A 144,179-nucleotide genomic window follows, 5' to 3' on the forward strand; every position below is an offset into this window, starting at 1 on the left:
ATGGCTGTGTCTTTTGTTCGCTGAAACCGTCAGAGGAATCATCGAAGTTGATGAAGTAACCGGATGCAGTTCTGTCAATTGTTCCAATTGGTTCAGGATTTTTGTTTTTTGCATTTTCACTTGGTACTTCAGTATAGATTGGTGTGTCTCTGCTAAATGTCTTTATTTGGGTTTTCAGAGGTCTGAGTTCTATTGCATTGTTGCATAGTCCTTGTTGTTCTTCTGTAGGCGTTTCGAATGTGATGAGCCTTTTTGATAGAACCTCTGTACTGGTAGCAAACCTTGGTGTTCTGCTACTTATTGGGAGTCCACTTGGCCTACCGTTGGTTATCGGCCACATGTTGTGGTTTTACCAGGTCGATGGATACAACTCGGTTCTCCTTTTTTCCAGCAAGTGGCGGTAGTACAACTGATCTTGTCCCGTTGACAGACAAGACAGGAACTGCTTTTCTGTAAGAAGGCCCAAATTCCTTCTTTACCGCGATCTTCTCCCTGACTAGATCCCCGACTTTTGGAATCCAGACAGGTCTTGCTGGGACAGGTGGTGAATCTTCAGTGGTCGTTGGCTGTTGTTTCAACTGTATATTGCTCAGGTCTTTTCTTGTTTTGTTTAAGTCCTGCAAAATAGCCAAACGGTCTTTGACATCAAGGCTTTTTTCTGTTACCACTGAAGTCTGACTATCAAGGTCAGAGATCAACATCCTAGTTCCGAATAATAATTCGTACGGACTGAATCCCTTCAGAGAATTTCTTGGCAGGTTATTTAGACTACGTTGGACACTTATTAGATGTTTGACCCACCCAGCTCCCGAACCTAATATCCTTTCTATTATAGATTGCTTTCTGTCTTGGTTTTTTCTTTACACCATCCCATACCCTCAGGAAGGAAGTGAGAAGATTCCCGCTGGGCTGTGCTCATTTGGCCATTCTTTCCCCCCCCCAGGCTGGATTGCCTGAGAAAAAGAAAAAAATGGTCGAACGTAGCATGCTCTTAGCGTATATGCCATTTAGACTCGCAAATCTTGTATAACAGTCCGGACGTCAGCCGAGTGCTGTGAATCTACATTATAAGTGGAAACTAGCCTGTATATGTTAATCGCAAGCCATTCTTTTTGTTGGTAATATTATCCGCCTTGCTACGACGAGGTATTAAACTGCTTCTCTCCCCACTGCGATCTCTGTTGCAGTTTGGGCAGTTTTTTACAAACATGGTGTAGTGCAGGCTCATGCCTGGCCACCAGTACCGTGATTGTAATTCTTCCAGAGAATCTTTTAATTTATGGTGTCTGAGACCCTCGCCCATGTGTGCGTCTGCGATTAACAAGTTTCTCCTGTCCATGTTTGGAATCACTCTATCCCCCACTCCAGGGATTCGAGCAAAAGGAATGGAGTTTGCATCTATGATGTATGTGTAATTGAGTGGATAGTTGATCGGTAACGCTGAGCAGTCGCCTTTTGATGACGTTTTCACCGCCAGCAATGTTTCGCCGTCAATGTATTTTAATGTACGCTTTTTTCGATCTACGGGAGCCGGTTTACTGGCTGCCGCTGCGGCTGTTTCAGCCAATGAATTCCCTACAACGTGAACGCCATCACGCTGGTGACTCAGTGAGTGTGTCACGTGAGTCTTTGGTAGTTCTTTTTTCAAAAGAGCTACCTGTTCCCAGAGCAGTCTCTGCTTTATTGGTGCATCCGTGTCATCTTTGTAATCGTTCTGAATCCAGGTCTGCAAATCCTTGTTATATGCTTTGACGCAGAAATATGAATCTGACACTATAAGTGTCGGGAATTCGCGATCCGCATTATCTAGCGCCATTTTCAAAGCTAATATTTCAGTTTGTAGTTCTGAATTAGTTTCTACTGAGTGTGATTTTGTTAATAGAGGTCTTAGTTTACCTCCGTGCCACACTTCCTTTGTAATCTCACATGTGGGATTGTATGCATGTTCTCCCCAAACGGAGGGTTGAGCATGTCCGTCTGTATAGATTACACAGGCGTAATGTCGTAGAGGCAGAATGTCGATTGGCAGAGGATACGTTTTTTCATATTTTAGATTTTTTAATTCTTCTAGTTCTGGATCAAAGAAGTAATATACTTTGTCCGTTGTGATTGAATTTACCCATTGTAACCATTCTGGATCCAATGTTGTTGTTGGTAAATTACACGGTGTTGTTAATGCCTCAAAGGCTGATTCTGCTGTTCTGACTGTGATATGTCTACCGTCAGCTATGTCTTTTTCTCTAGCTATTGCGGTTTGAACTGCTTGAACAATTTTTCCTTTGTTGTTGAATCTCTGTTCAGCTTTTGTGTACAAATGTGATTTGAATGCAATTGGTACCTTATCTCCTTCATTAGAAGTCAGGTATGTGAATCCGCATCTCCCTGGGATGACTCGGATCACAAGGTTGCGTGTATTATCACGGGTTTCTAATTTTGTTTTAATTAGCATGTCTGTTTGTAAGGATCTCAAAATTTCTGTGTGTGCTTGAGTCCAACTGGATCTTTTAAAGTCTGGTTTAATTAGATCATAAAGGGGTTTGACCCTTTCTGCGTAATTTGCAATGTAAGTTCTTCCGAAATTTAGGAAGCCTAGAATTGACTGTAGGTTTTTTAGTGTTTTAGGAGCTTGGATTACGGCACATTTCTCTAGGAAATTGTCTGCCAGGCTTTTGCCTTCACTTGATAACTCATATCCTAAGAATAGGACTGTCAGATGGGCAATTCTGGACTTTTTGAAGTTGAATTTGTAACCCTCTGCAGCGAAACCAAGTATTATGGTGTTCACTCTTTTCAAGTGAGTCTCCAAGTCATCATCTGTTAAGTAAATGTCATCGACATAAGATAATGCTTCATCATCATATAGTTGTAGTAATTCTGTTACTCTCGCTGAGAATACCCCCGGGCTGTTCTTGTACCCCTGGGCTAACCGACAGAATTGTTTTTGAGTGCCATTTACTGAGAATGCAGTTAAATATCTGCTCTCTGGTGCTATGTTTTGACAAAAGAATCCGTTGGAGATGTCCAAGGTTGTTTTGTATTTTTTGCGCACTATGTTATTCATTAGTGCAGCACTGTGTGAGTTTTGCACTGCAAAAGTTTTGCAACATGTGTTAAGGTGTCGGTAATCCAAAACTAGACGGTACGAATTGTCTGGTTTGGAGACCGGAAACAAAGGATTGTTCATTTGTGAGGTGCAAGTTTCAATCACCCCCTGGTATTCTAGCTGATCTAGTATTTCATTTACTTGTTTTTTAGCTTCTTGCTTAATTGGGTACTGCCTTTGTGCAGTAGGTTGTGATTTTAACTGGATTTTGTGAGGAGGAGAATCCTCATCCCATCCTACATGATTTTTATATAAAGCAGGTGCTAAGGCCACTGCCCACTTTCTAGCAAGTGTATATTTTTTATGAATCGGTATTTGATTCGAGAAGGCAGGCATAATTACTTCTTCGCCATGAGGGCACTCCCTGACAAACTCTGGTGGCCAGTCTTTTTCAGCTAGAAGGATGTCATAGCCTTTGGATAGGTTATCCCAAAATAGTCCCCTTATTTTCCTAGTCTTATCTCCCTCTATACGTAATGTTATCTCGTATATTTTGTGGGGCTTGCTAACTCTGGTATCTGCAGTTTCCACTTGAAGGTATTCATTCGTGTCCACTGTCTCCAGATGATCCATAAGGACTTTGCGAGCTATGCTCACCTCTGCTGCGCTGTCTAGCATTGTCTGAGCCCATTCTCCGTTTTTCAGTTGTGTCCTCAGTATTCTCGACATTGTTAACTACCTTGATACTGGCTACCTTCTTTTTTGGAAATTGTGATTTCTTTTTCAGTTGAGCAGGTTCCTTGTCTTTGGACTTGGCGTGCTCTTCTGATCGTCCTCTTCTTTCCGATTTCTGCGAGGAATTCTGAAAAGATTGAGAGGGACGTGTATCAATGTCTTGATATCTATCAGGTTTTTTAATATTATCCCTATTTCTAAGGTTATATCTATTCCCAGAGGGTTCACTCTGAGGTGACCTTTGTCTCGGGTTTGGAGATTTCTCTCTTCGCCTAGGAGACCTTCCTCTGGACTGGAATTTCTTTTCTTTTGGATTGGATTGTTTGTTTCCATCCCAGTTCTTTTTTGGTGAATTATTATTATTATTAAAAAACATTTTTTCTGGACTTGTAGTCAGTTGCGGTTTTACTGGTATTCCACCTAGACTATCTCTGCCTAGTTCTTCATAGGATTTTTCTATGATTCTGGCAATTTCAGCTGGTTGGTCTGCTATATCTGTCTCTTTTAACCTCTGGCGGATCGCCACGTTTGCTGCTTCACCCTTTATGTTGGCTAGTAATATAGCCGAGACCTGCTTGAAGTCTTTTAGTAATTTCATACCAAGAGTTAAAGCAGGTTCTGGACCATATTCATCTTGAATTTGTTTTAGCACATCTGGTATTACCGAAATGGATGGAACACCGTGCGTTTTTGTGTAGATGGAAGCAAAGACTGTACCCCAAGTGTCACAGTCCTCAATGTGTGGTGCGATTCCCATTGGGAGACATATAGTCAGAATTCTGTGTTTTTCTAATGGGGTGGTGTCAGGAAACACCGCCTCTATTTGGGTAATTTTCTGTGCCAACCAGAATGGTATCTGTTCCCGTTTAGCTGGAACTTTACCTAGGCAGGATTGGATGTTCTGTGGTGTAATTTTATTTGTGTTCCCCTGGTGAGGGGTCAGCTGTGGAAGTTTAATCGCTGGCTGAATTGTTGAAGTCCGCATTACATACTGAACTAATTGTCTGTGAATTTTTAGTAGTTGTTTTAGCTGTATTAGCAGCTCTGCTGCAGGCATTCTTTCGATGTCTGGATATGGTGTGTATCCGGCTAAGACCGGCCACGTTGCTCCTGGTCTTCCTAAAGGACCGAGCCTTGTAATGTGATTATTATGTTTTAGGGCGCCATCAAATAAGAGCAAATGCTCTTGGAATTTGAGTGGTACTTCCACCTCCTCGAAAGGAGTGTACTCATTAGGAGGTTCCTCTACTTTGTAATAGTGGAAGTACTTTGTTATAGTATTAGCTGCTGGAAAATGTATCCATGTATAGTATACCTCTGTCTGCCGATATTCGTGTGCCTCGATTACGAATATGACTGTGCCACCTCTAGGTGTCAGTCCATTTTCTATAAGTTTTAAGGTTATAGATCTCCTTTTGGCGACCGGAATGAGTATTATATCCGCGTCTGCTGCTTGCATGGTAGCATCAGCATCTGCTATTTCAGTAGCTAATCTAGTAACCTCTCGTTCTTCATCGCTGTCCATTTTGCTGACAGGATGGTATTATGTTTATTTGTAGATCAGGTTTCTTTATGGAAACAGAGATTAGATGCACAATATTTTGGAACTGTTTTATCCTTCAACGTTGACTAGACCAAGAACCATACATAGGAGTTCCCTCCTGCGAGGTTTTGGAGGATATTATAACCTTTCACCCACTCCAGACGTCTTTGGAGTATTTGGGAAAAGGGGTCTGAGTGAGAAAGCACGACTGAGTTACTCTAAATGTCTTACGTTAGTTTTATCGCCCTTTCCAAACGCGTTGGGCGCCATGTAGTGTAGCTCCTATTTTCCCAATAGGCTCTGCGCATTGGAATAGTACCTACAGCAGTAAAGGCCTAGGCCAGACGTTAACTAGGTCTACTACTGTCGATACTAGACTTAATTTTTGGGTTTGCCAGCTAAGCTCAGAGTTCGCTAGAAACTTTCTCGAATGTTCAAGGAAGGATTAACTTCCCTGATTAGACAAGAAGGGATTTAGTTTCTGACAACCATAGAACATGACAACTTTGCTCTCCCCTAATCAAGAGTCAATCTCAAGAGTCGTGTGAGCACAAGGCAATTATTTTACTCAGTCAGTACGTGCCTTCTTAGTCTCATCAGAATGTAGAGAAAAGGAAGAGACGGGCGTGTTCAATAAAAGATGTTATTTATTGATCAGTCTCTTTTCTCGTACAAGAGAAATGGATCGATATTATTGCGATACTTATAGTTAAGTAAAGTGCATACATTAGAAGCAATAGTATAAAATAATACTGTAAAAACATTGATATGGTTTCTGAGCCATATGATGTTTAAAATGATTAAAATATATTTACATACACATATACATTTGACTAAACGCACTCAACTGGTGTTTCTAAATACGCCTACCCCGTGTACCTGACCTAAGTCTAATGCGTGGGCGGGAATAGAAAGTTACAGTTTAAGTTAAGTTTGTTTTTGCCAAGTGAATAACTAAAGAATTCTCTAGGAGGGGTTATTCAGTTCTGTACCTGGAATTTAGGATGAATGAGGAATGGTATCTCTTTCTCTGCTCTCGATATTCCAGGCTGCCTGCGAGGGCTACCCGGAAGCGCCGGTGCTGGGTCTCTCGGCTTGAGATAGCAGCGCGTCTCTCAGCACGTCAGGAAGGCGGGGCTGCTGCCTGCGGGGTCTGCTTCTGCTCTCTGCTTCGGCAAGTATGGCTGCTCCGTCTTGTCACCACGCGTGTGTTTGCATAGGGCAAGGTCGGCAATATTTATACCTTAAAGGTGCCGGGATTGACGTAAGGATGGACATAGGTACGTCAATAAAGATGTCATACGACTTGCTCGTTAGCACATTCTTTACTAAAGTTCTCTGTGAAATCAAAACAATGGCCGCACGGATTATCCAGGTTGTCATAGGTTTGATTTGTTATGAGAACGTCGTATGCCTTATCAGGGGCTGGAGGAATGTCGCTTGTCTAATTAGATCTCAAGCGTTATGACCTAATCAGATAACACGTTCCTGTGCCGTAGTGTGACTGCGTCAGATAACGGTATCTGCATCATGGGGGATTACTTGCCTCATGGGCTGACTGTTAGTTAACTAGCTAGTAAGTTTAACCAGAATAGGGTCAGGAATAGGGGGATCGATTCAGAACCTATAGAAATACACGACAGGTTTTGTGAGAGACTTGTCTGTTTCAGGGGAACGAACCCCTTTATCTCCATTCAGACTTTGGGGTCTTACAGCAGTATGCCTGCGTAGTGTTTGCCTCTACATACAGAAGCAATTTCAGACAATAGTTTATTGGCTGGTTACTTTTCCCTCCCTTATTAAATAAATTATATTATAGAACCTCTCCAGAAATCTGGGACTTTTTCTATCCGATGAAGAGAGGAGCTAATTTATCTGCCTAAAATGCCGGGGATTTCTAAACACCGCTTGTTGTATCTAGTTTGGCCCTGGTGCACAGTCAGTGCAGGATTGAGCTATAATTTTTTGCAACTGATGGCTGATCAATTCTATGCTACCAGTGAGCCGAGATCCTGCGCATATGGACTATCCTGATTTCCCTTTGGCTGCAGTTTGTGACTTCCCAATGTCTCTAGGATTAGCACAGCCACTGAGTGTCCTGTTTGCCTCCTCCTTTTCCATCATATGGTTGCAATCTATTTGTTGTTCACCCTCGTCAAACGTCAAGTGGGCAGCTAGGAATTTAGTCCATTCTTGCTTGCAGATGATCGTGTTTGTTGCCCTATGTTGCCCACATTCTTCCTCGTTTACTATCTGTCGAACTTTTGCTGAATTCTTACTCTTTCTTGCATGGACTTGCTTAACCAGTGTTAAATTGCCACAGCTCCTTTTTGAATTTTCTTCTGTCCAATTTCACTGTTAGTATTAGGTCCATATTGTGTGGACTGGTTCACAACAAGTTAATATTCTTATTTTGCAGCTTTTTAATGTGCTTTATTTCTGTGGTGTAGTGTTGTTCCTATAGTACCCCTGCAGGACCTGTGCTTTTGGATTACGTACACTGTGAGCCTGGTGGCAGACTGATTCGAGCACCCCCACCGCGTCAGATAGTTTCACAGAAGAAACAGTCGAGCGTGTTTACAATATGAATTTATTGCACAGTTGTTCTTCTGGTGTAAAATATATGTGCTGCGACAACTGTTAAACAGTAGCAGAGATATATGATCAGCAGTACAGTGAATACAAAGGAATTGTACAGTTCTACCATTTTGCAATAGTCATGAACATATACATGAATATAAAATGCATTTATAAAATAAAGCGCATTTTCTTACGATGCCTGTCTAGATGTACCTAATTGTACCTAGCATGTGAGTAGGTGCAAAAGAGCCAAGATTCCCACAAGGATTTAGTCAAACCCTATTACCTGAATAATGAGAGTGTGGGACCTCGTCCTGGTCTAGAGTTGTACACCACGCAAGGGATGGTTAAACCACTCGGCTGGAGTGACTGCATGCAGGAGCCTCAGCGTCTCTGGTCAGTGTGTCGGCTTGGAAGTCTCGGTTCTAACTACTGATAGCAAGAGGTGCTCAATTTATACAGAAGAGTATAGAGTCCCTTTGTCCCTTGTGTCTTGTGTTAGCCATTGTTGGGTATGAAGATGACGTAGGGATGAACCGGTTACGTAGATGTTTATGCAGGTGGATTCTAGCCCCTGCCTGGTTTCCTAGATCTCTTATGAATATTTATTCATACTGGATGAGCACATCTAAGATGGTATAGGAGGCCATTGTTTGGGAAAACCCCTCCTTCTGTACCCAAACCACAGTCTAGATAAGGTTTAGCCCTCAGCGCCCGTACTTTTGGAGAATAAGGAGCTAATGTAGGTGAAAGATTATGCCTATATTAGGGCATCTCAAACCATGCCTATATTAGGGCATCTATACGAAACATAGCACCCATTCCTCCTAAAAATCAACAATAATAAACAATGATAGCAAACTACTAATTCATACTAGGTGGTAGGGCATATAATTGTCAGTGAGCCATATAAAAATATTTCTAAAATCTTTAAAAGCATATTAACAACATTTCTAAGAGGGGAATGTGTAGAGGCAATATTTGAATTTGTACTCAAGCTAAAGTGTAACTGAGTTCCTTTATAGAATTTAAAACTCCTATAAGCATTTAGAAGGCCATTCTTTCTCTAGCGATAGTGTCAATTTAGTAGGAAATGTTCCAAATTTAATCAGAGTCGAAATGAAAAAGGAAAATCCTGAATTCTTTCCTAGCACACGATGAGCCAATTGTAGTTTAAGTGTCCTGGCTGGGAGACACAACATCACAGTCACTTGCTGTAGGGGTCGCAATTTGTAATATTTCACACATTATTTCAGTGGAGCACAGATGATATTCAGTACTGCCCATAGTTGGCATATCAGCAGCGGTGCTGTATTCGATACCTCAGTGCCCGTAGTGCTAGTTGTAGCGCTTGTGCTGATGTCAGCACTAGTGGTGGCTGAACCGATGCTCACCCCAGTTGTAGCAAAAGGCACCTGCGGGTTTTCAAGGAATGCATTCGTCAGGATAGGAATACACTGGGGACACAGCAGAGCGTGGGACCTCAGCGGTTCCAACCTCTTGTTCAAGTCCGCAGGCGTCTCCGTCTCGAGTGTCAGACAGATGTCCAACATGCATTCTTCACCGCAGAACAGGCATCTAAGAAGAGGTAAGATGCAATCCATCCAGACTGGTCTAAACGATAAGAACCAAGAAGCACTCAGTTCTCATAGGCGAGGCATGCCCAGATGTTGTACCATGCGCTCACTGTATCTACGCCCCAGAAGTGCTTTTGCCATTTCGTTCGTGATTGGGCCATCCATTGCATATCAAGTAAATGAAGATCAGGATTCCAGCTCTTATAAGCAGTATCAGAGATAAACATCCAAAGATGCTTCCTAGGCGTGGCCAAGATGACGACTGTGTAGGACATGCCTACCGGTTGCTCTGATCCCTGGCCTGGGCCCATGCCATAAAGCAGCCACAGCGGATACCTTGATGCCCCAGGCCTCACTCCGGACCGGTGCGTGTCCACAGAACATGGGCCCTGAGAGCGGTGTGGCGCCGGCGCTTCACCTCGCCAAGAAACTCTCTGATCGGCGCTGAGTGGTCCGCGGCCTAATCTGAAGCCGAGGTGAGGAGTACACTTGGGTAGCAGTGTGCCGCGAGACTGAGTTCAGTGGAGGTCCCCCTGGGTGGACCCGGACAGCTGTGTTTGGCCTGGAGAAGAGACGCTGTGACCTGCAGGCAGCTGGCGGCACAGGAGCATCTGAGCGGCGGCCCAGTGCAGAGGACAGAAGCAGCGCGGCACTCCGCCGAGGGCCGCTGGGGGAGTTCGCGCCATCAGCAGGAAAGCCTATGCCTGGCAGCTGCGGGGCCCCGGGATTCTTCGTGACTTTGTGTCCTTCACCCCCCGTAGCGCTTGGGTGGTGTGGGGGGCGGTTAGACATGGATTTGGGCCCATGCGTAAGTGACATCAACCCTGTGGCAGCTGAGCCCTGGCCACGCGCCTGATTCCCCGGAGGATACCCTCTGGCCAGTGGGGTGGCTCTGCTGATTGCCCTGCAGGGCAGTGTGCTGCGACCCATGCAGGAGTGTGGCCCTTGACCAGCAGCACCGGGAGGGGCGTGAGATCCCCCTCAGAAGAGCAGGCAGCGAGGTGGAGGTTGCGGAGCTGATCAGCGTAACCAGTGGTATAACTCCAACTGCCGGGCCTGGAGCTCAAGGAGGACTCCGCGGGGGTGACTCTTGTGGCTTCTGGTGAGCAACCGGAAGAGGAGTGGCACGGCGGAGCCACAGAGTGGCTTAGAGGAGGAGACAGGCCGGGGGGTCCACGTGCTGGCCCCTGTATGCCGCAGCACCGACATTCAGACACCTGGCAGCACAGCTGGCAGAGGTGATGGTCTGAGTAACCTGGAGAGGAGCCTACCTAGCCCCTAGTGCTCTGAACTCTGTTATCATACATAGCGTTGCTTCCTCATCGCAACTAAAGGAGAGCTAGCCATTTCGTCATGGCCCCCACCAAGTCCAGGAAAGAGCGGTCGGTGAGGGGCCTTCTCCTCAAGGCTGGGGATGGCATTCACGAGTGGTGTCCTTGAAACTTTCTTTGCTGCCCTCACAAGAGAATTACATACCATGAAGAATTTCTTGACCGCTGGGATTCGGGAGATGCACAGAGACATAGATTTGGTGGGAGAGAGAGTCGACCAGCTGGAGACACAAACGACCGCACGAGACAAAGAAGTGGTACAGCTTCAGCACGAGGTTCAGCGTCTCCAGGACCAGCACTTGGATCTCCAAGACCATGTGGAGGACCTTGAGAACCGTTTCAGCCGGAACAACATTAGAATTCGGCCAGTTCCTCAGGGATCAGAGGGGTAAGACATCAAGACCTTTGTTGCGGAACTGTTCCATCATATTTTAGGGGACTCCCCGGAACAACGGATCAAACTGGACTGGACCCACCGCGTGGGGCCCAAGAGACCGGCGACAACCCCTTCCCGATATCCTGACATGTGTGCACGACTTCCAGCTTAAAGAACGAATTCTACAGGAGGCACAGGCCAAACACCCTATAGACTTTCATTCCTACAGGCCTCTTCTGTTCCAAGATCTGGCGGCCTCTACCTTGCAGAAACGACAGGAATTTTGGCCTGTCATGATGTTTCTGCTCTCCAAAGACATCTCCTACTCCTGGGGTCATCCGTTCCAGATTATTTTCAAATAGGAGGGCCGGCTACGCCCTTCGAGAGGCCTCATCACTCTTTCACCTGCAGGAGGATGACCGTGACACTCCGGAGAAGGAAGCCCCTCATAGGCGTCGCAACAATTCAGCAAGATGGCAACGAGTGGGGAAATCTCCATTTCGTCTTCGCCCAGACCCGAAGGTAATGGCTAAAGAACGTACTGCTGTGCTGAACTCTCTGTTAGAGGACTCAACTGCCGCAGACTGAAGCATACCAGCTCTGGTAACAATAGCTGCAATTCTAATGGGATCCATATTGATTTCACTGGCGTGGCCCTGTGCCCTGGCGCAGGACATTTGTGAACTTTGTAAGTTTATGTTTTTAGCTAAATGTTCTTTGTTTGGGGTTTCCGGGTTTACTCCTCCTTCTTCCAGATATGACGGGTTGATGGTATTTGCAATCTGTGACTCATATTTGTTTTTTCAGGTTTGGGGACAACTGTTATCAGCACATCTTGGGGTTTCCTCTCATGCCAGCCAACATTAATATCCTGTCCCTTAACGTTAAGGGGCTTAATAACCCTACCAAAAGACGGGCGGTCTTGTCCTTTCTTGAGAACTCAGACGATCATATCTGCCTGCTTCAGGAGATGCACCTTCTGCCAAACGACACACATAGACTGAGGTCCAGGGCCTTTCCTTACCAACTATTCTCTTCTGGAACCTCTAAGACGGCGGAGGTGGTGATTCTAGTCTCTGCTAGATTTCCGGGCCAAGTAGGTAGCAAACAGGACGAGATTAAGGGTAGACTTCTGGTGCACACCTTCACCCTTGGCACACACCCCCTCATGATAGCTACTGCATATGTCCCCAAAGAAGGCCAACAGGGGTTCTTTCGGGAAGTGGTACATGAGCTAACTTGCCTTCCAGATAAACCTTTGCTTTGAGGCGGGGGCTTTAACTTGGTCCTTGATGGTGCAGTGGACCGATCAGGGCAGCAATGGGGGCAGGCTGGGGCCCTCTCCGAGGACAGGAGACGCCTTTTGGCGGAGGCTGGGCTCACAGACGTCTGGCGACTACGACACTCAGGGTCCAGGGAATACACCTTTTAATTGCATCCCCATAAGACGTATGCCTGGATTGACTATGGACTTACCTCTTACACACTGACGCAGCAGACACAGGAAGTGGAGATCCTTCCCTGCCCCCTCTCTGACCATTCGGCGGTGCGGCTGTCCCTGTCTTTGCACCACCGTCGGTCCTCTCACAGGTTCTGGCGCCTACGGGAGATGATGTTACAACGCCCCTCGGTGATACAGCAAATCCAAAAATGTATTACCGATTACTTGGACCTTAATGACTCCCCAACCATTTCTACGACAACCAACTGGAAGGCACTGAAAGCGGTGGTCAGGGGGGAATTTTTGGGCATCGGGGTGACAGACAATAAAGATAGGAGGGAGAAAAGGAAGCGACTATGTGGGGAGGTTGCCAAATTGGAGCAAATCCATCAGCGGACAGGGGCACCCAGAGTCTGGAGGCTGCTTAAGGGGGCCAGGGCACAGTTAGCGGGATTGCATATAGATGGGGCTGAACACGCAGCGCTTTGCCTGAAGCATGCATTCTATGTGGGTGTGGATCGGTCCAGGAGGCTCCTCACTCATAGGCTATGCGCGCAGCGACAGACGTCTCGCATTGCTGGTATATTAGACCCACAGGGACGGGAATAAGACTCTGGCCACGAGATTATGGATACGTTCAGGCAATTCTATGGGACTCTGTACGCGGCCCAGACTCTACCTGAAGACGGCCCGGCCCACTTTCTGCAGGGGGTCTCTATGGCTAAACTTTGACAGTCAGGCAGAGGAGATTGAATCCCCCATTAGGCTGAAAGAGGTCATCTCCACTATTTCTAGCTTAAAACCCCATAAATCACCTGGCCCAGACGATTCTCCTGCGTCTTCTATAAAAAGTTTTGTGCAGTTCTGGCACCACTCTTGGTGCGGGTCTTTAACTCGATTGGGGCCGCTCCCGCCACCTCTCTCCCTTCCACTATGTTGGAGGTGCTGATTACGGTAATACCCATGCCGGATATGGATAGGCGTATGTGGGCCTCCTTTGGCCCTATATGACTCCTTAATGTGGATTTAAAGATCTTTACTGGGATCCTGACGGGAAGGCTCTCTCGCCACTTGCCCTGGTTAATAGACCCGGACCAATCCGGGTAAGGGTAGACTTCTGGTGCACACCTTCACCCTTGGCACACCCCCCCTCATGATAGCTACTGCATATGTCCCCAATGAAGGCCAACAGGGGTTCTTTCGGGAAGTGGTACATGAGCTAACTTGCCTTCCAGATAAACCTTTGCTTTGAGGCGGGGGCTTTAACTTGGTCCTTGATGGTGCAGTGGACCGATCAGGGCAGCAATGGGGGCAGGCTGGGGCCCTCTCCGGGGACAGGAGACGCCTTTTGGCGGAGGCTGGGCTCACAGACTTCTGGCGACTACGACACTCAGGGTCCAGGGAATACACCTTTTACTTGCATCCCCATAAGACGTATGCCTGGATTGACTATGGACTTACCTCTTACACACTGACGCAGCAGACACAGGAAGTGGAGATCCTTCCCTGCCCCCTCTCTGACCATTCGGCGGTGCGGCTGTCCCTGTCTTTGCACCACCGTTGGTCCTCTCACAGGTTCTGGCGCCTACGGGAGATTATGTTACAACGCCCCTCGGTGATACAGCAAATCCAAAAATGTATTACCGATTACTTGGACCTTAATGACTCCCCAACCATTTCTACGACAACCAACTGGAAGGCACTGAAAGCGGTGGTCAGGGGGGAATTTTTGGGCATCGCGGCGACAGACAATAAAGATAGGAGGGAGAAAAGGAAGCGACTATGTGGGGAGGTTGCCAAATTGGAGCAAATCCATCAGCGGACAGTGGCACCCAGAGTCTGGAGGCTGCTTAAGGGGGCCAGGGCACAGTTAGCGGGATTGCATATAGATGGGTCTGAACACGCAGCGCTTCGCCTGAAGCATGCATTCTATGTGGGTGTGGATTGGTCCAGGAGGCTCCTCACTCATAGGCTTTGCGCGCAGCGACAGACGTCTCGCATTGCTGGTATATTAGACCCACAGGGACGGGAATTATGGATACGTTCAGGCAATTCTATGAGACTCTGTACGCGGCCTAGACTCTACCTGAAGACGGCCCGGCCCACTTCCTGCAGGGGGTCTCTATGGCTAAACGTTCACAGTCAGGCAGAGGAGATTGAATCCCCCATTAGGCTGAAAGAGGTCATCTCCGCTATTTCTTGCTTAAAACCCCATAAATCACCTGGCCCAGACGATTCTCCTGCGTCTTCTATAAAAAGTTTTGTGCAGTTCTGGCACCACTCTTGGTGAGGGTCTTTAACTCGATTGGGGTCGCTCCCGCCACCTCTCTCCCTTCCACTATGTTGGAGGTGCTGATTACGGTAATACCCATGCCGGATAAGGATAGGCGTATGTGGGCCTCCTTTGGCCCTATAATATGACTCCTTAATGTGGATTTAAAGATCTTTACTGGGATCCTGACGGGAAGGCTCTCTCGCCACTTGCCCTGGTTAATAGACCCGGACCAATCCGGGTTAGTCACAGGACGTCAGTGTTCTGATAATATCAAACGGCTCCTACACCTGGTGAACAGATATGAGCGTTTCCTGGCGGAACAAATTATTTTTTCTGTTGACACTGAGAAAGCGTTTGACAGGGTCCATTGGCCGTACCTCAAGGCGACACTGATTCACTTTGGCCTTCCCAGCGGCTTCATAGACTAGGGTTTTTGGTAGCTATGTGAATCCCACTGCCACAGTGTGGGTGAATGGGACAGCTCCTTCGGCCTTTCCCAAATGCAGGGGTATGAGGCAAGGTTGCTCTCGAACTCTACAGTGTTAAGACACCTAAAAAACAGGAAAAATTGAATAAATTTCCGTATTCCCATCACTCACCACCTCGGTGACATGCTTCATCATCTAGATCGCCTCAATTAAGTCACTCTTGTGACCCTAAGGGCTGCGACCCCACCCTAGTGATCGCGGAGCCCGAGGATGTTTTAGTTCAGTTGATAACAGGAGATGACAATCTGCACTACCTGATGAGAGCAGCGGATAGTGTGGGAACTAAGTGCAGTGCATTAGTGGCAAGTGGAATTAAAAATTGAACTGCGACAGCCCTATCTTTATTATTGTCTCCCGCAGTCCAAGCTAAAAACAGTGCAAAGACAATTTCACAAAATTCTCCAAAAAGTCATATCCTGCAGCCACTGTACACTCTTGGAACAATTCTTGCCAGTCCAGTACATCGAAACCCGCCCCTTCGCCAACAGGAGAGCAATTACACAGAATTTACATTTGGTCGATCTAAATTTGGGCACAAGACTCAATAAACATACTCGGATTGTGCAGTCTATTTGGGTTCCTAAAATGTCACTCAAATGCTTGTCACCTTTTCCCAATATTCTCTAATCTGTGGGAAATACCACGCCGAGTGTATAAAATCATCATCATCGGCTTTACATCTTTTGCAATATGCATCAATACGGAGTCCACATTTTTTTTAGTTTAACCGGTAAATAGTACGTTTGGTGAAGATACTTGTAATGTATAATTTGTAAATTACCATTTGGCGTGAGCATATCTGTAAGTGCACAGCAGGTAGCCCATTCTTTGTCGATCAGTGGAGTTTCTAGAACATCTGACAATCTGTCCTGTGCTTTTTGCGTACTACCCGCTATATCAACCTGTAGTAGGACATATAGTTTGGACACTCAGTATTTGTTGTGTGGAGTGGTTATGATCATTTGCAGCATCAGGAGTGTTTCGGCTCTGCAGGAAAGGTTGGATAAAAGCCTTCAATCGCTCTGCGCAATCTGTAATAAGCAGATATAAAGAGGAGAGTCCGATTACTGATGAAACCCAGATCTGTAAGTTCTATAAAAACTCCATCTTTATATAAGTCTCCCATCGCGTCTATACCAACCTGTTGTAGTAGGGACATACTTATTGCTTCTTGAGTTACTGATAGGGCTGGGTGTTGTGGCAGGGGCAACGCTGGAGCATAGAGAGGTAGTTTATGAGCTAATTTCTCCATTTTTCGCCAATAGTGTTTATTTCGTGTTTCGGTACAAGTGCGCGGGAATGTGGTAAAATATTTTGAAGTGGTATTGGGTGGGCATCCCCATCTTCTATCGCCATATGTGGTAAGTATCGCACAGGATGATACCAATAGTGCGCATATTGTGCTTGCGCACAAAGGTAATATATCAGGAAGTCAGGAACCTTAAATCCTTCTTTGGAATAAGGCAGGGTTAATGCACTTAATTCCACGCGTGCTTGCTTACCAGCCCATATTAGGCAGGTGACACATGCTTTCAAACTTTGAAACACCTGTTTGGCGGGGTAATGGGAATGGTATTGAAGAGGTACAAGAACTTAGGAAGTATGACCATCTTTACCAGAGTTATTCTATCGGCTAGGGATAGTGGCAGATGTAGCCATCTTTTTGTGGTTTCTTCTATTTTGCTAATGGCAGTGCCATAATTGGTCGCTATAACCTCGGCGGGGTCTTTGTGATACCACACCCCTAGATATTTGACAGGGTCGCTCTGCCATTCTAATGGAACTCTACTGGGTGTGGCGTTGTGATGTCAGTCAATGGAATAATGGTGGATTTGCTCCAATTTATTTGGAGGCCCGAGTGTCTACCAAATCTGGGCGAGAGATTAACATGCAGTTCATGGACATAGAGGACCATATCGTCTGCATATTAAGAAATATTTATAGGGCGTTGGAGAAATTGCAAGGCTGCAGTTTTGTGATGTTGTCTGATCTTACAGGCTAGTGGTTCTAGGGCAATAGCGAATAGTAAAGAGGATAGAGGACATCCCTGTCTAGTGCCCCGTGTGATGCGTATTGTGTCAGATACATATTTATTTATTTTGATACGTGCCACCGGTTTCGCATATAATATTTTGATCCATTGCATTAATATTGGGGGTATGCCCATTTTTTGTAGTACTGTAAAGGGGTATGGCTGTTCAACGGAATCAAACGCTTTAGCGGCATCCAATAAGACCTCCGCTGCTTTGAGCACCGGGTTAAGTTGATGGGATAACGTAAAGAGGGTTCCTAAATTATAAGCTGTGGATCTTTGTTGGATAAATCCCGATTGATCCGGCAGTACAATATTAACCATAAGGGGCTGAAGGCGTTTGGCAATAAACTTGGCTAATATTTTGGTGTGTGTTTATTAGAGACAATGGGCGATAGGTCTCACAGCTTTCTGGGTCTTCATCCGGTTTTAAAGGGCTATAATCATGGCTTCCCTAAGTGTAGGAGGGAAGGTCTGTTTCTCATGAGCGTCTCCATACATATTTACAAGATGAGGTGCTAGGATATCTACGTATGCTTTATAAAATTCACCTGTAAACCCATCAGGGCCCTGTGCTTTTGCATTGGGTAGGGACTTAATTACCTCAGTGGTTTCTTTAATAGTGATGTGTTGTGCTAGATATTCACGTTGGGCATCAGATAACCATGCTATCGCCACATCTTCCAAATAGTCGAACATTTCAACTGGGTCAGCTGTATTTCGGGTGGTATACATCTCCTCATATGTTTGCGTGAAACCCGATAGAATACTTTGTATATCATACTGTGGAGTGCCCTGTGTATCTCAAATTTTAATTACAGTGTGTGGGGTGTATTCTTGAGAGATCTTTCATGGTAGCACCCGACCCGCCCTACCGCCTTCTCCATATGTTCTAGCTACTTGCCATTTCGAGATGTACTTGATTTCGCTTTCTGCAAGTTTTCGGATAGTTTTTCCCGAATTGTGCCCAGTATAGCCTCTTTATGAGTATTTACATATTCCTGCTCTAGCAGTTTTAGTTTATCTTCACATTTGGTAAGTTGGGTATGTATGTCCTTTAATATGCCTGTATTCATACTTCTGCACACACTCCATATTGTAGCCTTAAAGGCTTCCCACAGTATGCCAGCATCATCTACAGAGTCTTGGTTTAGTTGGAAATATTCTGTGATGGCGCATCGTATAGCGTCATTGGAGGGTGAGACTAATAGGGCTTTGGCATTGAAACCCCATATAAATAGCAGTGGCACATACTTCGGGATGTTTAAAGAAAGTAAAATCGGATTGTGGCCTGACAATGTGTAGGGTAAGTGCTGTATTTTGCCTATCCATGTACTAGCTGCCATAGTCATCAACCAATAGTCTATGCGCAACCAGCTATTATGTACGGAGGAGTTATGAGTAGCTACCATGGTGTGTGGATGTCGTAGCCGCCACACGACTGTCATGGCAAATTCCCTCATGCCTTCTCGCACTGCTTGGACTGCTGTGGAGTGCGACTCTTTAGTTGTACCTGAGTGGTCAAGAGCATCGTTAAGGGCCAGGTCAAAATCCCCCCCCCCCCCCACAATGTTTCCATCTCAGGCAACTCTCTCAATTGTGTCCTGACATCATTAAAAAATTCAGTATCATCTATGTTTGGTCCATATATATTGACTAGTCTAATATGTTGGCCTCGAAATATCCCTGTGACTATGACATAGCGACAGCTACCGTCCGTGATTGTTTGAGTTACAATAAATTGTACACCCTTCTTGGTATACAACCTTTACAACGCAACTTTTACCACGACCTACCATTACCACGCAACTTTTACAACGCAGGACCCTTTACCACGCATACCATTACAACGCTGGTATTTACAACGCAGGTACTTTTACAACGCATACCATTACAACGTAAGTATTGGTAAGTATATAATTTTATTTAAAATATTTTAGGTTTGGGTTTTGGGTAAATGGGTATTTTTAGGGTTCAGGGTCAGTTTTCAGTTTTTGGGTAAAGGGGTATTTTTAGGGTTCAGGGTCAGTTTTCAGTTTTTGGGTACAGGGGTATTTTTAGGGTTCAGGGTCAGTTTTCAGTTTTTGGGTAAAGGGGTATTTTTAGGGTTCAGGGTCAGTTTTCAGTTTTTGGGTAAAGGGGTATTTTTAGGGTTCAGGGTCAGTTTTCAGTTTTTGGGTAAAGGGGTATTTTTAGGGTTCAGGGTCAGTTTTCAGTTTTTGGGTACAGGGGTATTTTTAGGGTTCAGGGTCAGTTTTCAGTTTTTGGGGTACAGGGGTATTTTTAGGGTTCAGGGTCAGTTTTCAGTTTTTGGGGTACAGGGGTATTTTTAGGGTTCAGGGTCAGTTTTCAGTTTTTGGGGTACAGGGGTATTTTTAGGGTTCAGGGTCAGTTTTCAGTTTTTGGGGTGCAGGGGTATTTTTAGGGTTCAGGGTCAGTTTTCAGTTTTTGGGGTGCAGGGGTATTTTTAGGGTTCAGGGTCAGTTTTCAGTTTTTGGGGTACAGGGGTATTTTTAGGGTTCAGGGCTGGGTTTGGGTTTTGGGGTTCAGGGGTATTTTTAGGTTTTAGGGCTGGGTTTGGGTTTTGGGGTACAGGGGTATTTTTAACATATATATTTAAAAATTAATAATTAAATATTAACATAAATAATTAAAATATTAAATATTAAAATAATAATTTATTAATTAAAAAAATATTATTAATAATTATTTTACCATATTATTTACTTACCTATACTTACGTTGTAATGGTATGCGTTGTAATAGTACCTGCGTTGTAAATACCAGCGTTGTAATGGTATGCGTGGTAAAGGGTCCTGCGTTGTAAAAAATGCGTGGTAATGGTCTGCGTGGTAAAAGTCCGCGTTGTAACGTCATATATCCCCCTTCTTTATTGGGATTATGACCCCTCTCGAGTAGAACGAGTATGAGGATTCTATAGTATGTTCAGCCCATCTATGTCCAATTCCACATCTAGTTGCTTTGGCCAAGTGTGTTTCTTGTAGTAGAGCTATGTCTATTTGATGTCTATACAGGAATGCAAACACTTGCCGTATTTTTGGGGGGTTATTTAACCCTCAGACTTTCCAGGCCAATAGTTGAATTGAGGTGGCGTTACCTTACTGCACATATTAGTATATGAATCACCATACATAGCACTTTGTATACACTTCAGTTCCTTCCATTAATTTCGTGGTAGTATCTAATCAGTTGTATATACACACCTCTGTTGACATCATTCTTGTCTACGTTGTGACATACATGCAAATGCCTGAAATAAACTACATAAAACATGTCCCAAAACCCTCCTCCGATTCAGAAAAGGGGGTGGTGATGAACAGAGTGTCTGAATTATGCAGACCACTCTTACCCAGTCCAAAGATCAGGGCTTGATCCATCACCGTTATTTAGCTCACTGCCCCATCCCAGCTCAGAACCTGGCTATATGCAAATTAGTCTGTCCCTGGCCCAGTGCATCATGGGTACAGGGCAGACCAAACTACCAAGCCAATTCTTCACCAGAAAGGAGACAAGCTACCGGGGACCGGTTTCTGGCATTTAGCCTCGTCGGCCCGGCTTGCTTGAATCCTGATGGAGCAGTGAGCAAGGGACTCATGTCTGAGTATACCCTGCCACACCTATAGTGGCCAAAAACGATTCAGAAAAGGGGGTGGTGATGAACAGAGTGTCTGAATTAAGCAGACCACTCTTACCCAGTCCAAAGATCAGGGCTTGATCCATCACCGTTATTTAGCTCACTGCCCCATCCCAGCTCAGAACCTGGCTATATGCAAATTAGTCTGTCCCTGGCCCAGTGCATCATGGGTACAGGGCAGACCAAACTATCAAGCCAATTCTTCACCAGAAAGGAGACAAGCTACCGGGGACCGGTTTCTGGCATTTCAGCCTCGTCGGCCCGGCTTGCTTGAATCCTGATGGAGCAGTGAGCAAGGGACTCATGTCTGAGTATACCCTGCCACACCTATAGTGGCCAAAAACGATTCAGAAAAGGGGGTGGTGATGAACAGAGTGTCTGAATTAAGCAGACCACTCTTACCCAGTCCAAAGATCAGGGCTTGATCCATCACCGTTATTTAGCTCACTGCCCCATCCCAGCTCAGAACCTGGCTATATGCAAATTAGTCTGTCCCTGGCCCAGTGCATCATGGGTACAGGGCAGACCAAACTACCAAGCCAATTCTTCACCAGAAAGGAGACAAGCTACCGGGGACCGGTTTCTGGCATTTCAGCCTCGTCGGCCCGGCTTGCTTGAATCCTGATGGAGCAGTGAGCAAGGGACTCATGTCTGAGTATACCCTGCCACACCTATAGTGGCCAAAAACGATTCAGAAAAGGGGGTGGTGATGAACAGAGTGTCTGAATTAAGCAGACCACTCTTACCCAGTCCAAAGATCAGGGCTTGATCCATCACCGTTATTTAGCTCACTGCCCCATCCCAGCTCAGAACCTGGCTATATGCAAATTAGTCTGTCCCTGGCCCAGTGCATCATGGGTACAGGGCAGACCAAACTACCAAGCCAATTCTTCACCAGAAAGGAGACAAGCTACCGGGGACCGGTTTCTGGCATTTCAGCCTCGTCGGCCCGGCTTGCTTGAATCCTGATGGAGCAGTGAGCAAGGGACTCATGTCTGAGTATACCCTGCCACACCTATAGTGGCCAAAAACGATTCAGAAAAGGGGGTGGTGATGAACAGAGTGTCTGAATTAAGCAGACCACTCTTACTTACCCAGTCCAAAGATCAGGGCTTGATCCATCACCGTTATTTAGCTCACTGCCCCATCCCAGCTCAGAACCTGGCTATATGCAAATTAGTCTGTCCCTGGCCCAGTGCATCAAGGGTACAGGGCAGACAAACTACCAAGCCAATTCTTCACCAGAAAGGAGACAAGCTACCGGGGACCGGTTTCTGGCATTTAAGCCTTGTCGGCCCGGCTTGCTTGAATCCTGATGGAGCAGTGAGCAAGGGACTCATGTCTGAGTATACCCTGCCACACCTATAGTGGCCAAAAACGATTCAGAAAAGGGGGTGGTGATGAACAGAGTGTCTGAATTAAGCAGACCACTCTTACCCAGTCCAAAGATCAGGGCTTGATCCATCACCGTTATTTAGCTCACTGCCCCATCCCAGCTCAGAACCTGGCTATATGCAAATTAGTCTGTCCCTGGCCCAGTGCATCATGGGTACAGGGCAGACCAAACTACCAAGCCAATTCTTCACCAGAAAGGAGACAAGCTACCGGGGACCGGTTTCTGGCATTTCAGCCTCGTCGGCCCGGCTTGCTTGAATCCTGATGGAGCAGTGAGCAAGGGACTCATGTCTGAGTATACCCTGCCACACCTTTAGTGGCCAAAAACGATTCAGAAAAGGGGGTGGTGATGAACAGAGTGTCTGAATTAAGCAGACCACTCTTACCCAGTCCAAAGATCAGGGCTTGATCCATCACCATTATTTAGCTCACTGCCCCATCCCAGCTCAGAACCTGGCTATATGCAAATTAGTCTGTCCCTGGCCCAGTGCATCATGGGTACAGCGCAGACCAAACTACCAGGCCAATTCTTCACCAGAAAGGAGACAAGCTACCGGGGACCGGTTTCGGGCATTTCAGCCTCGTCGACCCGGCTTGCTTGAATCCTGATGGAGCAGTGAGCAAGGGACTCATGTCTGAGTATACCCTGCCACACCTATAGTGGCCAAAAACGATTCAGAAAAGGGGGTGGTGATGAACAGAGTGTCTGAATTAAGCAGACCACTCTTACCCAGTCCAAAGATCAGGGCTTGATCCATCACCGTTATTTAGCTCACTGCCCCATCCCAGCTCAGAACCTGGCTATATGCAAATTAGTCTGTCCCTGGCCCAGTGCATCATGGGTACAGGGCAGACCAAACTACCAAGCCAATTCTTCACCAGAAAGGAGACAAGCTACCGGGGACCGGTTTCTGGCATTTCAGCCTCGTCGGCCCGGCTTGCTTGAATTCTGATGGAGCAGTGAGCAAGGGACCCATGTCTGAGTATACCCTGCCACACCTATAGTGGCCAAAAACGATTCAGAAAAGGGGATGGTGATGAACAGAGTGTCTGAATTAAGCAGACCACTCTTACTTACCCAGTCCAAAGATCAGGGCTTGATCCATCACCGTTATTTAGCTCACTGCCCCATCCCAGCTCAGAACCTGGCTATATGCAAATTAGTCTGTCCCTGGCCCAGTGCATCATGGGTACAGGGCAGACCAAACTACCAAGCCAATTCTTCACCAGAAAGGAGACAAGCTACCGGGGACCGGTTTCTGGCATTTCAGCCTCGTCGGCCCGGCTTGCTTGAATCCTGATGGAGCAGTGAGCAAGGGACTCATGTCTGAGTATACCCTGCCACACCTATAGTGGCCAAAAACGATTCAGAAAAGGGGGTGGTGATGAACAGAGTGTCTGAATTAAGCAGACCACTCTTACCCAGTCCAAAGATCAGGGCTTGATCCATCACCGTTATTTAGCTCACTGCCCCATCCCAGCTCAGAACCTGGCTATATGCAAATTAGTCTGTCCCTGGCCCAGTGCATCATGGGTACAGGGCAGACCAAACTACCAAGCCAATTCTTCACCAGAAAGGAGACAAGCTACCGGGGACCGGTTTCTGGCATTTCAGCCTCGTCGGCCCGGCTTGCTTGAATCCTGATGGAGCAGTGAGCAAGGGACTCATGTCTGAGTATACCCTGCCACACCTATAGTGGCCAAAAACGATTCAGAAAAGGGGGTGGTGATGAACAGAGTGTCTGAATTAAGCAGACCACTCTTACCCAGTCCAAAGATCAGGGCTTGATCCATCACCGTTATTTAGCTCACTGCCCCATCCCAGCTCAGAACCTGGCTATATGCAAATTAGTCTGTCCCTGGCCCAGTGCATCATGGGTACAGGGCAGACCAAACTACCAAGCCAATTCTTCACCAGAAAGGAGACAAGCTACCGGGGACCGGTTTCTGGCATTTCAGCCTCGTCGGCCCGGCTTGCTTGAATCCTGATGGAGCAGTGAGCAAGGGACTCATGTCTGAGTATACCCTGCCACACCTTTAGTGGCCAAAAACGATTCAGAAAAGGGGGTGGTGATGAACAGAGTGTCTGAATTAAGCAGACCACTCTTACCCAGTCCAAAGATCAGGGCTTGATCCATCACCATTATTTAGCTCACTGCCCCATCCCAGCTCAGAACCTGGCTATATGCAAATTAGTCTGTCCCTGGCCCAGTGCATCATGGGTACAGCGCAGACCAAACTACCAGGCCAATTCTTCACCAGAAAGGAGACAAGCTACCGGGGACCGGTTTCTGGCATTTCAGCCTCGTCGGCCCGGCTTGCTTGAATCCTGATGGAGCAGTGAGCAAGGGACTCATGTCTGAGTATACCCTGCCACACCTATAGTGGCCAAAAACGATTCAGAAAAGGGGGTGGTGATGAACAGAGTGTCTGAATTAAGCAGACCACTCTTACCCAGTCCAAAGATCAGGGCTTGATCCATCACCGTTATTTAGCTCACTGCCCCATCCCAGCTCAGAACCTGGCTATATGCAAATTAGTCTGTCCCTGGCCCAGTGCATCATGGGTGCAGGGCAGACCAAACTACCAAGCCAATTCTTCACCAGAAAGGAGACAAGCTACCGGGGACCGGTTTCTGGCATTTCAGCCTCGTCGGCCCGGCTTGCTTGAATCCTGATGGAGCAGTGAGCAAGGGACCCATGTCTGAGTATACCCTGCCACACCTATAGTGGCCAAAAACGATTCAGAAAAGGGGGTGGTGATGAACAGAGTGTCTGAATTAAGCAGACCACTCTTACTTACCCAGTCCAAAGATCAGGGCTTGATCCATCACCGTTATTTAGCTCACTGCCCCATCCCAGCTCAGAACCTGGCTATATGCAAATTAGTCTGTCCCTGGCCCAGTGCATCATGGGTACAGGGCAGACCAAACTACCAAGCCAATTCTTCACCAGAAAGGAGACAAGCTACCGGGGACCGGTTTCTGGCATTTCAGCCTCGTCGGCCCGGCTTGCTTGAATCCTGATGGAGCAGTGAGCAAGGGACTCATGTCTGAGTATACCCTGCCACACCTATAGTGGCCAAAAACGATTCAGAAAAGGGGGTGGTGATGAACAGAGTGTCTGAATTAAGCAGACCACTCTTACCCAGTCCAAAGATCAGGGCTTGATCCATCACCGTTATTTAGCTCACTGCCCATCCCAGCTCAGAACCTGGCTATATGCAAATTAGTCTGTCCCTGGCCCAGTGCATCATGGGTACAGGGCAGACCAAACTACCAAGCCAATTCTTCACCAGAAAGGAGACAAGCTACCGGGGACCGGTTTCTGGCATTTCAGCCTCGTCGGCCCGGCTTGCTTGAATCCTGATGGAGCAGTGAGCAAGGGACTCATGTCTGAGTATACCCTGCCACACCTATAGTGGCCAAAAACGATTCAGAAAAGGGGTGGTGATGAACAGAGTGTCTGAATTAAGCAGACCACTCTTACCCAGTCCAAAGATCAGGGCTTGATCCATCACCGTTATTTAGCTCACTGCCCCATCCCAGCTCATATAGCCAGCTCATATAGCCAGGTTCTGAACTGGGATGGTGCAGTGAGCTAAAAAACGGTGTTGGATCTAGCCCTGATCTCTTGACTGGGTGAGAGTATTCTGCTTAATTCAGAAACTCTGTCCATCACCACCCCTTGTTGTTAAATATTTTGTCCACCCTAAGCGTGGAAGGGTATACTCAGATGTGAGTCCCTTGCTCATTGCACCATCAGGATTCAAGCAAGCCGGGCCGACGAAGGCTGAAATGCCAGAAACCGGTCCCCGGAAGCTTGTTTCCTTCCCAGTGTAAGAATTGGCTTGGTAGTTTGGTTTGCCCTGTTCCCATCATGCACTGGGACAGGAACAAACTAATTTGCATATAGCCAGGTTCTGAACTGGGATGGTGCAGTGAGCTAAAAAACGGTGTTGGATCTAGCCCTGATCTCTTGACTGGGTGAGAGTATTCTGCTTAATTCAGAAACTCTGTCCATCACCACCCCTTGTTGTTAAATATTTTGTCCACCCTAAGCGTGGAAGGGTATACTCAGATGTGAGTCCCTTGCTCATTGCACCATCAGGATTCAAGCCAGCCGGGCCGACGAAGGCTGAAATGCCAGAAACCGGTCCCCGGAAGCTTGTTTCCTTCCCAGTGTAAGAATTGGCTTGGTAGTTTGGTTTGCCCTGTTCCCATCATGCACCGGGACAGGAACAGACTAATTTGCATATAGCCTGGTTCTGAACTGGGATGGTGCAGTGAGCTAAAAAACGGTGTTGGATCTAGCCCTGATCTCTTGACTGGGTGAGAGTATTCTGCTTAATTCAGAAACTCTGTCCATCACCACCCCTTGTTGTTAAATATTTTGTCCACCCTAAGCGTGGAAGGGTATACTCAGATGTGAGTCCCTTGCTCATTGCACCATCAGGATTCAAGCAAGCCGGGCCGACGAAGGCTGAAATGCCAGAAAACGGTCCCCGGAAGCTTGTTTCCTTCCCAGTGTAAGAATTGGCTTGGTAGTTTGGTTTGCCCTGTTCCCATCATGCACTGGGACAGGAACAGACTAATTTGCATATAGCCAGGTTCTGAACTGGGATGGTGCAGTGAGCTAAAAAACGGTGTTGGATCTAGCCCTGATCTCTTGACTGGGTGAGAGTATTCTGCTTAATTCAGAAACTCTGTCCATCACCACCCCTTGTTGTTAAATATTTTGTCCACCCTAAGCGTGGAAGGGTATACTCAGATGTGAGTCCCTTGCTCATTGCACCATCAGGATTCAAGCAAGCCGGGCCGACGAAGGCTGAAATGCCAGAAACCGGTCCCCGGAAGCTTGTTTCCTTCCCAGTGTAAGAATTGGCTTGGTAGTTTGGTTTGCCCTGTTCCCATCATGCACTGGGACAGGAACAGACTAATTTGCATATAGCCAGGTTCTGAACTGGGATGGTGCAGTGAGCTAAAAAACGGTGTTGGATCTAGCCCTGATCTCTTGACTGGGTGAGAGTATTCTGCTTAATTCAGAAACTCTGTCCATCACCACCCCTTGTTGTTAAATATTTTGTCCACCCTAAGCGTGGAAGGGTATACTCAGATGTGAGTCCCTTGCTCATTGCACCATCAGGATTCAAGCAAGCCGGGCCGACGAAGGCTGAAATGCCAGAAACCGGTCCCCGGAAGCTTGTTTCCTTCCCAGTGTAAGAATTGGCTTGGTAGTTTGGTTTGCCCTGTTCCCATCATGCACTGGGACAGGAACAGACTAATTTGCATATAGCCAGGTTCTGAACTGGGATGGTGCAGTGAGCTAAAAAACGGTGTTGGATCTAGCCCTGATCACTTGACTGGGTGAGAGTATTCTGCTTAATTCAGAAACTCTGTCCATCACCACCCCTTGTTGTTAAATATTTTGTCCACCCTAAGCGTGGAAGGGTATACTCAGATGTGAGTCCCTTGCTCATTGCACCATCAGGATTCAAGCAAGCCGGGCCGACGAAGGCTGAAATGCCAGAAACCGGTCCCCGGAAGCTTGTTTCCTTCCCAGTGTAAGAATTGGCTTGGTAGTTTGGTTTGCCCTGTTCCCATCATGCACTGGGACAGGAACAGACTAATTTGCATATAGCCAGGTTCTGAACTGGGATGGTGCAGTGAGCTAAAAAACGGTGTTGGATCTAGCCCTGATCTCTTGACTGGGTGAGAGTATTCTGCTTAATTCAGAAACTCTGTCCATCACCACCCCTTGTTGTTAAATATTTTGTCCACCCTAAGCGTGGAAGGGTATACTCAGATGTGAGTCCCTTGCTCATTGCACCATCAGGATTCAAGCAAGCCGGGCCGACGAAGGCTGAAATGCCAGAAACCGGTCCCCGGAAGCTTGTTTCCTTCCCAGTGTAAGAATTGGCTTGGTAGTTTGGTTTGCCCTGTTCCCATCATGCACTGGGACAGGAACAGACTAATTTGCATATAGCCAGGTTCTGAACTGGGATGGTGCAGTGAGCTAAAAAACGGTGTTGGATCTAGCCCTGATCTCTTGACTGGGTGAGAGTATTCTGCTTAATTCAGAAACTCTGTCCATCACCACCCCTTGTTGTTAAATATTTTGTCCACCCTAAGCGTGGAAGGGTATACTCAGATGTGAGTCCCTTGCTCATTGCACCATCAGGATTCAAGCAAGCCGGGCCGACGAAGGCTGAAATGCCAGAAACCGGTCCCCGGAAGCTTGTTTCCTTCCCAGTGTAAGAATTGGCTTGGTAGTTTGGTTTGCCCTGTTCCCATCATGCACTGGGACAGGAACAGACTAATTTGCATATAGCCAGGTTCTGAACTGGGATGGTGCAGTGAGCTAAAAAACGGTGTTGGATCTAGCCCTGATCTCTTGACTGGGTGAGAGTATTCTGCTTAATTCAGAAACTCTGTCCATCACCACCCCTTGTTGTTAAATATTTTGTCCACCCTAAGCGTGGAAGGGTATACTCAGATGTGAGTCCCTTGCTCATTGCACCATCAGGAATCAAGCAAGCCGGGCCGACGAAGGCTGAAATGCCAGAAACCGGTCCCCGGAAGCTTGTTTGCTTCCCAGTGTAAGAATTGGCTTGGTAGTTTGGTTTGCCCTGTTCCCATCATGCACTGGGACAGGAACAGACTAATTTGCATATATCCAGGTTCTGAACTGGGATGGTGCAGTGAGCTAAAAAACGGTGTTGGATCTAGCCCTGATCTCTTGACTGGGTGAGAGTATTCTGCTTAATTCAGAAACTCTGTCCATCACCACCCCTTGTTGTTAAATATTTTGTCCACCCTAAGCGTGGAAGGGTATACTCAGATGTGAGTCCCTTGCTCATTGCACCATCAGGATTCAAGCAAGCCGGGCCGACGAAGGCTGAAATGTCAGAAACCGGTCCCCGGAAGCTTGTTTCCTTCCCAGTGTAGGAATTGGCTTGGTAGTTTGGTTTGCCCTGTTCCCATCATGCACTGGGACAGGAACAGACTAATTTGCATATATCCAGGTTCTGAACTGGGATGGTGCAGTGAGCTAAAAAACGGTGTTGGATCTAGCCCTGATCACTTGACTGGGTGAGAGTATTCTGCTTAATTCAGAAACTCTGTCCATCACCACCCCTTGTTGTTAAATATTTTGTCCACCCTAAGCGTGGAAGGGTATACTCAGATGTGAGTCCCTTGCTCATTGCACCATCAGGATTCAAGCAAGCCGGGCCGACGAAGGCTGAAATGCCAGAAACCGGTCCCCGGAAGCTTGTTTCCTTCCCAGTGTAAGAATTGGCTTGGTAGATTGGTTTGCCCTGTTCCCATCATGCACTGGGACAGGAACAGACTAATTTGCATATAGCCAGGTTCTGAACTGGGATGGTGCAGTGAGCTAAAAAACGGTGTTGGATCTAGCCCTGATCTCTTGACTGGGTGAGAGTATTCTGCTTAATTCAGAAACTCTGTCCATCACCACCCCTTGTTGTTAAATATTTTGTCCACCCTAAGCGTGGAAGGGTATACTCAGATGTGAGTCCCTTGCTCATTGCACCATCAGGATTCAAGCAAGCCGGGCCGACGAAGGCTGAAATGCCAGAAACCGGTCCCCGGAAGCTTGTTTCCTTCCCAGTGTAAGAATTGGCTTGGTAGTTTGGTTTGCCCTGTTCCCATCATGCACTGGGACAGGAACAGACTAATTTGCATATAGCCAGGTTCTGAACTGGGATGGTGCAGTGAGCTAAAAAACGGTGTTGGATCTAGCCCTGATCTCTTGACTGGGTGAGAGTATTCTGCTTAATTCAGAAACTCTGTCCATCACCACCCCTTGTTGTTAAATATTTTGTCCACCCTAAGCGTGGAAGGGTATACTCAGATGTGAGTCCCTTGCTCATTGCACCATCAGGATTCAAGCAAGCCGGGCCGACGAAGGCTGAAATGCCAGAAACCGGTCCCCGGAAGCTTGTTTCCTTCCCAGTGTAAGAATTGGCTTGGTAGTTTGGTTTGCCCTGTTCCCATCATGCACTGGGACAGGAACAGACTAATTTGCATATAGCCAGGTTCTGAACTGGGATGGTGCAGTGAGCTAAAAAACGGTGTTGGATCTAGCCCTGATCTCTTGACTGGGTGAGAGTATTCTGCTTAATTCAGAAACTCTGTCCATCACCACCCCTTGTTGTTAAATATTTTGTCCACCCTAAGCGTGGAAGGGTATACTCAGATGTGAGTCCCTTGCTCATTGCACCATCAGGAATCAAGCAAGCCGGGCCGACGAAGGCTGAAATGCCAGAAACCGGTCCCCGGAAGCTTGTTTCCTTCCCAGTGTAAGAATTGGCTTGGTAGTTTGGTTTGCCCTGTTCCCATCATGCACTGGGACAGGAACAGACTAATTTGCATATAGCCAGGTTCTGAACTGGGATGGTGCAGTGAGCTATAAAACGGTGTTGGATCTAGCCCTGATCTCTTGACTGGGTGAGAGTATTCTGCTTAATTCAGAAACTCTGTCCATCACCACCCCATGTTGTTAAATAACCAAAACCCTCCTCCCACATTGGTAACCCAATCCTGCCAAAAACACATGCCACTTAATGAGAAAATCATTAGAACACCGTTCCGGGTATACCCGCAGGGGGCGCTAAGTGTACACTATCGCATCCGCGAGGGCGGATGTGGTCAGGTATCTGATATATAAGCCGGACCTCTTTTGAAATAACTTTGGTATAGTGAGATCTGATAACAGTGAGCTTCGTTCGAACAGCACAGTGGTATTACTTAATAGGAGGATATCTTGTTATAGCTTATTCATACCAGTTTGCCGTTTACACAATAATTAGTGCCTATATGGTAAATAAGTCAAAGCCATGCACAACAGTATAACAGCTAACATGTAGTAAGCTCTTGGAGTCGAAACCACTGTAATAGAAAACAATTACATGGCACGTACTAGATCACCTACATAACTTATATGTATGAGCCCTCCTGGGCCCACATAATAACTTCAGCTCATACTATATTTTTTACCAGGGTGTCTCTCTGCATCAGTCCAAGTCCGGAGCAGCAGAAGAGTGGTCTGACCTTTTATTTTTCGTTACAAGTTTTTTGACAAAATCATGCGCTGCTTTAGGTGTAGTAAGTATTTTAGTTCGGCCATCATGCGACACTCGTAGTTGCGCTGGATAAAGCATAGCATATTCAACACCCATATCTTGTAATTTCTTTTTCATAGGTGCAAAATCCCTCCTGGCCGTTTGCACGGCCCTCGTGAAATCTGGGTAAAATGATATGTGATTACCTGAAAGATAATGTGTTACTTTTCTCTTGTCAGTCTTAGTATCGTATCTCTGTCATTGTAGTTTAGTATTCGGGCAATTATGGGCTGGGCCGGGGCTCCTGCGACCTGCCTCGGTGCAAGCGATCTGTGTGCGCGTTCCTCTATAAATACGGGTGAGAACGGATCAGTGCCAAAGATATCGCGCACCATATCTTCGACGAATGCTTCCATTTTCCCTGTGTTGGCGCTCTCTGGAATGCCCGTAATGCGTATGTTATAACGCTGCGAGCGAGCTTCTAAATCTTAGTTTTTGCTTTTTATAATTTCCAGCACTCTTTCCATCTCTAGACATTTGTGTGTAGTTGTGGTAGATTTGTCCTCCACTGCAGAGATTCGCAGTTCCGCATCATCTAGCCTTTCGCCCTGTCTAGTTTAGCCAACATATTATCAACTCTGCAAGTAAGAGTATCAATTTTGCTGTCAATGGCCTGTAGGCTCTGTTGTATGGCTTGTAATATGTCTTCCATGGATGTCTTTTTGGTACTTCCTGTGTCCAGCTCATTATCAGAATGTGCAGACATGGTTATGGGCGTTCAGCGCGTCTCAAAGGACAATTTAGGTTGCTGTTTGTCCGGTTTGCCTATTATGGCTCCCTGTAGAACAATGCACACCACAAGTAGTACACTTTAGCTGTTTGGGATATATTTGTGTGGCTACTTGGCAAGTGGCCTCACTCACTCGTTACTGTAGCCGCAAAAAAGTCTATGCCTTCAGGTTAGTATAGACAGTTATACGTATATTTCCAAAGGTGCATTCAGTTTGTCTGGCAGATATTGGCTGTTAGATCGTGTGGGCTGGTAGTTACCTGTGCGGAATAAGGTCGCCCTCAGCATGGAGTATATAGCACCTACGCTGTTTGCCTCTATATTGAGTGTGCTGGGGTTTTGTTGTGGCTGTTACTTCTGTGTTTGCTACAGCGATCGATCAGCAGCCCAGAACGGCTAGTGTTACTGCATAGGAACTTCATTCTCTGCCACTGAGTGTATTTAAGGAGACTGTATGTTCCACTATTACTTAGTGCATGTAGATAGCCCTGCTTGCACCAATGATTTCTGTCCACTGGTGGTATGATTTAGGATACAGGAGCTCAGTGGTGATACAAACGATCTGTGACGCCTCCAGCAGAGCCTAACAAGGAGGGCCTCACCGTTCCCTTGATCAGTGCTGATGTGACACAGGGCAAGTTCAGTCTCTCTGTGGGCCTCTCCATGTTGTATTTCGTATTATAGGGGGTGGCGAGTTGACCAGTCATGCACATTTCACAGGCTGTAACAAACAGGTAGTTGCACTTACGGTGTTGACGGAGCTCTCCGCATCCAACTCTATGCCCCAGCGGGTCTCCTCTGCACCTGCATCAGCTCCGGAACGGTCGCCACGCCAATGCCGCCCACTGCATCAGGATCCCCGGTGTGCAAGCAATCGGCAGCACCACAGGCGGTAGATGGATGTTCGCCCGAGTCGATTAGTGGAACAAGTGCTCGGGACCGCAGGCACTCTCGGGGTTCCGTTGTGCTCACCATGGGCCACTATCTGCGTGAGCACGCCGCCATTTTGTGCCTCCTTAGTTCGCCGGTAACCGCTCGATTTTCCCAGGCGTCACACGGCTACTGCACCTTCACCGTGACGTTATCGTATACATGATGTAGGGCTGCTCTTCCGCCACCGCTCACTGCACATTTCCCGCTATAGGATATGGTTAGTCTGCAATTAATGAAGAATTGTTTCCCCTGACCAGCGGAACAGCACTAAGGTGCTGCCATTCCGTTGCGCGCCCTCTAGCGCCCCCACAGAAGCGTAATGTTAACAGTAATTGGGAGGTGCTCTGTGGTAGGAAACCAAACACAAAAAGGAGGGACAAAGAGGAAGGATTAACCACTAGCAAGCAAGCATTTTTGAAAGACAATCGAAGGGAGGGAAAAACTGACAATGGGTATGCAGTAAGCCCTCAGAGTGAGTATAGCATGTTTTGAAGAAACAGCGCAAGAGTGTTTGGGGTGAGGATTCATCACATGGGCACTTTAAAAGCATTGGCCTAAATGAAAGCATAAAAAGATTCTGATGGACTTGTTGTGGTTCTAGTTGTTAAATGCTGCACTCCTTTCCTATTGGTTGCTAGGCACGCGCACATCTAGAATGTCAAGCAGGTATAAGAATGACGTCAGAGACTGTATCATGAGATTCACCCTGACTCTGTGTAGTCACCACTCCTCGCACAGGCTCTTTTACCTTACAAATAAAATTCATAAATTCATTCCTCTCTTCTGGCGATTCTTCATTTCAATTTCACTACAATGGCGACGAGGTTCGGGATCGATTTCATCTAGAGCTTGTGGAGGAATTTCTTCAAGATTGCGATTCTTCTTTCCGAGGCAGGTATTTGCTTTTCAATTCCAGTAGGGGGCTTTTCTTAAATATAATTCTGCCTCTTTTCTGTGTTTCATCGAGTGGAACAGTAACTGATGTTTCCAGGAGTCCAGTTTCAGAGAATACATCTGGAGGGACGTCCTGTCAGTGAAGTTTCATAAAGTTATTTTTCAGGCAAGTGAGAGTAGCCACGTTTTTGAAGTGAAAACGTTGTCTTTTCCGTGAAATTTTTCACATATGTTTTTCAGCGCTGTGAGCATTTCAGTAGGCTGAAAAGGAAAAAACGTTGCTTTGGAGAAATCAAGTGCCGTTAAGTTCGTTAACGGTAAAAGCTGTTAACTGTCATTTCTCAGCTGACGGCATTCGTCATGACGACAGCTTTTGATTCAGCATCATCGGCAATTCACGCTGCGTGAGTACGTCATCGCGCCGGTGATGTAAGTACATGAAGCCATTTTGTTTAGCAACTTGTTTCCTGTCAGCAGCACATATCGTCGTGCATATTTTTCAGCCAAGTAAATACAAAAACAAGTGAACAAAGTGTCGCATTTCCATCGCTTATCAGAATGGAAGGTAAACGGATATAATTGGCATTAAAGAAAGTATAAATGGACAGAACTGCTTATAGAATGAGTAGATTAGACGCTTCTTTTTCTTCGTAACCTTTCACAGTCAAAGTGTTTTCTTATTCAAGTGTTAAAATTGAGAAAATTTCGAGAGTAGTGAACTATTCAAGAAACGAATGGACAGAACTGCTTATTGAATGAGTAGATTAGATGCTTCTTTTTCTTCGTAACCTTTCACAGTCAAAGTGTTTTCATAGTCAGGTGTTCAAATTGAGAACATTTCAAGAGTAGTGGTCTATTCAAGTAATAGTTGTACAGTATATGTATTTAGTGTGTTTCCATTCAATATAATTCGAATTAATAGACAAAATCCGGCATCACAATTGATTTATTAATTAAAAGAGAGTCAGGGGAAGAAATACAAGTCATGTCCAGTGAAAGTATTTTCAATGCTCCTGCACATTTTCTTGGAGTTCCAGGTAAACCAGTGATGAAGTGGAAGAACTGGTACAGGGCTTTCGAAAATTATTTGGTTGCGATTAATGGCAAGAAATATGACGCTGAACGGAAAAAAGCTATTCTTTTTGGACTTTTAGGAGTTGATGGCCAAGAAATGTTTGAAAGCCTACCAGAATATGGACCTGCTCCAGGACAGTTTATTCCCCTTGATGAATTTCAGGAGGCTGTGAAAAAATTAGAAAAGCAATTTGACGAGGAGGAGAACATTATGTTGGGCAGACATTGTTTTGCGTTAAGGAAACAATTTGAGTGAGAAAATGTAGAAGAATATATTGGTAGTTTAAGGGTGTTAGCCACAAAATGGGATTTTGGCGACATGGCAGATATATACATCCGTGACCAATTTGTATTTCACTGTTTTGAGCATAAAATTCACGAGCGCTTGCTTGCCTGTAAAAAACCCACATTGTCTGAGGTGGTAGAAATCGCCAAGGGCATCGAGCGTTCACTGGAGGGTAGAAAAGAATTGGCTAAAGTAAATGAAGCTTCATGTTCAAATGTTTCTTATGTAAACGACAGAAGACGGAAAGAAAGCGGTACTAACAAATCGTACAGTTCTAACTATAATTCACCTATTGTATGTTTTAGATGTGGTTCTCTTAACCATAAAGCTGATTCCGTAAGTTGTCCAGCAGTTAAGAAAAGATGCACAAGCTGCCTAAAGGTAGGACATTTTGCAAGCGTGTGCGGAAAATTCGACCAAAAATACGATGTTAGAACAAAAATGAATGTGGTAGAGGATTTTGATGAGGATATGTGTTCCATTATTGTTGTTTAGCATTAGCCTAATGTGGATTCATTCCCATTTTATTAATCCTACAGCATTCGGGAAATTTAAGATTAATATTTTGTTTATTTCGAAGATATTCTTAGCATAAAAAGTAGAAGTATCGAAACCAAAGTTTATGTGGCAGAAAGGGGTAGAAACTTAGTAAGGTGGAGAGATATTGTCACATTTAAGTTAAGCCTAAATCCTGGATCTTTCGATCCCATGCGTTAGATATGGTTTCATTCCTCTTGTTTCTCTTCCATCAGAAGCCAGTAATGAATTATCTACCATGTAAGTAAGTATATTTATAGGTTGAAGTACTATTAGAAGAATTATTATTATTATTATTAGATGAATTTTCATGCAGAAAATAGGAAAGCATACCCACATAGTAGATTTCATTGTTCATAAAGCATACCGTGCAGAGAAATAGTACAGCATTCAGAAAACCATATATAAAGCGACATCGTGTGTATGGTATTTTATGACGATTTTGTCCTTCAGTCAAATGTTTTGAATGTTTTGAGGGGTCTAAAAGGAGGGAAGAATTGTCGTATCTTATCTCCCAATAGAGTTATCTCATTTTTTATTATTGTATTTTTTTTTTTTTACTCATTGTTGTGGTAAGTCACATTTACGAATACATGTGTTGAAAATTGTGATTTGTACCACTTGTGACAAGCATGGGTACGCAAGGCACAAGAAATGCTATTTGTTTCCTTTCCAACTCAGCCCGTTTCAAAGGTGCCAGAGACGGGCCTGCACCACATTTCATTTTTATGCAGGTTTGTGAGCACAGTGACTCTGCTGTAGTTATGGACTTCCTATGCTCATGTTTCCCCACCGAAAGTACCCCGCTATTCTAGAGAACTCTCCATTATTTTCTCCAAAATCCATGGACTCGTTGGAAGAATTAGTAATTTCCTCATGGACGGAATTCTACTGGCGTTGGCATCTAAATTACCAGTTAAAAGACATTATTCATGAAAGAATCATCCTCATTTTTTTATGTGAGGGATGGTTATGTTGATTTAGGTTTCCTCAAATAAAAAAAAAATGTTGGGTGACTCTACATCAGCCATACAGCTAGTAGAGATAACAGTGTTTTATTGTTCACTTGTAGGAATGACAACGCTTATTAAGCCATCGGAATAGAGTTTTTTTTGGGTCTTGTAATATCATCATACTTATTTACTCTGTTTTCACTATGTTTCCCTGTTGTGCATAGAGGGTTGGAAGGAGCTGACATAATTCATCATATATCCTAGTTATCCAGTCCACTTAAAGAATATGAATGTATGTAAAATGTTCTTCCCTAAAAAGGGAGATGTTGTGGTTCTAGTTGTTAAATTCTGCACTCCTTTCCTATTGGTTGCTAGACACGCGCACATATAGAATGTCAAGCAGGTATAAGAATGACGCCAGAGACTGTATCATGAGATTCACCCTGACTCTGTGTAGTCACCACTCCTCGCACAGGCTCTTTTACCTTACAAATAAAATTCATAAATTCATTCCTTTCTTCTGGAGATTCTTCACTTCAATTTCACTACAGGAGTCTAAAAGAAATCAGAGAAGTAAAGATCTTCCCATTGATTCATTACGACATACACACACGTACATTAATATTTCTTTGTTCTTTAGAGACTTATTTTCCACCTGGGCTTCCTCGCCTCCCCTCGCCCTTGGCTGGCTCAGGGAGCTTTTCCCCAATGTTTACTCCCAAGAGAAAGTAGGAGTTGACATGAGCACCTTAGGAGTCTGGGGAAAGGAGGGGCTCTGGTGCTGGGGGTAATAGGTCGGAGTACCTGGGGAGGGGTGAGTGGGAGTGCTGGGGAAGGAGCTTGGAAAGGAGACATGCAGAAGTGCATGGTAAAGAAAGATGAAACTGGTGTGAGTAGCAAGGCCAGGTGGGGGAGGAAGGGGACTGATAGGAATGTCTTATGCAGTCAGGATAGTCCCAACTACTCGCTGGGAAAAACATTGCACCTGCTGGAGTAGGGATTCTCTTTTCCTTACCATGCGTCCTCTATATTTACATTCACTGCAGAACCTGTGGGCGCATCACCAACAAAGGGGACTCTTAGCATTGAGAGCGGAAGGATACTATTTTCCCATCATTGAACGGCAGTTTGTGCGGTGAGTGGAAGGATACTATTTTCCCATTGTAGAACAGGTTGTGCAGTGCACCAGGGTGATGACCCATTTGTTCCTCTTCAAGATCCTCCCATACGCACTTCACCTGAATGTGGTGCCAAGCAGGGACAATGAGACAGAACCTGAAAAAAGAGACCTGTTTTTGTAGCTTTTTTATAGACAATCAATAATAGAAACATAAAATAGACAATAACATGATTGCAGCTGCGGTATATTGTTTGCACTCATAATTTGCATGCCATTATGTACTAGTATACAAGAAAGAGTGACCCAGTTCAGCTAGTGGTTTGTTACAAATGGCAAGAAAAGGCTCCTTGATAGACGCATTACAATCAAACCATTGGGTCGGTAGGGTAAATCGGCTGACTTGTTGTGTGATGTCAAGATTAAGATTCGAAATTAAGTGAAAAGAGGATGATTAATTAAAGTATTTATTTTCCACATATTTAGTAGTGATGAATGCCTCTAATTGTTTGCAAATATGATTTACTAAATAGATAAGCTGGGATATAATGCTGCCAACACTTTACCCATGGCATTAGCTGTAACTATATGATGTTTGCATCTAGCTACTGTGGAATTAAGTGGAATCAACATGACGAGGCAGCGCTCTCTAAATCAGGTTGACCAACATAGAATTGTGGATGAATCCTATTGGATGAATCAACAATGGGCCTATGTTCAATGTAGCAGTGTTGAGATTAACATAGATGGACCGACTGGAGAGGAAAGCAAATAAAACGAAACATCCTCTTTGTTGGTTCTGGCTCAGGCGTATTTGTACATTGAGCGTCCAGCACACATACGTTTTGTGATCTGTTCCACACTTGCCTGCTTGAGTTGCCAACCAACTATAGAGCTAAAGGTCCCTAACTCTTATCCAGTAGGGCTTTGTGTGGAAAGGTTTAGGCTCTCGCTATGTCTTTACTATTGTACACTCCATATTTTCACCATTTAAGTGAGTATAATTTGGTATACCTTTTCATAGAGAGTGCTAAGCCACCTCCAAAGAATAGCTGTGCAACAAATGCACCGTTGCAAAACACTTGTGAGTCCATATGCTAAGTGTGGCCATAAATGTCACTAATGCCCTCATTATGAGTAGGGTGGTACATTGGTCGGGCCTTCCCCAACCGCACTGTACCCAGGAATATTGGAAACCCCAGAGGTGGGGGGAAATCCTGCCCTTTGTGAGTTGGCCCCTGAGGGTCCACTAAGAAATTAGGAATTACCAGGTGAATCAGTAATTCTGGGTCAATTCCTCTTGCAATTCCTCATTTTGAACCAAACGTTCACTTGGAGATTTTGACTTCAATCTCTGGGAGAAAATTAGGAGATCTGTGGGGCCCTCATAATTCCCACTGCTGGTACTCATCCCATCACAAATAAGATACCTCTCATAATGAGGACTTAGGTTGTCAGACCACAAATTGGATACCATTTGGTTCAGTTGGCCAAAAGTTTCAGTGTAATAGGATTTTTTTGAAATGTATAGCCAAGAAAAGACCATTTGAAAGTGAGTGCATCGGAGTTATTATGTTTTTTTGATGGCGCTTAGAATTAAATTAATGGGTCAAAAGAATTGCTTCAAACGGTCACTTAAGATTAAAAATGAAATTTCAGATAATTTTTGTGACGCACTATACTAGGGAACAATCTGAGTGTTTACTGACTACAACATATAGTAGTATTTTGTTAGGTTGCTTGACTGAAAGAAAAATGTGCAGATTTGTGAATTAATTTATAAAACGAGAGACAGTGCACTATATAGTTTTAGATGCACAATAGAACTGGGCTTACACATCCATCACCAATCAATTAAAATAATCAGGCAAGTGGTCGTCCTTTTTGCAGGAGTGCTTTTAAAAGCATCTTTGTGCACTGGATTTAAATAAAACGCTATCAGGACCATGTTGAAAATTAAATTCAAATAGAAAAGGGCTTATAAATTAATACTAGTCTCTCCATCTCTGCAAACCCGCTGTCCTGTTCCGCTTAGCCTAAGCTTTATGGAGGCCAAGCTGAAAGTCTTTGCCAATGACTCATAAGGAAGATTGTCTTAAGAAGATATTGAACTATATCTACTTTCGTATTACACATTTATCTGTGTAGTGCAGGGGATCATTCAATTTATAGCAGAAACAGCGGGATAAATTGCCGGAAATGTCCTTTTGAAATTAAGTGAATCTGACCTAAATGTTATTTTTGTCCTTAGCTCTCCATCAGTATACCAACCCCAAATGTTGTCCTTAAATGTTTTTGTTCAGCAAAAATTGCCATGTAGACTTTAAAAGGGTATGCCACTGTCTACGTAAAAATAGTTATGCTTAAATTAAAAACAGTAGAGTTAAATTGGAAGTGGAAGTAGATTTACATTTTAAGGCAATATATATGTGCATTTTTGTCCGCATAATGCATCCTATGCTATATTTTTCTGAAATTGATTTTTAAAGGTAAACGCGGTCGCGTGCGCACCCCTGCCCTCTGTTTCAGTTCATTTCAGTTCTACAGAGGGCGGTCAGCTTCGATGCATTCTAAGGGCCTTCCCCACACATCCATATTCAGGGTTTTCCAGCACTTCTGGGTTGAAAGTGGTAATTTACAGCAAGAAGAGCCTTTTACAGGGAGTGTTGGGCCCAAAATTTCTGTATGTAACCTGAGAGGCTTCTTTTGGGTCATCTGGAAAGGCCCAATAATGTTGCCAATCTGACTGTCATAAGTGTTGCTGATATACAGCAAGAACGCAGGGTCTCATATACCATATTTTGATGCACAGCAGTGCAGCAAGCCTTCCTGCTGTGTTGCTGCGTGTCAAAATAAAAGGGCAGGCGCAAAAACAGCAGAGTTGCGCCAATACACCCTTGCGCCATGGTACAAGGTTGCCTGCTTTGCGGGGTTGATTGGTTTTTTGAAGCAAGGGACACCTTCCTGCACAAAAACAATAATTGATGGTATTTTCTTCTTTTTATGCGTGCGGCAGAAATGATGAGAAATATAAGTATTTCTCTTCGTTGAGCCACTCCTATGCCTCCCCTGGGGAGGCGTAGGATTCTTACACATTCCCATCTTTACAAAACGCTGTAAATCTGGGAATGTGTCAGGTTCCATGGATGTTATGTGGGAACTCCCACAGCAACACCCATGGAACGCACCTTTCACGCAGAGCATTGCGTGAAAGGGGGCCGTATTTACAAGACCATGAAAGGTCACGCAGAGTGACTTTATGTAGCCTTGTAAATATGGGCAAGCCCGTTGTGCCGCTGGTGCGTCTAAAAATGTGACACACTGGTGGCGCATTGGGCTTGCAAATGAGGGCCTGAATACACAGCAAGGGGAGAATGTGAAAGCGAGAAATAGAGAACACAACTGCTTCATAGTATTTTTTTTCTTCTGGCCCATGGTGTGATGGCAAAAGGAAAATGTTCTCATGGTAAAATAAATTCTGTTGGAGCAGCATAATTTAGTGCCCATCCCTTTATATACAACATATATACTCCATGTCTGTTTAATTGTGCATGTCATTAATTATTATGTATTCAATTTAATGAGAGCCATTTGTATATCTAGTTGAACTAAAATCAATGTATTCACATTAAATGGACTAATGTATATCTTTCTTGAATACAATCATTGTATTTGTTATGCTAAGTGTATTCATTTGGAAGCCATTTTAAAGCTACTACTGGCCTATTTGCCAGGGTCATGTTTGTTCCCCTCTGCAGCTGCCTTATCAATGTGTTTGTTAAGTTAGAATAAACTTATTGTTCAGTTCTAGGGGGAACTGATCTTTTTTATTAAATTTTGCTTGGGGACGTGGAGACGGAGACAGCGAGAGAAACCATCCTGGGCCAGGCAGACCGGACTTCTGTTGCATCCACGGTCGTCCAGACAATTTTTTCTTTGTTGGAAAATGGGGAGTCTACCTATACCCCAAGAACACTGTCTTTTGATTGGTACATTAAGTGGAAAGAGATAAGGAGAAGCCTCCTAGAATCTTCTTTCATGGTTTAATTGTTTGCTTCTTAGATTTGTAGACTAGACTCTATCCTGACTTTTGCTGATTTCCCCCTCCCAGAGTGTTAAAGTTCATGCTGGTATACTCAGACTCCTTCCTTTGAACCTTCAATCTAGTTCATCTGACACTGACACCTTCCTCATAGAATTTCCCCTCAACACTTTCGATACTATATTTACAATAGGGAAGTTCCTTCATGGAACCTGCTAGAGTGATATTTTGTTTGCCTTGTGTTATACTATTTTGCATTTTCTTTATTATAATATAAATTCTGATTATATGATTACTTGAAAATGTACGCTCTTATATTATGTTTTATCCAATCCTACTCATTGATTATATTTGTAAACTAAATTAAATTGTTTACAAAACTATTAACATTTTCTGAACCCGTTATTGTTGGCTTTTAGGTCTCGGCACACTTTACCACTGCCAACCAGTGTTAAAGTGCTTGTGCTCTCCCCTCTAAGCATGGTAAAATTGGCATTAGCCAACCGCCATATTTAATGTACTTCAAAGTCCCTAGTAAAGGGGTACTATATGCACCTACGGCCTGTTCATTAAATGCCACTAGTGTGACTGCAGCACTGATTTTGCCACCCACTTAAGTAACCCATTAAACATGTCTCAGGCGTGTCACTGCATCTTGTGTGTGCAGTTTTAACCGCTTCACTGCGGCGGCTATTCCGCCGCAGTGCTGACGAATTTTCGCGGCCGCACGGCGGCCGCATGCTCGTGACGGAGCCGCTCCGTCACGAGCGTCGGTTGAGCTGTGCTCGTGACGGAGCGGTTCCGTCACGGCCCGCCCCGCTCAATAGAACGCTCAGCGCAGGCGCGGAATTCGTGCCGCGCATGAGCGTTCTATCGAGCTGGGCGGGCCATGACGGAACCGCTCCGTCACCAGCACAGCTCAACCGACGCTGGTGACGGAGCGGTTCCGTCACCAGCACCGAAGGGGTTAAACTGCATTTTAAAGCTGGCACAATAAATCTTTGTTATACAGATCAAAAGAGAGAGAGAGGACTAGGTAGGCTAGCCCGTATCCCCTGGGTTATATGTCAAGATCAATGTGGACTAGCTAATTTTAGGGGGGAGGGGTTAAAGTGACTCAGGTACGTCAGACAATAAAAAGGAAAAAAGCAATGTTTTCCTTATGAAAGCCCTCACCCACCGACCTAGTCGGTGGCATGCTTCATCATCGGGCCCACCGCAGTGGCACCGAATGTGCCCCGGGTGTGCTGCAACGCCAGGTGACTGCGGAGCTGGTATATTGCTGCGTGTGCAGTGAAGGGGTGAGACGTGTGAAAATTAAAAAGCTATACAAGAGGTCCCAGCACCCGAGGGTTAACAAGTTTTAATGAACTGGGCCTCTGTTAGCAGATTAAAAAGGCAAAAGGACAGTAAGGAGTGTTATGATGACCTCCAGTGTCCAGTGTGGTCTACATGTTTCAGCCAGTGCCTTTTGTATTCTAAGCTGGCTTTCCTCAGGACCAAAGAGATAAGTGATAAAGTGCAGATTAAATTATAATAAACTTAAATTAAGTGTTTGTGTCAATTTTGGCTATGTGTAGCGCTCGCTAAGGCGCTGTAACTGTTAGAGGGGGATTCCCTCAAGCTTTTCTAAACAGAACACATAGGACATAGACAAGACGTACAGGAAAGAGTCATATTAGGGTGGCAAATCTTTAAACCACTGGTTGCCGGCTTTTAAGGTGGTGTGCGACCTATATCCGGCTAGGGTGAGCTCATGGCATCTGCATGAGAGTAGTGAGAGTTTAACGAAACCGTTAGTGAGTGGTGGTGGGCTAAAAAACGAAATCACAAGGTGAGGTACGGGAAAGTACTGATACTAGGTCCTCACTCTGTTATTTCTTGGTAAAAAGCCTCATGGGTCGCCTGGCAGAGAAAGAGACCCTGTGGAAATAAACGAGGTTCACAAGGCTATCTAACCTGTAAGGAGAAAGAGTTCTTGCTTACCCCATTTTGCAGGACAAGTGGTCTTGTTTACTCACGAGTAGTTCGGTCTGGTTCCTCCTTGGACCTATTCGTCCTTCTGCGGCGCCCGATATCAGGTGAGTGGGCCGCCTAGCTTCGTATTTATACTGTTTTTAAATGCGATTCACCTGTTTGGATTAGAAAGAGAGAGAGGGATGCGCGCTAAACGCCGTCTCATGGTAGCTCTGTTAGCGCATGTGCGGGAAAGTAGTGCGCGTTTTGGCGCATGCGCAGTACTGTGCGGCAGTGTTATGCACTGGGCGCATGCGCTGGAATGTACGCGCATGCGTACTGGTCGTAAAAGTACGCACAAGAATGACAGAACATAGAAGCACCATAAGATGTGGAAAAAACATAAGTAAGCTCACAGACCACTTCCTGACCCACAATCACACACCCAATGACTTTACGTGGACTGTCATTGAGAAATTTGACAACCTCAGAGATGAGAAACTCCTCTTGCAAAAAGAACAACGCTGGATATACCGGCTTTCCACACACATCCAGGGCCTCAACGATGCCATTCCATGGAATAGTCTAGCCGTGTAAACACCCTTGCAGCATATTGTATTACAGCCTAACTGTGTAGATCTCCTCCATATCGTTCTGATAGCTGTGCCACAGTACCCCTGAATGAGCGCCCCCTTCGTTGTCCTCTCCCTTCGTGCCCTCCCAGTGTATAATAATTCACTCACTCGCATTGTGTGAAATACACACACACTCTGACCCTCCTGCATGAGTCTTGACCAACAAGGTGGCCAACACCACCGGTAGCGTGTCACTCGCAATACTAATCACATGAAATACTTCGTTTAGAAACAAGTATGCACTATCAGTAATCTAACGACCAGTATGCATGCGCGTACATTCCAGCGCATGCGCCCAGTGCATAACACTGCCGCACAGTACTGCGCATGCGCCAAAACGCGCACTACTTTCCCGCACATGCGCTAACAGAGCTACCATGAGACGGCGTTTAGCGCGCATCCCTCCCTCTCTTTCTAATCCAAACAGGTGAATCGCATTTAAAAACAGTATAAATACGAAGCTAGGCGGCCCACTCACCTCATATCGGGCACCGCAGAAGGACGAATAGGTCCAAGGAGGAACCAGACCGAACTACTCGTGAGTAAACAAGACCACTTGTCCTGCAAAATGGGGTAAGCAAGAACTCTTTCTCCTTACAGGTTAGATAGCCTTGTGAACCTCGTTTATTTCCACAGGGTCTCTTTCTCTGCCAGGCGACCCATGAGGCTTTTTACCAAGAAATAACAGAGTGAGGACCTAGTATCAGTACTTTCCTGTACCTCACCTTGTGATTTCGTTTTTTAGCCCACTCACTAACGGTTTCGTTAAACCCTCACTAGTCTCATGCAGATGCCATGAGCTCACCCTAGCCGGATATAGGTCGCACACCACCTTAAAAGCCGGCAACCAGTGGTTTAAAGATTTGCCACCCTAATATGACTCTTTCCTGTACGTCTTGTCTATGTCCTATGTGTTCTGTGTAGAAAAGCTTGAGGGAATCCCCCTCTAACAGTTACAGCGCCTTAGCGAGCGCTACACATAGCCAAAATTGACACAAACACTTAATTTAAGTTTATTATAATTTTATCTGCACTTTATCACTTACCTCTTTGGTCCTGAGGAAAGCCAGCTTAGAATACAAAAGGCACTGGCTGAAACATGTAGACCACACTGGACACTGGAGGTCATCATAACACTCCTTACTGTCCTTTTGCCTTTTTAATCTGCTAACAGAGGCCCAGTTCATTAAAACTTGTTAACCCTCGGGTGCTGGGACCTCTTGTATAGCTTTTTAATTTTCACACGTCTCACCCCTTCACTGCACACGCAGCAATATACCAGCTCCGCAGTCACCTGGCGTTGCAGCACACCCGGGGCACATTCGGTGCCACTGCGGTGGGCCCGATGATGAAGCATGCCACCGACTAGGTCGGTGGGTGAGGGCTTTCATAAGGAAAACATTGCTTTTTTCCTTTTTATTGTCTGACGTACCTGAGTCACTTTAACCCCTCCCCCCTAAAATTAGCTAGTCCACATTGATCTTGACAATAAATCTTTGGCCAGGCCCAAGCATTACTTTTTAATACATATAAATCAACCCTACGGTAGGCCCTGAACAGCTAAGATGGCAGCAGTGTATTTGAAAAGTAGGACATGCAGCTTTTACTTTTCCTTGTCCTGGAAATACTCCCGCATTCGTTTTTCACTAATGTAAGGTCTACCCATCTCATGAGATAACTTTGGATTACCTTTTTTATATTTAATAACTTTAAATTTAGAGCAGCTAAAATCTATGGAATTATAATGATGAGCCCTCTTTGATGGTCAAGTCAGAACTTTAATTAGAATTCTGGAAATGTCACTTTTAGAAAGTTGGCCCTTTCCTGTCTCAACCATTTGGTGCATGTAAGCCTGTTCCTGGGTCAAACGACTAGGTGTAATTGGTAGTTGGTCTTTGTGTATTGCTCCCAGACAGGGAAGCTAGGTGTTGGGAGGAGGGCCACTCTGAGCTGATGAGGGGCAGGAGCTGTCACCTGCCACACTTGCTCATCACAAAGGTCCTGCCTGAGCACTCTTACAAAGGGGTTTGACACTAGTCTATTATGACCTCAGACAATCTGGGGCCAGGGCAGGGAGGCAGAAAAGTCCAAGCAACTCTGGGGGGTGGAAACCTCTGGAAGCTTTTTCTAGTCAGGGGAACGCCTGTACCTTAGTGTGTGCGTGCCATTCACTGCCATACTTGCTAAGTTTTTAAACCTTTATGGAGAGCCTAGTTTGCATGCAGGGCCGGACTGGGATTGCAAACCAGAACTGGCAATTATGTTCGACTGGCCCAGGGAGGTGGGGGGGTCTGGCGGGAACACTACTGCTGCGCTTTTGTTACAAGGGGACGATTTAACCGGCCCCCAGTAACACAAATGGCCCCCACCGGTCTAAGACCGCCCCCCACCCTTCCAGCCTACCGGGGAAACACCTGGTGCCCGCTACGGTTGGTCCGGCCCTGTTTGCATGTGTTTGCATGTGCTTTAGAAGAGACTCCATGATAGCTGGGAACTTTTTAAGGTTCTGATACACTCCAGCTTCTCAGTATCGTATAATATTAGAACATTGGGGAAATAACTTCACGAGGATTACTGGTTACAACAACTTCTACGAGCTCAATAATATATATATATATATATATATATATATATATATATATATCCAGAAATAAGTTTTGCCAACTCGGGAAAGCCACACACAGGAAGGTTTTACTTGCGTTTATTTCAAAGGCTGCAGCAAGCTGAAAGGCAGTCTTTACAAAGAAAATAGCAGCCTGACGCGTTTCATGCTCAGCGAGCATTTCTTCAGAGGCATTGCATTAGCACACGAAGCGTGAAGGCAGTACTTATCTTAAAGGTCACCTGCCCCAGTGGGCGTTGGCTTAAACTAAGCCTGTTGGTCCATGTAGTGCCTTAAATGAAACTCCAGTGAGCCGCTTTTAAGTTGTGCCAAAATTAAATAAACAAATAAATCCACAGTGGGTGTTTGTAAAGCGTCCTTCCAAACTGGTGCTCATTATGACCTTTGAACACGACCTCCTGTCCAAAAGCTGGTTGCCTTGTAGCTCCAGCCTGGCCCATCACAGCATGGCGGGGCTCCTCCCACGACCGGGCCGGCCGTTATACATCCAGAAATAGGTTTTGCCAACTCGGGAAAACCACACACAGGAAGGTTTTACTTGCGTTTATTTCAAAGGCTGCAGCAAGCTGAAAGGCAGTCTTTACAAAGAAAATAGCAACCTGACGCGTTTCATGCTCAGCGAGCATTTCTTCAGAGGCATTGCATTAGCACACAAAGCGTGAAGGCAGTACTTATCTTAAAGGTCACCTGCCCCAGTGGGCGTTGGCTTAAACTAAGCCTGTTGGTCCATGTAGTGCCTTAAATGAAACTCCAGTGAGCCGCTTTTAAGTTGTGCCAAAATTAAATAAACAAATAAATCCACAGTGGGTGTTTGTAAAGCGTCCTTCCAAACTGGTGCACCTTATGACCTTTGAACACGACCTCCTGTCCAAAAGCTGGTTGCCTTGTAGCTCCAGCCTGGCCCATCACAGCATGGCGGAGCTCCTCCCACGACCGGGCCGGCCGTTATACATCCAGAAATAAGTTTTGCCAACTCGGGAAAGCCACACACAGGAAGGTTTTACTTGCGTTTATTTCAAAGGCTGCAGCAAGCTGAAAGGCAGTCTTTACAAAGAAAATAGCAGCCTGACGCGTTTCATGCTCAGCGAGCATTTCTTCAGAGGCATTGCATTAGCACACGAAGCGTGAAGGCAGTACTTATCTTAAAGGTCACCTGCCCCAGTGGGCGTTGGCTTAAACTAAGCCTGTTGGTCCATGTAGTGCCTTAAATGAAACTCCAGTGAGCCGCTTTTAAGTTGTGCCAAAATTAAATAAACAAATAAATCCACAGTGGGTGTTTGTAAAGCGTCATTCCAAACTGGTGCACCTTATGACCTTTGAACACGACCTCCTGTCCAAAAGCTGGTTGCCTTGTAGCTCCAGCCTGGCCCATCACAGCATGGCGGGGCTCCTCCCACGACCAGGCCGGCCGTTATACATCCAGAAATAAGTTTTGCCAACTCGGGAAAGCCACACACAGGAAGGTTTTACTTGCATTTATTTCAAAGGCAGCAGCAAGCTGAAAGGCAGTCTTTACAAAGAAAATAGCAGCCTGACGCGTTTCATGCTCAGCGAGCATTTCTTCAGAGGCATTGCATTAGCACACGAAGCGTGAAGGCAGTACTTATCTTAAAGGTCACCTGCCCCAGTGGGCGTTGGCTTAAACTAAGCATGTTGGTCCATGTAGTGCCTTAAATGAAACTCCAGTGAGCCGCTTTTAAGTTGTGCCAAAATTAAATAAACAAATAAATCCACAGTGGGTGTTTGTAAAGCGTCCTTCCAAACTGGTGCACCTTATGACCTTTGAACACGACCTCCTGTCCAAAAGCTGGTTGCCTTGTAGCTCCAGCCTGGCCCATCACAGCATGGCGGGGCTCCTCCCACGACCGGGCCGGCCGTTATACATCCAGAAATAAGTTTTGCCAACTCGGGAAAGCCACACATAGGAAGGTTTTACTTGCGTTTATTTCAAAGGCTGCAGCAAGCTGAAAGGCAGTCTTTACAAAGAAAATAGCAGCCTGACGCGTTTCATGCTCAGCGAGCATTTCTTCAGAGGCATTGCATTAGCACACGAAGCGTGAAGGCAGTACTTATCTTAAAGGTCACCTGCCCCAGTGGGCGTTGGCTTAAACTAAGCCTGTTGGTCCATGTAGTGCCTTAAATGAAACTCCAGTGAGCCGCTTTTAAGTTGTGCCAAAATTAAATAAACAAATAAATCCACAGTGGGTGTTTGTAAAGCGTCCTTCAAAACTGGTGCACCTTATGACCTTTGAACACGACCTCCTGTCCAAAAGCTGGTTGCCTTGTAGCTCCAGCCTGGCCCATCACAGCATGGCGGGGCTCCTCCCACGACCGGGCCGGCCGTTATACATCCAGAAATAAGTTTTGCCAACTCGGGAAAGCCACACACAGGAAGGTTTTACTTGCGTTTATTTCAAAGGCAGCAGCAAGCTGAAAGGCAGTCTTTACAAAGAAAATAGCAGCCTGACGCGTTTCATGCTCAGCGAGCATTTCTTCAGAGGCATTGCATTAGCACACGAAGCGTGAAGGCAGTACTTATCTTAAAGGTCACCTGCCCCAGTGGGCGTTGGCTTAAACTAAGCATGTTGGTCCATGTAGTGCCTTAAATGAAACTCCAGTGAGCCGCTTTTAAGTTGTGCCAAAATTAAATAAACAAATAAATCCACAGTGGGTGTTTGTAAAGCGTCCTTCCAAACTGGTGCACCTTATGACCTTTGAACACGACCTCCTGTCCAAAAGCTGGTTGCCTTGTAGCTCCAGCCTGGCCCATCACAGCATGGCGGGGCTCCTCCCACGACCGGGCCGGCCGTTATACATCCAGAAATAAGTTTTGCCAACTCGGGAAAGCCACACACAGGAAGGTTTTACTTGCGTTTATTTCAAAGGCTGCAGCAAGCTCAAAGGCAGTCTTTACAAAGAAAATAGCAGCCTGACGCGTTTCATGCTCAGCGAGCATTTCTTCAGAGGCATTGCATTAGCACACGAAGCGTGAAGGCAGTACTTATCTTAAAGGTCACCTGCCCCAGTGGGCGTTGGCTTAAACTAAGCCTGTTGGTCCATGTAGTGCCTTAAATGAAACTCCAGTGAGCCGCTTTAAAGTTGTGCCAAAATTAAATAAACAAATAAATCCACAGTGGGTGTTTGTAAAGCGTCCTTCCAAACTGGTGCACCTTATGACCTTTGAACACAACCTCCTGTCCAAAAGCTGGTTGCCTTGTAGCTCCAGCCTGGCCCATCACAGCATGGCCGGGCTCCTCCCACGACCGGCCGGCCGTTATACATCCAGAAATAAGTTTTGCCAACTCGGGAAAGCCACACACAGGAAGGTTTTACTTGCGTTTATTTCAAAGGCTGCAGCAAGCTGAAAGGCAGTCTTTACAAAGAAAATAGCAGCCTGACGCGTTTCATGCTCAGCGAGCATTTCTTCAGAGGCATTGCATTAGCACACGAAGCGTGAAGGCAGTACTTATCTTAAAGGTCACCTGCCCCAGTGGGCGTTGGCTTAAACTAAGCCTGTTGGTTCATGTAGTGCCTTAAATGAAACTCCAGTGAGCCGCTTTTAAGTTGTGCCAAAATGAAATAAACAAATAAATCCACAGTGGGTGTTTGTAAAGCGTCCTTTCAAACTGGTGCACCTTATGACCTTTGAACACGACCTCCTGTCCAAAAGCTGGTTGCCTTGTAGCTCCAGCCTGGCCCATCACAGCATGGCGGGGCTCCTCCCACGACCGGGCCGGCCGTTATACATCCAGAAATAAGTTTTGCCAACTCGGGAAAGCCACACACAGGAAGGTTTTACTTGCGTTTATTACAAAGGCTGCAGCAAGCTGAAAGGCAGTCTTTACAAAGAAAATAGCAGCCTGACGCGTTTCATGCTCAGCGAGCATTTCTTCAGAGGCATTGCATTAGCACACGAAGCGTGAAGGCAGTACTTATCTTAAAGGTCACCTGCCCCAGTGGGCGTTGGCTTAAACTAAGCCTGTTGGTCCATGTCGTGCCTTAAATGAAACTCCAGTGAGCCGCTTTTAAGTTGTGCCAAAGTTAAATAAACAAATAAATCCACAGTGGGTGTTTGTAAAGCGTCCTTCCAAACTGGTGCACCTTATGACCTTTGAACACGACCTCCTGTCCAAAAGCTGGTTGCCTTGTAGCTCCAGCCTGGCCCATCACAGCATGGCGGGGCTCCTCCCACGACAGGGCCGGCCGTTATACATCCAGAAATAAGTTTTGCCAACTCGGGAAAGCCACACACAGGAAGGTTTTACTTGCGTTTATTTCAAAGGCTGCAGCAAGCTGAAAGGCAGTCTTTACAAAGAAAATAGCAGCCTGACGCGTTTCATGCTCAGCGAGCATTTCTTCAGAGGCATTGCATTAGCACACGAAGCGTGAAGGCAGTACTTATCTTAAAGGTCACCTGCCCCAGGGGGCGTTGGCTTAAACTAAGCCTGTTGGTCCATGTAGTGCCTTAAATGAAACTCCAGTGAGCCGCTTTTAAGTTGTGCCAAAAATAAACAAATAAATCCACAGTGGGTGTTTGTAAAGCATCCTTCCAAACTGGTGCACCTTATGACCTTTGAACACGACCTCCTGTCCAAAAGCTGGTTGCCTTGTAGCTCCAGCCTGGCCCATCATAGCATGGCGGGGCTCCTCCCACGACCGGGCCGGCCGTTATACATCCAGAAATAAGTTTTGCCAACTCGGGAAAGCCACACACAGGAAGGTTTTACTTGCGTTTATTTCAAAGGCTGCAGCAAGCTGAAAGGCAGTCTTTACAAAGAAAATAGCAGCCTGACGTGTTTCATGCTGAGCGAGCATTTCTTCAGAGGCATTGCATTAGCACATGAAGCGTGAAGGCAGTACTTATCTTAAAGGTCACCTGCCCCAGTGGGCGTTGGCTTAAACTAAGCCTGTTGGTCCATGTAGTGCCTTAAATGAAACTCCAGTGAGCCGCTTTTAAGTTGTGCCAAAATGTTTCCCTTCTCCATTTCGCCCGTGAACAAGAGCACAGGAGTGCTTGAAACGTGTTGGGCTGCTGATGAAATTTGGTGGGAGACTGTGACTCTGTAAAGCTGAAGTCTGCAATTAAAGGTGCTTAAACTCCCTGGTTAGTGGCGTCTTCACATGGGGCAACCTGTTTGTGTGGATATTGTGGCGGCTGGCTCGGTCGCGAAGACGCCCTGCTGCGAAGTGCAGAGCCTGTGTTTGCAACCTCAAACACGTTGGAACCAGGGACAGCCGTGTTTTGAGACATTCTACAAGTCAGCATGGCGGTATGTTTCAGCTCCCTCTGAACCCACTGGGGTTTTTATTTTGGATTACTGGGAGAGAGGCGGCGGCACCCACGAGGGTTAAACTCAAGGGGAACTCCAAGTACCAGCATGCCTTGCAGGCACACGCCCACTGGGGTTATCAGGTGTTCCCCATTGAAGGACTGCTGTTTCCCTTCTCCATTTCGCCCGTGAACAAGAGCACAGGAGTGCTTGAAACGCGTTGGGCTGCTGATGAAATTTGGTGGGAGACTGTGACTCTGTAAAGCTGAAGTCTGCAATTAAAGGTGCTTAAACTCCCTGGTTAGTGGCGTCTTCACATGGGGCAACCTGTTTGTGTGGATATTGTGGCGGCTGGCTCGGTCGCGAAGACGCCCTGCTGCGAAGTGCAGAGCCTGTGTTTGCAACCTCAAACACGTTGGAACCAGGGACAGCCGTGTTGTGAGACATTCTACAAGTCAGCATGGCGGTATGTTTCAGCTCCCTCTGAACCCACTGGGGTTTTTATTTTGGATTACTGGGAGAGAGGCGGCGGCACCCACGAGGGTTAAACTCAAGGGGAACTCCAAGTACCAGCATGCCTTGCAGGCACACGCCCACTGGGGCGGGACTTGGTGGAGTTATCAGGTGTTCCCCATTGAAGGACTGCTGTTTCCCTTCTCCATTTCGCCCGTGAACAAGAGCACAGGAGTGCTTGTAACGCGTTGGGCTGCTGATGAAATTTGGTGGGAGACTGTGACTCTGTAAAGCTGAAGTCTGCAATTAAAGGTGCTTAAACTCCCTGGTTAGTGGCGTCTTCACATGGGGCAACCTGTTTGTGTGGATATTGTGGCGGCTGGCTCGGTCGCGAAGACGCCCTGCTGCGAAGTGCAGAGCCTGTGTTTGCAACCTCAAACACGTTGGAACCAGGGACAGCCGTGTTGTGAGACATTCTACAAGTCAGCATGGCGGCATGTTTCAGCTCCCTCTGAACCCACTGGGGTTTTTATTTTGGATTACTGGGAGAGAGGCGGCGGCACCCACGAGGGTTAAACTCAAGGGGAACTCCAAGTACCAGCATGCCTTGCAGGCACACGCCCATTGGGGCGGGACTTGGTGGAGTTATCAGGTGTTCCCCATTGAAGGACTGCTGTTTCCCTTCTCCATTTCGCCCGTGAACAAGAGCACAGGAGTGCTTGAAACGCGTTGGGCTGCTGATGAAATTTGGTGGGAGACTGTGACTCTGTAAAGCTGAAGTCTGCAATTAAAGGTGCTTAAACTCCCTGGTTAGTGGCGTCTTCACATGGGGCAACCTGTTTGTGTGGATATTGTGGCGGCTGGCTCGGTCGCGAAGACGCCCTGCTGCGAAGTGCAGAGCCTGTTTTTGCAACCTCAAACACGTTGGAACCAGGGACAGCCGTGTTGTGAGACATTCTACAAGTCAGCATGGCGGAATGTTTCAGCTCCCTCTGAACCCACTGGGGTTTTTATTTTGGATTACTGGGAGAGAGGCGGCGGCACCCACGAGGGTTAAACTCAAGGGGAACTCCAAGTACCAGCATGCCTTGCAGGCACACGCCCACTGGGGCGGGACTTGGTGGAGTTATCAGGTGTTCCCCATTGAAGGACTGCTGTTTCCCTTTTCCATTTTGCCCGTGAACAAGAGCACAGGAGTGCTTGAAACGCGTTGGGCTGCTGATGAAATTTGGTGGGAGACTGTGACTCTGTAAAGCTGAAGTCTGCAATTAAAGGTGCTTAAACTCCCTGGTTAGTGGCGTCTTCACGTGGGGCAACCTGTTTGTGTGGATATTGTGGCGGCTGGCTCGGTTGCGAAGACGCCCTGCTGCGAAGTGCAGAGCCTGTGTTTGCAACCTCAAACACGTTGGAACCAGGGACAGCCGTGTTTTGAGACATTCTACAAGTCAGCATGGCGGTATGTTTCAGCTCCCTCTGAACCCACTGGGGTTTTTATTTTGGATTACTGGGAGAGAGGCGGCGGCACCCACGAGGGTTAAACTCAAGGGGAACTCCAAGTACCAGCATGCCTTGCAGGCACACGCCCACTGGGGCGGGACTTGGTGGAGTTATCAGGTGTTCCCCATTGAAGGACTGCTGTTTCCCTTCTCCATTTCGCCCGTGAACAAGAGCACAGGAGTGCTTGAAACGTGTTGGGCTGCTGATGAAATTTGGTGGGAGACTGTGACTCTGTAAAGCTGAAGTCTGCAATTAAAGGTGCTTAAACTCCCTGGTTAGTGGCGTCTTCACATGGGGCAACCTGTTTGTGTGGATATTGTGGCGGCTGGCTCGGTCGCGAAGACGCCCTGCTGCGAAGTGCAGAGCCTGTGTTTGCAACCTCAAACACGTTGGAACCAGGGACAGCCGTGTTGTGAGACATTCTACAAGTCAGCATGGCGGCATGTTTCAGCTCCCTCTGAACCCACTGGGGTTTTTATTTTGGATTACTGGGAGAGAGGCGGCGGCACCCACGAGGGTTAAACTCAAGGGGAACTCCAAGTACCAGCATGCCTTGCAGGCACATGCCCACTGGGGCGGGACTTGGTGGAGTTATCAGGTGTTCCCCATTGAAGGACTGCTGTTTCCCTTCTCCATTTCGCCCGTGAACAAGAGCACAGGAGTGCTTGAAACGCGTTGGGCTGCTGATGAAATTTGGTGGGAGACTGTGACTCTGTAAAGCTGAAGTCTGCAATTAAAGGTGCTTAAACTCCCTGGTTAGTGGCGTCTTCACATGGGGCAACCTGTTTGTGTGGATATTGTGGCGGCTGGCTCGGTTGCGAAGACGCCCTGCTGCGAAGTGCAGAGCCTATGTTTGCAACCTCAAACACGTTGGAACCAGGGACAGCCGTGTTGTGAGACATTCTACAAGTCAGCATGGCGGTATGTTTCAGCTCCCTTTGAACCCACTGGGGTTTTTATTTTGGATTACTGGGAGAGAGGCGGCGGCACCCACGAGGGTTAAACTCAAGGGGAACTCCAAGTACCAGCATGCCTTGCAGGCACACGCCCACTGGGGCGGGACTTGGTGGAGTTATCAGGTGTTCCCCATTGAAGGACTGCTGTTTCCCTTCTCCATTTCGCCCGTGAACAAGAGCACAGGAGTGCTTGAAACGCGTTGGGCTGCTGATGAAATTTGGTGGGAGACTGTGACTCTGTAAAGCTGAAGTCTGCAATTAAAGGTGCTTAAACTCCCTGGTTAGTGGCGTCTTCACATGGGGCAACCTGTTTGTGTGGATATTGTGGCGGCTGGCTCGGTCGCAAAGACGCCCTGCTGCGAAGTGCAGAGCCTGTGTTTGCAACCTCAAACACGTTGGAACCAGGGACAGCCGTGTTGTGAGACATTCTACAAGTCAGCATGGCGGAATGTTTCAGCTCCCTCTGAACCCACTGGGGTTTTTATTTTGGATTACTGGGAGAGAGGCGGCGGCACCCACGAGGGTTAAACTCAAGGGGAACTCCAAGTACCAGCATGCCTTGCAGGCACACGCCCACTGGGGCGGGACTTGGTGGAGTTATCAGGTGTTCCCCATTGAAGGACTGCTGTTTCCCTTCTCCATTTCGCCCGTGAACAAGAGCACAGGAGTGCTTGAAACGTGTTGGGCTGCTGATGAAATTTGGTGGGAGACTGTGACTCTGTAAAGCTGAAGTCTGCAATTAAAGGTGCTTAAACTCCCTGGTTAGTGGCGTCTTCACATGGGGCAACCTGTTTGTGTGGATATTGTGGCGGCTGGCTCGGTCGCAAAGACGCCCTGCTGCGAAGTGCAGAGCCTGTGTTTGCAACCTCAGACACGTTGGAACCAGGGACAGCCGTGTTGTGAGACATTCTACAAGTCAGCATGGCGGTATGTTTCAGCTCCCTCTGAACCCACTGGGGTTTTTATTTTGGATTACTGGGAGAGAGGCGGCGGCACCCACGAGGGTTAAACTCAAGGGGAACTCCAAGTACCAGCATGCCTTGCAGGCACACGCCCACTGGGGCGGGACTTGGTAGAGTTATCAGGTGTTCCCCATTGAAGGACTGCTGTTTCCCTTCTCCATTTCGCCCGTGAACAAGAGCACAGGAGTGCTTGAAACGCGTTGGGCTGCTGATGAAATTTGGTGGGAGACTGTGACTCTGTAAAGCTGAAGTCTGCTATTAAAGGTGCTTAAACTCCCAGGTTAGTGGCGTCTTCACATGGGGCAACCTGTTTGTGTGGATATATATATATATATATATATATATATATATATATATATATTCACTGAAAAAACCATAGGTTTTACACACGTTATAGTTAGGAAGTAGCATTTACAAAACCTATGAAATTCACTGAAAAAACCATAGGTTTGACACCAGTTATAGTTAGCTGGAAATTTTACTGATATATAACCAATGAAATTCCACGTTATAGTTAGTTGGACTCACTATAACTTGCGCGTGTAATGCACTGCTGATGACGTCACATATTACACCACTCATGACATCACTGATGACACCATCCAGTGAATGTGTGTCTTTCTGAAAAATAAATATGTGTTATATATGTATATATTATTGAATATCTTAGTGAATACACATATTAGTGAGTAATGCTTAAATATTTAAATATATGTATTAGTGTTTCACTTTGTGTATAAGTGGCTGCATAGGTTGATGAGTAGGTACATGTGTATCTATATAGGTTATTAGATGTTTTTCTTAGTATCAGTATGAGTGTTTGCATGCTTTGGTGGGAGTATTACTTAGTACATAGATGCAAGAATGACTGAGTCTCTGTTTGTATGTGTTTTGAAGACAGCATATGTGCAGGACTGTATGGGTGGATGAGTGTGTATATGTCTGTGTTAGTGAGTGAATGACTGTCTTATTAGTGTCTTTATCAGTAACTACATATGTTTTAATCTAGTATATGTGAATATTGATGTATATAAGTGAGTATATGTGAGAGTGAGGGATTGTAAGAGTTCCTGTTTAAATTAGTATGTGTTTCTATAAGTGATTTTTTAAGAGAGTAAGTATGTGTAAGTTTCCTTAGAAGTAAAGTGGTAGTGTGTGTATAGCTGTTTATGCAAATAAATGGATGTTCAATAGTTTATTTGGGATATATGATGTTACAACGCGGACTTTTACTCCGCATACCGTTACAACGCGGTATTTACAACGCGGATCATGTAACAACGCATGTATTTACAACGCATTTTTTTACAACGCAGGTACCTTTACAACGCAGACCATTACAACGTAAGTATTGGTAAGTATAAATTAATAAGAATAATATAATAGTAACTTAATTTTAAAAGTATAATTTAAGTATAATTTAATGTAATATTAAATAATTTAATTTCCGTTAATTAATTTAAATTTAAATTAATGTTACTTTATTTTTACCATGTACCCCTGTACCCTAGAAACTCTAAACTGACCCTAAACACCCCAAAAAAAATTAAGTAATTTTTTAAAATATAATTAAAATTAATTATTGTAAATTTAAAAAACTTATAATTTTATTTTTACCCTGTACCCCTGTACCCCAAAAACTCAAAACTGACCCTGAACCCTAAAAATACCCCTTTACCCAAAAACTAAAAACTGACCCTGAACCCTAAAAATACCCCTTTACCCAAAAACTGAAAACTGACCCTGAACCCTAAAAATACCCCTTTACCCAAAAACTAAAAACTGACCCTGAACCCTAAAAATACCCCTTTACCCAAAAACTAAAAACTGACCCTGAACCCTAAAAATACCCCTTTACCCAAAAACTAAAAACTGACCCTGAACCCTAAAAATACCCCTTTACCCAAAAACTGAAAACTGACCCTGAACCCTAAAAATACCCCTTTACCCAAAAACTGAAAACTGACCCTGAACCCTAAAAATACCCCTTTACCCAAAAACTAAAAACTGACCCTGAACCCTAAAAATACCCCTTTACCCAAAAACTAAAAACTGACCCTGAACCCTAAAAATACCCCTTTACCCAAAAACTAAAAACTGACCCTGAACCCTAAAAATACCCCTTTACCCTAAAACCCAAAACTGACCCTGAACCCTAAAAATACCCCTTTACCCTAAAACCCAAAACTGACCCTAACCCCTAAAAATACCCCTTTGCCCTAAAACCCAAAACTGACCCTAACCCCTAAAAATACCCCTTAACCCCAAACATATAACATTTAAAATTTAACTATATACTTACCAATACTTACGTTGTAATGGTATGCGTTGTAAAGGTACCTGCGTTGTAAAAAAATGCGTTGTAAAAACATGAGTTGTAACAGTATCCGCGTTGTAATGGATGCGTTGTAACAGTAGTGCGTTGTAAAAAATGCGTTGTAACAAGTGCACACCGTTTATTTGCATGTGTGAGTATGTGTGTGAATAACTTTTGGATGACTGTCGGTGTGTAACAGGATGTGTAGGTGTATCACTACATATGATTAGTGAATATATGTATGAGTGACTATATAGAACTGTTGGTGAATTAGTGCATGTGTATATAGATGGTGGAATTATTGAATTGGTTGTTGTAACTGGTATGGGTATCTCCATTTTTTTGAAAATTTTAGTTTCTATTTTTGAATATGTGTTTCAAGGGTTAGATTACAGTGAAAGGAGGTCTGTCACTGTGTGACAAGGATGGTGTCATCAGTGATGTCATGAGTGATGTAATATGTGACGTCATCAGCAGTGCATTACACGCGCAAGTTATAGTGAGTCCAACTAACTATAACGTGGAATTTCATTGGTTTTATATCAGTAAAATTTCCAGCTAACTATAACTGGTGTCAAACCTATGGTTTTTTCAGTGAATTTCATAGGTTTTGTAAATGCTACTTCCTAACTATAACGTGTGTAAAACCTATGGTTTTTTCAGTGAATTTCATTGGTTTTTAAAATGCTAATTCAGAAATATCTCGTGTATACAACCTATACTTTTGTCAATAAAGTTCTGGCAATATTTTTTTCGGAAACAAGCCGTTTTCTTCACTGTTCAAGTTGCATAGAGACTCCTTGTAAAGCGATACAGAATTAGAAAGTCTGTACCTTGCCTTTTTTTCAACGCATTAAAATTTGCCTGTAAATAAAAATAGCCTTTCTAAACTTTCGTGCACGACCCGGTGTGCGCACTCTCGGCAACAGTTCTCAATAAAATGGATAGCGCATTTCCAGGCTTTCGTACGCGACCGACTGCGCGCACCCGCCTATATATTTCGTGAAAACTTTGCAATCTGAGCTTACTGAATTTCTTCATAGACCCATCAAAGAACTTATACTACGTCAAAGAGACTAAACCTAGGCTTCTTTTTTAATATTATGAAAATTTTCATTAAATGGAGCCGAATGTCTTTTTAAACTTTCGTGTGTGACCGAATGTACACACCTTGGTATTTAAAAAAAATATATAAAAGGTTTTATACTTTAACAATTGTATGCTTGAATCGAGCTCAGAAGATATATTAAATCCGGATATGTTTGGATTTACTCCTTTTCACGTTTTGAAACTTTGCTGAATTAGACCGCTACTTCCAAATGGCGTACGTGACCAGATACTATCACCGTGTACACGTCCTGAGACGCGCATGTGAAGTCATGTGACTTGAAAACAACACTTCCAATTGGTTCTTAGTAGTTTCTATTCTGCAATTTACACGGAGCACTCCACCCACTTGTCTCACTATCTTTTCTACTCTCAAAAGAGAACGACGTTCAACACCCTTCGGAAGACTTTGCTGAAATGGCTGCCGCCCCGCATTCATCTTCCGAATCTGAAGGAAATGAGCGACTACCTTTAAAAAGAAAAAAGGAATCTTTTATTTGGCAATTTTTCACTTATCCTGAAGAACAAAAGAAAGTGAATGCGCCAAAAGTTACCTGCACGATATGCAATTCGGTTCTCTCAAGAGGAAATCCAAGAAAAAAATATTCCTTTTCCATACATACCATGGTGCGGCATGTCAAACAAGTGCACCCTGTGGAATTTGCAAAGGCATCGACAAGAGCCCTGGCCACGCTATTACCATCAGAGGTGGCCAGCACATCTTCTGGTGGACGACCTGTATCTCCATCGAGTGCTGTGATGGACTTGAGACCATATCTTGCAAAGGTGCACATGAAATGCAACGAGTGTGGAGAAATTCTTCTGTACGGAGAGCAGAGCCTCATTCTTACTAAACTAAAAATTGAGAGTCATAAATACCCCGAGAAAAGATAAATTTCTTCATTTCATTTTGATCCTGTGTCACACATGAAAATGTTGTTGCAAGTTTAAAAAATCAAAAACAACATAACACTTGTTTTAAAAAAAAAAAAAAAAAAAAAGTTCTTTTCAGAACTAACTCATTCTACCAAAAAGAGCTCCAGGAGCATATTATAAAGGGGGTTTATCTCCGCTTTTTTGGCTTTCGTTCGTGCGCGACCGTGTGCGCGCACCCGCCTATATATTTCGTGAAAACTTTGCAATTGCAACTTATTAAATTTCTTCATAGACCCATCAAAGAACTTATACTACGTCAAAGACACTAAACCTAGGCTTCTATTTTATTATTATGAAAATTTTCATTAAATGGAGCCGAATGTCTTTTTAAACTTTCGTGCGTGACCGAATGTACACACCTTGGTATTTAAAAAAAAAAATAGAAAAGGTTTTATACTTTAACAATTGTATGCTTGAATCGAGCTCAGAAGATATATTAAATCCGGATGTGTTTGGATTTACTCCTTTTCACGTTTTGAAACTTCGCTGAATTAGACCGCTACTTCCAAATGGCGTACGTGACCAGATACTGTCACCGCCTACACGTCCCGAGACGCGCATGTGAAGTCATGTGACTCGAAAACAACACTTCCAATTGGTTCTTAGTAGTTTCTATTCTGCAATTTACACGGAGGACTCCACCCACTTCCCTCACTATCTTTTGTACTCTCAAAAGAGAACAACGTTCAACATCCTTTGGAAGACTTTGCTGAAATGGCTGCCGCCCCGCATTCATCTTCCGAATCTGAAGGAAATGAGCGACTACCTTTAAAAAGAAAAAAGGAATCTTTTATTTGGCAATTTTTCACTTATCCTGAAGAACAAAAGAAAGTGAATGCGCCAAAAGTTACCTGCACGATATGCAATTCGGTTCTCTCAAGAGGAAATCCAAGAAAAAAATATTCCTTTTCCATACATACCATGGTGCGGCATGTCAAACAAGTGCACCCTGTGGAATTCGCACAGGCATCGACAAGAGCCCTGGCCACGCTATTACCATCAGAGTTGGCCAGCACATCTTCTGATCGACGACCTGTATCTCCATCGAGTGATGTGATGGACTTGAGACCATATCTTGCAAAGTTGCACATGAAATGCAACGAGTGTGGAGAAATTCTTCTGTACGGAGAGCAGAGCCTCATTCTTACTAAACTAAAAATTGAGAGTCATAAATGCCCCAAGAAAAGATAAATTTCTTCATTTCATTTTGATCCTGTGTCACACATGAAAATGTTGTTGCAAGTTTAAAAAATCAAAAACAACATAACACTTGTTTAAAAAATAAAAATAAAAAATAAAAGTTCTTTTCAGAACTAACTCATTCTACCAAAAAGAGCTCCAGGAGCATATTATAAAGGGGGTTTATCTCCGCTTTTTTGGCTTTCGTTCGTGCGCGACCGTGTGCGCGCACCCGCCTATATATTTCGTGAAAACTTTGCAATTGCAACTTATTAAATTTCTTCATAGACCCATCAAAGAACTTATACTACGTCAAAGACACTAAACCTAGGCTTCTTTTTTATTATTATGAAAATTTTCATTAAATGGAGCCGAATGTCTTTTTAAACTTTCGTGCGTGACCGAATGTACACACCTTGGTATTTTTTAAAAAAAATATAAAAGGTTTTATACTTTAACAATTGTATGCTTGAATCGAGCTCAGAAGATATATTAAATCCGGATGTGTTTGGATTTACTCCTTTTCACGTTTTGAAACTTCGCTGAATTAGACCGCTACTTCCAAATGGCGTACGTGACCAGATACTATCACCGCGTACACGTCCTGAGACGCGCATGTGAAGTCATGTGACTTGAAAACAACACTTCCAATTGGTTCTTAGTAGTTTCTATTCTGCAATTTACACGGAGCACTCCACCCACTTATCTCACTATCTTTTCTACTCTCAAAAGAGAACAACGTTCAACATCTTTCGAAAGACTTTCTTTTCACGCGATAATGTGAAATAATGAGATTGTTACAGGATTTTCTATCAGATATGTGTTCCCATTTCTGTTGAAGCACTAACACCGTGGAAAATTCCACAGATAGCAGTGATATTTTTAACGCCGAGCACCGGCGATTTTTATCACTTAGAAGCCTTCCTATTATGAAGGTTTATCTCCTAAGTCTCTGATTCTCAAACTGTGCAACGCGGCTCCCCTGTGTGCCATAATGAAATGCTAGGGGTGCCGCCCACACTCTAGTGTGACTAACCATCTATAAATTCCACAGACATCTCTACCCTGTTATCTGCAATTGTGAGCATCAAAAGGAGCTGCGCTACGCCCCTGTGAGAGGCCTCACTCCCACTGCTGCAACGGCTTGGCAGTCCTCCAGATGCACAGGAACAGCCCCTCCGATCCATTGAAGTTCTCTGTCGTGAGAGGCCTCACTCCCACTGCTGCAACGGCTTGGCAGTCCTCCAGATGCACAGGAACAGCCCCTCCGATCCATTGAAGTTCTGTGTCGGTCTCAATACCACTTGCGAAATGAAAATAAGCACTGAAGAATATTCAAGCATGTAGTACTCCTCCTGCTACAGCATACAGAATGCATTGTATTACCTATAAAAAAGTGAAACACCCACGCTACAATCATATAGAATACTTCCTCTGAAGAAGCCTGTGAATAACTTTAAAACATCAGGTTAACCTTTTTTTACTCTCTCATCATTGTTAAAGATAAGTATTTACAATACTATATTAAACAATGCCATGGTTGTTGCTTTTTAATTTTAAAAATCTTGCAATCTTTCACAAACCCAATACTCATGGCTTCTTTTTCGTGACAAAAATATTGCAATATTACATACCTACATAGAATAACAGAAAAAACATAAAACTACAAAGGCCAAACAGTCTACTAAACGCGGATTTGTAACCTATGGGGCAGATTTATGTTAACTACTTCATACCCAGATATGCACCAGTTAATGTGCACCACAGTATGCTAGTGCTCCGTTACCCATGGTGTGCCACATTTGAAATGTGGCGCACCATGGTATAAAAACACCATACATGCGTAACACATCTGTGCTGAAAAAGTAATACATTGCTAGAGTTGCATCGCAACTGTGATGCAGCTCCAGCAAGGCTCACCAATGCACTATATTCACAATGCTGCGTCAATACCTACGCCTGCTTCAAGCACATGCACAGTTTTGAAACAGCATGGGCCTGAAAGTCACTGAGTTAAATATCATGCATTACAGTCAGCCACTTTCAAGACGCATTCCTTCAGAGGAACACTTCCTTATGGTGCAGGGCTTTAGAATGTGACATATCTCCTAGATCCATAACGTTGTAAATATGGTACATTATTTCCACTGTCATTGTATTAAATAAACTGACGAAATTGTGGCGCAAAGAGACACAACGTCAACATAAAGCTGCTACAATGTGTTTTAAAGTGCCCTTTAAATTACAACCAACACTCTCTTTGAAGAGACCCCTCATGTTTTTTTAACACCTGTTAAGTCCTTCCATGCTCATGACAGAGCCGCTCCATCACGAGCATTGCCTCAGCTGTCCTCAGAATAGACCAGTTTTGTCATGGGCTTGCCGCTGTGCTTGCACAGCACTAATATTGTACCTCCATGACACGTTCTATTGACTAAGCAGAGCCATGACAGAACCACTGTATCATGAACAGATCTCAACCGTGGCTCATGAAGGAGTACCTCTATCATGAGCATAGAAGTACCACTCAGCCCCCCGGCCCCCTAATGCTGAGGCAGAATTGCCACTGCAGCAAAGGACTTAAACTCCTGGAAAGAACAACATGTAACATTTAATATCATTTCCCACCAATGTTTTCATATATCAGTGTTGCTGAACTCACTCAGTAAAATGTCGCTCATTTCATTAAATCACTTTTAAAGCATGCCTTATAACAATGCACCCAATCCTATGTGGAAGTGCTTATATTAAACATGACATTGCTTTAAGCAGGATAGACAAAGAAATGACACAGTGATGTAAAAGTTTCTTTATTTTTTATACTTACCTAAAAAATAGTAAAAAAGTAAAGTAAATTTCTTTTAAAAACGAAGTACCTGTGGAAGAAAAGTAAAAATAAGATTATAATGTACATTTCATAAAATAAAAAAGAGTAGGAGTCAATAAGAGAGAGGCAGAGAAAACTCTCGGATGTTATTAGTTGTACTTACCTTATAAATATAATATCTGTGGAAGACAGTAAAAAAATATGTTTTAATACATATTTCTAAATTCAATGTAACAAAATAACTCAAACAACATATTAAATGGTTTATTTTTGCTGTCCTCAGAATACATTGATTTTCACTATAAACAGTGATTTCATTATTAATCATCATATAACAGCGGGGTAAAAAACCCACAATCAAAATGATTGTGTTTAAAAAACCCATCCAAAATCTCCATACATATTATAAATACCTGAAAAAAACATATCTTAAATGTTTTTCTCAAATTCGCAATTTCTTGAGTAAGCACACTACATCTTCCACAGTTACAAACTAATTAAACTATACGACCTATTTTTAAATATATCTCAAAAAAACACCGTGCAAGTATCTCCTATAAAAATCTATCTTAACTATACATTTTCTTCTCTCATACCTTTCCGCGTGGCCAAATTGTATAAGTTAACTCATTATCTTTTAAATACCTCTCCCAAAAACTTGCGTCCATATATGTTCTAAAATAATTATCTAAAGTTCTCATTTTCTTCTCTCATATTTTTCCACATGGCCAAATACTATGAGTTAAGTAGTTTTTTTCTGAAATTTCTTAATCTTAATCTTATCTATTCTTTTGTGAACCTTTACAGTAACAATGTGTAACATGTTTTATACCATCAAACATTAACTACATTTCTACCTGATGTTATCACTATACCAAACACAAATTTCATTTATAGATTTGTAGACCCTCAGTCACATGATATTTGTAAACAAGAAAGTTTCATATCTTTACAGTATTAATCTTCCTACAGCAAGTGATTCTACTGAAATTTGGGTTCCAAAAATAGCAGATAGGAGTTAGTTAAGGCAAAAGGCAAACGTTTCTTAAAAGTCAATTGGGTATCATTGCAAAGCGTCCAGCCACTTCCACACTTCAAATAAGCTGTATAATGTCCTGATGATGTGGAAGGCCCTTCATGAAAAATGATGGCTACAGTTACAAATGTTCTTCTAGAAATAGATACTTGAGTAGCCACAAAATTTTTAATTAAAGTTGACAATTTACTCCCATCAGCTCTGCATCGTTGAAACATTAATATTACATATTGTCCATATCTATGGATGTATAAAGTTGATAACATTTCAGACTTACATTGAGAACAGACCATGTTCTGATGCGCATCTTTTACTAGTTTATTAAAAGACACTTCTTTACAGTCTGGTAATGTTAAATATATAAATCTTTCACTGTGTATATCAGTACTACTTGAAAATGAGCAATTATCACACGTATGTTCCCATTTATAAGAAAGGCCAAAAAGATTATCAATATCTACACCTTCATCTTCCAAAACTGTAAACATATACATAATAAATTCCTGACAATCTTGCTGAATATTCTGTGAAAATTGATTTACTCCTGCACATATGTCTAAAACATTCCTTAGTTCTGAAACACTTCCTACTTCACTTTCACCACTACTACATTTTTCAAATATAGAATTTAAGGAATAGCAAAATGTTTGCTCTTGATTTTCTACAATCTGTTCCTTAACATTTTTTAGAAAAAAAACAACATTAACTACTACATTTGCATAACAGTTGATACCAGACCTGTTTTCAAACTTAAATCCAACAATCTCTTCAATACTAACCGTTTTCTTATGCCTACCAACAACAGCTACATCTTTTTTTCGTCGTTTCTCAACTACTTCAGCACATTTCTCCTCATTTTTCCTTTTCTGACCAACCATACGCCTTTCAATTAAAGGATATTGAGGTAAACTTGGAGCATATTCTCTTCTTAACCTATTATACTCCTTCACACAATTTAAATCTGCACTAATCTTTGTCTCATCATAATCAATTAAATAAAGTCCACATAAAGTTCTAACTCGCGATAAAGCAACATATGCCATACCCTCTTTGAATACAGTGCTTCCAATATTTACCAAAGCACAATCTACACTTAAACCTTGAGATTTGTGAATAGTCACTGCATATGCCAAACAAATTGGAAATTGCTTCCGACGGACATATAAGTCTTTCACAAGCAAAAAACGATTTGAACAGCGACTAATTTTCTGAACTTCCTCAATTCCATCACATTTTATTCTTAAAAATTCAATCTCATCTCTATTTGTATAATTGACAAAACCAACAACATTACCCATTACTCCATTTACCAATCCTCTTTCTACATGTAAATTTCTCCTTAAAATTATCCGACAATTTAAACATACATACAGATTTTTCTCTAAACCAGCAGTTTTAGATATACTTTTTTGAAGAGAATCCAATTTTAACTTCAACTTTTCAGACAAAACAATAGTACTACCTTCATGCTCTATTCTATCTTTAGCTTCCAGTTTCCTAATTTCTTGATTTTCTAAATTCAACATTTTCTCATTAAAAACTGAACATTCTTTCACAGTTGGCATCAAGCATATCACTGATTTATCTGCTACCTCTTTACTATATATTTTCTCAGGTACATTAACTTCATTAGGAAACAGCTTGGAAAGTAATCGTGTTCGTAGAGTGTGTTTCGCATCTTCAGTTAGTTTTCCAATCCTTATATCTTGAAGAATATTTCCATATTTAGTATCCTTTGCCTGTCGCATATTTTGAATCAGTTCAGTATATTTGAAATGTGTCCATATATTAACATTTCCAATACTGCCCAGGCACTTTCTAGTCTCCTCATGCGTAACAGTTTCAAATACAGGTTGTCCTTTCACTGGAGTTAGTTGGAGTAGATCTCCAAAAACTATGACATGTTTACCTCCAAATAACACATCATACTCTGTCTTAAGTATCTGTTGCATTCTTAAATGCACAAAAGCAAGCATTAAATTAGATACCATGCTTACTTCATCAATAATAAGAAGTTTCATTTTGTTAAGCTCTCTAGAATCTTCAAAACAAGCTTCTCCAGATAGCTTGTGATATTGTAATTTATTTTCATGTTCAACTGGCAGCATCAGTAAACGATGTAAAGTAATACCTTTAATATTATGTGCTGCCAATCCAGTTGGAGCAGTAACAACACACGACAGTGTTGACTGAGTTCTTTGCTGTAAATATGTAGTAATTCCTTTAATTAGGAAACTTTTACCTATTATACTCCTTCACACAATTTAAATCTGCACTAATCTTTGTCTCATCATAATCAATTAAATAAAGTCCACATAAAGTTCTAACTCGCGATAAAGCAACATATGCCATACCCTCTTTGAATACAGTGCTTCCAATATTTACCAAAGCACAATCTACACTTAAACCTTGAGATTTGTGAATAGTCACTGCATATTCCAAACAAATTGGAAATTGCTTCCGACGGACATATAAGTCTTTCACAAGCAAAAAACGATTTGAACAGCGACTAATTTTCTGAACTTCCTCAATTCCATCAAATTTTATTCTTAAAAATTCAATCTCATCTCTATTTGTATAATTGACAAAACCAACAACATTACCCATTGCTCCATTTACCAATCCTCTTTCTACATGTAAATTTCTCCTTAAAATTATCCGACAATTTAAACATACATACAGATTTTTCTCTAAACCAGCAGTTTTAGATATACTTTTTTGAAGAGAATCCAATTTTAACTTCAACTTTTCAGACAAAACAATAGTACTACCTTCATGCTCTATTCTATCTTTAGCTTCCAGTTTCCTAATTTCTTGATTTTCTACATTCAACATTTTCTCATTAAAAACTGAACATTCTTTCACAGTTGGCATCAAGCATATCACTGATTTATCTGCTACCTCTTTACTATATATTTTCTCAGGTACATTAACTTCATTAGGAAACAGCTTGGAAAGTAATCGTGTTCGTAGAGTGTGTTTCGCATCTTCAGTTAGTTTTCCAATCCTTATATCTTGAAGAATATTTCCATATTTAGTATCCTTTGCCTGTCGCATATTTTGAATCAGTTCAGTATATTTGAAATGTGACCATATATTAACATTTCCAATACTGCCCAGGCACTTTCTAGTCTCCACATGCGTAACAGTTTCAAATACAGGTTGTCCTTTCACTGGAGTTAGTTGGAGTAGATCTCCAAAAACTATGACATGTTTACCTCCAAATAACACATCATACTCTGTCTTAAGTATCTGTTGCATTCTTAAATGCACACAAGCAAGCATTAAATTAGATACCATGCTTACTTCATCAATAATAAGAAGTTTCATTTTGTTAAGCTCTCTAGAAACTTCAAAACAAGCTTCTCCAGATAGCTTGTGATATTGTAATTTATTTTCATGTTCAATTGGCAGCATCAGTAAACGATGTAAAGTAATACCTTTAATATTATGTGCTGCCAATCCAGTTGGAGCAGTAACAACACACGACAGTGTTGACTGAGTACTTTGCTGTAAATATGTAGTAATTCCTTTAATTAGGAAACTTTTACCAGTTCCAGCTTCTCCACTTACATATAATGGAATAGGTTGAAATGACATACATGAGCAATCTTTTCTCTCATGACGAAAGCCATGCTCAATGTGCTCTGTCACTTCATCATATATCTGTCTTTGCTCAACATTAAATTGCTTCTTTAATTCTTCTAAGTTGATTGCTTCCTCTTGACCTTGCTGCATTGCTCTTTCCACCTCATCCATGGCGGTGGCTGCTTCATTTTGGATAATTGGTTGTCCCAGTGGATCTTGACTTAATGAAGCCGAACTTTGACTATCTTGTGAACTATCTCTAGCAATCTCCGCTGCAATTGTCGCTTCTTGCTCTATTTCATCATTCAACATTTGGAGATAATTACTAAAAACAGGACATTCAATACTACTTTTAGAAGCGTTGAATGAATCTTCATAACTATGAAACTCCCCAAGTAGTTCCTCTTCTCTACGCCATGGTTTAAAGAGTTGCAAAAGAGCAAAATAGTAAACTTCTCTTTTGTCAGGTGTTTCGCAACTCAGTTTCCGATGATTAATCAAGTGTCCTTTTCTTTGTTTCACCAGACATCCTTCTTGTCCAATTACAGCGTATACACCTTTATCAATGTTCTCTGTAACATTCCTTTTAAAAGTGTAGTTTTGAAGTATTTCATACAGACAAATGTTTTCTAGAAGAGTACTTCTATTTGGATAGTATGTATCCAACATATTTGTTTTCAGAATGTCTGTACTGTTTGGTTCTTTCTGGGCTAAATATTCAATTTCTTGCACAGGTTTTAGAACACGGTTTCGTGTTTCTGCAAGACCCAAACTCACCCAGAGAATAGTCCTTGATTTAGCATAAAGACTTGCTGATGATAATCGGTCACAACATTCATATGCTCCAATTTCTCGATGAGACAACATCTGCAAACTGTACGTATACAATTTCTTGCTTAGGCTCTTTTCATGAGAAATGTCTTCCCACATCTCCTTCAGTTCCGTCTTTTCAGATTTTGTGATGTAAGACGTTACATATCGAGCCACAGCAATAGAGTTGTCTGCAACATATTGTATGTCCATGTTAGCATTCCACATGGACAAAATGACTGGGTTATAGTCATTTATATATTTGGATTCTTCACCTCTTCTTAAATTGTACGTATTTTTAGGTGACCTTCTTCTGATGTTATGTCACAAAGATGACATCAAATTGTTGACTCTTCCTTTTGAAAGTACCGGTCGTGCAAATCCAAAACGACATTCGGTGTAGAATTTACTCTTTGATTTGAATTTTCGCCGACAATATTTTCCACAACGATGACTTTGAAAGCGTAACACTTTTCCTCTTAAGTCCTTATCAGTTGTACTATTAGGTATGTCACAAGTGGCATACTGTTCAATAAAAGACAGTACAGTCTCATCCGAGTCTCTTCCAAATTTAGGAGCATCCTTGATCCATAACAGCATATGAATATGAGGAGCACCTCTTGCTTGGTATTCTTTTCTCCAAAAGAAATCCACTACTTCACCAAGAGGCGGATTTTTCTTGTTTGTAAGAAAAGACATCATAGCTTCAAATCTATGATTAAAATATCTGCAAACATTAACCGGATCTAATGAACACAGTTCTCCGGGTGTCTTGTAGTTTATATTTTCTATGTTTGCATTCGCCTCCTGAAGAAATTCAAGTAAATCTTCCCAAGCATACTCTGCACAGCTTAGAGTTAAAAACCATGGTGGTGCTCCTAAGTTTCTAAGCATGCACTTCAAATCTCCATGACGACGGTACCAATACTCATTAGTACCACGCTGACAAGCCATTAAATTAATTAGATGTAAATCCAAAACACTATCTTTCTGTTGCACTTTATCCATAAATTCCTTTGCTGAAATATTATGCAGATGAACTCCACTTTTTAAGATATAGTTTACTGCATAAGAGAGACTGGATAAATCACTCTCAAACAGAAGATGAAACAAATATGGAATGCATTGGCGAAACCTCGGATCTTCTGCATATAATCTTGTTGTCCGGTATTCAGATGCAGGAATCTGCATAGGTCGATCATCATATCGTGTACCTTCACCTGTAGGGAATACCTGTGGGAAACAACGACCTTCCAAACTTTCTTCCCACACACTAATAGGATTTCCTTTCGCCTTTTTCATCTGAAATAATTCAATAGCATTCCCTATTGCTTCTTTGGAATGCAGTGGATGAACACTGTAATGTTCATAAATTTCTTCACTTCTGGATCGGTCAACTTTTTCAATTTGTCCAATAGACAAATCACTCTCCTCTTCTTCACTTACATCTTCTTCTTCTACGTATACATCTTTATAGTACTTATCGTTTTGAACTAAATACAACGTTGCCTTTTTGACTTTTCTAACATCCACTAAATCTTGCCAGATTTTCTTACTCTTTGTAGGTACACCATTAACTAGAATAACTAGAGGTTCCTCTTCTACATTTTCAACACCAATTGTTTCCATATTTTTTTTAAATCAAGTGGCAAATATACAACTCTACCCTTTAATCCTCTTTGTAAATCTGAAGGATTTAATTTACCAGTCTTAGGCTCCATACGAACAATAGCCTGAAAAGGATGTACACATTGGATCAGAATAGTCTCATAAGTATTTAAATCCATCAATTCTGATGGAATATTTATCAACTCTAGATTATTATGAACAGCTCTAGCAGGCATTTTATTTTCATTTAATTTATTATAACAATATTTACAAATCCGTTGCTCAATATTGTGTGTTTTTTAAAAACTTGATAGAAAGTCCGCATTGCCTCACAACCTCACCGCATCACGCATCAGTCTCAGGGCACTCTCCTCTTCGTATCGGTAGCGCAAGGAACCGCCTCCCACCTCCCGTACTTGCAAGGGGGTGGCAGGCTTTGACACCACTTCCGGTCCCACTAGGAGCGGTTAGCGCTCTAGTGGTTGTACGCAGGGCTATTTAGGCGGAGCACCAGAGGAGCTCGCTGCGGGTGGAGACGGTGGCAGAGTCTCCATACCGCTTGCTGGCTCAAAACTTGCTCGAAATTGATTAATGTGCAGACATAGTGAAAAGCGGAATTTTATATACTTTTAAAACTTGATTGTGATTAATATTGTGTGTTTTTTGAAAACTTGATAGAAAGTCCGCATTGCCTCACAACCTCACCGCATCACGCATCAGTCTCAGGGCACTCTCCTCTTCGTATCGGTAGCGCTAGGAACCGCCTCCCACCTCCCGTACTTGCAAGGGGGTGGCAGGCTTTGACACCACTTCCGGTCCCACTAGGAGCGGTTAGCGCTCGAGTGGTTGTACGCAGGGCTATTTAGCCCTCGCACCTCCCTGAGCGCGCAGCGATCGCGCGCAGCCCTGCCGAAGACCTGCCAAAGAGCTGCCCGTCTGCGCCCGTCCGCGACAGGACGGGGCCAGGGGTTCCCCTCTCTGCCCCTCATAATATGGACATGGATGCTCCCATTATAAGGTATTCAGCACATGCTCTTCTTGCCCTGCAACCCCAGGAATCACACAGATGTACCAACAGACTGTTGGTCTGCCCTGGAGGACCTTTTTCATGCTTAAAATGTGGTTTTCAAGCTACTCACTGTAATATTATAACTGGGGACCCTAATAATGATATAGTCACTCCAAATGGCTGGAAAAGCTTCTTACTTAATGTGAGGTCCCTCCCAAAGCATCACATGCAACTCTGGGACTCTATACACAGTATTAAGCCTGAGATCTGTTTCATAACTGAAACGTGGCTTAAACCCCACACTATTCCAACTATCACCTTGGGAATACCTATGGGATATAAAATTCTCCGCCAAGATCGACTGGAGAAAGTAGGAGGCGGGATCGCCATTGTTTATAAAGATAGCCTGAATATTAGGGTCTTAGAACAAGCATTGCTACCCACTATGGAAATAATTATTTTTCATTTGAAAGTCAGCCCTAAGATTTACTGGAAAGGAGCCCTAGTGTATCGCCCGCCCGGACCTAATGCTGGGTTTTCTCTAGCTTTGACAGAACTATTAGCTCCACACATGAAAACGAATGAAAATTTCATCTTATTGGGAGATTTTAATTTTCATACTGATGTTGCAGACCATCCTGACACTATTGCACTTCTAACAGATCTTGCTTTGTTGGGCCTCCATCTCCGTAATAATGGCCCCACTCATTCTGGTGGCCACACTCTGGACTTAATTTTTACCACCCTTCCTAATGTCTACTGCCACCCTCCTAAATATATCTACTGGTCGGACCACAAAATGTTAGACTTTTCCTTCCTCCATCTACCCGAACCTATCAATCCTTCCATCACGCAAACTATCAAACGCAGACCATGGCATAAAGTCACTTCAGATAGGTTCACTCAAGTCTGGAAACAGCCAGTCTTCACAAATTTGGATGACATTGAGACAGCTCTCTCAAAATTTGACTCCTCACTGATGGAAGCCATTAATGTACTGGCTCCTCAGAAAGTAGTCAAACAACCTACCATAGCTAAAAGGGAAGCATGGTACACTGAGGCCCTTAAAATAGAAAAACAGGGGTGCAGGAAATTGGGGAAACTATGGAGACGATCACATAAGGGGGAAGACAAAGATCGTTATTTAACATCTATGACCACCTACTACAAAAATATCAAAAGAGCAAGGAAAGTCAGTCTTACCTCCCAAATAACAGAGGCAGGTAACTCCACTCGAGAGTTATTTAAAATCATACAGACCTTTACCAACCCTGTAATATGTGAGAGCCCGGATGTTTTTACTCAAGATCTCTGCAATAACATCTCCCAGTTCTTCGAGGAAAAAATTGAGGGGATATATAGGAAAATTACGAAAGTCACAGGTCCTTTAGAGACTATGGCTCCTGAGACCCTCCCCTCAACGACCCCTGATAAAACGCTCCATGCAATCCCAGAAGTTACTTTAAAAGACCTGACCTCCCTTATTGGTAACATGAAAACTGGCTCCCCCACTGATCTGATCCCTGCAAAACTGATTTCCCCCTTGGTGGAATCACTGGGCCCTACCATTCAGAAGCTTATGAATCTTTCCTTTGCCAAGGGACAACTTCCACAACCTTGGAAAGAAGCGGTTGTGAACCCTATACGGAAAAACACCACCCTTCCCTGGTCAGAGCTCTCCAACCTTCGCCCTATTTCCCTTCTCCCTTTCATTAGCAAGCTGGCTGAGAAACACGTTAATACCATTCTTTCCAACTTTATCGAGGCGACAGGGGGCCTGGACCAATCACAATCTGGGGTCAGGCCCAACCACAGCACTGAATCGGCCCTCCTATCTGTGACTGATAAGATCAAAATGTCACAGGATAGAGGAGGGTCCATGATATTAGTGCTGCTGGACCTGTCTGCGGCCTTTGATACCGTGTCTCACAACATCCTTCTCAGCCGCTTGCAGGGAGTGGGGATTGGAGGCTCAGCTCTATCTTGGCTGGGGAGTTTCCTCTCCGGGAGATCGCAATCTGTCAGCTTGGGCCCCTATCGTTCCATCTCGAAGGCGCTCACAAAGGGGGTGCCACAAGGCTCATGTCTCAGCCCTACATTGTTCAATGTATATGTGGCCCCCCTTGCTGAGATTGTGCGGAAGTATGGGTTCATACCAGTTTCTTACGCTGATGACACCCAGCTCCTCTACCCTTTCAGCTCCCTTGGTCCTACAGTCAAGGAAAATTTTGCTGAGGGTATGAGGGCAGTGTCACATTGGATGGCCGCAAACTGCCTCCAATGTAACGTTGCAAAAACTGAGGTTATGCTCTTCGGCGGGGCGAGCCTCCTATGGTCTCCTGAATGGTGGCCGCTGGACCTGGGCCCAGTCCCTACATCAAAGCCCCATGTAAAAAATCTAGGGGTTAAGATTGACCAAAAACTGACCCTCAAGGAGCATGTCAATCATATTGCAGGACTATGTTTTTACACCATTGGCCTTCTAAGACGAGTATTTCCATATCTTCCTGATACTTATAGGAAGACACTTGTGCAGACTTTGGTTACTAGCCGCCTAGACTACTGCAACGGCCTGCTGACGCTAGCAAACGCTGATGCAGTAGGTCATCTGCAGGTGGTCCAGAATACGGCGGCTAGGCTGGTCATGGGTGTACCGGCCAGGACCCCCTCTAAGCCTTTGTTGATGGAGCTACACTGGCTCCCGATACGGCAGCGCATCAGTTTCAAAATATGCTGCACGGTTCACAAATGCTTATACGGCGACAGCCCCAAATGTCTTTCCCAATCTGTCGAACTGTACCAACCCAATCGCTCAAGCAACCAAGCACTTTTGAAACCCCCTGCAACAAAAAGAGCTAGGCAGGGAGACCGAGCTTTTTCATCAATTGGTCCTGCCTTATGGAATAAACTTCCCACAGAAATGAGGATGAACATCAACCATCTGGCCTTCAGAAAGGCGCTGAAAACATTCCTCTTTCAGGAAGCATTTCAGTCTCTCTAATGCACCTTGAAGATTACGACAATTTCTTTGGCTGGCAAAGCGCGGAGATACCCTTACGGGATTGATTCCAGCGCGATACAAGAAATTAAAATAAAATAAAATAAAATAAAACCCAAATCAAAATAGTTTTCCACCAACAAATAAGTTGCAAAATCTTTCCATTGACCATTACTTTCATCTTCACTTTTTAAATATAAGTCAACTAACCTAGTTTGACTTTTGTAATGAATGCGTCGACAACAGACACAAGAAAAATTTGGTTTCTCACCTGCAATTACCTTAAACTTTATTATTTCCTGTTCAAAATTTTCAATATTAACATGTCCAACATTTTCTAACACATTTCCTTCTATAATTATATCAGTTTCTGCATTATCTTCCTCTGGACCAAAATAACTTTCCTCAATTTCTGCACAAATCTTCTTAACATCTAATTCACATCCATGCAAAAGAGCACTATTTAACTGTTTAAGTTTAAGTGCTGGACTTTTTGCATAATACAACTTTCTCACTAATTTTCTCATTTTAGTATGATGCACTGCTAACATCCTGAAGTGATGAAACACACTCTGGCATATTTTTTTAGAAAGACAAGCCAGAGAATGACCTTGCAGACCTATTTTTTCTCGCACTCTGCAATGGTCTAATTCTTGCAACATAGCAATTTTTTTTCTAAGACTTTCTTTAGTGTACTTAGGTAAGAAATTGCGAAAGAAATCAATTGAATCCTGTCGTACACTACAAATGCTACTACAATTCCAACTGTAAACAGGAACATTAGGATGTCCCCCTGAAGCTTCTCCAGCCATCACCTCTTCTGCATTTCTAACCACAATTTTCTCTTTCTCAATTACACATCTCTCCTTCACCTCATATCCTCGACCCCTGGTGTCAACTGCATGCAACAAATCGTTACTTTGAAAGTAACTCTCTTCATTAAAAAATGGTTCAGAAGTTGAAGTATGCATCCACTTCCCAGAAAACACTTTACAAAAATTACTCCTATTTATGTGTCTCTTCCATTTACTTTTAGCTTTTAAAACTCGTATTGCCTTATTTAGCGTATTTATTCTATTAAGTACTAAAATAAATAATTTTCTTTTTGTCTCAAACGCGCGCTCAACAATACCCTCTATATATTGTTTCTTCTTAAGAAAAGCAGATCCTCTTTTAGAAACTTTCTCCTTTTGTAATAAATTCGAAACTACTCTGTTGTAAAACATATGCTTCCTGATTTGGCTAAATTGATTCATCCGAGTTTTACTGTACAGATTTTCCTGTCTGCTGATTCCAGAAACATTTTTATCTTTGGTTCCATGTCTCCTTCTCGATACTGGTATACTTTTTTCCTTATGGACTTCAATACTAACATTTTTCCTTCCACATATTGCTCTCAAAAACTTTTTGGTTTGCTTACCAGAAACACTCTTCTTTTTATCCGTCCTATGTTCTTTTGATACTTCTTCAATTCCTTTCTTCTTCAAATTGTAAGTCCGTTTATAGAGCTTTCTTTTTTCAGTTCTGGTCGGCATCTTAATTTAAGATTTTGATGAAATTCTCAATCTGTAAAACACAAACATAACAAATATTATAGTTGACTACTAGCATATAACATACAAATTTAAACCACAGATTCATTTTCTAAGTAGAATAAAGAAAATAACAGAAAGTCTCTGAACAGAGTAGGAAATCCTGTAGTAAATGTTGGTTCTTAATTTTATCACACTCCATATCTGTTTTAACATTATAGACAGTTTTTAATTCTAATTTTTAAAGCATACAAACAGTACACTTTTTTCAAGAACTATGGGTCATCGTAGATGTTTTAACCTTTTTTACTACAATCTCTTTTACACTTCATGAGAACATGTCTTATCACTCTCATAAAGCACATCATCGATGAATAGGACAAGAAAACTGTCTTCAAGAATGCTTTACTATCAAAAAAAATTTTATTCATTGAAAAGTTCATAATCTAGTAGAACTTCCAGCATTATATCATCAGTAACTTCTTCAAGTCCAAAGTCCTCATCTCCTTCTACCATCTCTAAGTAAGCTGAGTCTAAAGACATGTCCATAAAATCATTATTTTTATCAATTTCCTCTTCAAAGACTGCATCTAAAATTTCCTCCATCACTTCGTTAATGATTTCAAAATGAATTTGTTTCTCTTCTGAGGAATTCTCCATAACTAGACTCAATTTATTCTTCTGTATCCTTTTAAAAAAATATACAGACTAAATTATATCTTTTTTCATAAATGTATAACTTAAAAGTACCTTTACTAATTTTTAAACTACATATATTTTTTATAATTTCTAACTTATTAACTGTATATATATTAAGATACCACGTTCCGCTTGTTTTGAAAAGAAATTGGCAATATAACCCTAAACATTAACACTGATCTTTTTTTCCATTAAATAATTACTGTTCTTAAAAGACATTTTACGGTAAAATTTCTTTTTAGATTTTCTAGATATCACAAATATTGATTAACTGTAGAATTAATTTTTAGAGACCCATTTTTTCAGTTCACCAGTACAAAGAGCTATTTAAACTATATGCACTCTGAAGAGAAGGCTCACACTATACAAACCATAGCATTCACTTAACAGATTACTACTTTCCACAGAGACAGTTCCTTTTATGTTTCAACAGCATACTCACCATGTAAATGTCATAGCATATACAAAATGTCATACTAAGCATGAAGAACAACCTCATAATAAACCTCTGCATGAATATGTAAAACAATACCTATACATAGTATAATCACAGATATGCAGGAAAGATACCCATCACACCTAGAACCATATCATAATACCTCTCTGTAAATAAAGGAGAAAGACTGCCAAACATAATGCAACAAGATTTCAAAAATCATGAGCACTTCACAAGATTTAAGTAATGGAAACATGAAAGAATTATACCCCAATGATCCATAAATCTGAACTCCATCAAAAACAACACATGCACCAAGCCCATTAAAAGATAATTTCAACTGTCAGTGGAGAATATCTCAAAATACATATCTAGTATAAGCAGATACAACCCATGTGAATAATTCAAAATAAAATCATATTTCAAAATGAAATTTTACAAACATTTAAAAAAATCTTCTTCATTATTTTCATGTGCACCCAAAAAAATTGCCTATGCAAAAATACCAACTCACCTGAAAAAAAGAATATAATTCCTCAAATTGTGTAATTCAGAAGGCAGGTTGTTGCTTTTCACCACCAAACACTGTAAAAAAGAAAATAATAAAATTTAATTAACTTATTACAGACTTATTTCTTACACAACATAGAGCCATTATAGCAAAGAACAAGCATAACAGATAAATTCCCCAAGATTCTCTATCATTACAATAAGATACAAAATGTCTCATTTATGAAACCATTGCGCCACAGATATGTCACTTTTTCCCATGTTAAAACTGATGCACCAGCGACACAAGGCCTTCATAACTAAAAGCCCATGTGACGGAGAACAAGTGCATAGACAGAAAATACAGGGCCAACCTTGGGCATATGCAAGCAGTAAACCTACACAGGACCACCAAACCCCAGGAGCCACCATATTAATATATATCCTTAATATAATAATCCTCTAAGGATGCATACATATTTGCGTAGCGGCCCATGGCAGGAATTTGGCGTGCTCTGGCTCTGTTCCACTTCCAAACACCTTGATCCACCCCCCCCCTATTCAGTGGGCTGAACGCTCCGCCCCGCCCAAACCCCCTGTTACAGAGCCCCCTACCTACGCTCCCTGCCCAGGGCTGCCATGACCCTATACCCGCCCCTGGAAAATGTATAAGACACAGCAACAGTAAAAATCAAAGAATAGGCAACATGCAGAAAAACTGCACAGTAGATAAAGAAACATATGTTTAAGATAACCCCATTGAAAAACATGTAGTAATTTTTTTAATCTGCCATGCATCTGGCCCTCCAGGACCGCTTTGGAAACTCCTGCTTTAAACCTTTACATTTCATTTTCACCACACACACGTTTTGTAAAAACCCATGTAACGGACAACAACTGCATACACAGAAAATGCAGAGCTAGCCTTAGGCATATGCAAGCTGTACACCTGCACTGGATCACCAAACCCCAGGGGCCACCATGCCAATATATATCCTTAATATAATAATTCTCTGACAATAGATACATGTTTCTGTGATGGCCCATGTCAAGAATTACGCGTCCTCTGGCTCTGTTCCACTTCCAAACACCCTGACCCCCCCTCCCCTCTTCACTGGGCTCCGCACTCTGCCCCGCCCAAACCCCTGTTACAGGGCCCCCTACCTACGCTCCCTGCCCACGGCCACCATGACCCTAGATCCGCCCCTTGAAAATGTATAAGACACAGCAATAGTAAAACTCAAACAATAAGCAACATGCTGAAAAACTACACAGTAGATAATGAAACATATTTTTTAGATAACTCAATTGAAAAACATGTAGTAATTTTTTTAATCTACCATACATCTGGCCCTCCACGACCGCTTTGGAAACTCCTGCTTTAAACCTTTACACTTCATTTTTAAACCATACACACATTTTTTTTCAAAGCTGCATATTAAACGCCTAAACATGTATTTAGTCGTCCACATGCAGGCACTTTCAATTACATGACTTATTTAAGTGGAATCCCTGTAATGTTGCATATCTTTCCAAAAATACACCAGTGCCTATTATTATAACGATTTTTTTCATTCTTCATCAGTGATATTATTTTTTACATATAATGAAAATCACTATGACTTTTTAAACTACAAAGCTTACGCGGTAAAAATCACTCTGCATTTGCTTACCTTTAAGAATGTAGTTTATCTACCCCACGCATTTGAACCTTGATGTTTCCATCTGGCAGCGAATTCCGGCCTTGAATCACAAGACATGAACAACAGCCTTATTGTCACAAAAAGAAGTTAGCGTAGCATCTGTTCGCGAACATATCTTTCACTTAGCTAATATTCACAGACAACACCATTCCTTATAAAAGAGTGGCCTTCCTTTACAATGTACTGAGGTGACTCCCTTAATTTTAAACGCATCCTCCACTTCAAGACAGGCTATTTTTTTTATAACTACTAAGCAATGGTTTAGTGACCGGACTGCCAAAAATTATATCAAGTCATTCTGCTACTCTTCACTCCATGCTCTGCGACCTATTTCTGTGGACTTCCTGTTGAACTGCCAGTGCTGCGACGTTTGTGTTCCCATCTCGTTTATTTCAAAATGGATGTCCCTCCTGTCTTCGCAAACAAGCCGCAACACTTGAGGGGGCGGAGCTAGCTGGCGTCCATGCAAGACGCGTGAGCGCTGAGCTCCTCACCTGTGCCCCGCCAAACTTCGTCAAAATCATCCTTCTGACACCCTGCCAGCGCTCAAAGTGGTAGCGGACCTCTGGACTGGGCTCCGGTCTGGTGACGGCCCTTTGCCCGGCTGAGATCCGGTGAGGGGAAGATTAGCAGCGAGGCGGACGGCGCTGGGACGGACCAGGCCGCGATCCCCGGACTATCCTAGGGGGCTGCCCGGGCTGCGTCGCGTTGCGTGCGGCTCGAGGGGCAGAGGCGGGCTCGGCCTCCTTCAACAGCTGCTGATCGGCTGGGCCTGGTCGGTGCTTACACGACTGGCTCTGGGCGGTGTTGGAGCGGATCGGCTCCCGTCCTGTGCAGCTTCGAGAGGGACAACAGTAAAGACGTGGGAGAGGCGCGCGCTTGCTGGAGGAAGGCCCAAGTGTCCTGCTGGTCTACCGGAGAGGCGCCCTGTTTGCCTGTACCTGGCCCTACGCTGAGAGAGGAGCACGGCGAAACTGTGAGTGTACTGCGCCCTGGAATTGAGGTGGGCCGGCTGCCCAGTATACGAGAGGTCCAGGAGGGACACTGTTCGGGGTGGCGTCTCGGAAGGAGGGCCTATCTGCATCCCGGTGCGGACAGCCGCCATCTTGTGCACCGGGCTTGCTGCGTAACACCCCAGCCTGGAGTAGCCGCCTCCACAGCACCCACTGCTTGCCCAACTACCAGCCGCAGGTGGTGCGTTCCTGGCTACTGGGCACATCGACCGCATGACCACCAGGAACGCCATGGGAAAAGGCGACAAATCCCAGCCCAAGCTGTCGTTCGACCAACGGAAGGCGAAGGGGGATGAAGGGCCAGCTCCGGCCACTTCGCCGCGTCCCGCCACCTCTGAGAACTCCCTATGTTTGGAAATCCGCGATATGCTGGGGGTTATGGAAAAAGGCCTGCAAGACAGCATGGCAGCGATCAGTACTAAAATTGATGCCCTGACATATCGGATGGACCGCATGTCCGAGAGAGTTGATAAACACGCGGAGCGGCTGGACATGGCGGAGAGGCGGCTGACGGAGGCGGAGGAGGCCCAGACGGAATGGGATAAAGACCGCAAGCAGTTCGGACGACTACTCCAAGTCATTCAAGATAAGACGGAAGATTTGGAGGCGCGTTCGCGGCGCTCCAATCTACGCATTACGGGAGTGGCGGAATCCACTAGCACCGGTAAAATGGAGCTGTTTGTTGAGAAACTCCTTCAGACACTCTTAGGGGAGGATGTCTTCTCCCCTATGTTCATTGTCGAGAGGGCCCATCGCACTCTGGGGCCGCGGCCGCAACCAGGACTCCCACCGCGACCAATCATAGCGAAGCTATTGAACTATCGAGATAGGGACTTGGCACTACGGCTGGCCAGAGAGAAGGGAGAGCTGCAGTTTGAGGGTATGAACATCTCCCTCTACTCGGACTTCACGGCGAGAGTGCAGGAGGAAAGGAAGCGCTTTGCCCCATACAAGAAGCAACTGAGAGATCTAGGGCTTGACTACGCCATGCTGTACCCTGCGAGGCTTCGCATCAACAGGCAGGGTCACTCTCACTTTTTCACCGACCCCGCGGAACTCAAGAAATCCCTGAAGGTGTGGGAGAAGGACAAACGTAATAGCCAGAGGAGTCAGCGGGAGGACATGGATGCTTCGTCCCAAATGGACGACCAGGAGTAGCTGAGTGAATGGGTGGCGTTGATGGTCTGACAGCGCCTGGTTGCGCTGGTGCCGGGGCACAGTCGGTGCGGGTCCGTCGAGACATGAGTTTGGGGTGAGATCTTTCTGGTTTCTTCCGGGACGGTTTGACTGTGCTGGGGAGTGGGTGGCGTGACGCTCAGCTGGCTATGTGTTGCTGTGGGGTGGACCTTCCCACGAGCGGGAACTACATTAATTGACTGAGAAGACAAGATCTGGCAGGGATGTCGAATGCTGGGCGGGGGCGGGGTGGGGGAGCGTGAGAAGTTTAAGGTCTTGGACCCATTTTTGAGCTGTTGTCTGGCTAGATACCTCTGCCCCTGCGCTTTTGGCTTTTGGCTCCTTCGGGGGCTCTTTGGGGTTTGTAGAGTTTGTTGACGGACAGGGGGGGGATGATGGGTGGTGATGGGGTCTGTCTGACCGGGTTGGGGATGGTCGGCTGTGGGCGGGAGGGAGGTTGTTCTCTAGTTCCTTTGTTGGGTATGTTGTGTATGATGACTGGGGGTAGTGGGGGGGGGATTTGTGTGTTCAAGGACGTGGGGATGTTCAAATATTGAGGGGATTGCGGCCTGCGACGGGGAAATGTGTAATGCTGTGTCTTGTTTATTGCCTGGTGCTACCGGTGACTGCCTTCGGCCTGGGGGGCGTTGCTCTCGCCATCTTTAGAGTCACGATGGTACACTCACGATTGCAATGTCGAATGCCGCCCTGAATGATCCCGCACTCACCCCGCACACTCTCAAAATGATGACATGGAATGTAAGGGGCTTGAATGATCACCGCAAGTTGAGGAAGTTATCTACACCGTCACAGGGTTGACTTAGCCCTTTTGCAGGAAACTCATCTGCCTGCCCACAGTAGGATGTTACAGACACGAGGGTTGGCGGGACACATAGTGGCGTCTGGCTTCACAACACATTCCCGGGGGGTACTGACCTGGGTTAGCCCTTCCTCGCAACTAAAATTGATCCCAGTGGTGGCAGATACGGAGGGTCGATATGTCCTAACTAGATGTGTGGGTAAGGGACTACACCTGCTAATTGTTAATGTCTACGGCCCTAATTATGACAACCCTGGCTTCTATGCTGCCCTGTCCGCCCTATGTAGAACGCACGCACAGCCTGGGATGTTGTGGGGGGGTGATTTTAACTTTGTTTTTGACCCTGAGAGGGACCGCTCCTTTGGCCCTGCCCGGCGGCCGGTGGCTTCTGCTGCCTACATGAGGGCCGAACTACTTAAACTTGACCTGGTTGATGTCTGGAGGGAAAAACACCCCACGCTCGGTGGCTTCACACACTACTCGGCTTTTCATAATGTCCACACTCGGATAGACTATTGGTTGGCGACTCCTTCGGTCCAGCGTTGTATTGGCACTTGCGAGGTTCTCCCGCGTACCCTCTCTGACCACTCTCCCGTTATGGTGCATCTCACCACAGCTAGGAGGGGTATCCCGGCATTTACCTGGAGGTTCCCTCCCTTTGCCCTGTTGGATGATCTATTTAGGGGCGAATTGGCAGAGGATATTGAAGGATTCTTTGCCACTAATCTGGGCTCTGTAGATCTCTTCTCCACGGTCTGGGAGACGTTCAAGGTTTTTATCAGAGGTATGGCTATGTCTAAACATTCCAGTGTATTGCGCTCTATTAGACGGGAGTTAACAGCGATAGAAGTCAAGCTGGCGGACTTGGAGAGCAGACAGCTTAGGGACCCCGGTCCTGACGTTGACATGCTGCTCACCCCTTTGTTATCAGAGTATCAGACGCTGGCTGACAGGGAGGTTCTCTACCTGGGAAAATATGCTACAGCCCGGGTATACGGAGAGGGGGATAGGCCGGGCGCCCTTCTGGCCCGTATGGTCAGGGGTTCTCGCAAACCTTTGGTGATTGACGAGCTGACCACCCCAGAGGGTGACGTGGTCACAGATGAGGAGCAAATCCTGACAACCTTCAGTCGCTACTATGTTGACCTCTATCGGTCCAAGTCTCTAGGCGCGGAAGATGCCATGGACGACTATCTGGGACATATCGCTATGCCACTCCTACGGAATTCGGATAGGGAATTCCTGATGGCCCCCTTTCAGGAGGACGAAATCCTGGAGGCCCTAGCAGGCATGCGGGCGGGTAGTGCACCGGGTTCTGATGGGCTCACGGTGGGCTTCTATAAAGCCTACAAGGGAATCCTGCTCCCACACTTGGTCACCCTCTTCGACGAGATCTGTGAAGATGGGGAAATGCCCCTCTCCATGCGGGAGGCGCTGCTGGTCACCATTCCGAAGCCGGGGAAAGCTCCGAATCAGTGCAGTTCATACAGGCCCCTTAGTCTGCTCAACGTGGACGCTAAGATATACGCGAAGGTGCTGGCCAACCGGCTGGCCCTCTTAGTCCCGAAACTGGTGGCGCCTGAACAGTCTGGGTTCGTCCCATGCAGGAATCTGACGTATAATATACGCACAGTCCTGGGCACCATGCAGCATGTGAGGCAGGAGAACAGCGCGCTGGCGATTTTCCTGGATATGGAAAAGGCATTCGACTCTGTTGAATGGCCGTTTATGGTTCGGGTGCTTCGGAAGCTGGGCTTGGGAGAACCATTTCTGCAGAGGGTTGGCGCCCTGTATCACCGTCCGTCGGCCAGACTAAAACTGGGGGATAGGGTGTCGGCACCGATTCATATCAGTAGGGGGACACGGAAGGGATGCCCCCTATCGCCGCTACTTTATGCGCTGGTTGCGGAGCCTCTAGCCTGCGCCATCAGGGAGTACCACAGTTTGGAGGGGATCAGCTTCCCCTGCTATAAGATAGGGATATCGACGTACGCTGATGACACCTTGCTGTACGTCCGAGACCCGGAGTCGAACTTGACTTCGGTCCTCAGAGAGGTGGTCCGCTTTGGCTCACTCTCGGGTCTGCGAGTGAATTGGGATAAATCTATCGCTTTCCCTCTCACTCCTGTGACACAACCCTTCACTATGGAGTACCCCCTAAGGTGGATCACTGATTCGGTCCGATATCTGGGTATTCAGCTGCACACCGACCCGGAGGTCCTGGTACGAGATAACTACGGCGTGGCCTTTTCTAAATTGGTAGAGGATGTGGACGCCTGGAGCAAACTCCCGCTGTCCCTCCTGGGCAGGATTGCTATTATGAAGATGATCGTACTGCCCCGGTTCCTGTTTCTCTTCACGAATATACCAGTGGTGCTCTCGAAGGCTTTCTTCAAGCAGCTCACGCAAGTTCTCATTCGGCTGGCATGGGCCGGCAAACAACCTAGAATACGGTGGGCGACGCTGATTCTTCCCTGCGAAATGGGGGGTCTGGGTGCCCCTGACATGGAACGTTACTACCGAGTAGCGCAGGCGGCTCACCTGCATTCATGGGTCCACGGCGAAGCACGCACACCGCACTTGATCCTGGAGCGACTGTTTGCAGACCCGCTCCCTCTTCCAGCCACGATAAGCCTCCCACTGGATCGATCGGTTGGGCGACTCGACTCCCTTAAGGCGACCAACCATGCATGGCATGCACTGATACGTGCACGCGACTGTGCAAGGTTATACTCACCTCTGATGCCGATTGAGTGGGCGCTCTGGCTAGGACCCCTGAGAGAGAGAGGCGTTGTTGAGTCCCTTCGCTCTTTGGGAATCGTGAGGATGGAGGACCTGTTTGTTGAGGGCACACTTAAAACCTGGGATCAGCTTGCTCCGCAGACTGCGGGCCCCTCATTGCTCCAGCAATTTCAGTTCCACAGGCTGCGCTCGGCTTACCGGGAGGAGGTGGGCTTGGCTGTGGAGGAACCCGAGGAGGTCCCTGAGCTGACCTATATTATTAAAACTAAAACTCCGGCTAAGCTACTCTCGAATGTTAACAGGTTGGGAGTGGCGCACCAGCGGCTGCTGCAATCTAAAGCCAGAGAGGCGTGGCAGGAGGATCTGCAATCGCCTATAGACGACATCATGTGGCGATACTGCTGCTCCAGCACCCGTAAGATCTCCCTTAATGGCAGGCACAGGCTGGTGCATTTTAAGTTCCTCCAGAGGGTGTATTACACTCCCGAACGACTGCACCGCTATGGCCTACGGCCCTCGGCGGAATGTGAGCGTTGTCGCACTCTGGTTGCCGACTCTTTCCACATGGCGTGGCTCTGCCCCGGAGTGCACGCATTCTGACAGGAGGTGTTCGCTGAGCTTGATCAGATGCTAGGGGAGACGCTGCCCCGGGCACCGGCGCTGGCACTGCTCGGTTTTTCTAAGCCACTCCCGCCATCACTTCGCCGGCTGGCCGATATGGCGTTGCTGATCGCCAGGAGAGTTGTGGCGTCCTGTTGGATGCGTGGGCCGCTCCCCACCGTGGAGAGATGGAGGAGGGATCTGCGGTACTGCTGTACACAAACCGAGTTGTACAGTGAATTGCTACCACCTAGGAGTAGACCGAAAAACTTTTGGGACCTCTATAAGGAATATTTACAGAAGGGGGAGGAGGGAAGTTCGGGCACGTCAGAGGTGGGGGATCTTCAGGACCAAGTTTCAGAGTAGAGGGCTGGACGGGCGGGGGTTCCTTCCTATGGGATGAGGAGTGATGGAGGTAGTGGGGGGGTGCTGGGATAGCCTTGCCGTTTCAAAACACGTGAGGGGTATGGAGGGTGGGCCACTGAAGGGGTTAGGCAATCGGGGGTACGGGGTAGGACGGGACACGGTATACACAAACCACGTTTATTCTTGTTCAGACCAACTTGGCATTACACGGACACACACACGGGTGGGAGGGGGGAGTTTGGAATAGGGGTTTGGGTAGGTTTCTGAATGTTCTTGTTTCCCTTTGACCTTCCATAACAAGAGACCTTGCCTTCGAGTTTTTATTGATGGGTGGTCAGTTGTCGTGCTGCATTGCGAGCTGCCTCCGAGGGGGAGTTAATACCAACAATGCTGAGCTGGTTCCACTACATTTTGCCGCCGGGCCCCCGGGATGCCGGTTACTATGGCTGTGTAACACTTTTGACTGAGGAGTTATTGAGCTTTGTGTAGCCAAGCAAAGTACGTTTGTCAATACATATGTAACGACGATGACTTTGATGTTAATAAAGGTCTTTAAAAAATAAAAAAAAATAAAAAGAAAAAAAACAAGCCACAACACTTAGAACTATTTCGCCAGAAGATGCTTGACTACTACGGCATCTTAGCACTCTCGACTCTGAATACTTCATATCGATTATCATTTCGATATTCCTATTTCACCTGTGTACAGCCTGTATTTCATTGCCTGAGCTGTGATTTCATGTGGGCCCTGGACTTATGTCTCTGCAACTTGGTACCTCCTGAAGTGAATTACAATCATCTCATGAATCCGTTAATTGATCATGAACAGCTATGTTGCAACGGAGGGATTATGGCCTTTGCAGCGATACAAGGAGTTCTATGTCATTGGAATATATTCGCAGCGGCGCAAGATTTCCTGACAGACAGCTACATTGAAAACCCACCGAGCTGTCCTCTGATGGTACTAGAGGCTCCGATAATAACAGATCATGAATGCTGCTTTCCTCTTTTCAATTGGATGGCTGACATGTTTTCGGATCATAACAGTGACTTCCTGTTAGAAGCAGTTGCTGCCTACTTCGCCTATACAATACTTGGATGACTGTTATACAAGCCATTGACGTCCACATTTCGTTTTGCCTCCCTATCTTTTTCACGTTTTCTTGGATATTTTCTTAACATTAACAGACCTATTGGCTTTACTAACAGTGGACATTATGATTTCCTGCTGGTTAAATTTTGATCTTTTCTGTGGACTACATTTTTTTCTTCAGCTACTCGATTTTGAACTTTATTTTTTATTAAAGTCTAATCTCAACAATTCTATTGTATATCTTATCTTATGTTCTTTCAAACGTACTCGAAGCAAAACTCGGTAATATATGCTACATGTGCCCTAATTAATGTGTAAATATAGAATTAGTTTTTTATAACTGTAAACGCCATTTCGCATTTGAACTGCTTATTTCCGCCTCACACACCTCTGATCGTTTAATTTTCCATAAACTAAAATATTTTTTAATACATAAGAGAAAAATATGTTCTTTCAATAATATTTCCATTGTTTTTCGTACTGTACTTCAAATGCAATACTGCAACCTTCAAAAGATATCTCAATACAGTAGTTCTTCTCAACACTGATTTGCGAACGATCCAACACATTACATACATGCACCTCTCGCCATTTTGTCGGTTTTGGCGCGTTTTTTTCCCTTACACAATAGCATAACAGAAACGTGATAGTGCTTCGCATGCAGAGAGCTCATTGATAAAGACATATTGTCTAACCACTAGCATTTTCATGTATCGTTCCTAAACTGAAAGGCCAGAGACCTTCTTCCATTTATTAACATATAATGAGCCTTATTTATGAAGGCCTTGCGCTGCCGGTGTGTCACTTTTTCCCATGTTAAAAGTGACGCACCGGCGGCGCAAGGCCTTCATAAATCTGCCCCAATATACTTCCTCATAAGAGTGTATAATTAATTTTGCTAAACCATATTCATTTTTCATCAACTATACCGTTTGTATTTTATGTACTAGTGGCTATACCGATTACTTTGTTTTTTGCAATGTCTGTACTCGTATTAGATAAGAAACTTGCCTTGAAAACAGTGCATTTCTGAATAAACATTTCAAATATACACGTTCTCTCTTTTAATCCATAATCTCAACTAAAATGATTGTATATTGAAACAGTATTCATGTGTTCCACGTAACTTCAGCTGTACTAACTTAATATTTTCTTTTGCCGACCTGATTTACTCATACTAGAACCCACAGGCCTATAACAGCCCGTGAACCCTTTCTTACTAGGTCGTGCACCATGCAGACAGTTGTACCTCTGTAAAAAAATAATTTATTACTCTTACCAAGCACTACCACAGTTCCGCTTCTCTCAGTGTTAATCACTGCTCCCACGCTTCTACAGACCAAACGCTATGTCGTATTTCACTCCTTATCACGCTTTAATCTCCACAATAACAAACACTTCTCCGCCAGCCACCAGAGAACAGAGTGCAGATGCAGAGGCACTAAGTAGTGAAATACAACATACCCTCTGCTCTATGGAAACAACCGAGTAGTAATTGTGAAAGAAAACATTCACTAGTGCTTCAAAAAAGCATTTCAATTATATAAATAGTTTTTTCAAAACGTTCCAACTACTTTGATGAGACTATCTGTGTGTGCCTCCACAGCAAAGTTCCTCAACCCGGACTGAAGGCAGACACAGACAGACACACACACAATAAGATTACACAGGGCAACGGAGACGGAAAACAGAAGGGAGATGAAGATGCAGTCAAACAGCAGGAGTGAGAGAGATATTTTTATACTCCGTTTGGTACCTCAATAATTTTCCATAAACTAAAATATTTTTTAATACATAAGAGAAAAATATGTTCTTTCAATAATATTTCCATTGTTTTTCGTACTGTACTTCAAATGCAATACTGCAACCTTCAAAAGATATCTCAATACAGTAGTTCTTCTCAACACTGATTTGCGAACGATCTAACACATTACATACATGCACCTCTCGCCATTTTGTCGGTTTTGGCAGGTTTTTTTTCCCTTACACAATAGCATAACAGAAATGTGATAGTGCTTCGCATGCAGAGAGCTCATTGATAAAGACATATTGTCTAACCACTAGCATTTTCATGTATCGTTCCTAAACTGAAAGGCCAGAGACCTTCTTCCATTTATTAACATATAATGAGCCTTATTTATGAAGGCCTTGCGCCGCCGGTGTGTCACTTTTTCCCATGTTAAAAGTGACGCACCGGCGGCGCAAGGCCTTCATAAATCTGCCCCAATATACTTCCTCATAAGAGTGTATAATTAATTTTGCTAAACCATATTTATTTTTCATCAACTATACCGTTTGTATTTTATGTACTAGTGGCTATACCGATTACTTTGTTTTTTGCAATGTCTGTACTCGTATTAGATAAGAAACTTGCCTTGAAAACAGTGCATTTCTGAATAAACATTTCAAATATACACGTTCTCTCTTTTAATCCATAATCTCAACTAAAATGATTGTATATTGAAACAGTATTCATGTGTTCCACGTAACTTCAGCTGTACTAACTTAATATTTTCTTTTGTCGACCTGATTTACTCATACTAGAATCCACAGGCCTATAACAGCCCGTGAACCCTTTCTTACTAGGTCGCGCACCATGCAGACAGTTGTACCTCTGTAAAAAAATAATTTATTACTCTTACAAAGCACTACCGCAGTTCCGCTTCTCTCAGTGTTAATCACTGCTCCCACGCTTCTACAGACCAGACGCTATGTCGTATTTTACTCCTTATCACGCTTTAATCTCCACAATAACAAACACTTCTCCGCCAGCCACCAGAGAACAGAGTGCAGATGCAGAGGCACTAAGTAGTGAAATACAACATACCCTCTGCTCTATGGAAACAACCGAGCGGTAATTGTGAAAGAAAACATTCACTAGCGCTTCAAAAAAGCATTTCAATTATATAAATAGTTTTTTCAAAACGTTCCAACTACTTTGATGAGACTATCTGTGTGTGCCTCCACAGCAAAGTTCCTCAACCCGGACTGAAGGCAGACACAGACAGACACACACACAATAAGATAACACAGGGCAACGGAGACGGAAAACAGAAGGGAGATGAAGATGCAGTCAAACAGCAGGAGTGAGAGAGATATTTTTATACTCCGTTTGGTACCTCAATTTACGAACACATTTACTGCACAAATCTGTGTACAACCTCATGGTCAGAACTTTTCATTTTATTTTACTCGACCACCTCCCCCTCTCACCCCAGCAGTGCAAGCCGCGTCCACAAACTACAATGTAATTTTGTCGTCTGTCAGAAAGTTTAAGAATTCATTAAGCATTACCACTTTTTCAAGACGATATCACATGTAATGTACCAACTTTTCATTTTATTTTACTCGACCACCTGCCCTTCTCACCCTACGCCCACCATCGCAGGCCGCGGCCACAAACCGCACTATAATTTTGTCGTCTGACACAAACTTTAAGAATTCATTAAACATTACCACGTTTTCAACACGGTATCACATGTAATATACCAACTTTTCATTTTATTTCACTCAACCACCTGCCCCTCTCACCCTACACCCACCAATGCAGGCCGCGTCCAGAAACCGCACTCTAATTTTGTCGTGTGACAGAAAGTTTATGAATTCATTAACCATTAAAAAATTTTCACGACGGTATCACATGTAATTTACCATTTCTCCCTCTATCTACATTATCTGTCTCTCTGCTAATATCATTTTTTCACTTCATAAACAACTTCTCTCATTATATATAAAGGCTTCAAAATCACACAAATAATTACTCTTTATATTAAACATATTTTATACTTCATATTTCACATTTAAATTAAAAATAGTTTTAGAAATACAACACATTATGACAAAAATGAGTTTAGTTTCAAACTATGAGGAAAAAGAATGAGGAAAATCAATCATTGTTTGTTTGTGAGTAAACCATATTTTACGGTACATGGCAAAACAAACAGTTACAGACTTACCTTTACCAATGCTTTGTACGATGTACAACAGTGACAGTCACAAAATAGATATTCGTTTGACGGAAGTCTCAATTATGCTGCTATCACTGCAACCAAAATTCAATGGCACAGATATCCAGTCAATACAGACTCATATATGTCTCTTCAGCCAATCATATTTCCTCCCGCAAAATTTTGTATTCAAATTTACATTTCAGTTGGTTGTCCCTCACAATATTTTCAATGTCACATAAAAGTCACCCATCACCCACTGCCATCTCTGGCTGTTTCCATGGTAACACCTCATTCTGCACCTGGCTGAAGGCACAGGTCAAAAGTTCATATCTCAACGTTCTACAGCAAACTAACAACACTGTTTTCCCTCATGTCATTTTTTTCACACCCAATACTACTTTTTCTTTTACATAACATTAACATGCAACGTAGTCTTCAATCTTCACGTATTAGAATCAACCAATCATTTTTCGTTTTTCAACCACACCAAGCTTCATCCATTTTTTTATCCTGACTTTCAGCTTCTAACTGCCATTCCACTTCCAGAACCCATCGGAGTACGAGTGCATCTGCCTTGAAAATGAAGGTTTGGCTTTTAGGACACAGCTATATTCACTGGAGTGGAAAATATGCAGCAAGCAGACGAATTTTCAACCTTGATTTACCAAATGTGCAGATAACGTGTATTGGGCAAAGAGGATTAAGATGTCACCAATTAATACCATTGGTGAAAACTTTTATGCATCTCCCAGAACCAGACCTTATAATTGTGCACTGTGGTGGGAACGATCTAGGCACATTGACTGGGGTAGGTCTGGAAAGGCTTCTAAAAGACACCTTTCGACAATTGATGACACTTTTTCCTCGAACTGCCTTGGTATATTCCAATATATGCCAAAGACAGAAATGGAATTGGTCCAATCAACATTGTGCACAAATTGAGAAAGCAAGGAGACATGTTAATAAATCAGTTTCTGCTTTCCTCAGAGATTATAGCATGGGTTCTATTTACCACAACAACTTGCGTTACCACATGCAAGACATCTATAGGACAGATGGTGTTCATTTCACGGATGAGGGAAACAGAATCTTCCTCTGCAACATCAGACTCTGCATCGGTACTTACTTATAAATGCAGAAAAAACTCAATTAACACAAGGGCTCTTTTCAGAGCCACCTTATATCAAAGCACTCAAACTTCTGATTTATCTCCATTTTCACACTCTTGTAAATAGGTGTGCACGCCCGAGTGCGCGCACCCCGCAACTTTAAAAAAAAAAAATATATATATATTTTCGCGTTTAAGGGCCTTACTGCACACCCTGAGAGAACCTACGCAGCAAAACAATCTCTACCTTCTCCCCTTTCCATGTTCCAACGCTTTGAAATGACAATATATTTACTCGCAGTGACAAAATGGCAGTCAACACTTCCTGATTTCCTTCGAATCGAACGTTAACAGACGTCACGCAGCAACAACAAAAAAATCCGCGCGCGCGCAGCCCCTTGAGTGCGCGCACCAGTGCGCGCTTATAGATATATATTTGACTTTAACTTTAATTTTCTCAGCAACTACTGAACAGATTTACACCATTCCAAAAAAAGCGTAATCTGCGAGCCGGACTCTACAGTTTTGCCAAATTTCTTATAAATCCATTCAGCCGTTCGACCTGTAGCCGTGTCTAAATGTCCTATGGAAAATAACATGGAGAAAACATGTTTTGGGACCCCCCTTTTATCTCAGCCCCCACTTCACCATTCCCCCCCAAACTTTCAGGGAAGGAGCGCAGCGGACCGAGCCATCTTCTTCGAGAAATTCGCAAAGATTCATCCACCAGGGCCAAAGTTAATCCAAATAGAATGTTGAGGATTTCCTATGGAAACTAGGTCCTAACTATAACTACCTACTGGCGACCGCCAGTAGGTAATATATATATATATATATATATATATATATATATATATATTAGAATCCAGGATCCTGTAGTGAAAAAGTTCACGAACAACAGGTTCAGACCACTCGAGTGCAACTTGAAGTGAAAAAGTGCTTTATTCCTCCTTGACTGGCAGCATGACGTGTTTCGACTGGCCAAGGATGCTTGATTCCGGTCCAGGGAAGACATGGATTGGCAGTTCGTGCTGGACTGTTCCCATGAGGCACAGGGCCAAGACGGATTTGCATATGGCCATGTCTGAACTGGGGTGGCTTGGTGAGTAAAATAACGATGGATTAAACCCAGATCTGTGACTGGGGGTGAATGGTTTGCCATTGTGCATCATTCCGTCCATCATCTTATGTGTTTTGCTGTTCACCCTATGTGGGATGGGTATGCCCAGACGTGGGTCCCTTGCTCACTAGGCCACTGGAGTTAAGCGATCCTGGCTGAAGACAGCTGATAGCCAGAAACTGGTCCTAGGATGCTTGATTCCGGTCCAGGGAAGACATGGCTTGGCAGTTTGGGCTGGACTGTTCCCATGAGGCACAGGGTCAAGACTGATTTGCATATCCCCATGCCTGAACTGGGGTGGCTTGGTGAGCAAAATAACGATGGATTAAACCCAGATCTGTAACTGGGGGTGAATGTTTTGCCATTGTGCATCATTCCGTCCATCATCTTGTGTGTTTTGCTGTTCACCCTATGTGGGATGGGTATGCCCAGACGTGGGTCCCCTGCTCACTAGGCCACTGGAGTCAAGCTATCCTGGCTGAAGATGGCTGATAGCCAGAAACCGGTCCTAAGATGCTTGATTCCGGTCCAGGGAAGATGTGGCTTGGCAGTTCGGGCTGGACTGTTCCCATGAGGCACAGGGTCAAGACTGATTTGCATATGGCCATGTCTGAACTGGGGTGCCTTGGTAAGCAAAATAACAATGGATTAAACCCAGATATGTGACTGGGGGTGAATGTTTTGCCATTGTCCATCATTCCGTCCATCATCTTGTGTGTTTTGCTGTTCATGTTTTTCAAGGCGCTTCTTGATTTCATGCCTTGTTTTTGCAATATAATCCTTTTGTTCCATTGCGTCAGTTAAGTACATCAATTTGGCGCATGATGTCCAATCTGTCAATCTCTGCGTATTTGATGAGAATACACACCATATTCATTGACGCCTCCAAATTGTTGGCTGCCCATTCCTTCACCATGAGGGCGTTGGGGTTCTCAAAAGATGGAGCAATGAGAACCCTCAACCCCCGATGTACTCTACCGGCCTCTTTATACTTCTCTAGGGACTCTTTTGCCCACCATTTAGTGAGCTCAGACCTTTACAGTTTCTCCAACTTCTTTAATTTACTCTTAACATCATTCTTATCTGCCATGCCAATAACAACTTTATCTGTTTACACAGTGTCCGGTAAGTTCAAAAGTAAGGCATCCGCTATCAGCTCGCGGTCTCTGAGCACATCAGCTGCCATTGCCTTAACAGAAAAAACTAACACGGAGGATAATTGAGCACGTAATAGAACCTGGAATTATCTGTGTAACCAAGTCCTAAAATATATTTGCACAAATCTCTTCACCCAATAATATATATTTTATATATATATATATAAACAGAAACAAAACATGCATATGAAGGGTCAGAACCTGAAAGAAAGTGCAATTGTTAGTTAAAAACGTGTGATTTCAGCACAAAAATAGCAGATACGGGAAAATTATTGTAAGAATTAGTAGCGCCTTCATAAGCACATTGAGTCATTAACAACACACAACATTCAAGACACAAATGTAGTTACAACAATTTACCAGCACCACATCATCAAGGATACATCAATTAATAAACACAATGAAGAAAAAGAGAGAGAAAACGGACCGAGAGAAAATTATGACTTTGTCAAAAATAAAATACTTTGGCCCACTCCTTAGTGATGCTATCTGATGATGAAGGTAGGCTTTGCAAGCCCGATAGTCTGCCAATATCGTCTCCGGAACAAAGATAACAACAATTTACGCGGAGTGACAGAATTTTCCCTAATGTCCGAATTCCAAACTATATCACTTCCAGGGGTTATGTATACCATCGGTATCACGCTCAGCAGTCCAAGCGAATAACACTTCTCACTTCTTTCAGATAACAAAAGTGTTAAGAAAATGGTAGCACTTAGAAAACCCTATTAGACTAGAAATAAGATCAAGGTGCTGCCCCTTTATCGCACCCAGGGCCTATTCATTCCATCTGTGTTAGAAACGGGACCTCTGGCTGGCCAAGGCTTGCGCCAAGGTCAGTCAGAGGCCACCATTTCCAAGGTCAGGGCCAGGGAGTCACACACCAAGATAACCCCCGCTCACCCTCTAGGTAACGTGGCGCGAGCAGCAAGGCTAATCTCAGAGGCGATGTGTAAAGCGTTTGCGCGCGCACCCCAGCGACAACAACCAAAGACCCACCACAAAGGAAACTCCACACAAGGTTATATCAAAAATAGCCTTTGTATTATAATAATAAGAACACATTAGATAACACACACACTTTACAATGTGCCAACAGGCACGGGCAAGATTTACAAGGGATTATGTACAGGACAGGGCCACCTGGACCACTGTCAGGGGTATGCACTTGTTAGAAAGAATACTTGTAGGTATAACACTTTAGCACATAAACATACAATGACTGTAACACAGAAAATAGTTAATGTAGCATACAACCAGTAACTACTGGTAAAGGGAAAATACCTCCTACGCCACCCTAAACACTGTAGGGAAATCACGCAGGGAACTAGGACCTTATCATCAGGACCTATGGAAGGAAAACCTATCCCCTAAGCAAGTCACATTTAGCAAAGGGAAGGAAACCTAAAATAATCACCTAGGCAAGTAACATTTAGCAAAGGCAATAAAACATCAACATTCCTCTAAGCAGGTCACTTTTAGCAAAGGGAAATAAAAGCACAAGGCATTACCTAAGCAGATCACTTTTAGCAAAGGTAATGACACAAACAATCCTCTAAGCAGGTCACTTTTAGCAAAGGGGATAAAAACATAAAGAATTACCTAAGCAGGTCACTTTTAGCAAAGGTAATAACAAACAAGAATTGCACATGAAACATTAAAACACATTCAGAGGTGCAGGTAGAACATTTGCGCAGAAATCAAATATTCACAAGTAAATCACAATGCGCAGGGTGCACGTAGCACAACATTAGAAATGTCCCTCAGGCCAACTGGCCTCGAAAGGGGCTGAAATGCCCTGAGTCTCAATGTCAGGGGGTCTGCGCAGGCAGCACAAACCACAAAGCCTAAACGTAGCAACTTGTCCACTAAGTGCTGGACAGTTGTAAATATGAACTGGCAACGTTGGAGCCAGGAGGGCTTGAGAACAAAGTGGGGAGACACAGTGTGGGAGCCTCGGGGCTACAACCAACTAGCTACCTGTGTCCCCCTAGAGCCTCTGTGGCTCGCAAAGCAAATGTGCACTAATGTAGAGCTTCAGCGCTCTCAGGATAATATGCCCCCAGAGCCTCTCTCAGGGCTCTAAACGCTGTGGGCAATGAGCCTCGCTGGGCTCGTAGACAATGTGGCCGGGAGCCTCTCTGGGCTCTCTTTAACAACTGCCCCCCCCGAGCCTCGGGCTCGACAACAGAAAGTGCTCTGAGCCACTCGGGGCTCTTGCGAACCAATGCGGGCGGAGCCTCTAGGGCTCAAGAACAAATGTGCCCCGGATCATTGGAGCGGCCCGCTGCCAACCGGGGCCGCTCTGGAGAAACAAAGAACCCTGTCCCTCACTCACCGGCACATCGCGGGGGCAGGAACACTGCCGGCTCGCCTCGCGCTGCTTCTCTCTCTCGCCGGCGAGGCGGGACTTCCGGTCGGCCTCTGATGGGCCGCGCTGTGATTGGCCGGTCGGCCAGATACTTCCGGGTCGCCGCGGGCAGCGCGGCGGCTCGCTGTAGACAGGCAGGCGGGCTCTCAGTACCCGAGGAGTGGGCTCCCTCGTGGTAATTATAAATCTAAGTACGGGGCAATGCCGGGTGGCACCGGCCTTCAAATTAAAACATCAAGCGAGGTAGGCACTCGCGATGCGCCGCAAATCGGCCAAATCAGGCGGGCAGATGCCGGGTGGGCACCGGCTGGGCACAAAGCGCTCCCAAGCGCTTAGGGGCTAAAGAAAGCGCTCCTAGCGCTAGAAATATCAGCAAAGCGCTATTGAGCGCTGGGGCACCAGGAAAGCGCTCCTAGCGCTATAAATCAAATAAGAGCGCCTCCAGGCACTCTAAGCAACAAGCAAAAGCTCCAGCAGGGACTGGAGGCAGGCAGAGGGGCAGGGCAGGGCCAGAGCCAGCACACTGGGTCTCCAGGCAGGGAGACAAGCCAAGTGGCGGTCCTCCTGGCCCCAGCAGCAGCAACAGCCCCCTCTGGCAAGGATCCACAAGTAGAACCATTTCTGTGGGGACACAGCCCCATATTTATACAGAGAATTCCTTTGTTAGGAGGTGCAGGGTGGGGGGAAACCAGTTGCAGCTGGCTTGGGAGTACCCTTGATGGCCCAACCACCCCTTTCATTCACTGGGGAGGCTAGGGTCATTAGACAAACCACAGGGGGGCGGAGCCAGCATTGTGTGGGGAAAACCCAGCCCATCCAGGACACAGATCTACTCCTCCCACACATCACTCATGCTGATCTCACACTCACCACCGGGCAGACCCATCCAGACTTCCTGGAGCCTGGCATGCCAGCCAGCTCCAGCCAATCACGCTCCACTATCCTCACTGCACACATACATCAATGTCCAGAAGTAGCACTTCCCTTCTAGACACATCCAAGCCGCACATACCATTGCGCAGCATTCAGTCTCACGAGTTCATACATACTAAACTCGAGCCTGCACTCCCCACACATCAGGAACTACCAGGGCACACACATTCCCCATGCATTCCTATGGGAGGGCAGGCCAGCCATACTACACGCACGCACTTTCACTCTGGGACACAGGGAAAAAGTGCGCCAAGACCCAAAAATCACTACACAGGGTCACAAATAAAGGCAAAAAGATTAGGGGTGAACCTGCCCTAAGGCCCAAGTCTAACAATCTGCATCACGCCCAGCGATCCAAGTGGTGAGTCCTTGCCCTTGTATCACACCCAGGGGACAAGTGTACCATCTGCATCACGCCCAGCGGTCCACGCGACTAACAGCCTTCACCTTTCCTAGCGTGCTGACTATCGAAAAAAGGTGACCTCAGCTGGATCATTCCACAGTGAAATTGGTACCTTGGGACCTTGGCACACTGACATCATTGGTCCACTTCAACATTTGCTAGGGGGCTCAGGTGCAGTGGTGTTTGGCTGCTTTGTGTTGAGGTGGGGCCAGAGTCCCCTTCGTCCTTCTTTGGCTGTCTGCAGGATGCAGGAGATAGTTCTGCCGTCCATCAGGAGATCTTTGTTCCTGAGCGAAGGCTGGCAGGTCTCTTAGGTTTTGGGGACTCAGCAGCTGCAGGAAAAGTTGACCTTTAGTGCAAAAGGCGAAGTCAGCAGGCAGGCCAGCGTGGTTGGCACTAAGTCAGTTGCTGGGTCTTCTGTTCTAACTGGGTGACTCTTCTCATCCATCTACTTTCTTTAGGTCATCAGAATCAGCTCTTCTGGCGCCAAGGGCTCCCCTAAATACTTAATATAGGTGTTTTAGGGGGTTGTAGGGTAGTAGCGAATAGGCTACTGACCCTTGGGGTCACTATGCTCCCTATCTGACCACGTCCCGATGGGCATAACCCTTTACCAGAATATCTGAGTATGCCATCACAAAGATGGCTACTTCTTAAAAATTGTGTCCACCTCAGCTTAGCACACTTTAGAGGTGGTACTAGCCTGGGGGTAGCAAACCTTCCTCACTCGCTAATTTTCCTGCCTTTCCAGGTGCCAAGGGGGCTCAGGACAAAGGGGAGCAGCTTCTTCTCTTGTGAGGGGAGCCAGATTTGGATTTCAAAGGCGGCAGCTCTTTGAGGCTTGCTGGCCTAGGAAGGCTATTTAGCAGGTCATCATGTGGAAGGGGATGTGACACCCTCTTCCTGGACAGGCGTTTGTTCTGGACCTCCTGAGAGCAAAGGCTCTCACTCTAGGAGGTCAGAGCGGTGTCTCGGGTAGCAGACTGGCAGAAACCGGTCAAGGTGCAAACATGAGGCTGGTAAGTTTTCAGGGGGCACCTCTAAGGTGCCTCCTGGTGCATGTATTGGTAAATCCAACACTGGAATCAGTGTGGTTTTATCAATACAATATGTTTGATACCAAACATCCCTGGCTTCTGTGAAGCCATCATGTAGCTGGGAAACTCTTTTTACCAGAGTCCAGCACATGCTTTAATAGGCTTCCCTGGTCACTTGGGATATATGACGGTACAACGCGTACCGTCACAACGCATACCTTTACAACGCGGCCGTGACAACGCAAGTCGTTACCACGACTTGCGTTGGGGGGGCGCGGATTTCGAATAGTTTAATTTACTATTCTAACACCAGTCCCCGTGGACCCTAGGGAAGGTGTTAGGATAGTAAATTAACTATTTTTAGACCTTGAGCGCCCTCCAGCGCAAGTCGTGGTAACGACTTGCGTTGTCACAGCCGCGGTGTAAAGGTACCGCGTTGTGAAAACATCGTTGTAAACGATGTTTACCGGTCACTTGTACTGGCAGTAATACGATTGACCAGCAAATTGGCATAAGTGTTCATACAGGTATGCCCTCACATGTTGAATTCAGCACCCTGCCTTAGGGAACTCAGGTCTACTGTAGGGGTGACTTACAAATATCACATGCAGCTTTAGGGTACATGGCACAAAGGGATGTGTGACATGTCATGTTTTCACTTGTGTCTGCACCAAGACATGCAGCCTGCAATAGCAGCCCTGCATGAGATTGATGAGGGGTCCCTTGGGGTGTTACAATATGTGCTATGTACCTAGGGCCTAAGGTATTAAAGAGGGGAGGGACCCTCTTTAATACCTTCGGCCCTAGGTACGAGGGGTGCCATTTACTAGGGGCTTACAGAGGGGGGCTAAAGATCTTGCCAAATGGGGGAACAATTGAACATTTTTAGGGAAAGAAAACTGGTACTGGGGACATGGTGAGCAGGAACCCAGTACACTACAGTCAAAGTTGCATCAAATACCATGCAAAAAGTGGGGGGGGAGCGCTGCAACAAGAACCCAGCTTCCTACACCATGTTTAGAGGAGAGAGCACATTAACTTTAGCACTGGTCAGCAGTGGTAAAGTACTCAGAGTCTTAAAGCCAACAAAAAGAAGGTCGGAAAAATGGGAGGACAAAGATAAAATGTTTGAGGTGGCCCTTCACAGAGGGCCAATTTCCAACACTTTTATTGACATGTGGATTACTGGGCATTCTCTAACTACCTCCCTTTACTCTGATGTAAGTGCACATGGCACCTCACTGCCCATCTGGCTAAGTTGTTCCTGTGTAGTTGCCCATATGTTTTGGTCCTCCTGCCTCCCTCACCTGCACTACCTATAATGTCGACCATTTAGGTAGATCCCAAGTTGAACTGGATTGGGGCACCATGGTTTGAGATGAGCTGCAGCTCGGTCCAGAGCTACAGGAGGCAGAGTTGCTAGCAGGCATTGCCTGAACAGAAGTGGATTACTGGGCATTCTCTAACTACCTCCCTTTACTCTGATGTAAGTGCACATGGCACCTCACTGCCCATCTGGCTAAGTTGTTCCTGTGTAGTTGCCCATATGTTTTGGTCCTCCTGCCTCCCTCACCTGCACTACCTATAATGTCGACCATTTAGGTAGATCCCAAGTTGAACTGGATTGGGGCACCATGGTTTGAGATGAGCTGCAGCTCGGTCCAGAGCTACAGGAGGCAGAGTTGCTAGCAGGCATTGCCTGAACAGAAGTGTGACATCAAGGGTAGGACAAGTACCTGATTTAGGAAGCTGCAGGCTGCAGCCAACAAGGGCTCCATGAGGCCAGATACCTGTTCTGCAAGGAGCCACTGAATAAGATTTGCTGTTGAGGACAACAACATAGCGGGAGCTGCCACAAAGTCAAGGTGACTGGCAATGTGCCTTGGATGGATCGGCGATCAGGTAGGTTCTGGCCTCCTCTCCATTCTTAGAGCACTTGTTGGCAGAAAATGTCGAAGTCCCAAGTTTTAGATTTGGGCTATCTGGGAACAATTAGCACCACTTCCACGGGTCCCGGACTGGAGGGACACCACTTGGAGGGTCAGGATTCACTCAGGCTGGGTCCAGGTGCAGGATCACGATGGTTGGAGCCTTTCTGTCCAGAGGCTCTTATCACAAGGTCAGCCAACTCTGAAAGACTTGGGTTCAAGCAGAAAAGGCAGTCTTGGACTTGGGTTCAAGTAGCAAGGCAGTCCTCCGAGGGCACATGGCAGGCCATAGGCAGCAGGGTAATCCTCTGAGATTCCTTCTGCCGGTCCAGAAGTGAACTGAAGAGTAGTATGAGGGTCCTATTTGAATACCTGATGCCAGCTTTGAAGTGGAAGAAACTTCTGGAGTCTTCCCTCCACAGATATTTCTGGAATGTTCTGCCTTCCTGCCCCGGTCCCAGTCTGTCTGCTGGCACAATGGGCCAGTGTGAAGGTATTTGTGTGAGCGGAGGCAGAGGTTTTGAAGTGCAAATAGGGCTTTGTGAAGGGCCCCCTTCTGGCCAACACCTAGTCACTCTATTGAGTGCCTGTCTGGGATGAATACGCAAAGGCCAACTGCCAACTACATCTCTAGTCATGTGACCCAGGAAATAGGCTGCAGGCGCCAAATGGTTTGGACAAGACAATGTAAACTTTCTGAAAGTGGCATTTCCATAATTGTGATGTAAAATCCAACTTTACCATTGCATAGGATTTTAAATTACAATTCACTGGACACCAAACATGAATTTCTACTGGCTCCCAAAAAAAATGTATCACTAATTAAATGTAACAATGTAACTCACTCTTATCCTATAGGAGCCTTAGGCCTCACAGCAGCAGGGAAAAATGTGGGTTTTTCACTACCAGGACATGTAAAACTTAGAAGCACATGTCCAACATTTTAATTACAATGCAACCTGCCCTATGGGCTGCCAAGGGCCTATTTTAGGGAAGACTTGTATGTAATAACAAGCACTGACAAAGCAAATAGGCCTGGCATAGGTAAGCAGCCTCTAGGCAATTGTTATTTTATTTTGTCATGGTTTTTGTGAAACTATATTGTTCAAGCAACGGACCCTCACCAATCTAAACAAAAACATTGGCTAAATGCAAAACTTTTGCTTTGATCTCAAATAAGCACACATTGCCATAATACGTCCTGGCACCAAAGGGAAATACGTTGTGCTTTATTTAGCTTCTTGGGAATGGTCAGCAAGCCTTAACTCATAGTGAAGTAAGCCAATGGCTGATGTGACACATCGTCCCTTGAAGCATGCTGCAGTGGGTGGAAAAAATATGAATGACAGAAAAACAGACTAATAAATGAACTCTGGCTGAAAGCCTCTATAGGTAACTATGTTATACACATATTTTAGTAAAATAAAACAAGACTTGGCATTGACAAAAGGTCTTGCCTTTGGGACCTTATAAGTGTTTAGTCATGCAGCACATTATTCTGGTTGGTGTGCCACCGGGGATTAAAGAGCTATTCAATTACTACATACTGGGTCATGCATTCTGATTCAGGAATACATGCTTGACTCAGGCAACATTTGTGGACACTTTCCAAGGCTTTTTAACGCACAGATAGAGTACTGAACAGCCTATGCTAAAAAGTAGCAAAGTTCTTTCCAACGGCAGAGATTTCATATCCCTCCTCCCCAGACCAATATTCACAAGGGACCCTTCTCCAGAGTTTTCCATTCAAAACACTGCTCACAACATATATTCACCAGCAAGCCCCAGGCCATGCCCTCTGTCCCAGCCCCCTCAGTATAGGAGCACTGGACAAAGCAACAACAACAAAATTCTCCTGTTTGTGAAGTAGAGGAGTAATAATGAATAAACAGGAACCCGAAAACAAAAAATTGTTTTACCCGACCCTGTGTAGTGTAATGTAACTGCTACTTTTGTAAAGCACTTCAATACCTTCGGGTCAGTTGAGGTTGCCCTAAAAAATTATTCTGACATTGTGTAATGTACCTAGCGCTCATGTAAATTTCCTCAACTCCTTCAGGTTGCTCGAGTTCACAATATATAAACAAGCATCAGAGAAAATGCGACGGGAGTTGCCCAAGCCTTGCCCTTAACTGTGCTGCAAGGTTGGGCTGCTAAATGTCTGGTAACTGAGGCTTGCTAAAGCTAGAAGCAGTGAAGCGGGAGGGATTTGGGGAAATCCTTGCACTTTGAAGTGAGAGAAAATTAAAGAGGCAATTTCAAAAACAGTGTCTGAAGAATCTGACATTTCATCTCAGTATTTGAACAGGACAGGGATAAGTGATGAGCGCCGAAGCTGAACCACTGAAGACTAGCAAACAGTGGCACGAGCAAGAATCAAAGAAAACAATTGTCCCCCAAATTAACACCTAAACACAGAAGTGTAATGTTAACAGTAATTGGATGGTGCTATGTGGGAGGAAACCGAACACAAAAAGGAGGGACAAAGAGGAAGAATTAACCACTAGCAAGCAAGCATTTTTGAACGACAATCGAAGTGACAAACGAAAAGACAATAGGCATGTGCTGCCTAGGCCTTGAAAAAGGCCTTGGCTTAACCAAACTTAAAAAAATCAATCAGTCTGACTGCGGCTGGCGGCCTCTTGCCTTTGGGAAAGAAAGCGAGAAAGCAAGAAAGACAGAAAGGAAGGAAGAAAAGGAGAAAACAAAGAAACAAAGAATAAAAATGAAAGAAACAAAGAAAGAAAGAGAAAGAGAAAAACAAGGAAGAAAGGAAGGAGGTAAGAAAAAAGTAATAGAGAAAGAAAGCGAAAATAAGAAAGGAAAAGGCACAAAAGAACGAGAAAGGTACTAAAGATAAAGGAAAGAAAGAAAGACAAAGGTAAGGAGGAACGAATGAAGGAAATAAACAAATAGGAAAGAAGAAAAGAAGGAAAGAAGAAATAAAGAAAATAGGAAAGAAACAAACAAAAAGAAAAAAAGAAAGAAAGAGAAAGGCCAGAAAGAAAGAAAAAAGAAGGAGAAAGACATGAAAGGAAAAGCAAAGAAGGAAAAAAGGCAGACAGGAAAGAAAGAATGAATGAAAGAAGAAAAGAGGGTACGAAGGAAGGAAATAAAGAAAGAAGGAAAGAGGAAGGCAAGAAAGAAAAAAGGGAAGAAAGAAATTAGGAAATAAAGAAGGAAAAAGAAAGAGGAAAGACAAAATAGTAAAGAAAGAAAGAAATAAGCAAATAAGGAAAAGAAGAGGACAGAAACAAAGGAAGAAAGAAAGACCAGGGAATGAAAGACAGAAGGCAAGAAAGATGAAAAGGAAAGAAAGAAGAAAATAAGGTAGGAAAGGAGGACAAAAAGAAGGAATGACAGAAAGGGTTGCAAAGATAGAGCACCCTCATGAGCTATGTCCTCGTGTGAGCTGGTGGTATGGTATAAAAAATCAGCAGTCAGATAAACAAACACCACTTAAAAATAATCTACAACAGCATTGACAGGGAAAAGGAACTAGTTAAGCTGAAATGTGCCCTGTGCCCTTATCTGGTGAAAGTCCTGCTACCACCTGATCTCTACAAACAAAGGCAACAATAATGTAATAAAGTAAAAACAAAAGTACTGGCACAGAAAGGAACTATCTTGCACAGGTGCGCTACTTCTGAAAGGGCTAAATGCAGTCAGTCAAAGTGAAGTTATACTGACCCATTGCCCCATGCTGTATGCTGTATGCTGTAGGGTACAAAAGGGGTGGTGATGGACGGAGCATCTCAACCAATCAAACACTCACACCCAGTCAAAAGATCTGGGTTTGATCCATCACCGTTCTTTAGCTCACTCTGCCACCCCAGTTCAGACATGGCTATATGCAAATCAGTCTGACCCTGTGCCTCATGGGAACAGTCCAGCCTGAACTGCCAAGCCATGCCTTCCCTGGACCGGAAACAAGCTTCCGGGGACCGGTTTCTGGCATTACAGCCGTCTTCAGCCCGGCTTGCTTGAATCCAGTGGCAAAGTGAGCAAGGGACTCATGCCTGAGCATACCCTGCCACACTTATTGCGGCCAAAGCGGTACAAAAGGGGGTGGTGATGGACGGAGCATCTGAACCAATCAAACATTCACACCCAGTCAAAAGATCTGGGTTTGATCCATCACCGTTCTTTAGCCCACTCTGCCACCCCAGTTCAGACATGGCTATATACAAATCAGTCTGACCCTGTGCCTCATGGGAACAGTCCAGGCCGAACTGCCAAGCCATGCCTTACCTGGACCGGAAACAAGCTTCCGGGGACCGGTTTCTGGCATTACAGCCGTCTTCAGCCCGGCTTGCTTGAATCCAGTGGCAAAGTGAGCAAGGGACTCACGTCTGAGCATACCCTGCCACACTTATGGCGGCCAAAGCGGTACAAAAGGTGGAGGTGATGGACGGAGCATCTGAACCAATCAAACACTCACACCCAGTCAAAAGATCTGGGTTTGATCCATCACCGTTCTTTAGCCCACTCTGCCACCCCAGTTCAGACATGGCTATATGCAAATCAGTCTGACCCTGTGCCTCATGGGAACAGTCCAGCCCGAACTGCCAAGCCATGCCTTCCCTGGACCGAAAACAAGCTTCCGGGGACCGGTTTCTGGCATTACAGCCATCTTCAGCCCGGCTTGCTGTAGGGGGCAGAAGGTGAATGACACAAGAACAGACCAACGGATGAGGACAAGTGGTAAAGTATGTAATTCATAGATATATATGTATCATTTTTGAAAATCAAAAAGATGTTGATAAAGGGAGTTTTAAGCTTGGCAAGGGGGTCATTTTGTCTACAGGCTGCATTGACAGGCCTGAGACTTGTTTTAAGGGGCTACTTAGGTGGGAAGTACAATAAGTGCTGCAGCACTACAATGCTAGTAGCGTTTAATTTACAGGCCCTGAGTAGAGGTAGCAACACTTTACTCAGGACAGTAAATTAAATGTGCCAAACGTAAGCCAATTTTACCATGTTTTAATGAGTGAGTAACGCAGTTTTAGGGACTGGTAAGCAGTGGTTAAGTGCACAGAGTCATCAGACCAACAAAAACGAAATCAAGAAAAATAGGAGGGGACTAGGCAAAAGCTTTCAGGAACGTCCGCCCTAAGGTTGATTAGTCTTACATTTACCTACTCAAAATGGCTTGGGGAAATAGGCCTCAAAGTGTTTTGCTTTAGACTACAGCGTCAAAAATGTGTTTACAGTAACTTAGGGTGCATGCCTAGGATGGTTAGAGTTATGAAAATTACTTTGCTGAGCTGGCACTTAGATTTGAGTTCAATTGGTGGTCAGCAAAACACTTACAAAATATATTTTTAACCTATTTCTTACTTATTCAACTACCATACTACTGAAATATCTTCTTGCGAACATTTTGCTCCACGTGATAAGCATCCTGAAGTCTAGAGTACATCGAATGTGCCTAGAAAAATTACCACAGATCTATTCATAGGTATAGCAAAAATTGACGGCCCACTTCCCACACTGTCCGTCAGTAATTTCATCCAGGTACAAATTATTGATCAAAACCGCACAATGCATGTCTGCACACATTTTTAAAAGCGATGTATCTATAAATGTGTCTTTATTTAGAAACTTCGATTTACCTTTAAAGTAAAGTTTATTTTATGTTTTAGTACACTTTGCACTTCAACAAGATCTGCATGCTTTTCCAGAGAAATTGTAAATGAAAATACAAGTAGTCACGTGGAATCTTTTGTACAAAAGTATTGTCGCTCAAAATCAAAATGTATGTGAATTGGTGCAGTTGAGAGTTAGATTAAAACGGGAGCAATATAAAGTGTGGAATCAGAGATAGTTATGAGTGGTGTTAGAAGCAAGTCACTTTATTTTGCGTTTGTCCATTTAATATAAAAAGCATAATAAGAAATTAAATATTGTCTGCGCTGAAACTTAACTTTTGTTTAAATTAGCATTGGAACACAAATATGTGTCTATTTTAAATATGAATCATTGACAAGCTTGTGTTTAGGATGACGTATGAGTGGCTAAATAAGTCAATGGTTGGAATGATGAATGCATAAATAATGCCTCAGCGTATGATTGAATAGTTGCCAGGATAGAACATCTCTGACTTGATAGGGAGGAGGAGCTGTCACCTACCACACTTGCGCTAGATGGCGCGCTGAACTTAGGAATAGTATGAATTACTATTCCTACCCCAGTTAGCACAACAGCAGGGAATCCAACACATTCCCTGGTGTGGCATGCTACCTAGGCGCAAGTCGTAGAAATGACTTGCGATGTAAAGCCACGCGTGGTAACTACGTGGTCGTTGTAACGACCGTGTTGTTACCTACATGCGTGGTACCAACAGCGTTGAAAACGCTATTTCCCCTTCAGTACACCTCTGAACCTGTCAAAGGCTCAGAAGGACTGCTGTGCTGCTCTGCTGCAAGAAGGGCTGCTATTCCACTGCACTGCTACTCTGCTGCTCTGCTGCCTGAGTGAGAATGTCTGCACCTGCATCTGAAACCCAGGACCACCGGAGTGACTACAAGGGCTAGTTGGTTGACTTCCTGATCAGAGCCTCAGGGACATAAAATTCTCCAATCACCTTGATTCGTTCATCTGGTCTATGCTTTCTGTGAATCCTGCCCTTAAGTGGTTCCACCCCAGTCCGGTACTCTTGGAAGTGGGCCTGACGGTGCTCCACCAGTCCAGCTGTGGTTCCCATCAGAACCGACACAAAGTGACGTGAAGCCCCACAGAGCCTCGGCGCACAGCTGACAGCCTCATTGGAATAGACATCGACCAATGCACAACCCAGCAAAGCCTCACTGCATCAGCTCCCAGCCTCATCGGGTTCGACACAAAGCAACACATAACCCTGCCAAGCTTCTTTCAACAGCTGACCGGAACAAATGCAAAGTGACGCAAAACCTCCCCCCACAGCTACATCAGAACTGTCGTCGGACAACACAAAGCCTCGCAAAGCAATGCCTCGAAGACCGCGCATGAAGGACACAAGGTACTTTGCTCAGTAGCCAAACTTGGTCCCTGATTCTGGCTTGCGCTCTATCGCAGTTGGCCTTATCTTGTGACTTTGTCACAGTTCCACGCAACCAGATAACCACAGTTGTCACTTTGTGCTTTTAATCACTGCCTTTACCTAAACCTTTAAAACTGCATATCTCTGGTTTTGCTATTTGGATTGCTGTCATTTTGTTTCAATTAATGTATTAAGTTTGAGTCTATGTTTCAAAATTGGTGTGGGGTTTTTCTGATTTTTCTGTGCTGTGTTTTCATTTTATTGCTGCTTGAAGTGCTGTATAAATACTTTACACATTGCCTTTAAGTTAAGTCTGACTGCTTTGTGCCAAGCTACCAGGGGGATAAGCACAGGTCAGTTTGGGGTATGCTTGTGAATTTCACCCAGACAAGAATTGTTGCTTTTGTCTGGGCCACACCCCTCAACCAGAAACCCAATTTCCTACAATGACCTCCCACGATGTCCCTGGAAATGCCAATGGTAGAGACCAGCCGACCACTTAGCAGGCATTTGCTGTCCCGCAGTGGACAGGAACAGCAGACGGAACAAAATGCAGCTTTAGCACTTCCTCTTTTGACTTGGAGATGACACTGAGCATTCTCCAATTCATCCTTGGAATCTTCATAGACAGTGAGGCTACAGGCACATTAGGTTACTTAATCAGTTTTCAACCTGGCAAATAAAGGAGAATGCAAGAAGTTGAACGTAGGCCTGGAATGTTGTAACAGGGGATCCTAGGTAATTTTGCAATAGGAGATGGGGGTCTGTGACAAAATAGTTATGACTGGATGATAGATTTTCTCCAGTCAGTGACTAATAAACAGAGTAAATCTGGAACTTCAACCACCACCTCATCAGAACATTCCTGGACCTGGGAAGACTCCATCTGAATAAAAAGGTCCTGCTTAACTAAGAATACTGACTACAGACTCTTGATTGCCGATGGAAGAAGAGGACTCACACAAGGACTCAAGGATTCCTGAATCTTGCTGCTTGTGCCGTGGCTACCAAATGTTTAACAGAGATTCTTTCAGAATTGTGCTTTAACCTATCAATAGTGGATTTATTGAGTTGGCATTGGTGTCCCATCCCAAATTAATAACTTGTTTCTAACACCATTCTTGATATTCCAGGCATTATGACAGTAATTTTTAGCACATTGTAAGTATCCATAGCACAAAGCTGTTTCTGGAAAAATAATGGGGGGTTTCTTCCATATTGTGGGTGCCATAGATCCCACACTGTCTACAATGCTGGCCCCTGCATTATGGTGGTAATTCATGACATCTTGTGGGCATGCCGGACTTAATAGAGTCCACCATAGCATAACATTGTTCCTTTCATAATGCTGGTAAATTCTAGAATGCTGCGAACACCAATGGAGAGTGAGAGGTATGAACCCTAGCATGACCTCCTACAAGACACACTTAACACCAATAGTGCTAAGAGGTTAGAAGGAGAATGGCAATTCTCCAATTAACATGCAAAGAGAATTTTAATTTTATTAAAGCCAACAGAGGCTAACATTGTGCAAAATTATTTTATAAGGAAAATGGTAAAAAGGACTATATAGCAAGCTTGGCACTTTATAAACAAGTGCTTAAAAACACAAAACAAGATTTTTTTAGCAATACAATTTCTACAGCAAAAAACTCTCCTAAAGAACGTTTTAAAATTGTAAAATCATTGGCTCACCCCCAGACTCCTCCAATCGTGGCCAGTCAGGAGCTCTGACAGAATTGCCCAAAGTTTCTTTAACAAAGTCAATAGTGTTTTCCTTACTTTTTCAGAATCACTGCCTGACCACAACATCAGTCCACTTGAATGACTCCAGGCTACTAATCCTGATATGCCAACTCTTAAACTTTTTGCCAACTTAGAGGTAGCAGATACTCTCAAACTTCTGGACATAGCTAAATCAGGTTCTCCAACGGATCCTTGTCCGTGTTCAATTGTAAAGATGGCAACTAGGCCTGTTGCTACACAATTGACCGACATTTTAACAGCATTTATCAAGAGGGATATTTCCCTAAGGAATAGAAACACGCCTCCATCCTACCTCTCTTAAAAAAAAAAAACTTGGATGCTGGTGATACCAACAATTTAAAACTCATCTCTAGGCTAACCCTTCCCGTAAAACTCATAGAAAGTAATTTGAATTCCCAACTCAATAAATTCCTGCTGGACTTACAGGCCCTTGACCCAACCCAATATGGGTTTAGAAAGGTCCACAGTACAGAAACAGCTCTTCTGAAGTCCACAGAAGAAATCAGAACTATTCTAGATCGTGGGGGGAAAGTCGTATTGATCATGCTAGATCTATCTGCGGCTTTCGACACGGTCCATCATACTTTGTTGATGGACCAGTTGGACAAGCTAGGGATTACAAACAATGCCTGGAAACTTCTTAAAATGTTTCTCAATTATAGAACCCAAACAGTAACATTAGATGGATTTGAAGCTAACTCCTTCTCCCAGCCCTATGGGGTGCCGACGGGTTCATCATTGAGCCCTACCCTGTTCAATGTATACGTGTCATCTCTAGCGCCCCTGATCCAAAGCTTTGGGTTTACACTAACCTCATACGCTGATGACACCCAAATCGTGGTGACACTACTCTCCGGGAGTCTTCACGAAACTGCAACTAGGATGAAGGAATGTATGAAAGCAGTAGGAGACTGGATGTTCCAGAACTGTTTGAAGCTGAACACCGGAGGTGGAGGCTGTTCTCTTCAGAAATTACCCTACCTTCTGGACACCTAGTTGCTGGCCAGATGAGATGGGACCACTACCTGTACCAATAAAAAAGGTAAAGAACCTGGGAATCTTGATCGATGACAAAATGAGTTTTAGAGACCATATAAACATGGTTGCCTCCACCACCTCATACATCCTCAAATCCTGCAAAAAAATCACGCCCCTGCTGCCCAAGAAAGCACAACAAACTGTAGTCTCTGCCCTCATAATGTCTAGACTAGACTATTGTAATAGTCTATATCTTAAGGTTCATAAAGGATCGATGAACAAGCTGCAGATGCTGCAAAATGTGGCAGCTAGACTTATAACAGCCACACCAAAATACAAATCCATCTCAGCCAAAATAAAACAACTTCATTGGCTAACGATCAGCAAACGTGCCCAATTTTAGTCACTGTGCCTTGTTTTTAAGGCACTTCATGGCATCGGACCAGATTTTCTACAACAACGCTTTACCTGGTACATGCCTAAGAGAGTATTAGGGAAACATCACTTACAACTCAACTTTTACCACGCAATGCTTTTACATCGCAACTTTTACAACGCAAACCATTACAACGCATTGCGCTGGGGGGCACTCTAGGATAGGGAATAGATTTAATTTACTATCCAACACCTTCCCTACTATCCACGGGGACTGGAGTTGGAATAGTAAATTAAACTATTCACTATCCAGCACCCCAAAGCGCTATGCGTTGTAAAGGCATGCGTTGTAAAACTTGCGATGTAAAAGCATGCGTGGTAAAAGCATGCGTTGTAATGTCATACATCCGAGTATTATGGTCTGCAGACCAAAAACTTATCAACATCCCTCGAGTCAAAAAAGCTAACTGGGGCAGAAGTTTCACGATCAATGCGGCTAAGGCGTGGAAATCCCTACCATTGTACATCAGAGACATTCCTAATCTTCTGCCTTTCAGAAAGGTATTAAAAACATGGCTTTTCTCAAGATAACCGGCTAGCTATACGCTAAACTCACAGTAGGTCTTCTCCTCAGCGCCTGGACACCCTGGGTATCAGTTTGCACTCTACAAATAACATTAACATTAACATTTAATTGCTGCCCGAACATGAAGCCCTTTAAACAACATTACTACATTAAAAACCATAGAATGTTCAGAAAATATAAACATTCAGTACACATATTCGTCTTCCTCTTTTAGGCTGCGACAAAATGAAAATATTTTGTAATCCATTGGAGATAACCAAAAAGATTCCTATGTTTGATAAACAGATAATAGTCCATCTTCATCAGATTAAGTTCACAAATTATTCTCTGGAAAATAAAATTACAATTAGCTATATGAATCAGTTTAGCTTATAACTCAAACCCTGTCAAATTTTAAAGAAATACACATTTACTGGATGAGGTCATCAGTGATGTAATTTGAGATGGCATCACTGATGTCATCAGTGATGTCACTGACCATGTCATGAGTGATGTAACATCTGACGTCATCAGCAGTGCATTGCGGGCGCACGAGTTATAGTTAGCTCAACTAGCTATAACAGGCAAAATTCTCTGGTTTTATATGAGTCAAAGGTTCAACTAACTATAACATCCCTGAAACCTATGTTTTTTTAGTGAATTTCAAAGGTTTTTTGAATGCTAATTCCTAACTATAACGTCTGTAAAACCTGTTTTTTACAGTGAATTTCGAAGGTTTTTTAAATGTTAATTTCATATTTTAATATTTATAAAACCTATATTTTTTCAACTTTTTTGGGAATATTTTGGAACTCTATTATCCTTTTTGTTTTTTAACTTTAAAAATGATGCAATGTTATATAGCTTCAAACAAAATATGTATATCTTTTTTTTTGTTGAGAATACTGGAGTCCCATACCGGTAGTGTACCAAGGTGCATCAGCACGCGAATCCTATCCCCCATATTGCTAAATTTGTAAATGATGCACATTTCGTATCCGATGGGTTCGTGGCACTGCCTCCCGCGTAACATCATATACGTATGAGATCGCGCCAGCTGCTACTTTGGTATGCGACGGGTACACAGTACCAAGTCACGCATTATGTCATGCACGTATGGGGTCGCGCCCGCTGCGCATTGCGTATACGACAAGTGCGCGCTGCCAGGCCCTGTGTTACGTCATAGACGTATGGTGTTGAGTCGAGTACGGCATTCCCTAATTTTTTTTTATGTCTCAAACTATATCTACATAAGTTTAAAGTGTATATGAGAGCAAGCGATAGTCTAAAATATTTTAAACATTTATATATTTCTAACCGTAATAAACGTATAGTATGGTAAATATATTTTCTTAAAATCGCGTCGGGTGCAGCCTCCTTCCGCGCTCGGTGCGCGATTGCCATGTGACCTTAAAAAAAGCATTTGATTGGGTCATAACATTTCCCATTGTAACAGTTGGAGAACCCCACCCATTTTAGTCATTCTCTCTACAACTTTTGATAAGAGACACCTCTTCTGCTTAGAGAGGTTTCTTGAAAAGTTTTTTGCTGTGTACACATATCTTATACTACACACAACATGCAACGATCATCTTGATCAATATTCATGGTCTGTACAGTAGCCTTCTACGTGTGATGGCCATGCATCTGAAACGTTACATCAAAAAACAAATGTGTGTTACATGATGCCCCTGGTGTGTGGGTGCATTATTGTGCTGCCTTTCGGCCTGGGTATTGGTGGCTCGAAGGGGTATCATCAGCCACGGGCAGAGTGCACATCCTAGATCAAATGTGACAAACAGTATAGAGTAATGTGTAGATTTGTGTTGCAGTATACTCTGTTGTCAGGTTTTACCAGTATAGTAGTGTGTCATATGTGAGACTTTCAGATTCACATTTGACATGCATTGCTTGACTGTAATGAGCGTTATCACTATGTATGACGTAGCCTCACTGCTGATCCTCCCTCCATACAAGCACATTCACATGTGTGCGCTTTGCGATAGCAACACTTTCAATAATACCGCACCCCGTTGATATACATGTCTGCACATATCCACAAGCCTGACAACAACATGTGATATTGGCCATTCAATGTTTTCTGACAGCATCTCATTAGCGATAGTTGCCGCCCTCCCGGTACATGCTACATTAATGTAAATTGCTGTATTGTGCGATGGCAAAACTGCAACAGGGACACACACATAAGTACACTTCCTGGCCAGGCAGGAACTGAACAATGCCCAGGTCCCCAGAATAATTATTCACACCCCTACGCTGGCCTGGCGTACGCAAGCCCAGCCCACGTTCCATACGTATAAATAGGATAATGACGACGCCACATGTCCCAGTTCTTCCACACTGCCTCAGGTGAAATGGCCGCATCTACACCGCATATCACAATGTGCAATAAAAAAAAGGAATCCATGAGGTGTACACCATCCTGGCAATCAAAACTTCATCTGAATTGTGAACTTTGCTGGCCGTAGTGTTTGGACACACAACAATGACAGCAGGTGAGCAGTGCGGCCTGGGTGCACAGGGGCTACAATTGAGCGTGGTGTGGCAGTAGGGGTGGGGTGCATCAGCCTGGGTGAGCAGTTGTGAACAAGCGATGTTGCCATGCGTAATGATGTGATCTCTGACCTCATTCAGTCACATATCTGTCTCATTTTAACCGCTTCGACACTCATGACGAGCTCAGCTCGTCATGAGTTGTGCCGCTCGCACGCTGATGACGAGCTGAGCTCGTCATGTAACGCGGCTTTTTTCAAATCGCAGCGCGCAGCGGGAAAACAGCTAGCGCGCATGCGGTTAAGGACCTACTGGATTGTACTGTATGTCTGAGCCAGCGGGCATCGCTGCCCTACAGACACGTGGCATTGGCTTTTGGGGCACTGTAGTGAGCTGATTACTAAGTGTACATGCACACAGGCTTCCGCCACTGCATTACATGCGCACATTATGTTTCTAGCATGCGCTCTGTTCCTTTGTATGTGAACATTGGCCTAACATACTATTATTCAACCTTCTGTAATCTCGTGCACTCCAACTCCTCTTTGAACCACAATTACCACTAACAGGTGGTAGACCGTACTTCAAGAAGGAAGGATGCACTCAACTGGTGTTCTCTATTAAGCTTGAAATAAACCTTCATTTACCTCAAGACCTTTCCAGCATTATATTATTTCTCCCTTTTCAGACACCGAGGGGCATATTAGCTAGAACCTCATTAAAATTATCGCCGTTTTAGTGGCAGGAAACTACCGCTAAAATGGCGATAATGGGCTTGCTAATATGCGTTATAGAATTCCAATAGAAGCCCAGGTTAGATGTCCTGTACATCTAACCTGGACTTCTATTGGAATTTTATAATGCATATTAGCACGCCCATTATCGCCGGTTTAGCTGCAGTTTCCTGCTGCTAAAACGGCGATAATTTTAACAAGGTTCTTGCTAATATGCCGATGAGTTGGTTGCACCAAAATGGGCGGAGCTGGTCCTCAGCCCGTGATCATGCCCTGTGCAGAGAGAGGCACCCCGGAGTTGGAGCGTGCACCGGCACGCCGTTGGACACAACGGTGGGTGCAGGCGAGCAGTGAAGCCTCGGCGCGCAGGAGCTGCAATTGAGCAAGGTGCGGGGGCTGGGGTGCACCACCCAGGGTGCACAGGTGCAGGCAAGCTATGTTGCCGTAGATAATAATGTAATCTCTGGCCTCATTTTAAGGACTTGCTGGACAGCAATCTTTCTCGTGGACCCCAGCGTCCCAGACACACGAGTGAAGGGAGGTGAACAGTGAGGGCTGGGTACAGTAGGCCGACGCTCTTTCTCCTCCTCCCTCTGTTCTTTTGACTCTACCCCCTTCTCCCTTCCACCCACTCGCTTTCTGTCCCATTCTCACTTTCTTCCTTTCATTCTGACTACCTTTCTTTTTCCCTTGGTCATCGCACACGTACTTATGTTTCTTTTTTCTCTTGCAGGTTTTGTACGCTGCTTCCGAAGGAGTCCCACACACTTATTTCATGTTATACTGTTGTTTGTTCAAATAAAGTTGTGTTTCCATTTATTTGTGTTGTTTTAATAAAGGTTATTTTTTTTTACCAATAAATAAGTGAGTGTATGGGTCTTCTTTTTCTGACAACACTTGTCTGTAGATTATTGTGAAAATCGGCAGTTGATAGGAGGTTATGAGGGAAAACATTTGTAATTTTGAGGTGCACCGACCAAATAGAAACCAACAGAGTATTACATAAATGAAGCCTTGGTAATTCTACAACTGCAAGTGTTCTATGAGTGTATCACTTTATAACACCATGAATACTGCCTGTGTGATTACACAACCAATAAGGCACTGCCTAGGGCCACCGAGGCTTCAGGGACTAGCGAGGCCCACCCTGCATATTTAAGTAAAGCCCCGGAGGGTGACGATCCCCAGACTTGAGTTGGCCTCGAAGCCCCTGAACATTTAGTAAACAATACCCAGGGATTTGGCGATCCCCTAGGCTGCGAAACATCTCTGTGCCCTCCCGTGCCTAATTTACATGTGAGATTAAGGTCCCCAGTACTGCAGAGGCCAAGCAATATAATAATAGGATTGGCCCGGAACATTACCCACCAGGGGGCTCATTTAAATGAACGGGTGAGACCCCGCTTCATTTTTTTTTTCTCCATTTTTACCATCCGGATCCGCTTTATTGAAGCGATACAAGGCTTTCCTCCTCTTGCTTCAACAAAGCAAACAAGGATTTGCTATCACAGAGTGGAAGCCATGCTCCCGCCTGTAATAGTAAACATCAATGTCCCGCGGATGCACACCCCGGGACATTGTATGAGCTGCGCCTGGGAGGTGGCGTTCAATAGGGCCATGATGCATTGCTTACTGCGTAACTACAGAATTAGTATAAACGCATACTAACACTACTTGCACACATGTAGTACAGCGACCAGAGTGTAGTGAAGAGGCAGAGGAAGCCCAAAATCAAAAAATATATATCCTACCAGAGGTTGGATGACATAGTCCGATAAGTAGATTTATTGCAGGAAAAGAAGACAGCCTAAACAGGACCAGACAGCAAGGCAACCGTCTTCTCCAGCATCGTATACAAACTCCCCAAGATTCCCCTCATGACAGCCCTAAATTCTAACATTACATACTTACATTCTAGTAGCATTACATACTAACATTCTACTATTACTTCCATTAGAATACTACACAGAGCACATGACTTTACAGCAATGAGCTCATGGTTTCATCCACGAGTCTTGAGACCGGTAGAGGTGAGTAGTTCACTTCCCACTCCCTGTATTGTATAAAGGCAAACTAACACCACTTCCACAGGTATGCTACAGCGCCCAGAGCACATCACTTTACAGCAATGAGCTCACGGTTTAGGCTCACGGTTTATTCCCCGAGTCTATAGATCAGTAGGGGTGAGTAGTTCGCTTTGAACTCCCTGTATAAACACATACTAACACTACTTACACAGTTATACTACAGCGGCCAGTATGCTACAGTGCCCAGAGCCCATCACTTTACAGCAATCAGCTCGGTTTGATCCCCTAGTCTTCTCACCAGTAGGCGTGAGTACTTCGCTTCCCACTTCTGGTATAGTATAAACGCACGGTAGGGGTCAGTAGTTCATTTCCCACTTCCTGTATAGTATAAACGCCTACTAACACTACTTGCACATGTATGCTACAAAGACCAGAGCACATCACTTTACAGCAATGAGCTCACGGTTTAGGCTCTCGGTTTCATACCCGAGTGTAGCAGCATCTCATCTCAGCACCATGTCACTCTAAGTAACACCGCACTTTCAGATCGGTAGGAGTAACTACTTAGCTTCGCACTCCCCCAGAGAGGTTACAGTGCTCCTATCCTCCTGTTTCCTACTCTTTTCACCCTTTTTTCCCTTAACTCGTTTCAACAGAATCACAAAATGGCTGCCAACACTTCCCATTTGCCACAGCTTGCAGCCAATAATCAGCAAGCTTGTGCTCGTAACGCCTCAGCCAATCAGATGGCAGAATTCCCAAATATCGATACCTGTATATTTCGATATTTCTCCAAAACTACTTTACGGATTTACACCAAATAAACAAAAGTGTGCTTTCTAGATCAAGACTCTTCTCCTTGCCATATTTGGGGTTTTTCCATTCACCCGTTCAACCTGTAGCCTTGTCTAAAGTTTCCTATGGAAATTGCATGGAGAAAACATGTTTTGGGACCCCCGTTTTTTCTCCCCCCTTAACGAATCACCCCCAAACATACAACATATGAGCTGATATGAACAAAGAATTTGTTTGGAAAATTTCCTGAAGATTCATCAAACTACGCCAAAGTTATAAGCAAAACAAAAAATGCTATTCCTATGGAAACTTGGTCCTAACTATAAATATAAAGGCCGCTCTTTGCTTTCAATCCTTTCAGCAAAGCAGACGCGGACAACAAGGTAGATGCCTAAGTTGATTTAATGTCGGCCATAACACGTTTCGGTCCTGCCGGACCTTGATCATATATATATATATATATATATTCACTGAAAAAACTATAGGTTTCACACACGTTATAGTTAGGAATTAGCATTTAAAAAACCTTGCCAATTCATTGAAAAAAACATAGGTTTCACACATGTTATAGTTAGGAATTAGCATTTAAAAAACCTTGCCAATTCATTGAAAAAAACATAGGTTTCACACATGTTATAGTTAGGAATTAGCATTTAAAAAAACATGCAAATTCATTGAAAAAACACTAGTTTTCACACGTTATAGTTAGCTGAACATTTCTCTCATACAAAACCTTTGAAATTCCTCCGTTATAGTTAACTCAGCTAACTATAACATGCGCACCCGAAATGCACTGCTGATGACGTCACATATAACATCACTCATGACATGGTCAGTGACATCACTCATGACATCTCAAATGACGGCCCTGGGCTTGGTTTGGTCAGCCCCCGCGGTTCCCATATAATGAGGGCACTGACGTGAGCACGCTCTCTTTTACCTGCCTCTGCTGCGATGACAGACAGACTGTCGAAAACACCCCAAACTCAGCAAAACCGCAGCCTTTCAAGACACGACAAAAGACGACAGAAACAAAGTTAAGAGAAGATGTCACAATATCAGCCTCCACTGTAAACTGTATATGCATAATACTCTTTTTTTATCCTTCATATGGCTTTTCTACCCCTCAATGGTTTTAAATTGTACTTACATAATTGAAATATTTCTTTATAAGTCACGAGGTCCTATACACCTCTAATCTTAAAAATTGTGCGTGCATAAATTTCTGTGTCGTATTTCTGTACTACGCTACGTGCTTAGGCCTCTATTATTATTAATTGTGCGTCCATGATAGTATTTTTTTTCTGCGTCACGAGGCCGTCCCAGGCCTTTATTAACTTATTGATCTTCCTTTGTTTGCTGGAGTTGCAACAGTCTTAACTACGTAATTTTAAGAACCCACATTAAAATTCACTTTTGATAGTAGTTACGCAACTCAGTTTACGATGACTAATCAAAACCTCCTTTTGTTTCCTTCAGCAAACATCATTCAGAAGCAGCCACGGCCTATCGAGCAACAGCAAAGGAATTCTCTGCAACTTATTGAATATACTTTGACGTATAGAGGCAGAGTTCAAGTCGAATGGTGAACTCCGGTGGCCGCACTCTTTATACAAGGTACGCACAGCAGCCTAGATCTACAAAGCCTTCATAGCAATGCATTAGAAATAAGTCGCCATAACGGGCGTCTGTAACGCAGTAGGTACTTCCATATAGACACCACTTGAACGCGGCACTATAACAAGTAAAATGTACCAGGTACACTACACTCGTAAAACTGTAGTGCAACTTTTATTTATGAAAGGAGAGAGGACCATATTATCAAACCTTGGCAACAGAATTATCACCACTTTATCGGCAGGAAACTATACTCTATGGAATTCCAATCGAAGCTCATGTTAGATGTGAAGGACATCTGACATGAGCTTCGATTGGAATTCCATAGAGCATATTATCAAACCCATTATCGCCACTTTAGCTACACTTTCCTGCCGATAAAGTGGCAATAATTTTTGGCGTCCAAGCTTGGTATTATGGCCCAGAGTGCGTAGTGTACAGCAGCTTCTCTGTAAAATGTATAGTTATCTCCGAGCAGTGACAACAGATAGGTTACAACAGTCTGACAAACAGATCATCAACCTTATTACGCCACTTTTGAGTCACTTTTAACATGGGTAAAGTGATGCAAGGAGCTAGTAAATCTACGTCTGGTTCAACAAAAAATCTCAACTCCAGATTCCGCGACACAGTTTTAATGTTGTTTTCTCTCTCTCACTCTCTGTGACATCATTTCTCTTTCTCTCTTAAACTTAGACACTGCTGTCTGCTTGAACGTGTAGAAGATCTAATGAATAAAACAGACTTTTACTTTTTTTTCACCTTTTCCACCACGTGCAAGTACTGCACGAGTACCCCGCCATTTTTTATTATTTTTTTTAAATAAAAATTGAGTCTAAAGATCCATGTACCACCCCCTGACCAAGACTATAGGCTCAGAATGTTTCTACCCTGCCCCCTTTCCTTACTTCTCAACTTTGTTTTACTATTTTTTTGTGACTCTTCTCTTCCGACAAACAACATGGCTGCCAATACTCCCTGGTTTGGAGTATTGACAGCCAATCAGCATGCAGCTCCTGCTCGTAATTGTAGGTATTTACATACGAGTACGCCGCGATTTTTCTTAAAAAAAATATATATAATAATAGAGCCTAAACATCCATATACGCCTTGAGGGTCAGAATATCTCTACCCTATCCCCTTCCCTTATTTCTCAACTCTGTTCTAGCGAGGCACAAGATGGCCGCCAACTCTTCCTGGTTTCGAGTGTTGACAGACAGTTCACAGCCAATCAGCATGCAGCTTGCGCTCGTAATTGAACAGATTTCAGTACGTGTACTGAACTCTGACTCTAGATATCACTATGATTTTACTTGCAATTTTCTCAGAAACTACGGAACGGATTTACACCATTTAACAAAATGCACAATCTGCGAACAGAACTCTACCTCTCTGCCTAATTTCGTGCAATTCCGTTCAGCCGTTTGGGCTATAGCCCTGGCTAAACGTTCCTATGGAAAATTGCATGGGGAAAACACGTTTTGGGACCCCCTTTTTTCTCAGCCCCCACTTGACAAATCACCCCGAAACTTTCAGGGAAGGAGCGGAACCAAGCAGGCCATTTCTTGGAGAAATTCACAAAGATTCGTCCACCGGCGCCAAAGGTATTCCAAATAGAATGTTGTGTATTTCCTATGGAAACTAGGTCCTAATTATAACTACCTACTTGCGACCGCCAGTAGGTAATATATATATATATATATATATATATATATATATATATATATATATATATATACATATATATATATATATATATATATATATTCCTCACTCTTCGTTCGATGCTGCTAGCACTGCATCACAGTCCCTTCTGTTCAGACTGCTTTCCAAAAACGAACAAGTCAGACCCAAAATTAGGTGCAATCAGTGTTTTATTCCATTAGTTGAATAACACCCAGCAAGCCCGCATGACGCGTTTCGCCTCTAGCCAGAGGCTTGATCACATGATACCTTGCTTGATAGCGATGAGGGTACTTAAGGAGCCCAAAAAGGGGGTGGCGCTGCATATTCTTGGCCTGCCCTGTTAACCCCTTGTTGTTCACAATATATAGTAGGTGTACTTTTGATGTTAAATAAATAGCATAGTGCCACAGTTTAAAATGCCAAAATGATCATGGTCTGTGCAAAATTATCTGTTGTGCAAAAATGCGCAATTATAAATAACCCCTCTATATACAATATTGTACAATATAGAAAGACATGGGAAAAATGCATAAAAATAACTAATAATCATCGTTATTTACATACTATTTACAATTAAAGACAAAGTGTCCTTTTATAAAAGTCCTCCCATTCAAAATTGCAACTTAACTGCAGAAGATATGTGCAAAATTCAGCAATAAATATCAAGTTTTTATAAAAACCTTAATAAATATTATATTACAAAAAGAGACCATTATGAAAATCCTGTGCATATTCAATAAAAGGGCACCATTATTTTGTAAAAGAACAGACAATCCAGGGTATAAAAAAAGTTATTCTCAACAACAATTTATATAAACTCCAATTGTACACTAATCATTCCTCATCATTAACCCTAACCCTACCGTCAAAACAGTGCAATTGTGTACATATTAACTCCTTTTTGTATATATTTATAAAATCATGATAGGGTATGGAGGGAGGTTTCTCATATTCTTATTTATCCTCACACCACCTTAGATGTTACCATGCTAAAACCACTTGCTAGACACCATCCATTGTATTTTCATACTTATATTTTTTCATATTTTTTTCAAAATTCCAGGGAGATATGTGGTACAGAGTAAAAAGTATATTGATCATGATAGCAAGATTTTAACTCAGGTATATTATTGATAAAAAACTAAAGACATGTGTAAAGGTCTTCACTGGCGTTCAGACCCCCCGGGGCCTTACTGTCCAGTTCAATTATATACCTGGTCTCCAATAATCGGAGCTTTGCATCTCTGTCCCCTCCTCTCTTGAGTGGCATGACACAATCAATAACATAGTACATTAGGACTGAGGGGTCCCTGTTGTGCAGACTTTCAAAGTGACGGGCCACCGGGTAAGACTGGTCTTTCCCCACGATGGCCCTCATGTGCTGCAGTACCCGCTTGTGCACCGGCAAGCAGGTACTACCCACATACCGGAGATCACATGGGCACTGCAGCACATAAACTGCAAATTCAGTTTTGCAAGACATGCGTTTTTTAATCGGTACGGGCTCATTTTTAAAAGGTGTCATATATTGGGTTTTGTTACACCCGTTCTTGCATGCCTTGCAAACAGTGCATTTCTTAAACCCTCCTACGAGGGCCCCCCATGTATCTGAAACCGGCTTTTCAAGAAAGTTACTTACTAACTTGTCTGCCATGGATGTGGATTTTCTAAATGTTATATTGGGTTTACCCAGGATATATTTACCAATAACAGGATCCCCTGTTATTAGGTTCCAATTTTTATAGAAAATCCGCCGGATTTCCTTGTGTTGTCTGCTGTACGTGATAATGACTCAGGGTCTTATCGTAGTGTCTCCTGTCATCTGGACACTGGATTTCTCTTTAATTGCTAATGCCTCCTGTCTTGTAATAGCAGCTGATCGGTTTATCGCTCTCTGGATGGTTTTGGCAGAATAGCCCCGGGACAAAAACCGTGCCTTGCTTTCCTCCTGTGCTTTCTGGCAATCAGCATCCGTGCTACTAATTCGCCTGATTCGCAACATTTCCCCGAAGGGGATGCTGCTAATCAGGTGGTGAGGATGCTGACTAGAAGCATGCAATACAGTGTTTGCAGCCGTTGGTTTTCTGTGCAACCTAGTGGCTATACCAGTATCCGTTATATAAACTTCAGTATCAAGAAATACCACTGACCTTGCATCTATATGTGAGGTGAATTTTAAATTAAGGTCGTTGTTGTTAATTTCTTCCACAAACTCATGTGCTTCCTTCAATGACTCACGCCAGACCAAAAATAGGTCAACAATGTACCTGAGATATATGGGTACATGTTCCTGTATTGTTTCCCTAGGAGGGCCCCCGAGGACCCGCTCCTCCCACAGCCCCATGTGGAGACACGCCAGACTTGGGGAGAAGCGGGCCCCCATCGCGGCACCCCTAACCTGCTGGTACATTTGGTTGTTAAACAGGAAATAGTTTTGTTCAAGGCATGGATCATTGATAACAACATCTTGTTGTGTGCAGAGAAATTCATAGGCCTCTTATTTAAATAAAATTCTACCGCTTTTATACCATCAGAGTGTTTGATTGATGTATACAATGCAGTTACATCGAGTGTTATTAGTAAGCAGTCCGTACTCCAAACAACATTCTCCAATTTTCTGATAAAATCAGAAGTGTCCTGTATTTATGATTTTAAGCATTTCACCCATTCCTGGAGGAAGAACTCTATATATCGTGAGATATTTTCAGTCGAGCTGTTTATGGCTGAAATAATCGGGCGTCCAGGTGGTGCATTGGTGTTCTTGTGTACCTTCGGTATTAAATAGAATGTCGGTATTACCGGATGGTCTTTTTTCATAAAATTATACTCATCATTTGACCGCAATTTCGCACTCCTCCATGCCATTAATTTTAGGTTTTGTTCTTGCCAAGCTGTTTTTAATGCTGTCAAGTTGCTTTTCTTATAACACGAGGAGTCCAGCAGTTGACTCTCTGCTTCTGCAACATACATCTCTCTCGGCCATAAAACAATGGGGCATATTATCAAGGGATTTATCTCCGCTTTTTTGGCTTTAAAAGCCAAGAAAGCGGAGATAAAATGATCTCCCTATCAACAACAGGGTGCTAACACGCAAATTTGCATGTTAGCACCCTTTTTCTCTACGCTTCCCTTTGCATCTCTAATGAGATGCAAAGGGGGCGTTCGAGAGAGAAATGTTGTTAAGCGACATTTCTCCTATTATCAAGGATTTCGCTAACCCTGTTAGTGATAAAAAAAAAGCAGCGCTAACCGCGGTTAGCACTGCTTTTTTTACACCTGGTATTTTCCTGACTTAGCCATGATATCCTATGGAAGGTGGATATCATGGCTAAGTTTGTGAGCCCCTATCATCAAGCTAATGCCAAACTTCGAGAGATTATCGTTGGTTTTCCAGTGATAATCTCTCATTTGGCAGTTAGCGCGAGGATTTTTATCACTTCTGAGATAAAACTTGCTAATAGCAAGTTTTCTCTGCGATAATTTCCGGCGCTGCTTAGCGTTAAAAAATGTGTTGCTAAGCCTCGTTAGCGATAAATATCGCTGATAGTTGGTAATATGCCCCCATGTTCCCGCCTTTATCTGCTTGGCGGACGATCACATTTTTATCTTGCTCCAATTTTCTGATTAGATTGTGATAGCATTGATTCTTTTTATTGGCTGCCTTATGTTTCTTGTTGGTGGTTATGTATAGTTGCTTAAGCTCCTTGATAATTAATTCATGATAGACCTCCAGATTGTCATGTGTTGAAATAGGTTGGAAAACTGACTTAGGTTTGAACGGGGTATAGCTCAAAGCTTGGTCCTCCCTTGATGTTATTAAGGGCAAGTCGCTAGTCATTTCACCTTCTTGTTGTAAACCCCAGATTTTATCAAAAACTGGACGATTGCCCACTTCCAACACAGAGGGACTATTCTGTGTCCCTATTAGTTTTTTTCCTTTTTGGTTGAAGGAGAATGAATTTATTGAGTTTCAACTTCCGTACAAATCGGTATGAGTCCATCCTTACATCCACATAGTTAAAGTCTGATGGCGGACAATAAGATAACCCTAGGCCTAGGATCATTTCATCATTGGGAGAAAGGGTAATGTTCGTGAGGTTAATAATAGATTGCTTATTTAGCTTAGGGTCGTCTTCCGGTTCGATTTGTTCCAACGGCCCCTGGCTGCTGATTTTGTGTTGGGTTGCTTTGTACCTGCCGCATTTCCTCCTGGCAAGCCGCTTTTGGTTGGCCCGGTGTTGTTTGCCTGTGTTCCCCCTTGATTCTTGGTCTTAACGTATCGCGCCGGTCTTGACACAGGCAGCTCACTTCTTGTGACAAGGACAGCTTCCCTGACCCCACCGTGGAGGGTCCTGCAGCCTCGTTTTCCGCCTCACTACCCGATGTTAAACTTGCATCTGTAGAGGAAATTGACACAGTTCTGTTTTCTACATTAATCTGTTCATTTCTCCTCGCATGGGCTTTCACATTCTCATATTTCTTTGTATATGTGAATATTTGACCGTTTTGGTAGTCTAAGCGGTCCTGTTCAAACTTGAACGTTTTACGTTTCTTTATTAATTCCTCATCTTTTTTAACCCTCTGCATCATTTCACTCCTAAATTTGTCCGCCTGCTCACTCAGTCCCGCTATTTCCGTTTTGAGTTGTTCAATCTGAGCTTGTATTTTCAAACGGTCACTTTCTGCATAGTGGACCAGGACTCCCATTAATCTGCCTGAGCACTCTAAATTGATCTCTGCCCATTCAGTGAGCATTGTGGGATCTGGTGTCTCGTAGCTTGGAGCAAGAGTTATCCTCAAACCTCTCAGTACTCTACCGACTTTCAAATAACTGGAAAGGGATTTATTCTCCCACCACTTGGATTGCTCCTTCTTCATAAGTTTTTCCATTTTCTTAAATAAGTCTCTCAATGTGGGATTAGCATTTTCGGTGGTGTTTGGGGGTAGATGTCCTTGCGGGTTTGACTCCCCAGCCGGGGAATTATCAAACATCTTCTCCGCCGCCTCCTCCCTGCCACGCAACGTATCAGCGGACATAATTTGCTTGCAACTATCAAGTTGTATTGTACGGGTGAATTAAATTAGGATTCTAACACTGAGACCGCTATAGCATCCTTTCCTCGGGTCCCCGAGTTAACTTGCGCTTAAAACAGTCTGCGTTACTCCGCACTGGAACTTCCGATCCCATCCTACCTGTTCCCGGGCTGTCTCAAATGCCGTCAGATTTTCTCATTTACGGACGAGCTCGACTCCCGTCTTCCAGGCAGGCAATTCCCTCGGTATCCAGGGGCTCCTCGCGGTGTGCTTCTCGCCGAAGCTGTGTAGAGATGTGGTTCCGGGTTAGGGAATCAACTGCTTCCTGCCGCCGAGCCGAGCCAATCCACAGGGGAGGGGTCTGACTTTCACCGTAGAAGCTTGTTACGGTGCTTTGAATTCCTCACTCTTCGTTCTGTTAACCCCTTGTTGTTCACAATATATAGTAGGTGTACTTTTGATGTTAAATATATATATATATATAATACAATAAGGGTAGGGTGAGGAGGGTGGGCTAATGTTAGCCTCCGTTGTTTTAATCGAAATGAAGATTCTCTTTGCCTGCTAATTGAAGAATCGGCATTTCATTACAAGAGGCTACCATTATGCGCGTTTAAAGCTGTTAAGTGCAGCACCGCTTACATGTTCCACTGGTCTTAAATAACATTTTGCGAAAGTATCAGCATTTGACTAGTCTGCTGCTCTTAAAATCTCTAGTAAGGAACCCCCAGACCAGGATACCTTGCTAGTCATTGCCCCTCTGGAGGAATGTGAACCAAATCTCGAAAGACCTACGCCAGATTAATTCATGACTGAACGTACACTCCTGGCCAAAGTTGCTGTAGATACTGTTATTTAAGGCTTGACATAATACAATAGCATTTGATCTTCTTCAGGTGATCTAAACTCTGGCGTCTTGTTCTCATAAACCCTCATAAAACTAACTACACAACGTTTTTCACAGTGACAGTCTTTGAAAATGGATGGAAAGTTGATTGAGACATTGTTTTGGTTGTTTTCCAAATATCAAAGTGTACCCCCTCTACCGAGTAGAAACAGTCAGAGATCTCTAGGGCTTTAACATCAGAGACTCTCCTGAAAGAGATTAGGCAAATAAGAGTTGTTAATTTAATAGAAATCTGCTTTAAAGTAAGATAGTTGTTACATGGCCATTTAGTAAATAACTTGGAAATCAGACTCATAACGAGTTTTAGAATCTCTCCTAATTCTCACACATTTCATTACTCTTCTTATTATAGGGTCACTCCCAATGGCAAAAATATTATTTAAGGCATGAGCAGCAAAAATTGCTGATCTATAACAATAAATGGTTCTATAGAAAGAACTGAATTAAACAGTGACGCTAAATAGTTGGCTATTTCTGGCAAAGGAGCTTCCATGGGATTAAGACACCTTTCCATATACCAAGCACTCTACGTCTACCAAACACCCCTGCATCTTTTTCTAGATCCTGGTACCCATGATTCATCGAGTAGATCTCTAGTCTCTCCTGAAAGGTTTGAATATCTGCCTGAACTCCAGAAATCTTCCAGGCAAGAAGGTTAATTTTCCCTTCCAAAACTAAAGGATGCTATTCTCCGTCTGGGTCCCTCAAAAGGCCTAAATATACTGGGATTAGTTGTGGAATAGCTACTGCTGGTTCCAATACCCTGGGGAACCATACCAGAGATTTCAAAAACGGAGTTATTAGAATCACACTGCAATGTTCCATTCTCACTTTGATTAAAGATCTCTGAATTATGGAGAAAGGTGGCAAGGCCTAACTTTCCATCATTTCGGAGTCCTGCAGAAAAGCATCTACTGCTACACACACGCCCTCGCCTCCATGGACTACATCCTCCTTGGGGACCTGAACTTCCACCTCGAGAACAACAACGATGCAAACTCCTCCACCCTGATCAACAACCTCGGCAACCTCGGACTCAGACAACTCGTCACAGCACCCACACACTCCACCGGCCACACGCTTGACCCCATCGTCTCAGCAAGCACCCATGTCTTCTTCGACCGCACCACTGAACTCCACTGGACCGACCACCGCTGCATCCACTTCACCTTCCGGAAACCCACCACCACACCCAGCAGATGCCTCGCCGCAGCTGGGGCAAGATCACCAAGAACCAGCTAACTGCCGCCCTCGCCCAGAACCCACCCGCAGACCCAACTGACCCAGACGCCACAGCCCGCACCCTCAGACAATGGATCAATGACTGCACCAACACCCTCACCCCGCTCAAGAAACCCCCGAACACCCACACCAGCAAGAGAGCCAGCTGGTTCACCAAAGGCCTCCAGGCCTCCAAGCGAACCTGCCGAAAACTAGAAAAAAACTGGACCCGCGAAAGAACACCGGAAAGCTACACAGCTTGAGGAACGCCACCTGCCGACACCACCAACTCATCAGATCTGCCAAAAGGACCGCCTTCGAAGACCGCCTAGACAACAGCGCACACAACAGCAAAGAGCCCTTCAGCATTGTGAAGGAACTCTCCAACCCCAGCTCCAACACCAACGACATCCCACCGTCACAAGACCTGTGCGACTCGCTGGCCACTTTCTTCCATCGCAAGATCACAGACATCCACGACACCTTCGATGCCGTCACCACCCCGACAACAGCCCACACTCCTGCTCCTATGACCACCACCCGCACCAACCGTCTGCGGGCCTGTACCAACACCAATGACAACGACAAGATCATGAACACCGTCCACTCCGGTTCCCTGGAAGACCTCTGCCCACACTAAATCTACAACAAAGCCAGCAACACCATCGCACCCCACCTCCGGAAAACCATCAACATCTCCTTCGAGACAGCAACCTTTCCGGAGAGCTGGAAGCACGCAGAGGTCAACGCCTTACTAAAGAAACCCAAGGCGGACCCCAAGGACCTCAAGAACTTCCGACCCATCCCCCTGCTCCCGTTCCCGGCGAAGGTCATCGAAAAGGCCATCAACAAACAACTGACCTGCTTCCTCGAAGAGAACAACATCCTGGACCCATCCCAGTCAGGGTTCCGCAGCAACCACAGCACCGAAACTGCCCTCATTGCCGCCACTGACGACATCAGGAACATGCTCAACAACGGAGAAACCGCGACCCTCATTCTCCTGGACCTGTCAGCCGCTTTTGACACAGTCTGCCAGCGCACACTAAGAGCACGCCTCCATGACGCCGGAATCCAAGAGAAGGCCCTGGACTGGACCACCTCTTCCTCTCCGGGAGAACCCAGAGCGTCCGCCTCCCCCCTTCCGCTCCGAAGCCACCGAGATCATCTGCGGTGTACCCAAAGGCTCATCTCTCAGCCCAACGTTGTTCAAAGTCTACATGGCACCACTCGCCCACGTCGCCCGACAGCACGACCTAAACATCATCTCCTACGCTGACGATACCCAGCTGATCCTCTCGTTCACCAAGGACCCCCACATCGCCAAAACCAACCTCCACGAAGGAATGAAGGCCATCGCCGACTGGATGAGGAACAGCCGACTGAAGCTGAACTCGGACAAGACGGAGGTCCTCATCCTTGGCTCCACCCCCTCATCCTGGGATGACTCCAGGTGGCCAACGGCACTAGGAGCACCCCTACATCCACCAACCACGCACGAAACCTAGGGGTCAGCCTCGACTCCACACTCTCCATGACAAAGCAGCTCAACGCTGTCTCCTCCTCCTGCTTCAACACCCTCTGCATGCTTCGCAGGATCTTTAAGTGGATCCCCACCGAAACTAGAAGGAAGGTCACCCAGGCCCTTGTCAGCAGCGGACTGGACTACGGCAACGCACTGTACGCAAACTCCTGAAACGACTCCAACACATCCCATCCAGAACGCCTCAGGCATGCCTGATCCTCGACATCCCCCACCGCAGCCACATCACACCCCACTTGAAAGCCTGGCACTGGCTCCCCATCAACAAGAGGATAACCTTCAAGCTACTTACCCACGCACACTAGGCACTCCACGACACCGGACCAGCGTACCTCAACAGACAACTCAGCCTCTACACCCCCGCCCGCCAGCTCTGCTCTGCAGACCACACCCTCGCCACCGTCCCCCGCATCCGAAAAGTGACCGCCGGCAGCAGATCATTCTCCCACCTCGCCACCAAGACGTGGAACACCCTCCCCATCCGCCTACGGCAGACCGAAGACCTTCTAACCTTCAGGAGACTCCTCAAGACCTGGCTCTTCGAACAGTAGCAGCACCGCCCCCTAGCACCTTGAGGCCCTCACGGGTATGTAGTGCGCTTTACAAATGCTATGATTGATTCATCAGCCAGGCTAGCTTGAATCCAGTGACACAGTGAGCAAGGGACCCACTTCTGGACCTACCCATCCCACTTTGGGCGAAAAATGTATCTGCAACCGTTGATGGACGGAATGCTGAATGATTCAGACATTCTCCCCCTATCAAGAGATCTGGGTTAAATCCATCCTTCTTTTGCCCACTTCGCAGGGTCAAGACTGATTTGCATATGGCTGGGTCCAAACTGGAATGGCAAGGTGAGCAAAAAAACTATGGATTTAGGCCCAGATCTCTGTACTGGGGTGAATGTACGACATTGTTCTGCATTCTATCCATCAATTGTTCTTTTTGCATTTGTCACTCCGAGTGGGACAGGTATGCCCAGATGTGGGTCCCGTGCTCTCCATACCACTGGAGTCAAGCTATCCTGGCTGATGAGGGCTGAAAGCCCCAAAACGGTCCTAGAATGCTTGTTTTCAGTCCAGGGAGGAGCTGCCCTGGCAGTTCGGGCTGGGCTGTTCCCATTGGGCGCAGAGTCAAGACTGATTTGCATATGGCTGGGTCCAAACTGGAATGGCATGGTGAGCAAAATAAAATGTATTTTGGCCCAGATCTCTTTACTGGGGTGAATGCATGACATTGTTCTGCATTATGTCCATCAATTGTTCTTTTTGCATTTGTCACCCCGAGTGAGACGGGTATGCCCAGACGTGGGTCCTGTGCTCACCATGCAACTGGAGTCAAGCTATCCTGGCTGATGAGAGCTGAAAGCCCAAAACTGGTCCTAGGATGCTTGTTTCTAGTCCAGGGAGGACCTGGCCTGACAGTTCACACTGGACTGTTCCCATTGGGCGCAGGGTCAAGACTGATTTGCATTTGGCTAGGTCCAAACTAAAATGGCATGGTGAGCAAAAAAACAATAGATTTAGTCCCAGATCTCTGTACTTGGGAGAATGTATGGCATTGTTCTGCATTCTGTCCATCAATTGTTCTTTTTGTATTTGTCGATTGTGACCCCGAGTGGGACGGGTATGCCCATACGTGGGTCCTGTGCTCATCATGCCACTGGAGTCAAGCTATCCTGGCTGATGAGGGCTTAAAGCCTGAAACTTTTCCTAGGATGCTTGTTTCCAGTCCAGGGAGGACCTGGCCTTGCAGTTCGGGCTGGGCTATTCCCGTTGGGCACAGGGTCAAGACTGATTTGCATATGGCTGGGTCCAAACTGGAATGACATGGTGAGGAAAAAAACGATGGATTTAGGCCCAGATCTCTGTACTGGGATGAATGTATGACATTGTTCTGCATTCTGCCCAGCAATTGTTCTTTTTGAATTTGTCACCCCTTGTGGGACGGGTATGCCCAGATGTGGGTCCCGTGCTCTCCATGCCACTGGAGTCAAGCTATCCTGGCTGATGAGAGCTGAAAGCCCAAAACTGGTCCTAGGATGCTTGTTTCTAGTCCAGGGAGGACCTGGCCTGACAGTTCACACTGGACTGTTCCCATTGGGCGCAGGGTCAAGACTGATTTGCATTTGGCTAGGTCCAAACTAAAATGGCATGGTGAGCAAAAAAACAATGGATTTAGTCCCAGATCTCTGTACTTGGGAGAATGTATGGCATTGTTCTGCATTCTGTCCATCAATTGTTCTTTTTGTATTTGTCGATTGTGACCCCGAGTGGGACGGGTATGCCCATACGTGGGTCCTGTGCTCATCATGCCACTGGAGTCAAGCTATCCTGACTGATGAGGGCTAAAAGCCTGAAACTGGTCCTAGGAGGCTTGTTTCCAGTCCAGGGAGGACCTGGCCTGGCAGTTCGGGCTGGACTATTCCCGTTGGGCGCAGGGTCAAGACTGATTTGCATATGGCTGGGTCCAAACTGGAATGACATGGTGAGGAAAAAAACGATGGATTTAGGCCCAGATCTCTGTACTGGGATGAATGTATGACATTGTTCTGCATTCTGCCCATCAATTGTTCTTTTTGAATTTGTCACCCCTTGTGTGACGGGTATGCCCAGATGTGGGTCCCGTGCTCTCCATGCCACTGCAGTCAAGCTATCCTGACTGATGAGGGCTAAAAGTCTGAAACCGGTCCTAGGATGCTTGTTTCCAGTCCAGGAAGGACCTGGTCTGGCTGTTCGGCTGGGCTGTTCCCATTGGGGGCAGGGTCAAGACTGATTTGCCTATGGCTGGGTCCAAACTGGAATGGCATGGTGAGAAATAAAACGATGGATTTAGGCCCAGATCTCTGTACTGGGGTTAATGTATGGCATTGTTCTGCATTCTTTCCATCAATTGTTCTTTTTGCATTTGTCACCCCGAGTGGGACGGGTATGCCCAGACGTGGGTCCTGTGCTCTCCATGCCACTGGAGTCAAGCTATCCTGGCTGATGAAAGCTGAAAGCCCAAAACTGGTCCTAGGATGCTTCTTTCTAGTCCAGGGAGGACCTGGCCTGGCAGTTCGGACTGGACTGTTCCCATTGGGTGCAGGGTCAAGACTGATTTGCATATGGCTAGGTCCAAACTGGATTGTCATGGTGAGCAAAAAACAATGGATTTAGTCCCAGATCTCTGTACTGGGGAGAATGTATGGCATTGTTCTGCATTCTGTCCATCAATTGTTCTTTATGCATTTGTCACCCCGAGTGGGACGGGTATGCCCATATGTGGGTCCCGTGCTCTTCATGCCACTGGAGTCAAGCTATCCTGATGGATGAGGGCTAAAAGCCTGAAACCAGTCCTAGGATGCTTGTTTCTATTCCAGGGAGGACCTGGCCTGGCAGTTCGGGCTGGACTGCTCCCGTTTGACGCAGGGTCAAGACTGATTTGTATATGGCTGGGTCCAAACTGGAATGGCATGGTGAGGAAAAAAACGATGGATTTAGGCCCAGAGCTCTGTACTGGGATGAATGTATAACATTGTTCTGCATTCTGCCCATCAATTGATCTTTCTGGATTTGTCACCAATTGTGGGATGGGTAGGTCCAGATGTGGGTCCCGTGCTCTCCATACCACTGGAGTCAAGCTATCCTGGCTGATGAGGGCTGAAAGCCCAAAAACGGTACTAGGATGCTTGTTTTCAGTCCAGGGAGGAGCTGCCCTGGCAGTTCGGGCTGGACTGTTCCCAGTGGGCGCAGAGTCAAGACTGATTTGCATATGGCTGGGTCCAAACTGGAATGGCATGGTGAGCAAAATAAAATGTATTTTGGCCCAGATCTCTTTACTGGGGTGAATGTATGACATTGTTCTGCATTCTGTCCATCAATTGTTCTTTTTGCATTTGTCACCCCGAGTGGGACGGGTATGCCCAGACGTGGGTCCTGTGCTCACCATGCCACTGGAGTCAAGCTATCCTGGCTGATGAGAGCTGAAAGCCCAAAACTGGTCCTAGGATGCTTGTTTCTAGTCCAGGGAGGACCTGGCCTGACAGTTCAGACTGGACTGTTCCCATTGGGCGCAGGGTCAAGACTGATTAGCATTTGGCTAGGTCCAAACTAAAATGACATGGTGAGCAAAAAAACAATGGATTTAGTCCCAGATCTCTGTACTGGGGAGAATGTATGGCATTGTTCTGCATTCTGTCCATCAATTGTTCTTTTTGTATTTGTCGATTGTGACCCCGAGTGGGACGGGTATGCCCATACGTGGGTCCCGTGCTCATCATGCCACTGGAGTCAAGCTATCCTGGCTGATGAGGGCTTAAAGCCTGAAACCAGTCCTAGGATGCTTGTTTCTATTCCAGGGAGGACCTGGCCTGGCAGTTTGGGCTGGACTGTTCCCGTTTGTTGCAGGGTCAAGACTGATTTGTATATGGCTGGGTCCAAACTGGAATGGCATGGTGAGGAAAAAAACGATGGATTTAGGCCCAGAGCTCTGTACTGGGATGAATGTATAACATTGTTCTGCATTCTGCCCATCAATTGATCTTTCTGGATTTGTCACCAATTGTGGGATGGGTATGTCCAGATGTGGGTCCCGTGCTCTCCATGCCACTGGAGTCAAGCTATCCTGACTGATGAGGGCTAAGAGCCTGAAACTGGTCCTAGGTTGCTTGTTTCCAGTCCAGGAAGGACCTGGTCTGGCAGTTCAGCTGGGCTGTTCCCATTGGGGGCAGGGTCAAGGCTGATTTGCATATGGCTGGGTCCAAACTGGAATGGCATGGTGAGAAAAAAAACGATGGATTTAGACCCAGATCTCTGTACTGGGGTGAATCTATGACATTGTTCTGCATTCTGTCCATCATTTGTTCTTTTAGCACCCACATTCTGTGAGGCAGGAATAAATTCTGCTCTCAATGCAATCTTGTTGTTCCAACAGAAATACCAATCTGACTTGGAGCCCCCTAAACAGTTCACATAGGTTACTGCTGTGAAGCTGTCTATTCACAGTAAAGTAACTATGTTCATTAATATTTTATTGAAGCTCATTGAGGCAGTGATTGCTGCTAACATCTCTAAACAATTTATAAGGGGTAATTTCTCCTTCTCCGACCACCTTCCCCCTGTTTCTAAACTGTTCAGGCGTGCTCCCCAGCAGAGGTTTCTGACATCTGATTCCAGAATTTAGTCTGGTGCAATGCCAAAAATTGCCTTCCAGTTCCCTCTAAATTCTTTGACCACCACTCGAGATTCAATTGAGCCTCTTATGAAAGTGGGATAGTATCTCCACACCATAGACCTTTCCTTAGACCTGAATCATTGTAAGGCACTGTAGTGTAAAGGGCCTGGGGAAATTGCTTGGATTGAAGAAGACAAAAGCCCCAGGACTCTTGCTAAGTTCTTCAAAAGGATCTCCTCCTTTGACAAAAGTAATTGTATCTCTTTCTTTAACTGTTTGTGAGATAATTTGTGAAAGAAGAATATCCATGGGGAAACCTAGAAATTCTAAACTTTGTGAGGGGACCTTGACGGACTTTTCCCGTTGACTATTAAGCCAAGGTTCTCAAGGGTTGATATAGCTAGCTTTAAGTGTTCTAGGAGTTCCACTCTGTCCTGGGATAAGATCAAAATATCGTCCAGATAGATAATTAGCCCCTTTCCTTCCGGAAAGCTACCACTGGATGTAGTACCTTGGTGAAAAACCAAGGGGCTGAGGACAGGCCAAAGGGGAGGCATAACAATTGGTACAATGCATCTTTCCAGCTGAAGCGGAGGTACTTCTGACACTCTGTCTACTGGGATTGTAAAGTATGCGACCTTGAGGCCTAGCTTTACTCATCAGTCTTTTGATTGCAAAATGTTTCTCAAAAGATGAATCCCCTCCAATTTGAAATGTCAGTGAACTAAACAAGAATTCCAGATCCTTAAATGTATTACTGGATGCCAGCCCTTGTCCTTTTTTTTTTACCAGAAAAACAGTACTCACATCACAAAACTGTCTGATTTTCCTGAGTTCTGAACACGAACCAAAGCTCCCTTCTCCAGTAACTGTTTGACCTCTATATCTATTAACATCATTTTCTCTGTGTCTAGCTTTAGTTTTTTTGACTGTCTTACCTGTGCTGGCTCTTCTAGATGGTCTATCTTGAAATCAGTAACTGTTTCCAGAACCCATGGGTCCCCTGTTATTTTTCGACAATTGTGTACAAAATATTTTAACCAGCCCCTAACCTTTGATATGGAAGAACCAGGAAGACTCACCTTGCGAACCTGAGACCTGTGGTCTTGATCTCCCTCCACGGGATATTATGTTCCTCTCTCTTTGGGCATAAAAATTTTAGTTGGAGCAGTAACCCTTTCTGTAGTGTTTGCTTGCTTAGTTAAAGTAGATTCAAGTATCTTGGTTGTAATACTTGGACCTTAATGAGGCCCAGCTGGCAGCCCTTCTCCCCCTGCCAGCCCATCCGAAAATGGGTCTTGAGGCAAAGACCCATCTCATGTTATTTTGAGCTTTACTAAAGGCAGTGAAAGTAAGGACATATTTCCTGCCGAAGTTCCTGCCGAACAAAAGGCCTTTTGGATCTCCCTTATCCTCTTTCGCTGAAAAATCTGCCAATTTAGGAATCATTCCAACGAGGACTGCATTACGTCTGACAGAAATTATATGTGCCATAACATTGCCCAGTAAGCAGATGACACGTTGTGCCTAACCTCTCAAAAGTCCTAAATTTACTTTGCCATCCTTATATTTGGCTTTCTCTGCAATATCCAAAATGCAGGTGAGGGATCCCAAAACTTCAAGCAGTTTGTCCTCACTTTGCTTAAGGTGTTTTTCAATTCCCTTTCTCAGGTCTTTTCCAGATTTGAATAAAAAAGTGATAATATCTAATATCCATGTATAGGTTGAGGGTATTAGAGACCTCGAACAACAACAATTATTTAATTAGGGTCAAAAGGGGATTTTAAAGACCAAGCTCCAGTACGCCCCAGTATACAATGAACGACAAAAAATACCAGAGGGTCTGAAAACTAAGAAATGAACGCCAAACGAAAACCAACAAGAAACAATATCACCATCCCTCATGTATGGTCCAACTACGGTCACCCTTAAACCAAACCCACATAGTGGTCAAGCAAGGATGCCCATCAGTCACCACACGAAACCGCCCTTCATCATTTGGGTTTCCTTTAAGACCACCGTATAGGGTGCCACTCGTCTTTCACGGGGAAGGCCCGGATAACAGAGAAGCCTTCACCCGATCAAACTGATCTTCCGTGGTCTTACTACTCATTTGTGAGGATGTTAAAGTGACAAAGACTGATGTCGCAGTGCAAAAAATGATGTGTAAAAATAAGAAAAAGAGTGTATTAAAATTGGATGAGGGGGTACCGGAAGTGAATTTTATTCTGATGCTACCCACTCTACCAACATTAAAAAGTAGTCAGTGACAACCACAACATTTTTGGATTGTCTAGATGTATACTGAGGTCCACATGTTTCAGCAACTAGCGGCACAATATGCCATTGCTTTCTTCAGGACCAACTCTACTTATAGCTACTGCAAACTAGTGGTAGTGAAAAAACTCTGTTTAAAGCCATACAAAACAAGACAGACACAGAGATCACCTGAATCCACTAGGTGTCCGTATCGTTTTCCACCTTCCCAAATCATACAGAATTTCTAGGAAAAGTGGAAACAAAAGGATTTAGAATAGATATCTGGCCGGTAAATATGGCGTTCACAAACTTACATTAGTATTCCAGGTACGGAATTAAGCATACTAGTAATGAGTTTCAGACAACAAGTAAACTCATTGCACCGTGTAATTTCGTGCTGGTATCTCCGCAATGTATTGAAGTTTCAAATTATCAAAGGAGAGAAACATCTAACCCGATTTGGAAGATGTACAGACCTCACCCCACCTGGCCACGGCTCAGGGAAAAGGGGGAAGCACCGCTCTAGGGAAAGAAGAGGCAAATAACATAGCATGCTGAAAAATGCCACTCTTTCGCTATTGTCTAAACACAAATGAATCAGCGCCATTAAAAAGTAAGAAACTGCTTCGCTAGAGTTCAAACATGGGAGACTGCTTAACTAGAATTGAAATTACCAATGACTGATAATTATGCTGTGAGTTCAATATTCGAGCTCTCGCCAGCTCGAGTCATTAGATACTACGAGCTCAGACTCAAGCACAGCTCTAAGCATAGTGGTGAACAAGCGTGATCTGCATCTCACCCCCCCGGTGATGTAAAAACAAATCCAGAAGCAGCCGCGCTCTCGTAGAGGACACCCTACCTGTCCGTCGGTACGATCGGGGAGGTGTCCGGACAGGCATCGGCTGCGGTATATGACGCCACGCGTCATTTGCTGATTGCCGGTCACGTGGTCCCAGGGTTTTAAAAAGTATCTGATTGGTCGAATTGGTCGAAAAAGCAGCCAATCAGAAACCCAGAAAGGCAATACTGCCTAAGGGGTCGGGACCTTGTTCGAAATGTAAACATTACTTCTCGTGGGAAAAAGGGTGTATTTTTTTCTTTTTATTTATTCTAATAAGAGAAAACTTTAGCACCTGATTGTAAAAGCACACCATGCTCCCTTCTTAGGTTTATGCTGGTGGAAAGGATAGTTCATAAACTGTACTATGGCCAATCTATATGGGGGTAAAGAACATCTTAGAATAAACTCTAAATGCTCAACTGCCCTTCATTCCTTTTATTGTGTAGTTAATAAGGAATCAGAGAAAACGAATCAGAAAAAACACTAATCAGAAAAAACGAATCAAAAAACGAATCAGAAAAAACAGAGGTTTGGGCACATATTCCAAAGGAACATATACTTATAAATGTTTAACACTCAATGGCCAAACCCTGTAAATAAACCCTGATAGGTCTACATCACTCTTAGATGCTCATATCAGACTAGAATTCTTTCACAATGATAGCAAGAGTACATTAATCCAGAAAGGGATTCATAGAGTGGCCCAGGGTATTTCATAATTAAGGCCCACACGATTTGTACCCATTTTAAAGACCCACTTCTGTCCTCTAAGGAGGAGATATTTGGACACATCAGTAATATGTGCAGGAATGTGTGGCTGTTCGATTACTGTCCATTGAAAACACCGTAGATGGATGGCGTGCCTCCAAAAAGTGATTCGTTAGTTTCGTAGCTTGTCTCCTACACCTGATGGTGCTCTTATGTTCTGATATTCTGACCCTGGTATTAGAGACCTTACTTTCCATAGATGGTCTTGGACACTCGGCTCTGAGTAAATTGTGGGTTTCCTTATTTAGGGTTTTTCTGACCCATAATTTTATTATTTTGATACGTCGTCCATAGGCCACCATTCCCCTACATGTGGAAGTGTAATTGAGGATGCATTAAACATTTTGCACCCAAGTAGGTCTCTTATTTCGGTGGATGTGGAGGCTTTTCTAAATCATCCTCCAATCCCACAACGTCACAGCTTTCTTGTGGGTCAAATACATATTCATCTCAAACCATCTTGTCATCCTCCATACTGTCTTCTCTGTAGTCTAAATTTTCCTGCATATCCATTGAGCCATGAAGGTCAATCTTTCTATTAATGCTGCTAAAGACAACCCTTCCTTTGTGCCCATGAAGGTGGGCCTTTCTACTTGTGCTGCTGCGAGCACCATTCTCTATTGTAGCGCTTAGGCAACCAACTCAGCAGGCGATGTTTTGCGCCTTCTCTATGTGTTTCTTTTTATGAGAAACGTTTCCCTATTTTCTTGGTTCAGAGGTAGAAGTGGAGTCCCCTTCAGAGATAGAGAAATAATCTTCTTCTTTGATAGTGCGGCATCTACCGCCTCTTTAATTGAGGATCTAAGCTCCTCTACCTTAATTCTTTGTTTAGACTTCCGCATGAACTTACAGACAGGTTGATTCTGGGACATTGATCTCGCCATATTTACCCTGTGTTGAGAATCAAAAGTGGATATAAATCCGTGTTTATAAGGGCTCCTCACAATCGTGGGTAAGTTGACACTAGTTGTGGCTATTTCTTTAAAATAAATGGGAATCTATTTCATTTCTATCAGCCTTCGTTAAGCTACTATGGCTCCGGCATGCCTGGAGACCGCATCCCTATGGTAACGAGGCATGCCCGTGAACGCATTGACGCACAAATTAAAAACATGATCGGACATTGCTAAGCGACGTCGCAGCACCTGTTGCTCGAGGGCCTTGACCAGACCGCCGGCCATTTCCAGTAATGCACACAAATTAAATTGCAATGTTAGCCGTGACTGCCCGATCATCTAGAAATGGTGCGGCTCAGCGGCCAAACTCGTGAAGTAGTTCGCTTATCAGTCTGGATCAGAGAGAATAAGCGCACCTTATACACGCTTCCAGAAATGTGTCTTTCTCATGCTTATGCCACCTCTACACCGATATAATATATCTAGAATAGAAACATTACTTTTACAAACTAAGGGCTAGATGTAGGTAATCTGAATTTACCGATTCTTAAATACCGAATTTTACCGATTCGGTATTCAAAAATCGGTAAATGAGATGTAGGGGAAAATTCTGTATTTTTTACCGAATCGGTAAAATTTGGTATCGGACTTTCGGAAAATACCGATTCGGTAATTACCGAATCGGTATTTACCGAATCGGTATTTCCCATTCATCCCAAAGGCCCATAGGAATGCATTGGAAATACCGATTCGGTAAATACCGAATCGGTAAATACCGATTCGGTAAATACCGAATCGGACAGCAAGCAGAAGTGAAACTGAACACAACAGCCAATCAGGTGCAACCACCCTCCCCCTTCCTACCAGGAAGTGGCTACACAGGCAGCTGCAACTAATTAGAAGGCTCTGGAGAGGCAGTTGGAGCAGAGAGACTGGGAGCAGCAGCAGACAGAGTTTGTGCTCTTTTAAAATTTAAACATGGCAAGCAGCAAGGACACAGAGCAGACAGAAAGAAAAAGAAAGCTGAAATTCAGCCGCATGGAGCTCCAGGTCCTTGTGGAGGAGGTGGCAAAGGTGCACCACAGACTGTTTGGAAGGCATTCCCTTACTGTGCCTGAATCAGCAAAAAGGAAGCTTTGGCTTGAAATCCTAGAGAAAGTCAATGCAGTGGGAGTGACCACCAGAGTCACTGAAGATTTAAAAAAGAGGTTTTATGACCTAAGGAGCCTCACAAAAAAAAATTAGCTGACCACCGTAACAGGCCTCGCAAACAGGTGGAGGAAAGAACACAGCACCCCCCCTCACCGACCTGGAGGAGATGGTAGCCACAACCTTGGAGCCTGAAAGCGTTAATGGACTGGGAGAAGTGGACAGCTCGGCGAAAGCTGCAACTAGAAAAGGTAAGATGCATGCACAGCAATCTTCCTCACACCCTCATCCATCCCTCACCCCTTCCAGCTAAGTTACCCCAGTCCCAGTGTGTCTGTGCAAAACAGTAGCAATGCATCATGGTACATGTAGTCAGTTAATGAAAGAGCATGTCACACAGCACTGTAACCACCAAGTAAGGCAAATGAATGCAGACATAATGAAGGGCAGGCAGCATGTAATAAGTGCAATTTCATATGTTTAATTGTAGTGGCTGTGAGACATTTGCAACTAGCTGATATGTGCTCATATGTCCACAGGTCACACATCCAGAAGGCAGTCTCAGGAGGCAGAAGGCACGGCACCCGAGAGGGATGACAGTCATGAGCCAGGCCCCAGTGCATCACAGGACACAGGTGTTCCGAGTGGGCAGCCACCTTCCCAAGAACCTGACATCAGTGAAGAAATGCAGGCCTCCCCAAGACCTTCACAGTCCCCACTATTGGTTTCGTCACCTGAAATGCCAGCATCCCTTGAAATTGAAGCACCTGCTGCACACCCTAGCAGGAGGTATGTCGTTTCCCCACTGATTGTAATGGAGACAGCTGCTGGTGAAATGGTGGGTGAAGAGTCACAAAACTTGCCTGAAGCTGACATCTCTGCCACACTGCCGCCCAGAACAGAGCCTGTACCAAGTACCACTAGACGCCGCACAGTACAAGGAAGGAGTGCAGGTGCACGTGGGGAGGGGTCCAGTGTCTTCCAAGGCCTGGAGGGATCCATGGTCAGGATTCAGAGGATGCAGGGCAAGGGCATCATGTCCTGTCAAAGACAAATGCACAACCTCAACATCAACATGCAGGAAATTGGTAAGGGCATCAGGGAACTGGTGGAAGTTAACAAGAGCATGGCAACAGGCATACATGACATGACCCAATCCATGCAGCAACTGTGCACAAAACTGGACTCTGAAATAACATCAAGGCGCAGGGAGAAGCAACGTGCAGAGAGAACTGAGAAATCTATCCACCGCCTGGCAACAGCCACATCCCTGCTATGCAGGCGTAGCATGAATAGTCAGGATTTCCTGACTCAAAACAGCAATCAGCTGACAAGGGGCATAGCCGGAATGACCGGTTCGCTGGAGGCTCTACTCAATGCTCAAACTGCACAAACTGCTGCTATTGACGTGCCGGACACTGAAGGTAGCACCAGTAGGAGCAGCACGGCAAGCCCCCATGTCGTAGAGACAGGGTGAGGCTACAGGCCAAACGCCCAGTGAACAGGGTGAGCCACATACACCTGCCCGTGCAAAGCGTGGCCGCAAATGAACAGTTAATACTATGGCATAGTGCCATTGGACATTGAATTTATAGATAATAATGTTTTTGTTGCACATTTGTGCCATTTAAACCTGCCTAGTGACAATATACAACTACGGTGGGTGGATTCAACACCTGTCTGTGTGTGTTTGCTCACTGT

The sequence above is a fragment of the Lissotriton helveticus genome, chromosome 6, assembly GCF_964261635.1.
Source record: "Lissotriton helveticus chromosome 6, aLisHel1.1, whole genome shotgun sequence".
Taxonomy (NCBI): domain Eukaryota; kingdom Metazoa; phylum Chordata; class Amphibia; order Caudata; family Salamandridae; genus Lissotriton; species Lissotriton helveticus.